General features: G+C 54.3%; 26 protein-coding genes across 26 annotated transcripts; 9 read left to right on the top strand and 17 right to left on the bottom strand.

Moving 5' to 3' along the window:
- Positions 1 to 4,893: 4,893 nt before the first annotated feature.
- TRIREDRAFT_76872 (uncharacterized protein) lies at positions 4,894 to 6,497 on the top strand (the record flags this gene model as incomplete). Its single annotated transcript, XM_006964122.1, has 2 exons — positions 4,894 to 5,505; positions 5,613 to 6,497. The coding sequence occupies 2 exons, from the start codon at positions 4,894 to 4,896 to the stop codon at positions 6,495 to 6,497; spliced, it is 1,497 nt and encodes a 498-aa protein (XP_006964184.1).
- Positions 6,498 to 17,106: 10,609 nt separating this feature from the next.
- On the bottom strand, positions 17,107 to 18,091 carry TRIREDRAFT_59244 (uncharacterized protein; the record flags this gene model as incomplete). The annotated part of the gene is made up of 3 exons (XM_006964273.1): positions 17,107 to 17,179; positions 17,265 to 17,782; positions 17,861 to 18,091. 3 exons carry the CDS (start codon positions 18,089 to 18,091, stop codon positions 17,107 to 17,109), a joined length of 822 nt encoding a protein of 273 aa, XP_006964335.1.
- Positions 18,092 to 19,837: 1,746 nt separating this feature from the next.
- Positions 19,838 to 21,338, bottom strand: TRIREDRAFT_59434 (uncharacterized protein; the record flags this gene model as incomplete). Its single annotated transcript, XM_006964274.1, has 3 exons — positions 19,838 to 20,773; positions 20,846 to 21,220; positions 21,306 to 21,338. Coding segments are annotated over 3 exons (1,344 nt in total), but the record flags the coding sequence as incomplete, so codon positions are not given.
- Positions 21,339 to 24,074: 2,736 nt separating this feature from the next.
- On the bottom strand, positions 24,075 to 25,724 carry TRIREDRAFT_59705 (uncharacterized protein; the record flags this gene model as incomplete). Its single annotated transcript, XM_006964275.1, has 2 exons — positions 24,075 to 25,484; positions 25,590 to 25,724. 2 exons carry the CDS (start codon positions 25,722 to 25,724, stop codon positions 24,075 to 24,077), a joined length of 1,545 nt encoding a protein of 514 aa, XP_006964337.1.
- A 1,793-nt stretch (positions 25,725 to 27,517) lies between these two features.
- Positions 27,518 to 29,862, top strand: TRIREDRAFT_76875 (uncharacterized protein; the record flags this gene model as incomplete). Its single annotated transcript, XM_006964123.1, has 5 exons — positions 27,518 to 27,587; positions 27,657 to 27,777; positions 27,991 to 28,127; positions 28,192 to 28,289; positions 28,342 to 29,862. 5 exons carry the CDS (start codon positions 27,518 to 27,520, stop codon positions 29,860 to 29,862), a joined length of 1,947 nt encoding a protein of 648 aa, XP_006964185.1.
- A 1,220-nt stretch (positions 29,863 to 31,082) lies between these two features.
- TRIREDRAFT_34149 (uncharacterized protein) lies at positions 31,083 to 31,568 on the bottom strand (the record flags this gene model as incomplete). Its single annotated transcript, XM_006963980.1, has 3 exons — positions 31,083 to 31,204; positions 31,285 to 31,356; positions 31,463 to 31,568. Coding segments are annotated over 3 exons (300 nt in total), but the record flags the coding sequence as incomplete, so codon positions are not given.
- Positions 31,569 to 40,758: 9,190 nt separating this feature from the next.
- Positions 40,759 to 42,098, top strand: TRIREDRAFT_59740 (uncharacterized protein; the record flags this gene model as incomplete). Its single annotated transcript, XM_006964124.1, has 3 exons — positions 40,759 to 40,858; positions 40,975 to 41,793; positions 41,899 to 42,098. Coding segments are annotated over 3 exons (1,119 nt in total), but the record flags the coding sequence as incomplete, so codon positions are not given.
- Positions 42,099 to 43,557: 1,459 nt separating this feature from the next.
- On the top strand, positions 43,558 to 45,057 carry TRIREDRAFT_59472 (uncharacterized protein; the record flags this gene model as incomplete). The annotated part of the gene is made up of 3 exons (XM_006964125.1): positions 43,558 to 43,763; positions 43,953 to 44,703; positions 44,845 to 45,057. The coding sequence occupies 3 exons, from the start codon at positions 43,558 to 43,560 to the stop codon at positions 45,055 to 45,057; spliced, it is 1,170 nt and encodes a 389-aa protein (XP_006964187.1).
- A 1,411-nt stretch (positions 45,058 to 46,468) lies between these two features.
- TRIREDRAFT_106107 (uncharacterized protein) lies at positions 46,469 to 48,741 on the top strand (the record flags this gene model as incomplete). The annotated part of the gene is made up of 4 exons (XM_006964126.1): positions 46,469 to 46,553; positions 46,796 to 47,583; positions 47,665 to 47,985; positions 48,091 to 48,741. The coding sequence occupies 4 exons, from the start codon at positions 46,469 to 46,471 to the stop codon at positions 48,739 to 48,741; spliced, it is 1,845 nt and encodes a 614-aa protein (XP_006964188.1).
- A 1,902-nt stretch (positions 48,742 to 50,643) lies between these two features.
- Positions 50,644 to 52,626, bottom strand: TRIREDRAFT_106108 (uncharacterized protein; the record flags this gene model as incomplete). The annotated part of the gene is made up of 1 exon (XM_006964276.1): positions 50,644 to 52,626. The coding sequence occupies one exon, from the start codon at positions 52,624 to 52,626 to the stop codon at positions 50,644 to 50,646; it is 1,983 nt and encodes a 660-aa protein (XP_006964338.1).
- Positions 52,627 to 61,888: 9,262 nt separating this feature from the next.
- Positions 61,889 to 63,633, bottom strand: rsr1 (RAS-GTPase RSR1, rap subfamily; the record flags this gene model as incomplete). The annotated part of the gene is made up of 8 exons (XM_006964277.1): positions 63,105 to 63,633; positions 62,932 to 62,966; positions 62,820 to 62,846; positions 62,663 to 62,742; positions 62,538 to 62,560; positions 62,438 to 62,466; positions 62,123 to 62,380; positions 61,889 to 62,061 (listed from the first exon to the last, which is right to left on the bottom strand). Exons 1-8 carry the CDS (start codon positions 63,131 to 63,133, stop codon positions 61,889 to 61,891), a joined length of 654 nt encoding a protein of 217 aa, XP_006964339.1. The 5' UTR covers positions 63,134 to 63,633.
- Positions 63,634 to 71,154: 7,521 nt separating this feature from the next.
- TRIREDRAFT_106111 (uncharacterized protein) lies at positions 71,155 to 71,859 on the bottom strand (the record flags this gene model as incomplete). Its single annotated transcript, XM_006964278.1, has 1 exon — positions 71,155 to 71,859. One exon carries the CDS (start codon positions 71,857 to 71,859, stop codon positions 71,155 to 71,157), a length of 705 nt encoding a protein of 234 aa, XP_006964340.1.
- A 3,205-nt stretch (positions 71,860 to 75,064) lies between these two features.
- On the bottom strand, positions 75,065 to 78,910 carry TRIREDRAFT_121247 (uncharacterized protein; the record flags this gene model as incomplete). The annotated part of the gene is made up of 2 exons (XM_006964279.1): positions 78,519 to 78,910; positions 75,065 to 78,356 (listed from the first exon to the last, which is right to left on the bottom strand). Exons 1-2 carry the CDS (start codon positions 78,731 to 78,733, stop codon positions 75,065 to 75,067), a joined length of 3,507 nt encoding a protein of 1,168 aa, XP_006964341.1. The 5' UTR covers positions 78,734 to 78,910.
- Positions 78,911 to 81,040: 2,130 nt separating this feature from the next.
- Positions 81,041 to 84,224, bottom strand: TRIREDRAFT_106113 (coatamer complex, gamma subunit; the record flags this gene model as incomplete). Its single annotated transcript, XM_006964280.1, has 5 exons — positions 81,041 to 81,273; positions 81,371 to 82,189; positions 82,262 to 83,579; positions 83,664 to 83,974; positions 84,149 to 84,224. The coding sequence occupies 5 exons, from the start codon at positions 84,222 to 84,224 to the stop codon at positions 81,041 to 81,043; spliced, it is 2,757 nt and encodes a 918-aa protein (XP_006964342.1).
- Positions 84,225 to 85,194: 970 nt separating this feature from the next.
- On the top strand, positions 85,195 to 86,394 carry TRIREDRAFT_121248 (uncharacterized protein; the record flags this gene model as incomplete). The annotated part of the gene is made up of 2 exons (XM_006964127.1): positions 85,195 to 85,489; positions 85,592 to 86,394. 2 exons carry the CDS (start codon positions 85,198 to 85,200, stop codon positions 86,392 to 86,394), a joined length of 1,095 nt encoding a protein of 364 aa, XP_006964189.1.
- Positions 86,395 to 87,569: 1,175 nt separating this feature from the next.
- TRIREDRAFT_106116 (uncharacterized protein) lies at positions 87,570 to 89,771 on the bottom strand (the record flags this gene model as incomplete). The annotated part of the gene is made up of 5 exons (XM_006964281.1): positions 87,570 to 87,673; positions 87,736 to 88,155; positions 88,238 to 88,467; positions 88,540 to 88,899; positions 89,047 to 89,771. 5 exons carry the CDS (start codon positions 89,769 to 89,771, stop codon positions 87,570 to 87,572), a joined length of 1,839 nt encoding a protein of 612 aa, XP_006964343.1.
- Positions 89,772 to 94,034: 4,263 nt separating this feature from the next.
- Positions 94,035 to 95,671, bottom strand: TRIREDRAFT_59396 (uncharacterized protein; the record flags this gene model as incomplete). The annotated part of the gene is made up of 3 exons (XM_006964282.1): positions 94,035 to 94,360; positions 94,417 to 95,439; positions 95,506 to 95,671. The coding sequence occupies 3 exons, from the start codon at positions 95,669 to 95,671 to the stop codon at positions 94,035 to 94,037; spliced, it is 1,515 nt and encodes a 504-aa protein (XP_006964344.1).
- Positions 95,672 to 97,976: 2,305 nt separating this feature from the next.
- On the bottom strand, positions 97,977 to 99,710 carry TRIREDRAFT_106118 (uncharacterized protein; the record flags this gene model as incomplete). Its single annotated transcript, XM_006964283.1, has 3 exons — positions 97,977 to 99,025; positions 99,126 to 99,474; positions 99,576 to 99,710. The coding sequence occupies 3 exons, from the start codon at positions 99,708 to 99,710 to the stop codon at positions 97,977 to 97,979; spliced, it is 1,533 nt and encodes a 510-aa protein (XP_006964345.1).
- A 1,379-nt stretch (positions 99,711 to 101,089) lies between these two features.
- On the bottom strand, positions 101,090 to 102,398 carry TRIREDRAFT_59196 (uncharacterized protein; the record flags this gene model as incomplete). The annotated part of the gene is made up of 3 exons (XM_006964284.1): positions 101,090 to 101,206; positions 101,301 to 101,531; positions 101,664 to 102,398. 3 exons carry the CDS (start codon positions 102,396 to 102,398, stop codon positions 101,090 to 101,092), a joined length of 1,083 nt encoding a protein of 360 aa, XP_006964346.1.
- A 1,180-nt stretch (positions 102,399 to 103,578) lies between these two features.
- TRIREDRAFT_106120 (uncharacterized protein) lies at positions 103,579 to 104,792 on the top strand (the record flags this gene model as incomplete). The annotated part of the gene is made up of 2 exons (XM_006964128.1): positions 103,579 to 103,639; positions 103,729 to 104,792. The coding sequence occupies 2 exons, from the start codon at positions 103,579 to 103,581 to the stop codon at positions 104,790 to 104,792; spliced, it is 1,125 nt and encodes a 374-aa protein (XP_006964190.1).
- A 1,820-nt stretch (positions 104,793 to 106,612) lies between these two features.
- On the top strand, positions 106,613 to 108,390 carry TRIREDRAFT_76887 (uncharacterized protein; the record flags this gene model as incomplete). Its single annotated transcript, XM_006964129.1, has 2 exons — positions 106,613 to 107,125; positions 107,249 to 108,390. The coding sequence occupies exons 1-2, from the start codon at positions 106,912 to 106,914 to the stop codon at positions 108,388 to 108,390; spliced, it is 1,356 nt and encodes a 451-aa protein (XP_006964191.1). The 5' UTR covers positions 106,613 to 106,911.
- A 1,502-nt stretch (positions 108,391 to 109,892) lies between these two features.
- Positions 109,893 to 112,151, top strand: TRIREDRAFT_22030 (uncharacterized protein; the record flags this gene model as incomplete). Its single annotated transcript, XM_006963972.1, has 5 exons — positions 109,893 to 109,932; positions 110,000 to 110,235; positions 110,362 to 110,727; positions 110,875 to 111,630; positions 111,819 to 112,151. 5 exons carry the CDS (start codon positions 109,893 to 109,895, stop codon positions 112,149 to 112,151), a joined length of 1,731 nt encoding a protein of 576 aa, XP_006964034.1.
- Positions 112,152 to 112,885: 734 nt separating this feature from the next.
- On the bottom strand, positions 112,886 to 115,651 carry TRIREDRAFT_121251 (cell wall protein). Its single transcript, XM_006964285.1, has 2 exons — positions 115,412 to 115,651; positions 112,886 to 115,306 (listed from the first exon to the last, which is right to left on the bottom strand). The coding sequence occupies exons 1-2, from the start codon at positions 115,469 to 115,471 to the stop codon at positions 112,916 to 112,918; spliced, it is 2,451 nt and encodes an 816-aa protein (XP_006964347.1). The 5' UTR covers positions 115,472 to 115,651; the 3' UTR covers positions 112,886 to 112,915.
- A 6,126-nt stretch (positions 115,652 to 121,777) lies between these two features.
- On the bottom strand, positions 121,778 to 124,660 carry TRIREDRAFT_121252 (uncharacterized protein; the record flags this gene model as incomplete). The annotated part of the gene is made up of 4 exons (XM_006964286.1): positions 124,119 to 124,660; positions 123,329 to 124,036; positions 122,440 to 123,212; positions 121,778 to 122,333 (listed from the first exon to the last, which is right to left on the bottom strand). The coding sequence occupies exons 1-4, from the start codon at positions 124,404 to 124,406 to the stop codon at positions 121,778 to 121,780; spliced, it is 2,325 nt and encodes a 774-aa protein (XP_006964348.1). The 5' UTR covers positions 124,407 to 124,660.
- A 724-nt stretch (positions 124,661 to 125,384) lies between these two features.
- Positions 125,385 to 126,990, bottom strand: TRIREDRAFT_73179 (glycoside hydrolase family 95; the record flags this gene model as incomplete). Its single annotated transcript, XM_006964287.1, has 5 exons — positions 125,385 to 125,859; positions 125,974 to 125,998; positions 126,078 to 126,209; positions 126,281 to 126,830; positions 126,883 to 126,990. 5 exons carry the CDS (start codon positions 126,988 to 126,990, stop codon positions 125,385 to 125,387), a joined length of 1,290 nt encoding a protein of 429 aa, XP_006964349.1.
- A 3,843-nt stretch (positions 126,991 to 130,833) lies between these two features.
- Positions 130,834 to 132,951, bottom strand: TRIREDRAFT_59270 (uncharacterized protein; the record flags this gene model as incomplete). Its single annotated transcript, XM_006964288.1, has 2 exons — positions 130,834 to 132,737; positions 132,906 to 132,951. The coding sequence occupies 2 exons, from the start codon at positions 132,949 to 132,951 to the stop codon at positions 130,834 to 130,836; spliced, it is 1,950 nt and encodes a 649-aa protein (XP_006964350.1).
- Between the last annotated feature and the right edge of the window lie 3,216 nt (positions 132,952 to 136,167).

Consider the following 136,167-nt stretch of genomic DNA (forward strand, 5'->3'; position numbering starts at 1 on the left):
GCTACCGCCGTGTACCTGCTAAGGCAGGGGAAGCAAGAGATGACAGAGAACAAACACACCTGGCAAATCCCTGATGCCTGCTCGGGCGGGTGTCTATACTAGTAGTAGTACTAGTACTGTACTTGTATGTCTACATGCACGGTGGCCGCAGGGAGCTACCTGGCTTCCGCAGCGCAGACGCAGGCCTCGGGAGGTACCCGTCGAGTCGATCCGGACACGCCTCCACGGTCTCGCTGGGCACACGCCACTGGCCGCTCCCGCACTGTGTTGGCTGGAACCTAAAGGGAAGTCTACCAAATACGTCGATAATACACCAGACGATGGACGTTTGATTCGGTCTTCGGGCCTCTCTGGTATTGTGAGTAGTAGTAGTACCGCACAGCAACGGGTTGCGAATATATCTTGTGAAGAGGGAGAGAGAAAGAGCTGCTTTTGCCAGCCTGCTGATAGGTCGGACACATCTGCACCTTGGCCTATCTGTTTGCCTTCATCCATTGCGTAATTGATTGTTTTCAGCCATGTCATCTCGGCTGTTGTCAGGTATTTGACTGCGCAGGAATATACACACAGTTGTGCGTCGTTTGAGAGGCAAGGCAAGGTGAGGTACCTATCCAGGTAGGTGAGGAATCCCTAAGGTAGGTAGGTATCATGAGTAAGACGAGGTAGGTACCTCCCATGGTAGGTAGGCAGGTAGGATGGTAGCAGGCAGGTACCAAGAAAGACGAGACCTGAGCGTACCTACCTATGCTGTTCGCCCCTGCCTGGATATAAAGTAAGGTATGTTCCTTCCTTCATCAGCACCATCACCGGACTGCCAAAACCTGCCATTCGTCTCAGAGTCCCCCCTCTCTTCGAATTCCTCTCCCTTTTCGCCCTTTTCTCCTCCGTCCCCTTGAACTGCATCTCCCTTTCTCTTCCTTGTCAGCCTACCTATCCCTTTGGCAGCATTCTTCTATTACCTTACCTGACTCACCTTTGTAGGGACCAGGTCGCCAAAAGGCACGAAGTGCTCCGTACCCAAGCGGTAGCATACCTATCCGATACAAGGTCCGATACAAGGTAGACGTGCCTCGAGTGCCTCGCCCTGCCATCCCTGAGAAAGGGTGCAAACCCGACGAACAGCTCTGCAGAGGCAAAGGAGAGCGACACCCTACGGCCAAGAGAGAGCTGATGAGAAGCAGCCGAGCTGTCTGAACCGCGTCTCTCCTCTTTTGTCTGCAGCCGACATCTGACGTACCAGCTTGCGTCTACCGCAAGCCTGCGCATTGCTGTCGAATCTCCAGTACCGGTGCCTCCTGACGGGCAGCTTGTCCGCATCGTGCCCTACCTACCTACTCATTCGACGTGGTGAGGCGTTCTCCAAAGTCATCTTTCATTTGCGAACAAGACGTCTTCCACCTACGCCCTCTTGTTCCCTGCTCCAGTCGCTATCCCTTGGCCCTCAGCGGGTAATTTGTCAACCAAGGCTCCAGACCTTTCCTTGCTCTTTGGCGTGTAAGGTATGTATGTACCAATCTCACCCTTACCTTGCCTCCCTACCTACCTTTCCGACTATTGCATATTCCTGTTTGTGCGCGCGGGAAAAATCACAGTGTACCCATACATCAGGTAGGATCGTGGGCACCGAGGCCATCTGCACATGCAAATGCACCTCTCTGCGAATTGGAAGAGTGGATGGATGAAGGGATGGAGTATGCGAGCCTGCAGACATGCAATGCTGCGTCCGTATGCGCGCATACGAAGACGCATGCCTCTGTGCTGCCTTTGCTCGCCCCCGTGCCCGTGCCTGCACTTGACTGGTGCGGCAGCTTGTTTGAGGAGGGATGCTGCATGAAACGATGCGAAGCCATGCAGCAATCACTGCTTGCTTACGGGGCTGCACTTGGTACGTGGCCGCAGACTGGGCCCATGCAGCAGCAGGCAACGGCAGCAGAGAAGAGGGCGAGACAGGTGCTGCGACGGGACGGCAACGCTGACGCTTTTTATGGCGGCTGTTGGTCGCGGTGCCAACAACAGCTTTCCAGCGTGCAGCAGCCCGCCACCACCATCTTGCTGGGCATTTGATGCTATCCACGGCTCCTCCGAGCAGGCAGCTGGGGGCTTCTTCCTGTCTTGTCCATCCCTCTGCCTGTCGGCCCTCGATGTGCTGCTGCCAATTGTCCACAACGCACATTTCTTGCCCTCGTGTGTTCCTTTTGTGTCTTGTTCAGCTTGCTCCTCTGCCTGGCCCATCTTGACCCTCTTTTCCCGCGAGCGTGTGTAGGAAAAATAATACATGGAGCATCCCATCTTTCCCACCTGGATGACGCAACATCGTGGCAGACGGAGCGCTCTTGTCTTTGCAAGGGAGAACAGACGCTGTCCCGCTTTTGCAGACACGGACCGACACGTTCCACTTGACAAGCACGCTTTGCAGAAACAGAGAATGAAGAAAAGTCTAACACACACATTGCCCCAGGTCTCAGTTCCGGCATCCACAGCCAAGCAAGGCGGAACAAACCTTGATACGACGCGACGGCGAGACGACGAGACCATTGTGCCTGCTGCAAGGCTAGGTTCAAGCGAGCACTTCCGAGAGTCGTGGCATTTGAATCCCGGGTTCTCATCACACACACACACACACACACTCTCTCTCTCTCTCTTCTCTTCTCTTCTCTTCCCTTCCCGTCTTGTCTTGTCTGGGCAGCAGTGACCTTATAGCGTGATACATCTCCTCGCGAACATTCGACTCGTAGAGCACGCGGCTGACGTGCTGCCAGACTACATTCGCGAAGCCCTCGAGACCCTGTTTTGGTGGCATCAACTGTCTGCCTTAATCTAGGGCGAGCGACATTTGCTGCGTGGGAAGTATCTGCAGCAGAAAGTAGACTGGCTTTGGAAGGCCAGAAGGCGACGACGACAACAACAACGATAACGACGACAACGACGACGACGACGGCATCAGCAGCAGCAGCAGCAGCAGCAGCAGCAGCAGCAGCAGCAGCAGCAGCAGCAGCAGCAGCAGCAGCATCGACACAATAAACTTCCACCCGCACGCACACGTCCGCACCCAGAGCACCCACCTGCGGCTCGCATACTTTCAAGAGACGCATACCTACCTACCTACCTACTGTACCTACCCACTACCAGGTAGTGCGTTGCTTGGACCATAACACACCCAACCGCGCCAGGCCTGGGGCACTTGTCACGCACCGGGTGGTGTGCGGGCAGCTGAGTTTGCGCACAGGGTACAAGAACGGCACGGAACGGCGACGCCAGCCCAAGCCTGACAAGAGAAGAAACGCCCCCCTACCGCCACTGTGCCTTGGGATACCTGCGGCTGCACTCTGCACACCGGGGGCATCCAGGTACTCCGTTTCGGGGGTGCGGCAGCCACAGACGGCGACCACGGCCACGGCCTCTGCCTCTCCCATCTGCTCTGTTCCTTCTCCAGAGGCACTTCTTAGCGCACAACCTACAAGTTCACCACCCAGCACCGGGCGCCTCTTAGGCTCGACTGCCTGCCTGACTGGACATTACCTACCTTAGGTACTTACCTACCTAGTAGGTACTGGGCATCTCGGGCATCTGCTAGACCCAAGGCAATACCTACTAACCTACCAACCTTAGCATCGGCGGGGACTTGAGGCGACTCGTACAGGTACGTCACCAGAAGTAAAAGGTGACGGGAGGTACCCAAGGTAGGTACATAAGGTATCGGGGTTGACCTCTCAAGCTACGACCGACCGACCCAAGGTACAGGCGGCTCCAGCACCTCGCCCTGGAGGCACTCCCCTAATCCCCCCGTCGTCGCGCTACGCACCAGCGCTAGAGGGCACCCACTAGCCCCCTAGCTCTAGCGTCTTGCCCTGCCTTAGCTGGGCCACAGCGCTGGGAACGGCACGACACCGGCCCATCCGCCCGCCTTTACATTCCCGCTCGCCGCCGTCTCGTCTTTTTTCCTGCGTCCTCATTTATCTCGTCCCCCCCTCCTTCACCTCTGCACCCCACCAAAAACCCTTCCTCTCCAACTCGACTCGAGTCTGCTGCACGCAAGAGAGCCATCTTTGGGGCCGGCCCAGCACGCGAGTCCCTTTTTGAACTCTTCTTTCCCCTTCCACGTCTTCCCATACCGTCCGTTTCCGATCTCTCTTGTCTCTTTCTTCTCTCCCTCAACTCTCACACACAAATACTCACTCTCTGTCGTCAATCTCCTGCTCGCCCTTTCGTCTGTACGATACGGTGTCCATCCCTCGTCCACGGCCACCGCAGCTGCTGGGTACGGCGAGACCATCAAGCAGGCCCTGTCCCCTTGCCGGCTTAGGCCCATTGCCGTGTGTCTCGTCCTCGGGTTCTCTTGTCCGTCTCTTCGCTTCTAGCGTGGCGTTTCTCCGGGGGGGGTTCGCCTGCATCTTTGCACACATAGCCGCTGCAGCCACCTTGAGCCGCTGCCACCACATCTTGCGTCCGAGACCAAGCCGAAGGCGCCTCGCCCTCTGCAGCACCAAAGGTACACTGGTCGAATTGCGAGTATCTTTTTCCTCTTTTCGAATTGGGCTCTACTTTTCATTCCCTCCTCATCTTTTTCTTCTTCTCTCTTCCCCACGACTGTAGGGAAGCGGCCTGTTTCTTTGTTGCAGCTCATCCCTCTCTACTCAAACTCTCCGCATACGACAAACGCTTCTCTCCCTTCGCCGGAGCCTCGACGTCGCTGCGGTGTCCGAAGCCCAAACATCCTCGTTTCTCGGCGCCTTGTGTCGATAATTCGGGCCCGCCAGATGCTCTTTCGTTTCCTCGCCAGCAATTGGGAATTGGTCGGAGGTTTTGGGATCGTTCGACTCATCTGCTAAACGGCGCGGCACACTTCTTTCTGTCCCGCCACCTCTCACGCCTCTTTCTTCTTTCTCGCAGAGCATGGCAGAGGATCGACATCGCCAGGAGTATCCTCAGCAACAACGGCCCGAGGATATCAAGCAGCACCAACCTCTGCCCCCGTACTACCACCACGTCCCTCCTCGGGACGCACCCCCTGCGGATACCGAAAGCAGTGCCCATTCTCGAAGCACCATGGCAACCTCAGTCACATTGCCGTCCATCCACGACTCCCGGCCCAGCGGCTACGGGCCTCCTCTTCCAGCTGGCCGAGGCTACGTGAGCGACCCGCGATATGCGTCTCCGAATGCCGTCAATGGCTATCCACCACCCGGAAGCCAGCAGCAGCCGGCCGCATACCTCCCTCCTCTGCAGCCTCAGTCAGACCCTCGGCCTGCATACCCTCCACCCGAGCCGCGAGGTGCATATTACGACGACCGCCGTCCTCCTCCGCATCCGGCCTATCATGACCAGTACTCCGCAGACTATTACTACCGTGGACTCCCACAAGCCCACCACAACGGCTATGCTCACGATTACGCGCGCCCTCCTCCCGGCTACGCACAAGACTATGGTCAGCCGGGTATGGACCGCCCTCGAGAAGCTCCTAGGCAGCGGACCTCCATTGCCTGCAGGTATTGCAGAAAACGAAAGGTTTGTCACGCAGTGTGCATTAATCAGCCCTTGTGTGTGTCTGTGGTTGTCACCCCGCCTGTTGAAATCCATCAGTAGCTAACCCGTGCTCCCTTGGCGCTCTCCAGATTCGCTGCAGCGGCCACCAGAATGCCCCTGGCGGCAAGTGTCAGAACTGCGCCCGTATGAACCAGGAATGCATCTTCCAGCCCGTGAGCTCGTCAAGCTCCACGGCCTTTATCCCTGTCTCGGCCGTCCCCGGAGGCGTGCCGCCCGGGACGCAGTTATTCGGAGCCTACGGCCAGCCTCTCGCCCCGAGCACCGTGCCTCACCCTCATCCTCACCCTCACCCTCACCCGCATCACCCGCAACACCACCCGCAACATCCGTCTCACGCCTATCCTCCGCCGGCAGGTCCGCCCCACCACCCGCCCGGGCCTTATTACCACCCGCCGGCCCAGTCACCCACCGATTCATATTCCTCTTACGGGGACCTGAGGGGAGACCCGAGAGGAGATATGAGGGGGGACCTGCGGGGGGAACCCAGAGGGGAGCTCAGGGCAGATGACCAGAAGGTAGGGCGCAGACGTCGCAGGTCGTCGCAAGATCTGGATGACGCATATAGGCTGCCTCCTCCTCGAGCTGGCGGGATGGACGACGATCACCGGCGAAGATCGCCCGCCGAGCTTTCCAACAATAGCAGCCCCAGCAGCTTAAGCTACTCGCGTTACTCGGGAGCTGCCAGACACAGCCCCCGAAACCCAGCTCTACCGCACCCCTCCAGTGTCGGCACTGCTGATGGGCGCTCCCCCATCACGCAGCAAAATGGATCAAGCGGATCATCGACTCCGGCGCGATCGGGCCCTCAGACCAGCCAGTCGCAGCAGTCAAGCTCCATCATGAGTCTCAGCAACCTCGTGGACAAGAACGACATCGACAAGACGATGATTGAGCGCCTCAACCGACCTCGAGACACTAATTCTGGCCAGAGCCAGAGAGAGGCCTCTCGCTAAAGACATGTGCTTTGGCACCCTACTTGATGCGCCTGGAAGTTGCGGTCGTCGGGAGATGGATGATGCCAATCAAGCAGCGAAGGAGGGGATATAGAAGGGAGAACACAAAAATCGAGTCCATGGAGGGTCAAGTTGAACCACGATTGGCGGAATTCTGCGTCTCGATACGACTCGTCTCGTTATCCTTCTTTTTCCGATATCTTCCTGATGTTCGACGTCTTCGCTCTGCGCGGTAATTGCTATCTGTGCGACCTCTTCCTTCTCCATGAAAAGAAAACCAAACCTACCACCAAGGAATATAATTACGAACCAAAAAGAAGAAAAAAAATGGGAAAATGGAGGAAAAGGGTTAAAAAAAAAGAAGAGAGAGAGAGAAAACAAAAACAACGGGGGGTTTGATGGGAGCTGAGCTCCTGTCTTTGCGCTGCGCGTCATACATTACTATGCTTCTCCGTGGATAGAAGAGGAAAGTGGGAGACACTGGGGCTATCTCAAGTTCGACGTCTTTACATTCTTCTTGTCTAGCATCGTCTCTGATTTCTACTATTTTTCCTGGCTCCTTCTTCTGTTCTCAGAACGACATACTGGCCAAGGATTTCCTGTTTTCATTTTTTCTTTTCCAGATAAGACGGATTGGCCTCACGGCACCACCATGTTCGAAACGATTGGGGACTGAATTACGCGATGATACGATGGTTTCTTGTTTTCCTCCTCTTGTCTTGTCCGGTCTGTTTGTTCGCTGTCTCCTCTCTTCTTTTTCCATCTAATGTTTTTCCCCCTCTTTTAAAGCGCCCTGTTTGTGGCTTTTTGTTTTTGTTTTTCTTCACCATTGTCCATTTGCATTCTGTCCATTTGCATTCCAAGGACGTGATAATCAAACACTCCATTTTTACATGTCGGCTGGCATCAAGATTCGGGGGGGTCGAGCGGGACGGGTACGAGGACGACGGCAGCATGGTAAAGTGTGGCTCACTGGGATGGAGGCTGGCAAAATTCCTTTGTTGGGTCAACGGTAAAAGGAGCCTCGGACTTGGCTGACGGGTTGGTGGATATACGGTTCGGAACAGGCTTGGGTGAAGCTATATCGGGCGGCAGGGGGGCTTGCCAAAGGGAAGGTACTCTTGTTTTTTTTTTGGAGGTTTGAACTTCTGTCCTATAGTGCGTGATAAACAAGATGTCAGTTGATTTTGGCTACCAAGGCAGTTTCCACGAACAGAGTGCCAAGTGTGCTGTGGGTGACGATCACCGTGAGCCTCGTCGAGAGCGTACCACGGCACGTGTGGGATGCGATAGGATACTGGTATCTGGTCAGCTGTTGGATGCTTGGACGAGGAGAATGCAGCTGGCCCATCACGCATTGTTTGTCCCGGTCGCGTCCATCCATGTTGGCCATGCTCCCCTAGCAGAAGCAGGTTTGTCCTGATGCGGCGTCGCCTCGCCGCTCTTGGTAAGGGACGAATCGTGTCCGCTTACTGGTAGTAGCTGCGCGCCGCCCCTTGGACTGCGGACATGCTTCGTTGCGACACGCCCCCATGCCAAGGTCAGAGGCACTAACAGGCAGAAATTGGAGACTAGACGGAAAGGAAGCCCCGCCCTGTCTTCTCTCTCCAGCTTGTGGGATTGTACACTGTACTTTGTATGGATTTGTACGAAAGGGGCCCCTCCCGCCCACTCTCTCTCTCTCTCTCTCTCTCTGTTTGTGTTGTGTTGTGGCGCCTCCCCCCTGAAAAACGCCAGGACAGGGCGACAACGCACTACCCAGGCCGCAGCAACTTCTCGTCACCATCCACGTTATCATCACGTGGAGGGCATGGCCCGACTGCGACTCTCTCTCTCTCTCTCTCTCTCTCTGTGCTGTCCCTCTTCTTGCTTTGGCCCATGGAGTTTGCCCCCCTGATAGGAGTCGTTGAAGGAGCAGGAGAGTACAAAGGGAAGAAGAGCAGCGAGAGGGGAGAAGAGGAGTCCGTGAAGGTGTGAATAGGGACATGAGAGAGAGAGAGAGAGTGTGTGTGTGTGCATCTGTGCGAGAGTGTGAGAGAGGAGAGACTGACTCCGAGGTGGCAGGTGATCCTCTGGCATAACCCATTCGCACGCGGTGGCTGGGGCAAACACAGAATGTCGGTCTGCAACCATCTGCAAGTACATACTCCGCACTTACTTCATGGGCAAAAGAACACCTGTAGGCTGAGTGCGGATGCATACAACTCGTCCGAACTTACGGGGCTCCTCGAGAGACGTTGAATGGGAGATATGACAGTATGCAGCAGACGGCTGGACTCAAGGAGGGGGCTCTGGGGCTCTTCTCAACTAGTCCTCGTCCTTCTGCAGACATGGTGATCGAATCAAACGAGGTATAGGGGGTTCTCGGGTTTCTCAATGCGTGTAGAAAGAAGGCTGGTCCCTGTCTGGTCTTACTAGCAAAGACAGGGAGGGAGGGGTTTGTCAGGATTTTTTTTTTCGTTCCCTTCTCCTCCTTTGACGCCAAAGAGACCTGCTGAGATTGGCAACGGTGGAATGGACGCTGCCTCATACAAGCGCCTTCCAGTCGTGTTTCGGGCTGCCAGCCTTCATGGCATTGAGTACATCGCCCTCGGGGTGCAACGGCTGGGAGAGATAACGGCTCAACATGTCCGTCTCGACCAGAGAGCTCAGGAAGGCGTACGGCGGCTCTAGCTAGACGTGCTAAGCTGTAGTGGGCGGCCCATTGCAGCAGGCCTTGACGGCTCTGGAGCTAGAGACTTTGATCCCGCGGCACCAGTCGGATCGCCTCGCCGTTTTCTGCTCCAACGGGTGCTAAACGGTCATGTAAAGGCTAGAGGAGCCGTTGGATATATGCTGTGTAATGCTTGGACGAGGTGTCTGATACCTGGAGTTGAATTTGATCCTCGATTTGCGAGGGCGGAAGGACTTGCAAATCGAGGGCGGAAGGACTTGTAGACAATAAGCCCAGCCGATCAGATCCAGGCCATGACTCTCTTGACAGTGTGCCAAAGGACGAGTGTGAGAGCGTGGCAGCAAAGCTGAGTCCAGTATGGATCCAGAAACTGACTGCCTGTCCAAAGTGGCTTCACAGTACAGGTATGTGAAAAGAGGACAGTATGCGAGAAGAGAACATGGGGGGCTGATGCTGATGCTGGAGTCAAGGACTTGAGTTTGATTTTCCACAACCTTCCGAGAAGGCACTCCTTGGTACTGTGATGAAGTCAAAGGTGCCAGGGCCAGAGAGACTTGTACTCAATCAGCCACCCAGCCAGTGAGTGCAATGGAACGATGGAGTCGAAGGGTGGGAGACCAGCCAAGGGCAGCAGGGACAACCTGGAATCGAAGAAGCCGCTCACGAACTAGTAACAGCGCCGGTGGCGGCGACGAAGGCCAAGAGCACAATCAGACATCATGCCTGGAGCGGATGCGGACCTCCGGAGGGGTGAACGAAAGTAACAGTACCCAGTACAGCTGCCAGTACTGCGACTTAACTCTTCTTGACGAACAGCTTGGTTGGAGCCTTGGTTCACGTGTTGGACCCCCCCTTTTCGGAGCAAACACTTTGACAAACACAGCAGTCCTCTCTTCAAAAGGCTCTTTGGGTTGTGGCAACATTACGAACTCTGACCATGGCGCTGCGAGAAAGTGAGACTCATCAAGATGGTCAGACGAGCAAAAGGGGGCGAGTGACGCTGCGCCAGCCATCTTGACGCCAGTATGCATTTCGCCTCTTAGGCTGCGAAGAGGACGTCCTCGTTGGATCTAGTAGGCTTCAATAGAGACAATAGGGGGGTGGACGACTGACGCGCACAGCTCTCTCTTCTCTTGAGGCGAGTCAGCACGACGACGGCCCAGGCTTCGGTCAAGAGCAAGGAGGGTCCTGGTACGACGTTAGGGCCTCGCCGCCTCACCCAGGCGGACCGACGCTTGACAGGCAGCGCGCGAGACGGGTGGAACTTGCTGAGGCAATAGAGTTCGTCGCTGGCGGCAGCGGAACGGGTTCTCGTGGCCGCGAGCCTCAAGCGCGCCATCAATCGCATGCTGGCGCCTTTGATTTGCTGGCCAAATTCACCCGGGGCATCGTCCGGACGAGTCTGGGAGGGCAGACGAGAGACCACCTTTTGGGGAGTGAAAGCAGTGGCTGGCGGCTGACGGACGGGCGTGTCTGCTTTGTGACTTTTCCCCCATCCTCTTGAATCGAGTTAGTGCTCCAGCAAATTCTTGTGGCCGGCCTTGAGGGAGAGAGAGAGAGAGAGAGCACGTACTGCTTGTTACCCCGTTCCACTAGCCCACCTGCTAGGCCAAGTTCTCGTCCGGACTTGGGTGGGCTGAGTGGACTGGGTGGTGACGTTTCTTTCCGCCGTTCTCGGAAGATGCCATGGCGAACACTCGGGACAAGGCGGCAAACAGTTCGAGGTGGTCTAGCAACAATGGCCGTCTGACGATAGCTGTATCTGTGCGAGTGAACCTGGTCTCATGTCTCGCGGACACTTTGAGGACACTCGGCCCGCGGACAAAGGGCGAAACGGGAACCAAGTGGCGGCTTGGGAGGCTGAATATCCGCATTTGGGTCGACGAAAAAGAAAGGCATGACGGGTACCTTGCAGTACTTGTTGATACTCGGACATCTGGCTATGAAAGAATAAGTATCCTGCAAGCGCTTAGAAGCCGGTGAGTTGAGGTAGGTATCTACCTACTATAGGGACTCAGAGAGGAAGAGCGTAACGGCACAGCACGCGAGTCTCGGGGGAACTTGTGGCTTGATGGCGTGTGGTGGTGGCAGTCGGGTAGGGAGTAGGTACCGAGACATGGTAGCTGGCACTCGAGCTCAGGGCACTGTGCGAAGCAATTTGACGGGGAAACGTAGAGAAAGGAAAAGAAAGAGGGTTGTGTTTCTCTTTTCCTGCGGTCATTTGTGATGTGAAGGAAGACAAAAGGTCTTCGTAGGTATGCGAGAGGGGAAATGGCATGGCATGAAGAGGCACACCTGACCGAAGCAGAAAAGCAAGTGATTACTACCTTGGTGGAAAAGAGCCGAAACAGAAGAGGAAACTGCAGAGTAGGTGCAGAATGGCGCCCACGGCAGTTGTTGCCTTTGCCCTCTCAGTGTTGGGCATCTACCTACATACCTTCCTACCTAGAACCGGAGTTGTGATTCAGGAATCAAGTATCTCATTATGCGATCGCGCCTGCTTTGTGCAGAGATTGCCCGCAGTACCAAACACGGCAGTGACGATTGCGTGAGGCTTGCCCCTTTGGCGGTGCCTTACCAGACGTCTGCCCGCTGAATATTGGTCGTACTCTGCCTTCAGGGGCCTTTTGATTCTACGGCTGTGTTTCTTCGAATTTCCACCAAGAGCACTTTGCATCCTCAATATTCCTACAGTACTACTAGGTAGGCAATGTTGATGAGCTGGTCAATCAAGCCAGCCTCTGCGGTAAATGCCTCCCTTTGTCTTGCTTTCCACTTGTCTTGGATATGTGGCATCAGATGCCACAAGCTCGCCATCAATCGCCAACGTTCCCCCATCAAAGATACGAGTCGTATACAAAAGGGATACACTGGCTCAAATCATTAATTCATCTGCTGGAACATGGAAAGGCTACAATAAAGAGCTGGAAAAACATCTTCTCCGTGATACCACTGCTGATGTGTATCCTACCGGATTCAGTGCCTGGTATGGGCCAGATCATCAAGAGGGGGCTGCGACTGGAATGCAAACGACGCTTTTGGCTTTAGAACCACGAAGCACACAACTTTACGGGGTACTTCTTGCAAGAATGCTCAACTGGCTGCCGATTCTCTATCCTCGGGCTCCCTCATCTGCTTGCCTTGACTTGGCTTGCTTTCCACTTCCGGCGTTCCACCTACAAAGTGTGGCTGGCAAAGCATGAGCTAACAGCACCTGCGATGTATAGTTCGATACAAGGAGGCGCCCGTCATGCTTTCGCCACGTAGAGGTTTGAACCCTATCCGACCTTTTCCCTCCAACTAAGCAACCTGACGCCCCGAAGACTGACCTGTTCAAGCACGGCGCCGCCCGAAATGGCCCGACACCCGAGAGTAAGGAGGTCCCAAGGACCAGTGGGCGCCTCCTTCGACCGCCTCCTTCGACCGAGCACGAACTACGGGGAGAACCTGAAGCAAGATGGAGTCAGGAGGAGGGGAGTCAGAGGGGGGGAGGAGGGCAACTAAGGAGGTTCGACGCCGGCGTGCCCGAGCGTGGGGACGTCTCCGTGTCCAGCCGCTTGAAGAGGGACTTCCGCTGTTGTCGAGAAGCACTGTATCCCTCCTGACCTGCAAAAACACAAGGAGAGGATACTCCTCCATCAGTCTCATCGGCAGTGTCAGATGTGGTGTCAACGGGCTGAGGTGAGGTGAGCACGGGATGCTTCATCCATCATGTCACGAGAGTGGTGTTGCAGCAGTCAACGGAGTTGTGTCACATCTCCTAGATACATCCCCAAACTTGGGTAGCTGGAAAAGAGTTTTCTTCCGTCCATCCATTCATCGAGACACCCCAAGCCATCCATCCGCCCACTTCGACGCCATGTCCACCGATCCAGTGCCACGCACGCCTCTCCGTGGGAGGCGAGCTGTGCAACTCAATCAAGTTAGAGCCGGGTGTTCTACTCTCTGGCAAGCCCTCTGTACAAGTAACCCTCCATACGCAATGTAGAAGTGGCTTCTGGCTTCAGGGGGACAGCCTAGGATATCTAGCAACGCATGTGGCAGCATTTACCGAAGAGTGTCTGGTGCCCTTTTGCTTGGCCAAGTCGCACAAAAGTGATAGCAGTAATCTCTGGTTTAGGGGGCGCTGCCTCGAGGTGGCGGCTGGTGAGGGTAGAGGTAGAGACATCTGCCTGTGGCGCGGGCTCTGTGATCTTGCGGGAAGCCCCAAGCATCAGCGCCGTCCCTCAGATGGTGGTTGGTTGCCTCGTCTGGATCCTCATCTTCCCAGAATATTTCTTCGTCAGGCGGCTGGGCCAAGGCTATGAGGATCAAGTCTTCGACGTCCTCGATCATGATGATCACCAGTCTCTGAACATCGTCGGGGAACTGTCGAAGCTGCAAGAGAAAGCCGCGGAGGTCAAGGTCCGGCTCATCCATCACTGGAATCTGCCGCAGGAACACTACAGAGTGGACGTTGGCCAGAGGTCAGGGCGAAGTCCTCGGAGAAAAAGAGAGGCCATCACAGTGTCTTACCTGAGAACCAGTACAAGGAAAATCAACTCCCTTCTGTTGTGACGTTCTTCTAGGAAAACCGGATATCTGCATGGAAACGTGCAATAGGGTGTTGCTAGGGTTGTTGAGCATGCAGGGCTAACGATGCTGGAAGAGAAAAAGTTGATGCTGAGGTTTGAAATTTCAAAGACAGAGGGAGGATATTTGCCTGTGCTTGACTTTCTCGCTTATTTTTCTGCGTATGTTTTCGCTACGAAGCTGGCAAGGAAGGCGAGAGGCAGCTGAAGGCAGTTGCCAAAGAAACGGGGGCGCGGCTGCCATTGCATTCACTGCAACGCTGACCAAAGTAGCCTCAGCGAGTTCGGTGGAAGCACGTAGAAGTGGTCATACATGTAGGTAAGTAGGTGGGCTTGGAGCTCCCAGCAGTGGGTAGATGGGACAGTGCTGGAGCCCTTTCCCGTGAGGACACACTTGCTCCCTACTGGCTGTCTACGAGACTTGTCATGGTGGTTAATGTCGAAATGTATCTGGAATCAGGTTGATGCGTCTAATGTCCCGCTAACGACGGCTCGTCCCTTTGATGTCGCCAAAGGGGGGTTTTTGGGCGTCATTCGGACCAATGGGCTAACAGGCTGGGCTTCTTAGTGATGACAGGCTAACTGGAACAAGCTGGGCCATCGACTTAGTAGCAGGGATGGAAGATGCTATGCAGAGATCGACGGATTGGGGGATGTCAAGAAGACAGACAAACAGACAGACAGACAGCTTTAGTGCAATAGAGATGTCGAGAAATGCTTTCTGATAACGAGGCTAGAAGCTCTGAAGAGAACATGGGCAACCTAAATTACATGGCCGAGATTGGTATGACAGCGGGTGGTGAACCCTGTCAGCTTGCTGAAATCCCCATCCATATATCCTTGGCCCTCTGCCTGTCTACAGCAGAGTCCGCTGCGTTGTCGAGAATGGTATCATGACCCTCTTCCAGCTGCTCTACTAGCAGTCGCCCGGCCGGTATAATATGCGCAATGGAAAAGCAGAACCAAAAAACAGACATCGAGGCTCAACATCCGTCGCAGCCATCGTGAGGAGCTTCCCGCACTGTCTGGGCATCCAGCACTGACGTTCGTCTCCACCGCGAAGAGTCGAGGACTTAGATGAATGGAAAGGCAGTCAGGAAAGTGAGGAGCTGCTCCACGACCACTCCGGCGATCATGCAAGACGCGTCTGCAGTGCTCCAGGTGACGACATGGCCCTGTAGCCACAAAGCGTCAGTCGGTCGTTTGCAATGCCTCAGAGAGGCCAACAAAGAAGAAGAGTATGGAGGATAATGCAGCTGAATGCTGCCAAAGTATGGGGAGATCTTACAACAAGGCAGGTTCCCGTGTGGAAGGCTGCAACAAGCACGTACACGGCCAGAAACTGGAGCTTGAACACAGCCCAGTTATCATTCTTGTTTCCACATCAGCCATGCATTGCTTTGATTTTCCAGTAGTCATAGTCATCCGACTTACCTCACGCCAGGCTCGCGGGAGCTGGACAAGGAATTCGTTCACAAAGTTGATCAGGGCGTGAAGCATCTTGATCTTGGGAGACGAGGTAATTCGCAAAGTTCGAAGGAATTGACTTGAATACGGAGTAGCTGCAGACGAACGGTGCGTTTGGTAAATCAAAAGTGCGAGTAACGAAACTTTTCTGGATGATTCTGTAAAGGTTGAACAGCGTAGAGGGAACAGCAGGCAGCTGTCGGATGGCAATAACCACAGAGCATCACGTGAGGTGCCAGTTCCAGGGGCTTCGACCGCCTGCAACCATCGGACGAGGAATTATTCCTCGATTATTGTTATGGATGAGAGGACTAGAAGAAAGATCGTCTGAATTAACCAGCACCTGTACTGCCATGAACCATATGTACTTGCTAAGCTGGTTCAAATGTGCGGTTCGAGGATGCTACTTGTCTCCCAAGTTGGTAGCTTTCCCCTCGTTGAACAATCGTGGAAGAAGCTGCTGTTACCAGAGCACCATGTGTGGATGTCTCGAGATGCCGCGTCTCTAGGAGGCTTTACTGGAAGAATAGAATAAGAAAGAAGAAAAAAAAGGAAATCCCCATCATGAAGCGCATCTCTGTGACAAAATGCGTAGTCCTCTATTATCGCCGTATCCCATCCATAACTCCCATCGAAACCACTGCGAGAACTCCATTACAAGAGAAATTCAGACGGGAAACATCAAGCCTTCTTTGCCTTGGTCCATCCATTTCCCCTTCTTCGGGTCCTGCGAGCCTGTGTGGTCTTCTTTTGCACGCCTGGCTGTCCCCGCCGTTTGGCGTCTTCCTTCTTGACAGACTCGATCCGCTTCTCAAGCCCTTCCTTATAAGCAACAACGTCCTGGTAACCCTTGTAGATGTTGGCTCTTCTCTCATCGTAGCCAGCATCCGCTTCTGAGCCATTCGTCTCTGTGTTTTGATGGCCATCTGGCGGCGAGAAGCCCAAGTCTTGCAGCAGCTTCAGCATCTGCTGATGCACCCCATGCACAAGTTCCAACTCTTCTAGCAGCCCCAGCTGTTCGTTTCCCTGCTTCCGCATATTGAATGCTCCGCGTATTATTAGACTTTGTTCTTTGCGAACTTCGGAGGATATCGCATCGATCGACGTAGATGGTAAGGGAGATTATGGTCTTCGTGTGCGAGGCCGACCTATCATCAACCTTAAAAAATGACCACCACAAGGGAACGTACGAGTGGACTTACCGTATTATGAGAATCGAGAAAGACAGGCAAAGAATAAACCAGCTTGGTAAACAGATCTGACAGATGATTTCAAATGATGTTTGCAAGACAAAGGAAACAAGACAGGACTCGCTCGGCCTCGGTAGGGTGCTTTAGGGCATGCTCCCTGAAAGCTCCGGGTGCGTGTCACCGCCTGGCAGATTGTCGAAAGGCAACTCAGCAGGGCCTCCTGAGAACACGAACATGACTGGCAGACTCTATTTTTGCCCTTTGAACGCGACCTTGAAAGAATAACAGTGCTTTTGTTTGTCTGCTCTCAATGTTCAAGCATTGTGTCTCGGGCTTCCGACAAGTTACTGGCTGAAGCTCAGTGGTGTAGGCAGCTGGCACAAAGAGAAAGAAATGCAGCAAATGGACGATCCCAAACAAAGTCGCTCAGGCGCGATTCTTTGATGTTTTCTGTAGTGAACGAGATTCTACTGCCTCCATTCTAGCTGCTGAATACTTCTCTCAAGGCAAAAAGGGACATTCTCAGCTCCCTTTCCAAGTCACCGTTGTGTCAATGCAGGCTAACTACCTCCTCGTAGATTCGACATTCATGGGTGACAATATCAGGGACTTCTCTCGGGCGTTGCAGACGTTGGTCTGCCAAAATTCAAACCCATTCCATGTATATCCATCTACTCCATACTCCTTTGCTCGTCTTCTCGCGTTCCTTACGCTCGATACGCGTACCATACTTTCCTCATCCGAGTCATTTGACCAGGCGTGAACTCTCTGTAGCAGGCACTGTCAGACTCACGTTAGTATGTATGCATAACACCATGACTGGAATCGCCAGTTGCAGTCAGACAAGGCAATGCCCCCGACTCACTCGAAAGAATAATCCATAAAGTTGTGGAAAGCATCCTGGCCAGGCTGGTTAGGACAAGAATCTTGTCCTTCAGGGGGGCACCCGTCTGATGCGGCCGCTTGCGCAGGCGTATCGTCAACAAAGTCGCCGTCGCCATCACAGCCCCCTTCGAAAGTGTGCCATAGCCCAAACCAGTGCCCGACCTCGTGGGTCACTGTCTTGCCCAAGTTATAGTTGACTGCACTGCCGCCTGGGACAGTATCCGAGCGAATGGTGCAGCCGTCTTGCCAGATGCCGTTGACGAGGTCGTCGCCTGTTGCTGGCATCGAGCAGAAGCCATAGTATTGGAGCGTGGGAACGAAGTAGAGGTTGAGGTCTCCATAGTTGCCGCTGCGAAGCTGGTGCCACATGCCGTGGAGATCAGTACCGTTCGCCCATGTGGCGTTGCTGGCTCGATCGATGGTCTTGAGGTCGAAGAATATGCCGGCCGGCGCATAGTCGGCTCTGAGGACTTCAAGTTGCTTGTGAACGATGTCGTCCTGTTCAGTGTCGCTATGTTAGGCCACACTTGCACGAAACTTGGAATAGGGAGAACGGGGAAGAGGAAGACGACGTACGCTGATATCTCCCGCTGTATCATCCTGTGACCGTGTGACGATGTGAATATGCACGTCGACGTTGATCTTTGCGGCGGACCTCTGGCCCAGCATCGAGTCCTCGGCCTCTTCCTCCGCAAGTCGTTTGGACTGCGCCATGAATGCGGCATTGGCTGTAGCGCCGCATCTGAAGTCGCTGGAGTTCCTGGAGTTCGTTGCGCCTCGTGTGATTGCCAAGGTAAAGGTCGGCATCGCCATGGCGGCCACTGCAAAGTGATTCAAGATCAACATGGTGAGCAGTATCCGCACAATTGGCGTGAACTACCAACAGTAAAGGGGGGAGGGGGGGCGATATTGCAGAAGTGAACAACGAGGGCGCTTGGCTACAGCCAAAGCCCTACCCATCATGTACGTGTATGGAGAAGAGGGAGAATCTGGTGGGAGCCATAGATGAAAAATGAAAGGGAAAGAAAGAAGAAAAAAGAGGGCAAGTTGATTCCGGGGGGAGGCTGAAGCAGTTGATTTCCGCAGCTGGTATCCTTCGCTAGCACAAAGTATAACCTGAAAGCCTCAAAGTCCAAATTGAGCACCATACCGTTCTTTACTTGATATAGTGGCAATAAGATACTGACTCGGCACTGTAACTGCCCTGCTTCAGCCTTGGGCAAAAGGCAGCAGTTCGATGTAATCCGTAGGTCGACAATGATTTGTCCGCAGGGCAGGGAGATTCGACGTCTGCCTGATCTCTCAGTCAGAGCCTCTCACCGCCTCGCGATGAAAGCTGCCGACTCGGATATATGTCCTTCGAACAATGGGTTTCTTTGTCAGAATCGACTCTTTAGTCTCGGAAAGCCCTGAAAAGGGAGTTCGGGGCGTCTCCGTCTCGCAATTTCCCTGAGCATGCCATTCGAAACCACGGCAATGATCAAGTGTATGTTTGATGCTGCTAACGAAGAAAAGATGCTGGTGGATGGTGGAGGATGAGTGAATGGAAAGACCAAAGCCGGGACGAGGAACAATGGCAACAACCACGCCTTGCTCACCGCCCGCCAGGAAGTGTCTAATCAAGGACCCAGCCTTGTCTGCATGACCAAAGTTTTGGAAAGGCCTGATCGAGGGATGGATTATACCAAGATGGATACCTCATCAGTCTTCGAAACAGCCATCAGCATCAGGATAGCAAGGCGCCCATGGAGCACCGTCAGATGAGCGGTTCAAGGCTCCTCATCAGTCTCGAAAAAATATCCGCACTAGCTATCAAAGGGACTCAACAACAACAACAACAACAACAACACAACCCAACTGTCTACTACAGAGATGCTCGTCTTTCCTCATCATCCGTGTCCTGCCTCCCAACGCCGACGTCAAGTCGGTCGCCTCCCATCCTACGCCGTACTCGAGTATCAACAGATCGTCCGCCACCTCGCCAAAACAACCTCCATCAACTGGTTATCAGAAGCCCTTGTTCCTATCCGTGGGGAACAGCTGATGGAGCACCGGTCCAGACTCACAAAGGATCCTTTACTGAGCCATGTCACATGCAAAATATGCCACTCCCAAATATGTCGCTCACAGTCACTTTCTAAAAACCCACATAAAGGCCAGTTTCACGCTGCGTTGATTCGGCAGTGAGCCGCGTTTCTGTTACAGATAGACGAGACTAGACGACATGTATTTCTGTCTGAGCCATGAATTGCTCGCATCCTCGCTCAACGTTGAAAGGGTATCCCGTCAAATGAAAAGGGTATTGCAAACGCAATGGGTAGTCTGGGACAAGGCAAGCGCAGATACTGTGGGCGAACAGTGCCCGGAGATAGGTGATACTCTTGAAATCGCGAAATGAAAAGGGGAAAAAGAAAAACATCTTTAGAAGCCATTTACCGTCTGGAGAACCCCCCTTTCTCCTCAACACTACGCTTGGGCAGCACCAATCCCAGGGTGGTGTCCCGATTATCGTGTTTGTCCTCCCGAGCAGTCAAATGTCGAGTGAATAGCCCATCAGTACCGATACATGGGTTCCTTGCTATTCTTTGGAGGAGACGAATAAAGGTCCTCGTCGTCTGAAACTTGGTAGTCGGGCTGCGGGTTGTGTGTCGAGTAATCCTCGGAAGCAACGCCGGACCCAGCAGTGCCGTGTGTGGACGAACCGTCTCGGTGGCTGTTCATCCCAAAGCCTGGGTGGAAGGGCTCGTCTCCGGGAACCGCGAGCTGGCCATTGGGGCTCGGACCAGAGGGTTGCGGATCACGAAATGGATCCTCCTGCAACGGTTCTGGCTCAAGTGGTGGCGCCCTGCCCCGGCCCGGGTCCGACTGCTGGCCAGCGTTCGGTGGAGGATGGAAAGGAGAGCTGTACATGTCCGTGTCCTTGCCCTTTCCATTACCACTCGGGACATGGGAGAAGGGCGCGGGGCTGGAGGTGGACGATGACGGCCCGGCAGCGGGGGCCTGCCATCCCTGAGCGCCATTGGGGCCGCCTGAGCCGTGGGGGGATTGTCGCTCAGGGGCAGGCGACGGGTTCTCGGATCGCTCGTTGAGGCCCAGCTGTTTCCGGGCGCTGAGCACGGCGCGCTGATGCTGGCTGAGCGCAGTCTGCAGCTGCTCGTTGGTGTCGATGAGGCTCTCCATGGTATCGTTGTCCGGCGCGGGATCCGTGGACGACATGTACCCTTGGATGCTCCTGGCGGCACTCAGACAGCGGTTGGCAAACTCCCTGACAAGATCGTTTTCGAGCAGCTCCACGGGCGGCGAGTTCATGACGAGCTGTTCCAGCAGCTTAGCCGAGGACCGCGCTTCCTCCAACCTGCTGGTCAGCTCGACGGGCTCAGGCAGTCGGTGATTGCTATGGTGCCTGGAGAAGTAGTTCTGCGAGTGTCCATTGTAGGACTGGGGCGTTGAGGACTGCGCAGGGCGCTGGGGCAGTGTAGGTGCTCGACCCTATCGCCTGTTGTGTTAGCAAGCCGTGGTTCGTCTCCGCGTTCGGGCTGCCAGCGCTGTGAGGGAACCTACTCCATGCTGCTTGATCGCCTTCTCCTTCTCCTCTTGCCACATGGTAATGATGAGGGTCAGGTTCACATCGTAGAACTTGGAGCGCTCAAAGTCATCGAGCGTGTCCATGAGGATCTGGCGCACGCTGTTGTCCTTTGTGCTCTTGAGCAAGGCCCGAGCCGTATCTACAAACTTGGTGTCGAAGTTTCTGGTGAAGGTCTCGCCCGGGTTGTCGGCCAGTATCCGCATCAGCATAATGGCGTTGTACTGCCATGACGGCCGCGACGAGTAGTCTTTGGCCAGGTATTTACGGATGATGCGCGCGCATTCGGCGGCGGCAGTGGGCGAGGACTCGGCCGCATCGACAATCGGCGGGAGGAAGAGCACTTCCTCGCTCTGCACGAGAAAAGACACAATGCATCTGTTAGTAAAATGTCGCTCGGCGGCTTGCCGCTCCCTTGAGGAGGGGGAGGCCACGTACCTTTGCGGTTCCTCCAGATTCGCAGAATGCTTTCTAAAGAGGCTCAGTTAGCCCAAAGGCGCGCGCCATCACCCGTCGAGGCTGCTGCGCCGTCGACAGGGCAAGGGACAGACAACATACCACGCTGTTGTGAGCTGTCACTTCGGGTGTCTCTCCTGGTGTTGTCGCAGCTGAACGATCGGGGCTGCCTATCGCTGAAGACGCAAGGGAGGAAATTAATCGTTAGCCTTAGGCAGCTCCGGCAGGTCTCTTAGGGTCGAGAGAAAGACGCAGAGGGCAGCGCATCGCCGTCTCGGCGCCCATCGAGTGCTATGCGAGCTTGGGTCGAGGGAAACCAAAGAGAGCACGTAGCACGTACCTGTCCTCTTCCTGATGCTCCCCAGCATTTTGTTCACAGAGAGGCCCTTCATCGACTTCATCTTGAGACGTCTGATTCCTATCTGGTGCCCTGGGTCGAGATCGCGAAGCACAGACAACCGGCCGAGGTCGAAGCGCGTTGGGCGCCTTTTGCGGGGCACGAAGAGGAAGAGAGTAGTAGTAGACGCAGAAGCAGAGGACGAGGGAGCTGATATCACAAGCAGGAGGCTATTTTGCCTGCTTCATTCGAATCAAGGGCTGCAGAGGTGGCCAGCAGATAGTGCCCATATGTGTAAGTCAAGTTGTCGAGGAGACAGGAAACATGCAGACGGAGGCGGGAGATTGGAGGAGTTTGACGATTTCTGGGGGTGTGAGGCGAGGTTTCTCGGTGGTTGCAGTATTGAGCTTGTTTAGGCTGGGGGGGGTTGCATGGAAGTCTGTACATAGTAGTACTACCTTACCTAGGCTGTAACCTGGTAGGCAGTAATAGGCTGCAGCGTGTGACAGGTGAGCTGCTGTGCTGTGTCTCCAGCTCGCACTACCCTCTGAATGGATGGATGTACCACTGGAAGCCCGAGATGACTCGTTCGTTCCTCATGAGGAACGGGAGTGGCTTGAACGCCTCCATGTACAAGTACTGTTGCTTCCCGGCCCAGAGCCTCGGAGATATCATTGATGCATTCATGCAGAGATCTGGACCAATGGGCCGGGGCTCTCGTTTGCTGTTATGTCCGTCTCACCCTGTGTTTGATTTTCGCATCATTGTTTGCTACTGATTTCCCCCACAAGACGCGGTTTCGTTTTAAACCGTCCCGTCTCGAATCCTTCAGGCTGCCTGTTCCTCTGACCTGCCCCCTCCCCCCCTGTAGCTGCCTGGTCCTGTCTCAGAGGGGAGTGGAGGTCCTAGTAGTAGAATTAGTACTTTTCTTCAACAAGCCCAACGATGACTGGAGATGCGGCTTGACGTCGTTTCCGGTGGTTTGCTGAAGAAAAAGAAAAGAAAAAATCGGGGTAGGGCCATTGACGACCCTTGAACTTGGTGGCACCAGCCGCGTAACATCAATGTGAGGCATCCACCAATGGCCGAGCAAGGGTCCAGTAGGTGCTTGGCGCAGCGTCGAACGTATTCCGTGAGCTCCGGCTTGGCCCTGCTGGTTATGCTATAAGAGTTGCTGTCTGCTAGGAGGTAGGTATGAAGTAATATTAGATACTACTACCTGCTATTACCACTACTACCTCTCTACAACCTAACCCCCAGCTGCTGACGGGAGGCTGATCGCCAGCATCACGGCATCCCAGTGTGAGAATCGAATCGATCGACCTGACGACTGGATCTGCGTAATGACTGCGGCGCAGCTGGATTTCCTGGGGCACCCCCATCGATCTAGTCCTTCGATACTTGGCTGCGCTAGGCTAGGAGCGTCATTCCCAGGTACCGGGCCGATGGACAGCTCCTCACGGATTCATTCTTAACCCTCTTCTAGTTGTCAGTCTGAAGTGATGGATTACATGCTTGTCAGTTACCGATAGCGCAAGTGCTTTTCACAGCATGATGGGCAATATAACAATCGTCAAAATCTCATCTGAGTGATGATGTAGGAGATGAAGAAGGGGATGGATGACGATTAATCTTCAATTGAGGTACTACCTACCTATGTGTCGAAACCTCCCCAGTTTAGTGGTGTCTGCTACCTGACTTCATGGCACCCACGAGCTTTGACAGCAGTAAGGTTGCGGAGAGAACGTCTGAGTGGCTTTTAGTCTCACCTCTCCCCAGCACATTGGCAGCGATGTGACCGCTGAAGAGAAGAGACAAGTAGAAGGAAAGCCACCGGCAGCCCGATATGGCTGCTTCCAAGCCATCGCCTTCGTCCGTTCCCTTGGCATTGACCGTGGAGGCCGCCATGTGCCATCTCGAAGCAATCAGGTCTGCACAGCCTCACAGTCTGCGTAATCAAGAACTGCTTGCTCCCCGGTATTGTACGTGTGCACATGTAGATCAAGATGGAAAGAAGCCCGTTCGCCTCGGCCTGTCGCCAGTAGAATGATAACACTAGACAGACTGGGTTGTTGTTTCGTAAGTGATACCTCACGCATGTCATTTCCAGTCCTTCTCTATGTACTGTAGTCATGACAGTCTTTAAGTGGACACCGACAATCGAACACAGACGGGCCCCGTGTGCTGAATAGTTCCTCATGACCCAACTGTCAAGCGGGCTTAGAAACGCTGTTCTTCAAAGCTCTGCTGGCTGAGCACCCTTGTAGATTCATGGACCAGGCAGTCGCAGTGTGTAAAAGTAGGGCAGCCTTTGTTGGCTCCAGGCCACTTCTCCCATGGGGCGAAGCGCAAGCAAGGGAGAGAGTGAGGAGGATATCACTGTCTCGTGAGTGCCATGCTTCCATCATGCTTCTTCATTCGTCATCCTCCTCGTCATCAGAAAGGTCTTCCACAATGAGATTGCCAGACTTGCCAATCGCTTCCAGCAACGTCGCGCTTGTGCTCGGCTCGTACACCACACGCGGAATCGTGGACGCTATCCGGAACTCGTACTTGTGCTCGTAGCCATCTGGCTTTTCCACCTTTTCCTCCTCCAGGGTCTCCCCGCGTAAGATGTCTTGGCACTCCACAAAGGCGTACAGCTCTTCGACGGGGGCGTCTTGCGGGAACCGCCGGACGATTCTCTCTCCCCCGAGATCTTCGGGCATCTTGAGAGCAATCCGCACAACCTTTCTGTCGCTTGCCGGGGGCTCGGGAAGGATCCTGGGAGCCCTCCATGACTTCCACTGGCGGCGTTTCTCAGCCCGCTCAGCAGCTGCTCTGGCCTCCTCCGCAGCGCGCTTCTCCGCCGCCGCCGCGGCTGCAGCAGCCTCCCTCCTCTCTCGCGCGCGCTCCCTGTCGATAGCCAACGATCGTTCATAGGCTGAATCTTGCTGGTCGCGTAGACTGCGAGCCAGCTCCTGCGAAGCCCTTTCGGCTCGTACCCTGTCCAGGTCGGAGCCGTACTTCTCCATGGCTGCTTGCAGTTCCGACAGGTATGTGGAAGCAGGCATGGGGCCCACCAATCGCTTGACAATGCCCATGCGAGTGCTGCCCTCCTTCGGGGTCAGGCACACCAGAGCCGAGAAGGGAAACTTTGTGCAAGCATACTCGACAGATGCTTGGTACGCCTCTGAATCCAGAACATTACCGCCCCAGAGTATGATGTTGTTGGCTGGGTCGTTCAAAAACTCGACAACCTCCGGGGCCAGCAGTGTGTCCCTGATGAATGGGCCGGTATCGTCGTGCTCGGGCGACAAGAGCAGGACAAGGAGAAACTTGAGGTCCTTCTTGGCCAGGTCGTGGGCCTGTGCTATGCCGCCCTCGAAGAATGACAGGCCATTCGCTCCATACTCCTCTTCAAACTCCCGCCGGAACCTGGCTGCCGCATCACGCGGCATCAGCATCCGGCGACCGCTCGGGCTTCGAATTCCCGTAGAGATTCCCGTCGTGACGGTCCGCGGCCGCAAGGAGGCAGGCAAGAACGCCAGGATGTAGCCAATCGTGCGCAGGAGGGTCGAGGCCACACGCCAGCCCCAGCTGAAGGGCGTCAGCAGGAGGCCAAGAACCCATGGCGTCCGGTGAACCACGGGCGGAGCGGGCACGATCCGGGGAGCGACGTCGGTTCGGTTTCGCCGGCTCGCGGCAGTTGGTCGGTCTGGCGCCTCCAGAAAGCTCTCCTGCAGGTTCTCGTGGCGTGCGGTTGAGCGTGGAGCTTCCTGGGCGGCCAATGCCTCGGCTACAGGGTCGGCTGTCTCGCCGTCGAAGAACTTGGTGATGGCGATCTGGAGGTTGCCGCGGGCGGTTAGTGACGTTGATGAGCGATCGAGTTGCTCGAGGTCAAGGAGAAGCATGATTCAATAAGAGACAACTCGCAGCTTCAACCGTACCTGCACGTTCCATTGCGATCGTGTCAGCAGCGGAATGGCATCCTTTGCTTCTTGGTTTGTGAGTTGCATATACTGCTGCAGGGCGTCTTGCTGGCTTGGTGACAGCTGTCCCGTATCGTCTGCCGTGTCGGCCATCGTCGGCAAGTACCTCGGTCGACGGACGGAAACGGGAGGCTAGGGGTAGTTGAAAAACTTTAGAATGCTCATGTATCTTCCATATATTTTTTCGTCTTTTCTTTTTTGCACAGAGCAACACAATGGGCTGGTGATTTTGTGGTGATGGTCAGCGGTTGTTTGTTCGGTAGGTAGGTAGTTGTAAGATGCAACGAGCTTGAGGTGAGGTAATCCGATGTCGATAAGGGACCTCGGTGGTACTAGAGCTCCACGGCCTTCACTGGCAGCAGTACCTTAGGTAGTATTAGCGGGCTTATCAAGCCTGTCAAGCCTGCCAGCCAGTGCCTGCAGGTGCGTCAGGCTGCATTACCTCATCGCCATAGCGGAGCCCAACAACTCGCCATAAGGTACATCTGGTCGTCAGTGAATTTGCATCACAAAGCAAGGTATCTGATGTGTTATGAGGTACCTCCGTAGGTATTGATGAGTTCCACTCATTGATGCATGGAGATGCAGCAAGTCGGCTTCCCGTTTTTGGTGGTGAATTATTGGTGGTGTCTCCTTCCTTTTCCTTCCGGTTCCCATCATGCTTCACCGATCGCTCTGCTCAAGGTACCTTGCTTCTACCTGCAGAGGTCGTGTAGCGCGTTCATTGGTATAGGTATAGGTACCTTTTACCAGGTAGGACCTGCGTTGCAGACGCTGATTACCTAATTGGCCGTCCGCAGCTCCCATGGTATCAGAGATGCATTCGCTGTTTAGGCACTCTTCAAGTCGCCTGAATGGTTCAATGATTGACTGTAACAGTTTGATTCTAATGTCACGCATATGATATACAATTTTCATTGAGACTTATCTAGAAGAAGATATGCCTTCTGCTTGCTCAAACGTCGGCTGCGTTGCACGGCGACCTGCAAGCCTTCAGATCCAACAGGGTAAGGTATAGAGAGATGCAATGTGACCCTCGATAATTTATGCAGACTCTGCCTGTCAAAGGTTTTCCTGATCTCATGACAGGAGAAGGCTGCAAATAAAGGTATCGTGCATTAGAGGGCACTTGCTCAGTAAGATACATACCAAGTAGAGTAGGTTACCTATTCAGACAGACTATACAGGTAAACCTGCGTTTGCCAGCCTTGCCGGACAAGTGCTGGCATGTTCCCTGGGCTCCCTGCTCGGCTCAACTCCGGCTAGCAGCGTCGTCTGACGTCCGCCATAGTCCCAAGATGGCGGCGCTCTCTCCCCACTCGTCCAGAGACACCAACTCGACCCGCGGCGACTGAGGCGCGGCTGTTCGTCACCAACTTCTCGCTTCCAGCCATTTCCTGCCCCAGCCGGGCGTAGAGTTACTTTCACCTCCGTCCATGGGCGCGACGCCGCCCCGATCAATTGAGCCATGGGAGACGATTGTCGCCATCCAGTATGTTGGTAAACAAAAGCACAACCAGCCCAGAGCCGCTCCGATCCTTCCTCGTCCCTACATTACCAAGGTGTTTACCTACCAATCTACGAACTTACCTGCCTGCATAATCCTCTCCGTCTTCGTCTCCCGTCCTTGCTCGTCTTCCTTCGCTATCCCCAGCTTCCGCCTTCTATGTCTCTGTGTCGCTCTGATCTTGCTCTTGCTTCCAACGAATCCTCGCACCTTTGCAAACACTGCGCACTCGCTACCTACCCAGTCACCGACTCGTTCTCGCCGTTTCCTGCGCTCTCTACAAAAGCCGAAATCGCAAGCTGATTCCACCACCAGAAGTCGTAAATCCGGCCCAGGGGACGGCACCGATACTCTCTTCTGGAGACAAAACTGATCACCAATGGCGACATCGCGATACCAGACCGCCGAGATGCGGCGCCAGGTCGGCTCTCCAAGGCCCAAGACGCGAGGTGGGTTCCTCCCGACCGCATCGCAATGCCATCGCCAAACCGGCCCCGACTAACTTGGCATCGCTGCAGACACAAAAGATACACTCTGCCGCAATGTCGTTATATACGGCCATTGCCGCTACCAAGAGCAAGGGTGTGCCTTCTCGCACGACCCCAACAAGGGAAACTCGAATTCGCACCAGCAAGACAGGTAGGTTGTTGATATCCAGTATTCATCAATCGCAGCGCAGGAGAGCAACAGGACGTCCATCACCTTCAGCTCGGCGGAGGAGGCTGTTACACAAACGCACATACCCGGCGCTGTTTCACCGTGCTCAGCGTGGTCGATGCCAATATCCGATACCGCCTGCTTCTGGATTCACATGATATGCCTGAAGCTAACCATATACTTCTGCCGCTACAGCTCGAAGAAGGCTCTCAATGTCGAGTCGCCATCCTTCACACCGTCGACTCTCCAGACAACAAACTCAACCAACAAGAAACCAACCTTCTCCTCGCAAGCTGTTACAGCCCCCTCCTTCACTCCCCGTGGCTTAGGAGGTGAGAAAGACTGGCATACATCCCCATCAAGACTACTCAGTACTAAATCACTCATCACATATAGCTGCCACGCCATCTACCCTGCCTGATTCGGAGGCACAAGTGTTCAATCCCGCCGCTATCCGGGAATTCACACCAGGTTTTGATCTCAGTTCATCCACTGTAGGATTGCTCTCTTGTTGTCACCATGCGACCCCGACTGACATCTTTACAGACTACACCAGCAAACGGCACATCGCAAGATGGAACCGTCGGCTACGATGTGTTCAACATGCCAAGCCAAAACTTGGCTACTACACCGTTCAACCCCTATGCAGAGGATCACAGTGCCATCACCGGCGCGCCATCGACATACTTCCAACCCCAAAACGCCTTTACGGCGCCATTGCAACCTTTGCAGCACCATCTCTACGCCCCGATAGGGCCCTACCGAGAAGACTTGATGCCGTACCATCGTCTCACTCACGACTTTTTTGTGCCAGAAAAGCTGCGAGAGGAGCTGCAGAAGAAGTCGGAAGCGGCCATGCAGGTATTGCCCAATTCCCAACTGCCCCAGCTGGACAGCTACCATTCCCTGGTGCCTCTGGACACGACACACCGCAAGAATGCAAACACCTTTGGGTACCCCAGCTGGGTGTACAAGGCCACATCCTCCAAGAATGGGAACCTTTATTGCCTGCGGAGATTGGAGGGGTTCCGCCTGACAAACGAGCATGCTATTCGATCCGTCAAGGAGTGGAAGCGAGTTGAGAATGCCAACGTTGTCAGGATCCACGATGCCTTCACCACTCGAGCGTTTGGAGACAGCTCCCTCATCTTCGTGCAGGACTACCATCCCCTCTCCAAGACGCTGGCCGAGGTGCATCTCACGCCAAGCGCGGCGCACGCAGGCACCGGCCGTTTCCAGCCCAAGACGCCCATTGCCGAGTCGGTGTTGTGGGGGTACATTACCCAGATTGCCAGCGGCCTCAAGTCGATTCACAGCAACAACCTGGCGGCGCGCTGTCTCGACCCCAGCAAGATTATCCTGACCGACAAGAACCGGATCCGCCTCAGCGCGTGTTCCGTGCTAGACGTAGTCCAATTCGACATCCGACGACCTATCCAAGACCTGCAGCAAGACGACCTGCAGCAGTTTGGCCGCACCATGCTCTGCCTCGCCACCAGCACGCCCCCCCAGCAGCTCACCAACGTGAGCGCGGCCATGGAACAGATGAACAGGACCTATTCTCCGGAAATGAGGGATACCATCACGTGGCTGCTCACGCCGCCCGCTCCTCACAAGTCGATTGATGAGTTCATTCAAGGGATAGCAACCCACATCGTGTCGGCTTTCGACCAGAGCCAGCACAGGGCAGATACACTCAATTCCGAGCTGTTCCGTGAGCTGGAGAACGGGCGGATCGCCAGGCTCCTGATGAAGCTCGGCACCATCAACGAGCGCCAAGAGTTTGAAAACGACAGAGCTTGGTCGGAAAATGGGGAGCGATATATGCTGAAGCTGTTTAGAGATTATGTCTTCCACCAGGTGGACAGCAACGGTAACCCCGTCATCGACGTGGGACACATGCTCCGGTGCCTCAACAAGCTCGACGCTGGCATCGACGAGAGAATATGCTTGACCAGCAGAGACGAGCAGACCAGCTTTGTCGTCAGCTACAAGGAGCTGAAGAAGCAGCTGCTCAGCGCTTTTAACGAATTGATGAAGGCGGCCAAGCCAGGCAGAAGCTTCTAGGGGAGGAGGCCCAGCCACGGCGCAAGAGAGGCGGAAAGAGCGCGGCAGAAGAATAAGAAGAAGAAGAAGAAGAAGAAGAAGAAGAGACGAGGAACAACCCATCAACGGTATCCGGCAAGCCTGATTGTGGTCAAGCAAAGCAAAGAGAGAGAAAGAAACCAGTCGAACGGCCGGAAGAAGAAGAGAAGCAATGGCTTTGTGGGAGACACTGGGCAAGAGAGTTGATGGGCTTGTGCGATACTGACAGACTTGGTCCTGCAGCAATGCAGCCGTCTGCGCCGGTGCCGAAGACTGTTTTTGAAATGTTTTGCTATTTCTGTTTTGTCTGGATTCTGTATGAGTGTGAGAAGGGAACGGGAGGATAGAAGACGGGAATACTAGGTATGAGAGGGAGATGTGAGAGTCTTCTTGAGGGGAGGGGGGAAAGAGGGCAAGTGACTTGGGTCACCCAGGGGGGGAGGTCGAAGAAGCGAAGACAGAAGCCAGCCGCGTATACATAGGTACTCGAGTAACAGCCTACATACTCGAGTAATAGCGCCCCTAAAAAAACCCATATACTTATTCACAATCAACATGCACCTTGATTCGCAAATGTGACCCGGATCACGACTCGATTCGGAGCTAGGAAGCACGTGTTACGATTTGGCGAGAAGATGTATTCTGGTAAGTTGTGGAGAGCTTTTATTTTCTGCAAGTTACCAAATCCCGACGCCCAGCATTACATATAACTCAGAAGCTGTTTTTCGCATCATTGTGGCCAAGATGTGACATCTGATGTGACATCTGATGTGTTCCCCCCAATAGCTACCTCGTACATGTCTCTCTTATCTCCAAAGCGCGCCTCTACCCTGATAATGCCACAAAGCGTTGGCCCCATGCTCACGGGGGATGCCAGCGTCTATCTCAATGCTATTTCCCTCTCCCGCCCGGAAGATGGGAGGCGTCCATGACCGAATCAATAATCACCAACCGTAGATATGCCGTGCCAAATCGACTAGGTTCGATGTGTCCCGGGTTTTCCGCAAAGGAACGGATAGGACCGAGTTGAGGCGCGGCCCGATCCTATCCCTTGTGCCATTGTGAATCGTGTTTTCCCTTCAATTGTCTCATATTCAGACCTTTCCAATGAATATGGTCCAGCTATTGCACGCCAAACGACCCTTTAAGTCTTCTTTCTGGCGTCTTCTCCATTTGTGGGGGGTTTTGCCTCCTTAGTCCTCTTCAGGCTGGGCAAAAGGATTGGCAATCTCTTCGCTGCCGTCGGCGGGGCTGATGAGGACGAGGAGCGTGCCTCGGACGACAACGAGACCAAGGGACCGGGATGACTCGTTGCCTTCGTCGTCTGTTGTGGGTTGCACACGTCATGTTAGAAGAGAACCCGCGATTTACGAAGAGAAGAGGGTGGTAGTTATGGGTGCTGACCTCGGAGTGTCTCCTGGACTTGGTCGAGGACCAGGTTCATGAGGGCGTCGTAGCCTTTCAGAGTGCCGCGGACTGCGCGTCAAGAACGTTGGTCAGCTAGATCTGCCACAAACCACTGCCACTGCGGCCCATGACGTCTCCATCGAACGTCTCCTTGTTGCTAAGGGAAGGGCCCTACCTTCACGGCCGCCGTTGAACTTGACGATGATCTCCTTGTCCATGTACTTGGCCAGGTCCAGGATGTTCTCCTTCTTGGGCCGCTCACCCTGGGCGTTGGACGAGCCTCCGCGACCGCCGGCTGCTGCTCCCCGGCCGCGATGGGCGCCTCGGTCGCCGCCGCCGCGGCCGCCTCTGTGCGAAGGTCTATCGGACATGATGGCCGCTGCGCATTGGCCTGCTGCACTCGTCTGCGGACTCTGTTGGGGGACGGGACTGTGGCCGGATTGGTGGAAGGAGGCTGGTTATTGTCGAGCGGCGTCGTGTGCTCGGGTGGGCATGAATGGAAGCTGGTGGTGTTGCTTTGGGTGAGTGAAGCTGCGTGAGGTCAGGTTAGGTATTATCGGATGCATGACGGGTGGGATTTTGGAGGGAGAGAACAAGTGGGCGGAGGGGTTGAGCCCATTTGGGACTAGGCGCATTTCTGGGTACAGTGATAATACAAGTCCTATGAGCCCGGAAGCAACTGCATCTCTTTTCCCATATTCTTTCTTTCCTCCTCCTCAGCGGAGCAAACCTACTAGTACCTTATGTTGCTGACGATCCAAGTACTAGAGTGCCCCACCGGAAGATGGCCACCACCCTAAGATGGCCACGTTATCGAAAATACAACAACACCAAACCAACTATCTTCTTTCCAACATTGTGCAGCCAATTTTCATCGTATCGTATTAAAAATACCATCATGAGAAGCCCTAAGACTGACAGAGAGTAATTAATTCTAGAGGGACTACACTAAGTCCGCGAGGGAAGCTTAGTCATGAAGGCCAGCTAACTGGTCGGAGTCCCTCAATTAACCTTACAATATCAACTTTATAGGCGTTAACTAATCTAAAAAGCCAAGGCTAATGCCTAAAGGCTATTGCTGCTGCAAGAAGAGATGCTAGTTAACTGGATTCTAGCTGAGGAAGGCGCCGGCCGCCCTCTAATAAAGTCCTAGGTCTAGGCCTTTGCCTAGCTTATTGTCGTTAATAACAGCGATGATAAAGCTATTGGCTGTAACTAGGTAGACTGCTTTATCCAGCGGCATGACAATATTAAGATAAAAGTTAGCCGACCTCTTAAGGCCTCCTGAGTTAAATCTATAATAAAAGAAGCTCTGGAAGTCTTTTATAAACGCCTAGCCTTCTAGATTTAAGATAAACACATCTTTATAACTAGGCTTTTTAACTTTGACGAGACTGGCGTTACTGAAGGCGAGACTGCGTTTAGCAAGGTCCTTGGATTAAGCCTAATGAAGTTAGCGGCTGTTATAAAGAGCGATTCTATAACTTGGTCTATGATTTTAGAGTGTGTAAGCGCGGCAGGATGAAGACTTCTACTGTGTATGGTGTTTTTAGGCAGTAACCTTTAAGGGCAGTGGTTTCCGGATGTTTTCCCTAACTGGGCCTATAACTGCAGCCTATTAGGCTGGGCTAACAGCAAGATAGTCCTTAAATGGTTTAAATATATCTTCCTGCTGCTAATAAAGCCTGATGACGCTAGTCTATGGCGTCTCCTTATCCTGGATAGGGCCTGAACCTATATTATGATTAAATTTATGTACATAGCTTGGCTGAATTGCATATAGCTTCTATACCTTCCTCTGCATATATTGCATGCCATACAGCTGCTGGATATAGGCGTCTTTAGGCTGTTAAAGATGTATTTCTATTAGCAGACCTGGAGCTTTGCATCTTTTAGCATGTTAGCGCTAATATAGAAATAACGCTTCCTCTAGGCATATTAAAAAGCTAGCAAGATGGCTTTTATAATTAATAATATTAAGGCAGGCTTTGCAGCTAGCGGCATCTATCCTGTAAATGTGTTAAAGCCGCTATGTTATGTTATCCAGTTTAATGAGATTGCTGAGACCTCTAAGGGCTCTGACTGACCGGCTATGCCTAAGACTATATAAAAACGCAATGACTATCTATAGTACACTTTAAAGAATAGTTGTAAGATTAATATATAGCTTAGAATGCTATGCTGGAACCTGGATTTAGTTAATTGTAGCTTCTGGACTATAGTTAAGAAGGCTGGTAAGGAAATCAACTGCAAGAATGCGATAATTGCCATGTTGAAGGAAAAGAACGACTATCTTAAGGCTAAGCTAGAGTTAAAGCAGCCTGTCGGCCGCAAGGCTGTTAATTTTGACCTAAATAATACCTTCCTGTCGATTTTAGCTATTGCTAAAGCTAAATTTAAGGCTTAGCAAGCTGCTAATGTGTATGAGGTAAAACACGGCCTGCATCTTGAGGAAGAAGCCCTTGAAATAGCTTAAATGAATTAGCAAGAGATAATGCATGAATGGCAACTTTAGTTTTTTTAATAGACCTATTTTTTATAGAGATATGCTGTGTTAAAGTTTGTAGTTAAAATCGTGATGACGTGGCCATCTTGGGGTGGTGGCCATCTTCCGGTGGGGCACTCTAGGTACCTGTACTCCAATGAGAAGGTCTATGGAAAGCATGCATGCATGTTCAAGGTAGGTACATTCTATGTGCACGACACCAGTCACTTGCAGATGCAGTGAGGAGAAGGGCAATGATGTGCGTGGTTCAAGTGCTCCCTACCTAAGTACCTAGTACTAGTAGTACAGTACAGTACAGCAGTACCCAACGCATTGGAGAGGATCCCGCTCTCGTGCCGTTCATTCTCGGCAGAACAAGGCGGTATGATAGGGACGGTAACAGCAGCATGGACCTGTCCGCTGTTCCTGCAAAGCATCTCCGGCGACAGTCACAGAGGCAAGAAACGCAAAAGCATGGAGCAGCTAAACCCGGTCCTAGGTAGTGAAGGATGTGTGTTACACAACAGAAGGAATGAGAAGAAATGAAGAATAAAATAGGTGGAATGACAAAATACTGCCGCCTACCTATTACCTATCTCTTCGCTCGTAGGTGCATTTGTCGAAGCTCATGCCTTCGGAAAGGGATTCCTATGAGCTTGACCGGTTTCTTCTCCCATCGTCTCCAGTGCTTTGAGACCTAGGTAGTGCAGCCGGTCCAAGAGTCGAGCGTGAGATGACTGCAACACGTAGCATCGGCTCAGGCAGGTATGCTTCAAAGTCCACCGACCGTGGTAGAAGCACGACCAGATGCAGGCGGAAGCAATAGGAAGTTGGTCAATCAATTGTGCATGCAAACGACCTGTCCAGCTGCCTGAATATCCAGCACTCGTTGCATACCTTACCTTACCAGTGTTCAAGAAGCTAAGTATGTAGGTAGGCATCATATCATCAGGCCGCAAGCACTCTGCAAAACCTGATTGACTGATGAAAGTTCCATGTCGACAATGGCTCGGAACCAATGGCAACCATCGAGGCCCTCTGTTTGGGGATCTGAGTGAAAATACGAGGCGGGCTTCTTCCGATGCATACGTAGAGTTGCTGCAGGCAAGCTTCCGGAGGTTTAGGGGCTTTTGATCCAAGGAACAAAGCATGGTAACATTGCAGATATCGGCTATAGGGGGATATGCCTTACTTTACGTGCGAAGATCTGGCCATCGGCTCCTTGGCCCTTGAAGCAGACATGAGAAGCATGGTTCCAACTGTATCTAGAGCCAATGTCATGCAAACTAATACTACATACTTCATGTTCACACGTTGGCTTTCTTCTCATAAAACATTGCTCTCGGAATAGTACATTCCCCCAAGATTCCTAATGCAGTGTGAGTCAAGCATGGGTTTCGTAAACATGTGTAACCATACCAGATGTCCATGCATGATGGAGACGGGATGTGGGAGTCTCGCCAGCACAACACTTGTCGTATGATCTAGAGCCCGAGTTACCAGAGCGAGTGCGGACTACTAGTATCAAGATGGATGGCAGCTGTGTTTCCGACTTCATCAACGTATGCGAGCGCAGTGAGATTTGATGTGATATGCTCAAGGGTGGTGGGCTGCTAACGGCATGTGGTTGCAGTTGTCTGCTGAGGTACGATCAGGCGTGTCGGCGAAGCAAGTTGGAGTTGACGAGACAACGTCACAAAGGATATCCTTCTACTGCTGCTGTAAATTGAGGTACTTGACCGGCAACTAGGTACCTACCTCTGGAGAATTGACGATCGAGGCACTCTATCTGGTGTAGGCAAGATACCTTACCTTTGTTTCATATCAGAGTGCCTATCATTGTAGGTACCTTGGTCAGGTCAATTTCACGCAAAGGTTTGGTTCCAGCGATGTGATCCTGAAATGCCCAAAGATGAGGTATCTTCCTACCTGTAAGGAGGTACGTAGTAACAAATCATGGAGGGCATGTTCTTTCCTTGCATTTGCCCAGGCTCACACATAAGTACCTACCGACGCATTCCTTTGCTAAACTTTGGTCAACATTGGAGCTTCAGCAGCCGCGGCCGCACAACGCTCCTTCCCTGCAAGAACGGAATATCGGACCAAGTTGGTACCTAGGTAGTACGTAAACTGGCAACTTGGAAGTGACGAGGGACATCGACACGTACTTACTACCTGCACCTGCCGGCATGGTAAGATACTGCGTCATGTTTCATTCAGGTTGAAAGACATGCACTCCCGCCTCACCCCATACCTATCTCTAGTACCTGGTACCTTCAGATCTTATACACCTCACCTCACTTGCCCGCAGCCGGGCTGCTGCTTGCATCACCAGCAGTGCTGGCAAGTCTGGAGCAGGTGAGATTGAAGGAAGAGCAGACATCGCCAAGCATCATGCAGCAGAAGGTGCCTCCTATTTGCCGACCGTCGTTCTTCGCTTGCTGCCACACAACCCTCCTGCACAAGCATGGAACTCCGACTCTCCCCCTCTCCCCCTTTATGGCATGGCATGTCCGTCATGCCCTCCCACGTCTCAGGAGTGGTTTCTGGAGTGGTCTCTGTCCTCCACTTTGCAAAGCTATTCCTCCATGTAGCCGACAGCAGCAGCAGCGGCGGGAGCCACAGGACTGGTCCCACGCATCCTGGTCTCCCCATGCTTGGGCACAACAGCCAGAGGCCTCGAAATCTCCTCCTCCTGCGGTTGTGTGGAACCCAACGATCTGCGGAGCTCGGGTGGCGGGACAGATTGGGCGGCGAAGAATCCAACGATACGGCTGCCATCCGAAGCCAGGTAGAGGGCGTGTGCGAGGCGGAGAACTTGGAGGCACTCAAAGAGAAGGACGGAGGGGGAGGGGTGAGAGTACGGCGGAGTCGACACAGCGGGAACATGGCCAGAGAGAGCGCGATTGGGCAATGATAATGGCGGCATATGTCCTGATGGCTGCTGTCCTCTGCCATGCTGCCGCACTGCTATGCTGCCCTGTCCAGCTCTGCCCTACTGGACCCTCCTCGATCCTGCTATGGGGTTGAGTCTGGCGAGGACGCTGAGACCGAGTCGAGATGCATGCCCTTCAAGGGAACCTCCAAGACGCAGATTGGCGGCATTGCAGCGACCGATATGGCGTTCATCCGGGCTGGGCTCTTGAGTCTCGATTTCTGTATTGCTCACACACTCGTCTTGTCAGGCCTTGACATGTGAATTGCCGCATGTGCAATCTCGTCGCCTCTTCTTCTCCATCATGATGCGCGGCGACGCCGTGCGGGCACCAGCGAGCAGATGGGCAGATGGGCAGATATGCAGACAGCACCAGCATTCGATGCCAACAGCAAGGACCCATTTCGCAAGGATAAGCCAACTCATCCATCCATCAATCACTCAGCACGAAAAAGGTGTGTCTGCGAAGCTGCCGCTGCTGCCACACTCCAAGAAGGTCGCCTCCTTACGGACCCATGACATGGATGGATTCTCACACACCGCAGGCGTTTGTTCAAAGGCTTGCTCTCGGCTGCAGGATATTCTGGGGGGGTTGTCGTCCGAGATGCTGCTCCTGCACCCTCTATGTCCAACTGCCTGGCACACCTTTCCTTGCCCTGCTGTTGTCGTCAAAATGCGGGCCCGACCCTGTTTGCTTCTGTCGACCTGAACCTGCATTGCTGCTAACCGATGTGAGGTCGTGCCTTTGCCAGGAAGCTAGTTCTACCATGGTAGTATTCACCTATTATGTGGTGCTGGCATGGCAAGCCGCCTCGAGCACGAATTCGAACAGCCTAGATCATCAAGTTTGTTCAGGTCGTGTTTGCTCTTGGCCCTGAACACCTGGCTATCGTTACAGATTATAGCTATCCGAGGTATGAACAAATACCGGACCTACAAAGCGCTTCGAGGGCCACGCTGACTTGCAGACAGGGAGCTGGATTGCCGTACACGCGCGCCCACTGCGGGAATCGACCGGAGCCCTCAACTGGGGGGCACAACAGGGCCGCCCGGTCCGCTCGACGATCATTCCTCGCCATGCTCTAGCCGGCACTTAACGTTAAGGCTTGGGTTGCATTCCCCGGCGACAAGCACTACATACATACTATGTACTACCAGGAAGACGGCGTTTTGCGGAGTACTAGCCGTTACATACCCCCTTCCTTGTTCCTCGAGAAAGGGCAGACGGATAGTAGAGGTATTGCACTTACATGCATGCGAGTGCACGCTGCGAGCGAGGCCACGCCGGCCGTTGGTTGGTGACAGTTTGCGTTGCAACGGCCCAGCGACGCCCACCGCCTGCACGCCCAGAGTTGCTACCAGGTGGCAGCATGAAACCGGCGAGCAAGAATATGTGACGAGTGCACGCCGTGCTTCCACCCCCTATTATGTCTGCTTTGGCGCGTGCAGCAGAGGTGCTTGCATGTACCTACCTGTGCTGATGCGGAACCGGCAAGGCGCCAATATCACCCAGCGCATGGTCGGGTGCCTTGTCGACTCGGCTGTCGTGGACACGGCAGCATTTGCAGAAGGACGGCTAGTATTCCAAGTCCAGGGCTCAACTCACCGTGTTGCCGTCTCTGGTTCGAATCGCCGACTGGTCTTATAACAAACAACGACGACGACAACAACAACAAGTACTCCTCCTACAACTACTGTTACCACTCCTACCAGCACTCTGAAAGTACAAGAACAAAGTCTTACAGCCACCACTGCGTCTCCGGGCATCAACCCATGTCCGCCTCAACTGCTGATGGCCCGGCTTCAGGTCCAAGGAGTGTCCGAACCAGTCCTGCAGCACGCCTAGTGCGTCTGTCCCGCCATGCTGAACAAAACGGCGAACCGAACCGAGCCTTGATGGACCAACACCAGCTCGCTGCTCGCGCTCAAGTCAGGGTCCCATGCTTCAGCTGCAGCAGGTATGAACCCTCTCCGTGCCCAACCTTCAGTTGTCTGCACGAAGTATTGCAGGGCCAAAATACTACATACATGCGAGCACGAACATCACCACATGCTCCAACTTATCGAAACCCGCTGCTTTTCTATTGACTCGCCAAGCTGGCCTCTCCAATCGAAGCCCATCCCTGTCGAGCAGGCCCCCCCCTGGCCCTTGTCAGGAAGCCCATTGCCAGACCTACCCTGTCAGACCCTACCAATCGTGCTGCAACACTACGCCGGAAACCTGCCACGCCTTGCCTTTGCCATGTCTTGTCCTTTACCTTGTTATGTTCATCGCGATGAGACAGACCAGCTGTCCCCCTATCCCCTCCCTCCCCCTCATCGTCCCCTCCCCTCTGCGTCCGCTGGGGAAGTCTTTCTTCTTCTCCGTCCTCATCCGTCGTTGCCGTGTCTCGGTTGATAAGTCGAGAGAGCCGTGCTCTGTTACAACTACCAAGGACGAGGAGTAAGACGCGATGTTGCTCCACGTCTTTCCTAGAGATCAATGAATGGCAAAAATCAAGACCACTTGGTTCTTTTACGACTCAGAGCGGATTGTTTCGAACCGTTGCCTCTGCCCTTTCTCCTCCTCCTCCTCCTCCTCCCCCCCTTCCCCCTCCCCTCTCTCAAAAGGCAGCAACGCAATGAGTTGTAGATTGATTGCCTCTTGTCGTCTCTTCTTGGCCAGCACTGCAAACCACCTTTCTCCGTACCCCTTGTTCACGATGGCATCCCCGTCGCCTTGTCTAGTTGTACCCCTCCCCCCTCTTGCCCAAGATGCTGTGCCGCTTGGAATATGCACCTGGACCCTTTTGTCGACACTTACATGATGCCTGCTGCACCGCACGCTTCATACTTACGCGCATCTTGCCCAAGGCACAGGCACATACTAGTGAGCCGGCCTGAAGACCGGTCGAGCGGCAGAACGATCTGTGGAGATCACACAGGCTCCTCGAAGAAGACTACGACTTGCAGCAAGGTACTACTATACAAGACCAGCTCGTCCTGGGGACCAGGCTCGGATACTACCTTGCCTGGTGCAAACTGGCCATCGAATCCTTTCGGCTCGAAAGCAGCCAACAAATCCCTGGCTTGTGCACGCTACCGCTACAGCTACCGCTACCTCCCCGTGGCTATCCGGTTTGCGTGATGCGAACAAAGGAGCCTGCTCTTTTGCTATTTTACTTGACGGACGCCCCCTCCCCGGTCGCCGCCCGCCGATAGACCCACTGTCATCTGGCTGAGCGGGCATCCCGTCCGACAAGCTGCTGCCACGCCGCATCTGAATGGCCTCTCTGCCTGTCCAGGGATTTGCGCCCCTTCTTGTACAAAACCAGGACTCATCCGCCCCCCCCCCCCTCTCTCTCTATCATTTCGATTTACTCATTCCATTGTCTTCCAAGACAAGGACAAGAAGGTGCTGCCTCGTTTGACTGATGCTCAATCTTGCCGTTTGATGAACGGGTAGTTTGGACTTGTTACCTTGCCTGAAGTCATTCACAACAGGTGACAGTTGCTGCTCCGGGCCTCTTTGTCTTGAACCTAGTCTTGCCTTCTTTCCTCCATTTGGAGCTTGAAGCCCTGAGACGACACCCTTCCTTTGCTCTCCTTGACTCTCCGCCCTGCGCCTCTTTGCAACGTACTATCAGAGTCCCTGCTTGCCTGATCGATCTCTGCTTCCCCGGGTCTCCGCTCTCTCTCTGCCTCCGCCTTCTGCCAAGTCCCGAAGAAGCCATAACTCACCATGTCACACGCGCCGGGATCCGAGCCCCACAAGCGGAAACGGAGTATTGAGGATGACGGCCGCCAGCTTGCGTATCATCGCCAGGGCCAGCCCTCGTCAGGCCTCTCTTCATGTATGTCTATTCCTCCTCTTGAAGCGATAGCCTCTCACACATTCCTTTTGATTCCTCATGCTCCCTCATGCCCGCCGACCACTGCAAAGCTCGCTCGCCACATCGGCTTGCGTGCCCCCAACCCCCGTCTCCTTTTCACTGTGTCATCTATCGTGCATCGTGCTCCACGCAGAAGAATGAATCAATGTTAATCAAGCCCAGCGGCTCCCGAATCCATCATCAAATTCACGCCAAGAAACAACTCCCAGCTTTTAGCCTTGCTGCCAGGCGATGCAGATACCTTCAGCGACATCGTCTACCTCATTAGTGAATATGAAGGTATGCTTCCATCTGCGCGCCTTGTTCCTTACCCGGTCACGGCATACCCATGCCCATGCCCATGCCCTGAATATGCGTTGTAAAGAATGTGCTGACAGGGTGCACTCTGCGTGCAGGCGTCATGGACCGCAGCGAAAGCCTTGCGGCCAATCTTGGGGCCAAGCTGACAGGTCCCCGATTCCTACGCGGCCTCGAAAGGTTCTTCGAGGGCCCAATCAGCATCAATTCGCCCAATCCAGACGCCCAGCAAGTCACCTGGTTGGACGTGGTCATGTTGGCGAAAGCGAGCCCGGATGCATTTGCTCTCGTCTCCTTGCCCAGCGGTGCACGTTGCTGCCAATTCATTTACCAGGGGTTGCAGGTCGAGATCACCGAGGATGACTGGCGCCTGATCTCTTCCGGAGCACTGGACAGGTTCCCACTGGAGCACACGTTCGAAGAGGACGAGGCGGCCGAGCTGGCGACACTCGAGATTCTCCAACAGCGGGCCTTGCTGCTGCATAGGAGGGCAGACGAAGTTGCGGAGAGGGCTCAGATCCTGCGTCAGAGACTCGAGCTTCGCAGACATGTCATTTCTCGGCGGCAACAACTCCATAATGGCACCTCCAGCTCCAGCTCCAGCTCCGGCTCCAGCTCCAGCTCCGGCTCCAGCTCCAGCTCTAGTCCTAGCTTCCATGCCATCAATCACCTACCGCGTTCCGCCATCAGCTCGCACTTCGACCTCCATGCAGACCTTCTCCAGCAGTTTACCACGGCTGCAATGCAAAACAGCCCACCGTCAGGGGCGCCTCCGGAATACCAACCACGGCCCACGTCGGTGTCTAGCCAGGGTTCGCTGGCACCGCCGAGCTTGGAAGCACCGCCGTATCAGCCGCCCTCGGCCGCGGAACCACCCTTGGCCCCGGCACCAGCCCCCATGTCAACGTCGGCTGCGAGTCCATCATCCACAGCGCCAGCTTTGACGCCGACGTCCAACTCGCGGTCCATTGCGACAATGGCCATACGCCAGGCGGCGCTTCCCGGCGACCCGGCCACGGAAGTATACAGGCCCCTTGTACTGCAGAAGACGGACACGCTCAACAAGGGCGACGTTATATTCCCACCCTGCGACCGATGCCGGCGTCTCCGCCTGCAGTGCATTAAGCATCTGACGGCGTGTCGGGGCTGCACCAAGAAACACGCGAGATGCAACTGGAGGAACATCACTGACGACGAAGCCGCGGCTATAAAGGAGGATCTGGAAAAGATACGCCGCGAGGCACAGAAGGCGGCGGCAGCGGCAGCGGCAGCACGGCAGCAGTCCAATGCCGGCGGCAATCCTCGGCCTTATGAGGCGGGCCCCAGCGCGCCGGCAAGCTACGGCGCAGGAACCATGGGGCCAACGCCGTCACTGCTTGCTCCGCTTGCTTCCCTCGCTCCTCTAGCTCCTCTAGCTCCCCTGGCTCCTTTGACTCCTTTGGCTCCTTTGGCTCCTCTGACTCCTCTGGCTCCTCTGGCTGCTCTGGCGCCGGCCGCTGCTCCCGAGCCGCCTCGAAGACTGCTGCCCACGGCCCGACTCACCGGGATCGAGCCAACGCCCACCACGCCTCGAAGCCCTCCGCGGCGAACGGGGCAGCTCGCCTCCATCTTGTCGCCTCCTGACTATGAGCCGCAGCCGTTTGGGATGTTGCCGGATCTGGCCCCAAGATGAAGCTGGTGGCGATGCATGAAGGCAGCGTGTATACGAGGGAAAATTTGTTATGGTTTTTTGACGATTGGGAATAGTTTGCTACATTCATGAGCTGCTGGGATATGGAGGAAGGGGTCAGGATGGAATTCTGGGATTAGGGTGGGATATCGTACATATGGTGGGATTGGCTGAGCCATTGAGATTCCCAGACTTGGTTGATTCGGAATCTTGTTTCATTGTATTTTATTTGATTTGTTCCCCCAGACTAATCTAGTTGGAAGGCTCCTTTTAAGCATAGAGCATGAAGATTGACACTTCTATAATAATACCGAGCCGCATCAAGCCAAGTCAGAAGGTACAGTAGTAGTGCCAAGAACAGAAATCATGTCAAGTGTGGATAATGACGATTTCGAGGGTGAGTCCGAGTACGTACCGGCTGGGCTTGGCCACTTGGGGTAACTTCGGCAGGTGCTTTTGGCTGCAAGGCGCGCGCCACATCGGCCGAGCTAAAACAAAACAAAAAAAGGTAAAACATGAGAGGATAAAGAAGTGCTCTTCTTTAAGAAAAAAAAAAAAAAAAAAGTTAAGAGGCAATAAACGACATCATTCTTCGACTTGACTCGGAACTCTCCCTCTTTCCTCTCCCAACAAACTGTTCCCTTCTAACCCCCAGACACTGTTGAAGCGCCCTCGATTATGACTTATTCTTACTAGGTAGATCTAGTACAAGGGACAATTATCAACAGCCTCTTCTATCACACGCATTCCTTTGCCCTTTTTTTTTTCTTTTCCTTTTCTTCCACCTCCTCCTTGCCACACCCTCCTACATACTTGTGAAGGCCAACGTACCACCAACGCACTGCGATCTACGATAGCAATCGATTGACACCTATTTGAAAAAAAGGATAAAAAAAAAAGAGAGAAGAGATAATTTACACCTTGGGAAGCAAAGCAGAAACAGAGGGAAACCCGAAACCGAAGGGGGAAAAGTGACAGCAAGAGAGATTTCGAAAGAGAAGAGTCTCGGGCGATGGCGCAGCAGGGGCCTGCGGCGGTGGCTCCGTACCTGGCAGGACGAGATGACGGGCGGCCGTTCCAACATTCTCACGCTTCGGCCGAGCATGCGGCGCTGGTGCAGTCGAGAGAGACGGGCGACGTGCTCCCAGACGACAGTCCGAGGGGGCAGGTGAAGGCTTTGCCGTTTGCGAAGTCGTGGGTGCACTTTATGGCTGGCGGGTAGGTGATTCCTTTTTATTTTCCTGGCGGCGCAGAAGAGGCAGAAGAGGGGAGGCAAGGAGAGGAGAGGAGAATATCAAGGATGGAGAAAAAAGAGAAAGATGCATGAGGGGGTAGAGCGCCGAAAAGCGAGAGAGAGAGAGAGAGAGAGAGAGAGAATCATCTGACCGTGTTCGCTTCTGTTTCTAGAATTGGCGGCATGACCGCTGCGGCAGTCACGGCGCCGCTCGACGTCCTCAAGACGAGGCTGCAGTCCGACTTCTACCAGGCTCAGATCCGCGCATCCAGAGCGGCGCAGGCGCAGGCGCTGCGGAGGCTGAATCCGGTGCGCAGTGCCATGTACCACCTCTCGGAGACGCTGCAGATCCTGGGCTCGGTGTATCGCACGGAGGGGCCGCGCGCCTTGTTCAAGGGCCTGGGACCCAACCTGGTGGGCGTGATCCCCGCCAGGAGCATCAACTTTTACGTGTACGGCAACGGCAAGCGGCTCATGGCCGAGTACTGGAACGGCGGCGAGGAGGCGCCGTGGGTGCATCTCATGGCCGGCGTCACGGCCGGCGTGGCCACGAGCACGGCAACGAATCCCATCTGGATGGTCAAGACGAGGCTGCAGCTGGATAAGAACGTGTCGGAGCGCAGCGGCGGGGCGACGAAGCGGCTGTACCGCAACAGCTGGGACTGCGTCAAGCAGGTCGTGCGGGACGAGGGCGTCAGGGGCCTGTACAAGGGCATGAGCGCGAGCTATCTGGGCGTGGTGGAGTCGACGATGCAGTGGATGCTGTACGAGCAGCTCAAGGCCTACTTGGTCCGCAGAGAGACGGCGATCCAGGCCAGCGGAAGGGCCAAGACGTGGTGGGACAAGGTGGTGGACGTCACGGGCAACGGCGGCGCTGCCGGAGGCGCAAAGCTGGTTGCTGCCGTCATTGCCTATCCTCACGAGGTGAGTTTTGCATGATTGCGACCCGGATTACCTTTGGCCTGTCTTCTGTCTCTTCTTCTGTCTCTTCTTCTGTCTCTTCTTCTTTCTCTTCTCCCGTGTCCAACGAGAGAGCAGCTAACTAAATCCTCGCTTGACAAATAGGTTGCGCGAACTCGTCTACGACAGGCTCCCATGGGAGACGGCAAGCTCAAGTACACCGGCCTGATACAGTGCTTCAAGCTCGTCTGGAAGGAAGAGGGCCTCATGGGCCTCTACGGCGGACTGACGCCTCACCTGATGCGCACTGTCCCAAGCGCGGCAATGATGTTTGCCATGTACGAAGTCATCCTGCGCTTCTTCCACACGCCAGCCTAAAGCTGCAATGGAACAAGCTGCATATCAGGCGGCAACGGCTATCGGAATCCATCGCCAACATCGCCACAACGGTTATTACGGAATCGACTCTCAACCCTGAAAGGATTTTCTTCTCCGCAAGAATAAGGAGAGTGAAGAAGAAGAAAAGGGACAGTTCACTCTTCTTCCCCTACGTAAAGTGGAAGCAGCGGCCAAAAAGTCCCACTCGCACATATACTGTACAATATGCATTTCTTTGCAACCGGGGGACACAGGAGGTGATAGAGGTGGCATAAGCCAGGCACCGGGTAATGGCGTTTTTTTGGAGGGGGGAAATCATTTCCATTTTTTTTCGCTTGACCAAGGCATGCATGAATTGTCCAGCACCGAGGAAGAAGAAGAAGAAGCAGATAGGCATGGATCATCACAAAGCTCCACGAGAGAGTGATGATGAGGGCGTTGGGAAGGGACTCAAGATGGGTCAACTCTACTCTTTGCTTCGTTGTAGCTTATGACGATGGTGCTGTATAGCATCAATAAGATACCATACCTAGGTACTCAGCTGTCTGGGCATACTGAGGCAGTAGGCGACCTAGTAGTTTCACTTGGCAAGGTAGCAGCAACTGGACTCGTCACAACGAGGTTATAATACCACCAGATCAGATATCTAATGTCCCTTTACCGTGCACTTTGTTCTTTGGCTTTCTCGGTAAAATGAGGCTGACTTTGGTGGTCGTTGACGCTTCCCCTCTACACGAAATCAACCAAGTGATGCTCCTGGAGGCTATCTACAATGATCTCCGCAACAGAATATCAGAAAAAGAAAGAAAGAAACCCGGGTAGCCAATAATTCGACGCTGAACCGCGTGAAAAGCCCTTACTTACTACTATGGAACAAACAAGTGTCACCCCGGATGCCTCAACAACTTCCTCCTGCCAGCCGGCAAGTCGAAGTTGGATTTCCATCTTTCAGAAAGCAATTGTTAAAAAAAGGGACGCCGGATCAAGGCAACCTAGGTACTGATTTTGATGGGTGCTAGGCGGGTTCTGGAAGCGAGCAGGATGGTTTGCACTGGTTCAAGCCTTGGCTCCTGTTTGTCCCTGACGAGGCAGGAACGACTTGAAGTTTCCCACCCACGTTTTCGTCAAGCTTAAGTTAAGCGAGCCTTGTCACAGCTTCCTTCCTCAACAGACTTTTTCGGGGCAAAGCAAGATAAAAGGGCAGCTTCTCTCTCTCTCTCTCTTTCTCTCTCTTTCTCTCGTTCTCTCGCTCCTTGTCTCCTCTCCCTTTGACTTTCCATCATCATTGCATTCTCTCCCCTTCACTTACCATCTACCCACAACTCAACTGCCATCCGCAGTTGAATCTACCCTCGTACCGACCTCCTCTTGATAACCATCCAAGTTGTCAAAACATTGTCAAAATTCCACCATGAGCGGCGGTGTACATCTCAAGCTCATGCCTCAGTGCGGCATCTGCGCGGGCAGCTTGCAAGGGGGCGACATGGCCGTGGCTGGTACGTGATTGCATCGAGATCGTCTTTGAGGGACGATAGTAACTGCCCAATGCTTCTTGTCTCTCTCTCTTTCTCTCTCTCTCTTCTCTCTCTCTCTCTCTCTTCTCTCTCTCTCTTTCTCTCTCTCTCTTCTCTCTCTCTCTCTCTCTTCTCTCTCTCTCTCTCTCTCTCTCTTCTCTCTCTCTCTCTCTCTTCTCTCTCTCTCTCTCTCTTCTCTCTCTCTAACTGTCACTGCTGCCCAGTCTATCGGACAACCATCATCACCATCACAACAACAACCACCCTGGCCCTCGACTCCACCAGCATGACCGCCACCACCAGCCATAACGCTGTCTGGGAGTGTTCGCATCCCTTCAAGCTCTCCCATCGAGACCTGACGGCTTCTCTTATCCTCTCCCGCTTCACTCCCGAGACCAACTTCTGCTATGACCATCGGGAGTGCTCTGCCTGCGCCACCTCGTCGGAAGCGGTCACGCTGCACCACGACTGCTACGAGATCCTGACACAAATGTGTCGCTTAAAGGACGACCAGCTCCTCCTTCGGCGGCTCCTGCAAGTGGCCTCGTGGAGGACTCCCTGGAGAGGAGCCCGGCCGCTGCTCCTCCCGACCAATGTCGACAAGCCTCGGCTCAATGCAGTCGCCGGGCATCTCGGCCTGCAGAAGCTGGCTGCGCTGCCCGTCGAGCTAGCCGACATAATTCATCACCATTCGGCGGATTCGTTGCTCTGGCGCGCCATATCAGCGTGGCGGCTGGCCGAGCATCTGGCTGGCATGAGGAACGATGAGAGGCAGTCGCAGGTCATGTGGCTGCGGGAGATGCTCAGCTGGGAGCGAGGCGGCGAGCTCGTCACGGGCCAGCCGCAGGCTCTTCCTCCCATCGTGAGGGTCACGATCGATTCAGACGGCATCGCATGTGTCGAGCGCCTCTCTGGCCAGCCCCCTTACGTGCCAGGAAGTCACAAGCGTCTGGCATACATTGTTGCCTCTGTCGACGACGAAAGCCTTCGCAATGTCCGAGCGGAGCTTGCGGTATGTGAACTTCCTTCTCGAATGCCCTCCCCTCCATTCTCTCATCTTGTCTCATCATCTGATAATTCTCTCCTCTTGTAGCATGGGCAATTACGTCTCCACCTGCCTGCCGATGTGCCTGTTCCCCATATATGGAACACCCCTGCTCCTCCTCTGCTGTCTTCGTGTCGGCTCCACGGCTCTGCCTCCAATAACTGGTCACGACTGTTTGCCGTCGGGCCCGAAAGCATGCGTGGTATAACCTTCTTCTACAGCCGGGGCCGTCTCTGTGACATCCATATCCACTACCCGGAAGGCCCATCTGCCCAGTCCACATATGAGCTGATGTCTCGCGGGCTCCAGCAAGACGTGTCATGGCTTTATCTGCCCATCTCGAAGGGCGACCGCTTGACTGTCCTGGGAGTACGTCCCAGGGACACTCGACCAGCCTGTATCCTGGTGCAATCAGAAAAGGCCGGCGACGTCATCATAGGGCCTCATGGGAGTTACCCTACCCAACATTGCCAGGGCAGCGGTGGCCCCCTCACCTTCATATACGGCGAGCCGAAACGGGGCGGCGCGACGCCGCGAGTCCAGTTGGTTGGCACATACTGCAGAGCCTCGACATCATCCACGGAAGGCTTGCCAGACAACTTCCCCCTGGACAAGTTCGAGCCCAGCCCCGTCTCCGACGGCGCCATCCTTGAAGAAGTGTACTTTTCCTGGGCGCCGTTGGAGGGCGTTGCGTCGACCGTCGTCTTCCGGGACCAGGACACGGGATACTGCAAGGGCATTCTGTTCCGCTACCTGAACGGGGGATCACGGGCCATTGGGGAGTGCCGGCTACAGGTTGACCCGGTAGAGATATTCGACGAGCCCAGCTTGCTGTGCGTCCAGATTAAGGGTCACCGAGCCCGCTGGAACCGTGCCCAGACGCTCTACAACGTCCGGGTTGCCTTCCAGCAGAGTTCGGAGCACGAGCATGAGCACCAACGCAAAGCCCTTGTGCTAAGTGAGGCTAATCATGACGAGGAATGGAAATGCTTTCCTATGAGGGGAGATGCAAAGTTTTGGTTTACCGCCGAATCTTCGTGGCTTAGCGTCGTGACCGAAGAAGAACAAGGAATGGAGGGACTAGAGTACGAAGGCATGATGATGGAGATGGCAGCCCTAATGTAGACTCTGACGGCGCTCATTTGACAATTAAGATACCTCCTATAGTAATGATAATGATAAGAGAATGACCTCCCACGCTAATAGAAGAAGGGAAAATACGACTGATGCACGGAGGACCCATGGTGGCCTCATGGCTATGTCGTAACCCTGCCTGCAGAACACATGTTTTATTACCGTCCAGCACCCCCAAGAGCAGCCAAGAAAGAGCCCGATGACATGGCACAAAAGATGATGTGTTCCAAAATTCCAACAGTTACCCGTATCCTTCACCATCCCCTTGATGGTATTGAATCTTCCTTCATAAGTCGCTCCGCCAAAGGGCAGGAAAACCGAAAGGGGCACAGAGATGGTGGAAAGACGAGGCAGAAAAAAAGAAAGAAAGACAGAGCAGACTGTAGGAACTTTGAGGAACATAGAGGGAATAGAACGACATTGAAAGATGAGTTCAACAGTGTTGCTCCATTCTCCAGCCTTGATACTCCGTTGCCCATGCCAAGTCATCAAAGAGAAGCAGCCATCCCATTCATGCAAACATTAGAAAGAGAGAAGAAGAAAAGCGGGTTAGAAGGGGACAAGAGACATGAGAACCAATTGAAGAAGTTTAAAAAGGGCAAAGAGAAAAACACCGCGCCAGTGAGGCCCAGTCGACCGCCAGACTCCCCATGGCAGCCGTGCAGCTGACTGCCAGCCCAGTCGCCTCTCCATCTGTTGCCACCAATTCACACAAAGCAGCTTCTTCCGCCCTTGCTCCCCCCAGAAATGACCACCACCACAACAGTGTAAGCATGAACTCCGTTTGCCAGGACCGACAAAGAAGAGGGGAAGTTGTGGTATTGGAGCATTTGCATGCTGTGGACGCTTCTATCAAGGAAGATGCGGCTTGGGCTGTAGAACAAAAATAAATAAATAAGAAATGAAGCAAAAAAGCATGACCGTGCATGACCAGTCGTCCGGATAATCCATCTCATAAAGGGGGGGAAAAAAAGGGTTCAAGTGAAGCGAAGTAGTTGACTGCAAGAGTATCCAAGAGAATACCACAGAAAGAGGACCGATATGAGGATACAGTTAAGCCATGCCAAGGGGGAACGATTCCCAGAATTTCAACCAAAAAGCACCGCGCTGATGAAGAATATCAAAGACGCCTCCATCTGTATGTCATTTTTTTTTTTTTCAGGTTCATTTTCGCCTCTCCTTTTCCTGTTCGCTTTTCGCTTTGAGTAAGACATAAAGAGGCAACAATACAAGAGGTATTGATAAACTTTTTTTTTTTTCCTGTTTTCTTTTTTATCATGGTGGGAGTGTTTGGCTTCGTCCATTGTATAGCCAGTCTCCAGAAGCAAGTAATCGCAGCGCGACATGAGTCGAACCATGTAGACTGAACGCACTCCATCAGGGTTTGGGTTTTCTGTTTGTTTTCATCCAGGAGCGTGTCGGGGGGAATCAAGGAGAAATAGATCAAGAAATCAAGAGGTATCATAGATCAAACCATGAAGCCAACGCCGGTGTCCGCCCCTTATCTTGCCCATCTGTCTATGCGAGGAAGATGAGAAAGAAGCCGTCGTTCAGAAGCAGGGGCGAGATGCGACAAACAGAGCCCAATGGTATATGCCGATAGAGGATGGAATCGCGTAAAGAAAAGTACCACTCCGAATGAAAGAGAAACCCGTTGCGCCCTTTTCTGTCCGTAATCCTGATGCTAGGTGAACTTTATCGATGTATTCCCAAAGATGCCCCGAGACCTTGGAAGAAGCGCGAAGAAAATAAATAGATGAAAGCAGGAACAAAGTAGAAATAGCGGTTGAAGAGAAGAGGACGACAACGGAAAGAAGTAGAGAATTGAGAGGGGGCGGGGGCGTAGAGAGCTTCCCTCATTCTAGACAGCAGGCGCGTGAGGAGTTGTCATGCTCATGCAACGCCGTTCATGCCGTTTAGGTTGTTCATGTTGTTTAGGCCATTCATGGTGCTCATATTGTTCATGCCGTTCATGCCGTTCATGCCGGTTCTGTAGTACGGTGCTCTCTGGGCATAGCCAGAGCCAGCGTCAGAGACACCACCACTGACAGTGCCATTCCTCTGGCCATTGACACTGCCATTCCTGTTGCCGTGGGCATTGCCATTCAGAGCAGGTCCCATGGCACTGCTGGCACGGCTGCCGGCGCTAAAGGTGGATTGAGACCGGGAGCTGAGGCCCGGGGGTCGAGGCAGGCCGGGCGGAGGGCCGCTGGCCGCCGCGAAGCCGTTGCCGGTAGGCGTGCGCATGCCGCCGCTGGAGTACAGATTCCCGGGGGCCGGCTGCGAGGAGGCGGAGCGAACACCAAGCGGGTTCTTGGAGAAGCTCAAGCGGATGCCGCCCTTGACGCTGTTGTGCAGCGGGAAGCCATACAGCGTGGTAAGCGCCTTGGTGGCGTGGGCAATGTCTTCATACTCGACGAAGCACATGGGCCCGTTGTGCTTGATCCTAAAGCACATTCTCTTGTAGCCCTTTGTCAAGGAGAAGAGCACCTTGAGTTCATCCTCGCACGCGTCCATGGGCAGGTTGCCGACGTAGAGAGTGTTGCAGGGGGGGTTCTGATCCGCAGGGTTTACTGGGGGGTAATTGGCCCCTCCATAAGGCGTTTGCTGGTGCCTCCCCGAGTGCCTAGAGGATCGCTTGTCCGACTGGTGATGCTGTTGCTGATGGAGCTGGTGGTGCTGTCGCGCAATGTGCTGTTGGAGTCGCAGGTAGATGTTGTTGGCGCCAACGACGGAGGGCAGGCCTGCGTAATACGCCGGCATCGTCGCTGGCCGCAGAGTGATGTTTGGGTCGAGAGACAGACTTGCCATTGCCTGGCTAAGGGAGTCGGGAGGTGTGATGGTAGCGTCTCTCTGCTGCACCGGAGTGCCCCTGTGCCCATAAGCGACGGAGTCCCTGAGAAGCTCTCGGTCGTCTTCGTCGCCGACTTCAGCGTTGATGAGGTGCTTTCCAAGCCGCCCAGGGACCTCGCTTGGAAGATAGTTTCCGGTCAATGACTGACGGTCAAATATTTCCTTGTAGCGGCTGCCGGCCTGAGTGTTGGGAGCGGCGAAGTCCTGGTGGTGAGGAGCAACAGCAGCAGTAGCGGAAGTGGGACCAGGACCAGAAGCAGGGATAGGGGCGGCAGCAGGAAAGAAGCGGCCAGAGTTGGCGGACGGCGACACGATGCCGCTGCTGTGAGGCGGCTGTGGCTCGTGATTCATGCGCAAGAACTCGGCAAAGCCATTGGACGCGCCGTTGGGCGCAGCGGACGACGCACGGGTGGGCGACCCGTAAGCTGGCGACGCGTAGGCTGGAGAGGACACGATGCTGACTATCATGGTACCGCGGCCGCTCGGATTCGGGCGGCCGTTCAACTTGTTGCAGGCCTCGGACGCACCAGCCATGCTTCGGAAGCCCAGCAGGGCTGAGCACTGAGGCTCGGCCTCGGAGTTATCAGGGCCTATGAGGTCCACGCTGAGCAGCTCCTTGGAAAAGACGAGCATGATGCGAATTTCGGCGGCCGTGGTGGTGGGCGAGAGGCGTTGCATCATCACGTGCACAGGCGCCTGCTGGGCGGGCTCTGCTTGCTCCCTGAAGGACAGCATGGGCCCGGCGTGCTGGTGAGAAGGCTGCTGTGGAGGAGGATAGAAACCTCCTTGCGATGGCTGCACCGGGGCGGCTGCGAAGGCGGACTGCGGCTCATCAACAGGAGCAGGAACGTAGTACCTGGCCTGCGAGCTGGCTTCAGCCATGCTGACGGAATGCAGGCCGCCCAAGGGCGCCGCGGCCCAGATGTTGCTGCCAGACGTTCCCCAGGCGGTCGACATGGGCGGCGACGGGAGCATGGATGGCATCCCACGATTCGCGCTCTGATCGCCCATCGTAACGGGCATCCTGTGAGCAGGCGATGCGCGCACGAGGATACCAGAAACAGGCGACGACGCAGCAGTTGTTTGTCGCGAGTCGGATGACCAGAGTGTAGCAGAAAACTACTGGAGCAAAGCGCAATAGTCGTTGGAGATGTCGCAGGCAGATGGCAAGTAGGTGAAGGCGACGGCGGTCGTCGTGGCAATATTTGACGAGCTAGTATGCGATGACGATGGTGACCAACAACGGCGAGAGGGAAAGGAAGCGTGAGAGCACTCTGTGCGCGGCAGCAGACGGGCGTCTTAGATTCGCGCGACGCGCAGGCGGTTGTGCGCTCGGGGTTGGTGAAGGGCCAAACGTTCGCTGTGAGGGGGCGCACGCAAAGTTTCCCGCGATGAGCGATCTGGCGCTTCTTGCACCAAATGCGCCGGCGCGAATATGGGTCGCAGCAACGATAATGGAACGCGGCAGGATAAATGATCAGAGGCGGCGCTACAGTAGGGAGCAGGCCCTTTGAGCAGCTCTATCGGTCGGGGCGGCGCTGCGGCGGGTGGGCGAAAGGTCGAGGCTGAGGTTGAGGTTGGCGCGCGAGGTGATGCGAGGAGGAGGATGATGATGCGTCGAGGCTGGCGGTTTGGTTGGGGGGACGGCCCTGGGAGTACCTGGCAGTTGTTAGTTGACTGCGACCCGACCAGATCAGACCAGGCCAGGCCAGACCAGACGGCCTCAAGACGCACCTCAGGTATCTCTCCTCACTGCTGTGCCGGGGTTTGACTTTTGGGGCCGATAATTTTTTGGGGGGGAGGAGCCCGCAGTTGCAGCCGGCAAAAGGTGGGGAGAGAGAGAGCAGAGGCCTTGAGGGAACAGCGGCGGAGAGAGGGAGCGAGGGGGAGAAAAAAAAGATGCAGAAGTGACACTAGGCTGGGTAACTGGAGGAGGGGGGAAGGAGAATAGCTAAAAGCAAATGGGGGCGCTTTCGGACCTGCTTCCAGGGTTGAAGTAGGTTTGTTCTCATTCGCGCTGGGCGGGCTGCTGCGCTAGTTTTTTTTGGATGGGATGGGATTGGACTGGGAGGGTTGGGAGGGCAGCGAGAAAAAAATAGAGAGAGTGAGTGCGAGATTGTGTGTGTGTGAGAGAGAGAGAGAGAGAGCGCGCAAGCAAGACGTCAAGGCAGAGCGAGTGACGAGGAGAGAGAGAGAGACATGGAGGGGGAAGAGAGACCTGACTGGCTCTGGAGGGAGGAGGCAGAGTCCCAACCTAAGGTTCCCGTCGGCAGTCTCAGGCTCAGCAGCCGTACCTACCTATGGAAGGTTTGGGCGGGTTTTAGCGGGCTCAGGCCGTTGAGAGCGCGCATCTGTCCAGCGGTCCTCCTGCTGGTGCTGGTGCTGGGAGGAGCGCGGCACCAAGGACTGGACTGGACGACCGACCTCAAAGTGCCAGAGTGAGTGAGTGAGTGACTGGCCGGCCGATGGATGGTGCAAGATTCAGCAGTGGGCTGGAGGGGGCCAAATCTGCGCGTCTGTTTGACTGGCCAATCGGGGGAGTCGCGCAGCAGTTCCCGGCGGCCTGGGGGGGTGGTTACCTGCACGTGTGTCGCTGTCGAGTACCGGCCCTGTCCCTTCAGCCATTTTCGTCAGCATGGCTGGTCGCAGCGGTACAGAATCCCGGCCCTGCGTGTACCTTGCAGGCAGTCCCAGCTGCTGGGCGCCACCATCTTCGTGCTAGCGCGACTTCCCTGCTCAGTGGCTTGGCGAAAGTACCTCTCGAGAGGTAATGTCATACCTAAGGTATCGTACAGTACAGCAAGATAGATAGGCGAGGGATGTGCCAGCAGGCAGCGATCGACCAAGGTTTGCAGATGCAGGTTTAACTTGCTCTCGAGTTCTCATCGCCTTCTCTAACTTTCCATGTACCTAACTTTCGATCCTTTCGTGAACAACATGCAAGGGAAATCCCAGAAAGACCAAAAAGCTGACTAAAATCGAAGTCACCTTGAGGCTACCAGACTCCGTTTGGACCGCCGTTTGCATGTAGTAGTAAGAGCGACTCGGAGTTGCCTCGACTCAGCCACTACTACTACCTAGGTACCTACTTGCACCCAAGGTACCCGACCTCAGTACAGCAGACGACACTGAAAGGTACCTCATCTTATGGTTTAGCAGGTGAATGCCTTATTACCTGTTTCTTCAAGCTCTCTCGCCGCAACCAGACGCGCCCAGAAAGCGCACGCCCTCGCCCAGCATCGAAACCCGGGGAATCCTCGTCCGGAAAACATCTAGCCTAGGTAAGCACCTTGCCAGCGTCGTCTGCCCAGCGCTTCAAGTACCACAGTCTCAACCCGTCAGGTACACACAAGGTACCGGCCGCCCAGCCCTTGATCCGGCGACTTCAAGTGGCAGTCCCGCAAAAGATTGAATGTGAGTGTGTGTGTGGGGGGTGTTCTTGATCGATTGCACACGTTGGAAATTGGCCCTTACAGCATGTACCTCATAGGTGTCCGGTACCAGATAGTCCTAGCAGCAGTCTGCGTGCTAGTCCCAAACAAGCAGCATCTTTCTCATCAACTTTCCTCGCCCCATCCATCCAACCAGACCTGTTGAGCGTGGAGTAGCCGCAGCAGAAACGACTCTCAGAGTGCCACGTCTGTCAGATAGAGCCCAGAATGATCCCATCCACTGCGAATCGGCCATCACTGAGGCACCCCGATGCCGACTCGTGTTGGTGCGTCTGGACCTCGAGAAGCGTTGGGTGTCTGAATCATCAAAGTACCCAGAACCTGCGGGTAACGGAGTGCGGAGCACTGGCTGTCACAATCTACCCCTCCAGCTCGTCGACAGGGGTCCGAAAGACACCCGGCGATGGCACGGAGTACGAAGCACAGAGTATTACCTGCCTACCTACCTACTTATTGCCTTGCAGTAATAGGCACTTGCACAACCGCTGAGACGTGGGCGAGTCGCACTGCCAACGATGCCGATGTCTCGCATCTAGATCAAACCCGCTGCCGCTTCTGCACACCAGTTCTTGTCGCACCTGGCACTTCTAGAACGCCGAGCTCACACGCCACGATGCGACGACCCCTTCAGATTGGTTTACCATGTAATACATCCCTTGCCTTGACTGATCAGCTTACTACCTACTAGGTAGGTATAGAGCTATGTGCCCAGAACGCCAACAGCGGCGCAGCGCCATGCCCTTTCATGAAGCGCAGCGTGAGCGGTAACACTCCCATCACCTTGGAACCGTGGGTACCTCTGAGACGGAGTGATCCTCTCATGATTGAGAGCCTGGTCTTAGAAGCGCAGTCCCCTTCGCGGTCCCCTACGCAGTCCCTACGCAAACACGGCATCGTTCATCTTAGAGACCAGAGAATTCACAAAGATTATCCTTCAATTTTGCATTCTCATCCTCTTCTCTTTTGATGCAACTCACAGCATCCATCACGGAGACTTGCCCCTGTCGTTGCCCGCAGTGCAACACACATTCGCGGCAAGCTGGCAATACTAGGTACATAGGAACCTCACTACTAGTATAGCCGTGCCGTAGGTACACCTAACATCCTGGAATCCCTGACAAGTGGAAATGGCTCCTCAACCTGCGTCCTCCGCATGACCCCAGGTTTCACCAAGCACTGTTCCGAGGTAATAGATATCCATGGCAGCATTGTTCCGACGAATGCCAGATAGGTACATGTGGTGAGGAGGCATGGGACGAAGCACAGCAGCTTGGCGGGTCATCGTACGCAGCCCCCCAGCTTGGGAGAAACTCGGATGGCTGCAGTGCCATGTCACATTGCATCGCATCGCATCGCATCGTGCTTTGTTCGTCGAGCCAGTGATTTGGGTGCACTGGCCAGCGATTTTCTGATACTATCATGATGAAGTGTCAAGGGATATCGACTCGAAATCTCATCTCATCTCACATCCTCTCTCTTCAACCCAAGATTCGGCCATTGGCTGGGGTACCTACTGTAATGACCAACGGATTTTAGCGCAGGCAAGCACGTGCAAATGCCCAATTGGTGGGTCCACTATCTGCCATGGGGTCGATGTCGACCCTGGAGTACCGCCCACGGCTCGGAGGCTCCAGACGCGCCAGAGGTACCGCTCCCTGACATAGTACGAAGCTGCCAGTAGTGGCCGGCTCCACAGCAGATTGCAGATTATGGGGCGCCCGCGCCAGCCAACCACATGCCGCGCCGACACACGCTAGCAAGGCAGCTTATGCATGTCAAATTGCTCTCCTCGATGGAGACGATGCCAGACCAGACCGAACCGAATCGATGCCCTTCATTGGATGCGCGCCCCGTCGCGCATTCTACGCTCCTGTGGTCGCCTTGACGCCGTCCGCGAAACGAGGACAAGGAGGGGCGAGGAGAGGAGATCATGCCCTAACAAAAGCAACGAAAGCTCGCCAGTGACCCATGATCACACCACTGGCGAATGGCCCCCCCCCCTGGGTCAAACTGCCTCCCCCTGTTCATCACCAGGAATCGCTTTGATGATGGACTTGTTGATTATCTGTCTATTACCTTGGTCAAAAAAGGCTGCTATATGGGCTGTCATCATGAGCAATAGTCCAGCAATAATTGAGACGTCGTCTCAGCTCGCGTACTTTCGCTCATGTCCCGACTGAAAGTCTTCCGCACACAGATCTATTCCAGACCAAAATCTCCTACAGCGACGACCGAGCCGCCATTGATTGCGACCCTGCTGACTTCCGCCTAGGTCCGTCCCCGGCCTCCAGATACGAAGTACCGCATCGCGCCAGGTACCTGAACCCAGGGGACCACACGGCCGCAGCAGTGGTCCGCTGTCTAGCAACAGACGCGCCCACGGGGACTAGGCTCAGCACAGCATAGCACCATCTCGAGGGGCCAGCCGTTTTGTTCCGCAGCTTGGCGGTAGACTACAGACTACGGAGTACGAGGTACGGAGCGACAGTAATACGGAGTAATCCCTACTAGTAGTTTGCCATGCGAAGCAAACCCAAGATACATACTACTAGTAGACTGTCGACTTCATACGAGCGGAGACTAGATCGAGGCAAGGCAACGATATGGGACTCGGCGGCGGCGGCGATCCACGCGTGTAGAGGCCCCCAGTTGCATTCGTGATCTCGTCTGGAGGCTCGTAGGGCTGGAAAGAATGACAGGTCGTCCCCGTTTCCCCTTCGCAAGGACGTCTACCTTGCGTGGTAGCACGACCCTTGCGCCAAGGCGATGTACATGGCAATTCTACAGGGTAGATGCTCTGAGATGGACATTTGCCGTTCAGATTATCACATTCAGATACTATTGGGTCTCCCACTCGTAGAGGTTTTGCCCCTGAGAATTGCCTAAACCGCCTTGATCCGAGCTCAGATGGATAAAGTGATTGGTACCTACTCACCTACTACGGCGCTACCTACCCTTAGGTAAGGAGAGAGAGCATGAACAATGCATTTGAAGAGATAACTCGCCTCTTCTACATAGGTACCTCAACGGACAGAATGACAAGTGCTCTCAGCAGCAGCTTGTCTACCTTATCATCGACTTTATTAAGCATCAATACGTGACGAGAGTATACAATTCTCTATGACGGCGGAATGAGGCATCGCCTATCGTTCGATATCTGATGGTGCTCCGCATTTTGGCGTCAAGATCCCCAGAAGGCCGCATTGCGGCGCTCCTTCCTCCCGACTCATGGTTTCTGCTACAGCGACGCCTGCCCTCGCCCGTGGCAAGCACAACTCAGGTACCTGACCTGTCTACCTACCTACTTTCTCTTGCCCGTCTCGCCTTTTCTCTCATCACCTCCTAAGGTACCTGATCTGTTACTTGTCTCCTCCACCTTCGCAATTCTTGCATCTGCTCTCCATCTCGCATTCGACAGCCACGTCCACCGATCAAATCGAATCTATCCAAGTGTTTACTGGGCCAGAGTCTGGGAGTGCGGCGAGACTGTATATGTCGTTGGCTCTTGTCATTGTATCCGTCACCACGAGGCTGCCTGTTCTTGGCATTCCGCTAACAATTGCATGGCAGTTCGAGACACGTCGTTCCGACATCCCTCAAGCCTCCGACCACTGCGATCGACCCGCGACGTCGTACTCACTCACTTGTACAGCCAGGCTCGGCATGGCATCCGGCAGGCTGGTCTCCGAAGACCGTCAGTTTCAACCGAGGAGATGACTTCGAAAGTCAACAATGCAGCGTCTCTCTCCAAATACCCAGATTATTGTCGCACCGCCGTCATGGAGAAATCCGGGTTATTGTACATTGTTGTCGGCCCCTTACCAACCACATCAACAGGGAGAGGCCTATATTGGTTTGTAGGTAGTACTTCGTGCGCTCACTGCTTATGCTGCTTTGTGCAAGAGCCCCCAAGCCTCCTCCTCCGCCCTTGGAAGGTGTGGCATCGTGCTACTGGTGGTACTTTGTCACACCCGACATCTCTGCATAGATACCTATGGACAAGCACACTCCTGGGCGTGGACCTCCTCACGGTAATCTTCATTGGCCATCTCCCGAATCAGGCGACGCGCTACTGTGTGTCGGCCCATGCCCATCACAATTCTTCACCTCGCATCCACACACACTTGGAGGCGGGATGCAACCCGTAAGGGTATCGGCTTCTACATGGACGAAGTCCCGCCATGTGATTGGGCTCAGGAGGACGGGATTGGGCTCCTTCGCTCGCTTTCTCTGGGATCGCGGAGCCTGCCACCCCAGCAGCACGTACGGAGCGGATGGAAAGTACCCTTCTCGGCTGTCAAGATTTCTGCTCGCTATCCGTACTCATAGCCCAGCATATGCATACCCTTATACTGACTCTCCTTCGAGGCAACAAGATAAGCTAATGGCCTCTATTCCATACGAACAATGCCAACGACTGACGGTCAAACTCATGGCTGCCCTGCTGGACTGAGTTTCGAGGAAAGAATCCCGGCATTGGGTGAGTTCGAGTGTCAGCTTTCTAGCATGCCACCATGCATCCCGAACTCGAAAGCTCTTCCACCCTCGTCATCTATCAAGCTGGTAGGCATCCGCTAGATCTAGCATGTGCAGAAGCCTACTCATAGTTGGCTCCGGTTCGGCCTATAACCCTACAGACTGCACAACTCCAGAGCATGTGGCCGAAGAGGAGTCGGCACTGAAATCCGATTGAGTCGACGGCTTCCGGATATGATGCCATGTTATCACATGCGCCTTGCACATTTGCAAAGCGTTCCTGAGGATTCCGTTGCCTTTAACCCCGCAACATGCGGCTCTTACAATTCTTTGTTTGCCTTGGAAAGGCACCACCGTTCTACCGCGGTCTTGGCCCTTCAAGCTTGCTTGACGCTTCTTGTTCTCCGTCTCTCTAGCCATGCATTCGTGTTTCCTCCAGATGGTGTGAAACTCGACACTGCCTGGTAGTTCCGCCAAGCGCAAAGAAGCTCCTGCGCTGCACCAATGCACTGCACTCGATCATCGCCGACTGGAAATCTGCGACTTCAGCCCGTCAAGAGCCAGTGTCGCACCCTCTCATATTGAATTCGGTCAAAGTCATGAGCTTTACTGCTAAGACCAGATAACGCTCCTTCGCTAGCCTTGCTTCACCGTCAACACTTTGGGCTCTTCAACGCAGAGTATTGTTTTTTTGATACCTCGTATAAGTATTCAGAGGCGCGTGCTTGGCTCCATTTCTTGTCAATTCCCTAAGCTGGTCGAAGACGGTCCGCTTTCCCAGCCTCGGGGATTAGATACGTGGCAGGCTCAACAAGCAGACATGCCTGCGATGTATGGGCTGTAGCAAATCAGAGATTTTCCTGCGATAACCGTGAATTGCACTACACCTCGCCTAAGAGCCATTCGGCAGCAGGCAGACGCGGAAACAGGAGCCTCCATCATGCGTCTTCTGGCCTGTGGATGCCTACCTACCTAGGTAATTGTTCGAACCCCTCTTGCGATCGTTTACGACATATGGGATCGATGCGCCTTTCTCGGTTGGATGAGCAAGACGAAGAATCCATGCTATTCTTAGTGAGCGAATCCGCTTAGCTCTCGACTGCAATTTGCGTTCACAAACTCACCAAAGCGATGCGGAAAGAACTGCGCCAGCTTGATCGTGTAAGTCAAATTACCCAAGTATGTACGCGCGCTTTCCTTTTGGCAAAAGCGATATAGAAGTCAATAGATGACGCCCTTTCATCAAGAAGAACATCTTCGGTCTGGTGGTCTAGTGGTATGATTCTCGCTTAGGGTAAACCCTACAGCTTGCTTGCGAGAGGTCCCGGGTTCAATCCCCGGCCAGACCCTTCCTTTTTTTTCTCGATTCTAGCACCCTCGGAGATTGAGTGAAACTCCTCCGTCACTCTCGTCGTTTCCTGTCTCTTATTTTTGCTGCCTCCTCATCTCCCCACCAGTCTTCGTCTCTTCTACCGTTGTCGCCTTAAATGTGTAGTTAGGCCCTATTATCGTTACGCTTATCCATATCGTCTCTGTCACTAGGGGCAAAGAAAGGTGCAATGGGAATTTTGGTCCTCTTCTTTTCTCTTGCGTGTATCTCTCGGGCTCGTTCAAGCGCTCAATTTTGGACGGGCATGACATTAAAGAAAACTGCTGCCACCAGTCAATTCAACATCCTCCTCCATACTCCTTTTCTGTTGCCCGTCCTGCGCCAACATAGATATGCATGCCTCTATGATTTCAAGAGCCGTCCCAAGTCTTTTCCGTCCATCTCTATTAAACGCCGTCAATGTCTCGTACCATGTCGCTCCACCCTCGCAGGATTCGTCATCCATTCTGCTGATACTCGGAATGTGAAGAAAGGAAATAAAATAAAGGTAAGCAACCGTCTCGATTCGTTTGGTCCCAAGGGTGAAGAGATTTGGAGGGAGTCAGTCGATGGCTACTGCTGCAATACCGCATAGCAAAGATAGAAAGGATTCGGACTGGCAATCCCTCGAGCTCTCTCGAACCTCCCGTCTGAATTGCTAGAGGCTCTTTGGTCGTGTACGTATGCCTAGCCATGCAACCGCGGTAAGGCCTGAGACAATATCCCGTCTGAGTGCCAAGGGCCTTGTTTCGCCTGAGAAAAGAAAGGGAAGAGGGAGCACAGGAAAGAACAAGAAGATAATGAGCGAATCTCCCGCCGTGCTCAACAGCAAACACAATCAAACATTCGGGTATATAGGTAAGCAGTCCATGTGAAAGGATGGGTTCTTCTCTCCCGTTGCTTTTCTTTGGCAACCTTTTTCAACTTGCTCTCAGTAGCAGTAGCCCCGTGCAAGCACGAACAAACTGTCGGATAGGCCACCACCCGACTACAGTATCACGCATCGTGGGTGGGTGGAGTCACGGAACTTGGAACGCCGTCTGCGCTTGTTGTTGGTGGGCTTGAGCGCGTCTATCCTTGAGGCGTCGTCGGGGTCCGTCGTGTCGTCTTCTTTGCGTAACATTTGGCGGCAAAGGTCAATGAAGACCTCATCAACGTTTGCTTGTCCATGGGTCAGCAAGGGAAGGCCCAGCTCCGGGTTTCGAGAGGGTGAGCAACTCACTCCTGGTTCTGGCACTGGCTTCATAGTATGGAGCTCCCCATTTCTGTGAGATGGCAAAACCCTTGGCGCGAGGAATGGCTCTTGCCTCTTCCAAATCGGCCTTGTTGCCAACAATGACCATGGGGACGTTGTCATCATCCTTGATGCGGAGAATCTCTTCTCGCAGGCCCTCTAGTTCGTTCAGCGACGAGGCCGATGTGATACTGAAAACGAGCAGGAAGCCTTGGCCGGTTTTCATGTACAAGTCTCGCATAGCCACTGCCGGAGCGTCAGCTGCACGTGGTTCAAAAGAAGTAGATATGGTTTCAGCCTTACCGAACTGTTCGGTGCCAGCAGTATCGAGGCTGTCGTCTTTGGTATTAGGAACTGTCCAGCATAGGCTTCAAGGGCTTGGGAGCTTCCCCCTAAAACTCACATCTCCAAAATAACTTGTCGACCCTAGTGACCCAACCGAGAAGCGGTGTTAGAATCGAGACTTGCCAAGAGGAGATAGGCAGTCGGCATGGGCCGATCACTTGGGGGAGGACATTGTAGACTTACATCCACCTGAACTTGAGTGCGGTACGAGTCCTCAATTGTAGGATCATAGCTCTCGATCCATTCATTATGAACAAACTGGGCTGCTCTCGTCGTTAGCCATGGATCAATCCAGACCGGTGGCTGGAATAGCGTAGGGAGGGCAATGGGGACAGCTCACCAGTAAGGCAACTTTTGCCGACGCCACCTAAGTAACAAGCAGCGTTAGCGACGCAATACATGGGGGACACGTTGTGTGTCGGGAGGACTGGAGCTTCTGAGGCGCGACAAACCTGCACCGAGAACGACGACGTGAAGCTCACGGCTGCTGAGAAGTAGCACAAGATGGTTAGTTGGACGGAAGAGCTGCGAGACGGCATCGAAATAAATGACGGGATGGAAGGCGAAGAGACGCAAAAAGACGATGCCGATTGAGCTGCCGTGCAGCTTCGCTTTGTTGGCTTACCTGGATGAATAGGGACTTCGTGGCGCCATGGCTTGTGGTTTGCTCGCTACCCAACGGTAAGGTAAGGTGGTAAGAAGGGGTGGGCAGGTTTGCTGTCCCAGCTGTATATGGCTCAAAGCTGCACTGCAGGTCAGAGGACAATGAAGTCGAACCCTACAGCAACGAGAAGCCGTGTAACAACAGCAAGGTGCGGATTTGACGGAGCACAGGCTGTATAAAGACTCGAGGGGCGATGGGCTGTGTGAAACACGAAGCCGCCACTGAGACAAATTTCGGGACTCTTGTTGGTCTCGCGTAGCCGCAGCCGCTGCAAGTTGGTCCCGGGGTCCTTGGAGCCTATCTTCAAGAGGCTGGAGCCAATGGACGGTCGGAGCGAGGATGAGATCTCGAAGGGTTCGGCGTGAGTGAGTGAGTGAGTGAGTGAGAGTGAGCGAGCGAGCGAGCGAGCACTTTGTGGGCAAGAGCCGCGCCGCTGGAGGAGAAATTGATGAAGAGGGCAAAGGATAGGTAGGATAGGTAGGACAGGACAAGGCAGGACAAGAGACAGAGCGCCAGATTGGACCAGGACCAGGACCAGGACCAGGACCGAAAGCAGAAAAGCAGAAGCAGAAGCAGAGCAGAGCAGAGCGTCGTGTTGCAGCCGATGCGGGTGAGTAATCAATCAGATAATGTCACTCTCGAGACAAGCCGGAAAAATTGAACCGTCGTGGGGGCGGTGAATGGCGGTTATATTGCAAAACGAAACGACGGGGATTGCGAGGATGTCGGCCGTGGACTGATTTGGCTGCTAGTCTGGGAATGTCGAGTTGCAGCACTAAAAACGGCTCAGCAGGGAGGGGGGTCTGGTCTTTTTTTTTTTTTTCTCTTGTTGCCTTTCCTCTCTTGGTACCCTTTGTCCTTGTTTTCTCACTCTTCCTCTTTTGATCCCAGCAAAGATTGGAGGGTCGAGACAATCAGAGGAGTAAAATGTGACAAAGTTGGAGTCGCAAGTTGATGAGCGCGATGTTGTTTTCGTTGCTTTTTTCTTTGCCAATTGCCTCTCGTTTCTCGTATCTCGTATCTCAACACCCAATCTGTCGGCGTGATTCTTTTCTTTTTCTCAGCTTCTGGCTTGCTCCCTTGCCGTCGCCTTTCTTTCTTCTTCCTTTTGGTCCTAGTTGGCCCCCTTGTATCCTTATATGAGACAAGGACGGGGGCGAAAAAAAAAAAAAAAAAGAGAAGAAAAAAGAAAGAAAAAGTGATATAGAAGGCGAGTAATATCAAAGTAAAGGCAGAGAGCTGAGGATACCAAATAAGAGTCTGCTGTCGAGGATATAGTGTTATTGAATGACGGGAGTCTTCTCTTTGCTTTCAGAGCGATTAGCTAGAAGAAGAATAGTGTTGCGACGGGGTGAAGATGCGGTTGGGATCCCCGGAAAGGATGCAGAAGAGCGTCGGTTTGCGGAGGATACCAGTGAGGTAGATACTACCTTAGTGCCTAGGTAGCAACGGTCGATGGCGATGGTTGGTGCCGCTGCGCCAGGAGGACACTGGGTAGTAATAAGGTATGCTCGAATCGAGGTTGAAGAAGAAGCAGCTGATGATAATGATGCTCTCAATCAAAGGTTACAGCAAAGGAGATGGAGGAAGAAATTGCTCATGAGGAGAGGAGAACAGAAGAAGCAGTAGCAGCCAGTTTGACGAAACGGATGCTGGACTAAATTGAGCACGAAGGGAAGGAGCAGGGGGCTTTGGTTCGCATTTGTAGACAGCTGCTGAGATCTCGGCAGGTACCGCCTACAGGAGGTAAGAGACACTACCTAGGTACCTTACCTACTACCTAGGTAGGTACTGCCTTAGGTATTGTAGGTGGGTAGGTATCAAGAAGTACTAAGGTATGATCAGATGGGCTTGAGTACCTATGTAGTACCCAAGTATGGAGTGGGCATGATCCAGTGGGTATATATTAGAGGTAGGTAGGGAGATATGGCAGTGAGCGTGAAGCCACAGTCCAAAAACGAAACAGGCTGGGAGTAGCTATTTATTAGCAGTAGGCGATAGGCAAGTCAAGATGGAGGCATCATCAAAAGCTGGAAGAGCGAGAGATATTGAGGAGGGGCAGCGAAACGATGACGAGATATGGCAAGCGAGTGGCACGCAGGCCTGCAACGAGCCGTCTTACAACAAGAAGAGGACGGGACGTCACCCTAAGGAAAATCGGGATGACACAAGAGAAAAGCACATCCAAGTCATGATCTAATCCGCTGGCAAGCTGAAAGCAGCAGGATGACGCTTAGAGAGACAGAGTTGCAGCAGGGCGAGCCATTCAACAAATCGGAGGGAGGTAAACGAAAAGGATGAGGAAAAGCGCTTACAGGCTGATTTGAAGGGAGAGCTGCGTTACTAGTTGCTTTTTGTGATTCATATATTAGACAGTGCGGGATGCGCAGCTGATGATGTCTTGGGGGCATCAGGTGCCAAATCATCTCTTCTGCGTGTATCGTATCCTACTCTACCGGCTTGGAGTGAGCAGAGCATGATCCGGTTATGGATGCAAAAGTAGATGATTCAACATAATGCCTAGGTAGTATCGAGAGAGTGTGGAGAATAGAGTGCAAGGTGTGGTGCGGCATGCACAGATATCAACAGCATTTACGGACTCCTCCCTACCTTGGAGTGCTTATCGACTTTGAGATGGTGGACGAAGGTGACACCAGCAGTCATGGCCATCATAGCTCTACTTTTGTCATGGCTACGTATGCCGAGAGACGCTGCCAAACTTGTCGATTTACCAGATAACATTGCTGTTTGTATGCGTGAGATGATTGAGTTGAGATGGACAAAAAGCAGGGCAGGGCAAGGCAAGGCAAGGCGAATCGGGCCCTGGCTACGGCTACGAGGCGTGGACGCCGCCATCACTTTTGACTGCGGTAGACGCATTGCTCCTTACTCAGCTGTTCGTCTACCCTGCTCAGCATGCACGGCACCCATCCAAGCCCTTATTGTCGGACCAGCAATTTAGCCTCGAGAGCATACCTAGTCACCACGGCGTCTATGCTGGTCCTCTTGCGCCCCCGTATAGGCAAAATCAGTACCAGCAGTAGCAGCGTAGGATACCTGGCTTGCTGAGGGAGCAGTCGGAGCACTACTAGGTAGTTCTGGGGCATGATGGAGCCCGGTCCTGGGCCTGTCTTAGTACGACCGAGTACCGAGCGGACTGGGCCGGGGTCATACAGCCAATGCAACAGCGCCGCCCCTTGATGACGGAAGAGCTCGGAGAGGGCCTGTTCCTTTGCCAATCCAATGCTAGCAACAAGGGCGGCGCCGCGGCGGCGGCGGCGGCGGACGGGCTGGTTAGCATGGGTCATGCTGTTGGTCGACGGGGGTCAGGCAAGGCAGGGAGGAGGAAGGGGAGAGAATACATGCAGCCAGCCAAGACTGCGAAAACACCTAGGATGACCTCGCGAGGGAGACGTGAAGAGGCGAGACGCGCGAGCAACAATTCACTCAGACGACGCAGTAGAAATTGCGCGGTGGCGGAGGGGGAGGAGAAGAGGGATGCGAGAACGACAAAAAACTAGAAAGGGCCAAATCGCCGGACAGAGTAGGATTGGGCACGAATGCTCTACCGACGCTTCTTCCTTTTTTTTTCCTGTTCCTCCAATGTCGACCTGGTCCTGCTGGACAGCTGCGTTCTCAGACCGGGCAGGGCAGGGTTTGCAAAATGAGGATCCCCCTTTCGAAAAAATTAAGATGTCTCTGTCGGGTCGGCTGTCCAGGGATTTGGAGCGCCCAAAAGGGGGCAGGGGTTCCCAGTAGTACATGGAACTCCAATCCCAGCAAAACCAGCGGGAGAGAGAGAGAGAGAGAGAATGCCTCCTTGATGAGCAAGAGTTCTGGCTCACGATGCGGGCATGAACCAATACGCTCGAAACTGCAAGCAGGTATTGATCATGTCGATACCACCACCATCATGGTATTCCCACCGGTCTTACCGCCCGCCTCAGACAATGACAACTTCATAGAGCACCGCTGCATCAGTCTAAGCGCGACATGAAAACCAAGGCGAAGGCAGATGATGTATCAGGTGCGTACAAAGTTGGGATTGATAACACGCAGGGAGCGAAACATGGCTTGCCTGCTGGAAGATAGACGGTACAAAGAGCCAGATGAACCCGACTTACCCCATGGCGTTGCATAGCTCAGCTTCATGTACAGGGTGTCGACCTACGAGGCCCTTGGTAGTACTGCCTCCACGAGGCAAGGCAGTGCCAGTGATACCAGCTTCAGCTCCATTCTGGGCAAAGAGAGCTCGCGTTGCACCGCATGACTTCAATCTTCTGGAGGAGGGTACTCGCGTAAACTTGTCAATTAGCAGCATTTCTATCACCCGCAGGGGAGGAGAAGAGAAGCAGTGGCGGCAGTCCATGGTGCATGGCTAACATCCCGTGCCACCAGTACAATCAGTATACGACGAATCGATACCAACAATGTACGCACCCGTTAATATCTGCATCCTGTGGGCTGAGAGCAGACAGTTACATGAGCTGCAGACGAGGATCTCTGGCGGCATCGTCTGCTTGTTCGGCTACATGCAGAGTGTAACCGTCGTGTTGAGATATATGATGCTCGAGTGCCCAGATGTCACCACCAGTGTCCAGCTGCGCTGATACAAGTACCGGTGCTTCCTTGTACAATATCTTTCAGCTTCCTCTCCTTTGCGTCTGTGTGTTTTATTAGTGGCTCGGGAAAAAGACCAGACTTGTGCCAGGGCTGATTTAGTCGAAGCAGCCGAGCCGGGGTCCCTCTTGGGTCTCGTAGGGGGTACGGAGCATTGTGATACGGCATCTCGTCCCCTCCCCAGTCCAGTTTCTACCAGGAAGCTGTCACAACGAGGCCGGTCCGTTCCCGTGCCATCGCCTCTTGCGCGTGGCGGCCCAGCTAGTCTGCGATCAGCTTTCTCCAGGGCCCTGTCTGTGCTCGTTTGTACATGTCAGCTCGTTACTCGCAAAGATGGATGTGCCAAGGTAGCGTTACACTACCTTATCTCGTACTACATCGCACCATCAGCACGAGTAAGGCACCTGTCAGCTGGTATCAGTAGTGTCTCTGATATGGCCATTGATATATCATGGATGACGGACTTTTGGATGATACTGGTGCCAGGAGAAGGGAGGAGGGAAGAAGAAGAATAAGATCAACAACAACAAGAAGTGTTGAAGGCATCTGGTCGAGGATGGGCATATTTGCAACGTCAAGAGCACACTAAATTGAACAATGATAAGAGGATATCAATCGTGAACCGTCAAGATCGAGAATAGTCATCATTGTCGTTACTAGGTAGAATGTATCTCTATGGGTATTGTGAGAATTCAACAGGGCAGGAAGCAGGCAATACGGCTCGCCTCGGTTCCTATGACCTCGCTTACCTACTGGCAGCGTTACTTGCACTTGCTTCTTGATCTCGCGTTTCAAGTTCAATTTGGAAAGGCTGGGTAAAACTTGAAATACATGTCATGTTAGCTAGATTCTCGTCCTTGTCGGATTCGATCATACGGAGTGAGACTCTTCACACTATGATCGATCCATTGGGTACTCCATGCCTGACTACCTCGGTAACTCAAAGATCAGTGTTGATGGATCCATCCTGCCTGATCTGAAACCCCAAATTGCCTCTCCTCTTTCTTCCACACGAGTACTAACTCAGCACCCTGGACACTTTCCTCCCGATACACCCTTCTGTGACCAGCTTTCCGTTGCAATATCTCTCGAGCTTCCGCGGGACAAACCTCAGCCGTGGTCAAGCCAAACATCCCCGTCATCACATTGTCACAAACAGAGGTTCATACTGACGCTTCAGGGCATCTTATCCTGTGGATGACGATCCCTAATTGCTTTTATTACGTCCTTTGCCGCCCTGACTTCCCCCCTTACCGTATTCTTCGCACATTGTTGTTAGCTACTTGCATTCTGGATTGCTCAATCCGCCAGAAACCACCGGGGGTTCTGGATTCGGCGCAAGAACAACGCAACTGACTTTCAATCACAGAGAGAAGAGCCTCATGGGACTACGTGCTAGTGATGGTAGCAGCTCATACGCCCTTGTCTTTGTCTCGGAGTGCAACTAGTACCCATGCGAGCCCCCTCGCAGGATACCGAGGTTGAGTCCGGGACATGTTTGGGGGAGCGAATTCCGCAATTTGAGAAACGGTCACGAGTTCAGCCCATCGGCTAGGATACAGGCACAACTCATTGGATGAGAAGTATATCCACACGAGGGAACCCTACCTGGTGACAGGCAGAGGTGGGGAAGAGGGAGAAGCGAGCGGGACAGGACGAGGCCGAAGGGGGGGGTTTTTGGAGATCTCAAGCATGGACAGCATCCCCGAGCTGGACAATCAGCTTTGCTCAGCCCAGGCCCAGATCTTGGGCCCATCGACGGGAGAATCGCCTGTTACGGCATGCTCCGCCCATACTTGACGACTGACGAGGATGGCAGCTGAGGGACGATTTGTATAATCCACTGTCCACTGCTACCGCTCTGCATGTAGGTGCAGTAGCAGTGCTACAACCTGAACCCACCCACCTTCGGGTCCGAAATCCCGGACTTGAGCAAAACCCCTGGACCACTGTTTGGCTTCTCCGTCTGTAAATTCCTCGCCTGATGGAGGGAGGGCTGATGCTCTTACCCAACACTGATCTAATAGCAGGGCAATTCCCTTTGTAACGTCTTCCTCCGAGTTGCAGAAAGCATTCAAGAAGCTCGGTATAGCTCCCTATCCCCCGGCGCCGACAGAATAGCATCACCCTGGGAGCTGAACACAGGCGTCTTTGCATTATCTATGCAGGTGCTTCAACCAGCAGCGTTTGACTGTTGCATCAGATGGTCCTCCATTGAGAAGGGAGCTGTGATCAGCCATGCCTGCGCTCTTACTCATCTCATGAAGCCATCACCGGCTGTTCCTCCGTGCTTCCCAGCAGCATCCCTTGCTGGTTACCGGCAAAGATTGGTCGAATGTTAAAAGTTTGGCTCCTCAAATTCTCGAATTCATTTGCAGTCCGATTTCTTCTTGGCCCTGTCGCTGCCACCGGAACGTTGACAGCGATTCCATCGCTCCACCAGTGCCCCGTTTCCACATGATACTGCACACCTATGTTATCGACAGACACTGCTTCATGATGGCTTTCACTTTGTTCTTGGCCACAGTAGTAGGTTTTCCCTCTCTCTTCCTTCGACTTGCTACGACACACCATGACACACCGTATCAAAGACGTATGCGGGTTTGGCATGTGCACTTATAGGGGGCTGATGTCATTGTGTAGGTATGGTATGACTCTGCCCAAGGGACATGTAGCCCATCAACAGACGATTCACCAGATAGGGAGACGAAGCATTCCTTTTGCATGCCTGTTTCTTTCAACTCATGCTACCTAGGTATGCATAGTGGCAGCCACCATGAGCCGGGCTTCCATGCAATTGCTCTCTAGCATGCGGTGACTGTGAGGCCAAATCTTCAGGCGAGCTAAATCATTCATAATGCCTCGCATGCTATGTCTGTAATGTTCGCTGCCCATTCCCTGTTGCCCAACCACAATGCTGGGGCTGACTCCCATCTGCCCGAAAATATATGTATGCATATCACCAAGAAGAAAACCCTGTAGCAGCTCCCAGCCTGCATCCTTTGTGTAACCCCAACGCCTGACTATCCATGAGAAAAGAAAAGAAATTGAAGAGAAGACAAGAAGAACAAAAGATCTTTGACACTAAACCGAACCAGATAGACGCCAGGACACCTTGTTCGCGCGGGTAGGACGCTTATACACCTCATGCCCATCACTGTCCATTCTAGTTCTTGCACGGAAAAGTTCCACAGCCGGTATTCCAATCGCAGCCTGAATTCGAAGAAAAGAAAAGAATAGAAGAAGAAGAAGAAGAAGGGGGAAAAGAAAAGAAAGAAGGCTTGATCATGGATAGCGTCTCAAGACAAAGAGGACGAAGCCGTTGGGTTTCCAAGAATCACGGCGTGGCTTTGAGTGCGTCGCAATAGCAGGTTGGAATCGCTTTCGGACATCAAATTGGAACATCGTGGTCGTCGGGGTCGTCGGGGTGCTTGATTGACCGTTTGAACACCCCCCAGGCTATTCCCATGATCAACGCACCGCAGAATATAAAAACCACAGTCAAGATGATGATGCAAATCTTGAGGCGCCTCTGCCTGCGCACACGTTCCGTGGATGCCGCGTCAAGCTTATCAGGGTCCTCGGCGATGTTGCTGGCGTGCGTCAATGCGGACGTCGAGACGATCGGTGCTAGGGGTGCCGTTTGTTGAGGAGGCAAGGGCATCAGCTCGATGCCCACCGTCGGGACATGCCCATCGACAGGCGCAGTTGGATATGTAGCTGCGGGAGTGGCGACGGCTGGTGCATGAATGGATGGATATTGGTAGGCGCCTGGGGCCTGGCTCGGGTCATATGGGGGAGGAGGGCTGCTGGGAATGTCGTAGGGCTGCCAGGCTTCCTGATTCTGAGTCTGGTGTTGATGTTGAGGCTGGTATCCGGAAGGGCCTCCCGCGTGCGAAGAAAGAGGCGTCACTGCGGCTGGGGGACGATGCACTGTGTTCGCGCCGAACCCGCCAGTGCTGTAAGGCGCCTGAAAATGATGCTGCTGCTGTTGCTGCTGATGCCGGAATGGTGAGTCGTCTGGGTAGGCAGCATCGGGAATCGAGTGCGAGGGATGGTATTGCTGCCGTTGGATGTCGTCATCGTATGAGTCCATGGCCCGGGCCGAGCCGTGGTAAAAGCGTGGGCCGGTCGAGACAAAAGGGGATTCGATTCAGCCGAGCAACGTGGAAAGGGTCCGAGATGCACGCAGGATGCGAGATAGAAGTGAGCGCAAACGGTTGAGCCTTGGAGGAAGACTCCACCGGTGATGCAGGCCTTTTGTTCAGCGATGGATATTGGCGGCAAGGAAGGGGTCGTGGAGGCGAGAGCGTATAACTCGAGCAATGAAAGGTGATGAAAAGTACCGCAAAGGAGTTGGCGGTACGAGGCAGAGCGCCGGCAATCTCGGTGTAGTGAACAAGTACGGACTTATCAATCGTAAGGAGAGAACGTGTGTGATGGTGTGTGCCGTGCAAAGTTGAGGTAACGAGTGGCTGGCTGATCAGGGGGAAGTCGATAAGCTCGCGACGGCTTCACTATGCCAGCATATGGCAGTAGGCCAGTGACGTAAACGAATGTCGGCGTGTGTCAGGAGATGGAAAGAGGAAACGAATGGAGAACTCGAGTTGCTGCGAGCAATCGTCTTTGGCGGGAAACGAGGGATGGATCCCCTACAGGGCCAGAGCGTGAGAGAACTGTTGGTTTGGGAGATTAGGAAGAGTGGTAGAAGGGAAAAAACGCGCGGACGGCTAGAAGAGCTGTCCTTGCTTGTTCCAGAATGCTCAAGAGCGAGGCTGTGCTCGGGGGGTAGCGGATCGACGCGGCGTGGGTCTAGTGACGCTCATGTGGGTGTCACTCTGGAGCCGTGAAGCAATGCGAGCAATGCCAGCAGTGCAGGAGAATGTGCGTGTGCGAGTAACGAGCCTGTCTGTGCAGTGGTGGACTCCGGTGAAGGAGCACAGTTGCAGTGCCTGGCGATATCTCGAACTGTCAACAATCTATCAACCACATCTCTTCTTCAGCCACTGCTTCACCCACAGGGGCTTTGCACGAATGCTGCTCGCAGCTTACCGTAGTGGGCAACACGGCCGTGCGCCTCCCAGGCGTAAAGACCGAGAAGATCATGACCTTTAAGTCGCCCAGGATGGACGCTGGCCATGAGACTATCTATCTGCTGTCTCCACGTGCCGCGTCGAGCCTTGTTTGATATTCCATTTGTGCCACCACTGAGGGAGACAGTATGGAGTACTGTGTTTGGGTGTTGTTCATCGGCAGACAATCCTCAACAGAGCCGCCTTCCGCTTCGCTCCAGCAGCTGAATCATACCGAGCTGTCATCGTCAGTGCTTGATTCAGGTCCAGGAAAGAAACAGCAAAGCTTGTTTTTCAGCTCGCGCGCCCTTGGCTAGGAAGAGCAGGCTGCAAGAAGAGTCCTCAAACGACAGATCACGGGTGTCGAGAACAGCATCTTTTGATTCGGATCGAGCCAGGGGTCGCGAAACAGGACAGGGGAAACGCCGCCACCTGCTCCAAGGTCCCTGTCGCGGAGATTATTAGCTGGTAGTCTGCGCCCAATGCTGCAGGTGAAACTGCGCCAACATGCCTGTCTTTATACGTGCACCTCTCTTACTTGTACCCTGCTGGACTACGTTTCCCCCAAATAGGCATATTCTGCCACAGGCGAATACTAGCGAGAAGAAGGCGGCTGTGCGAAGAGGCGAGATGAGAACAAGCGGCCAATTTTGCTTTTCGTTGCTTGAGAAGGAAAAGTGGTTGCAAGGTCGAAGATGAGGTGAGGCTGAGTCAAGAAAGACTACAGAGATGCCACGTACCAGTCTATGTGTGGAGGAAGCAAGAACGATTGCAGCGTGACTGCCTTGGGACTTGACTCAAGTATTACCTTAGGTATAGGCAGATACAGGACTCAAGCTGTGTGAGAGGAAAAGACAAAAGACGCCTTACGTGATGAGTAGGTATATGAGATAGTTTGTTCAAGAATTGGCCCGATGACAGCCCAAAGAATGGCATGTTTCCCCTCTGGTGTATTGCTGATACATATTGCTCGTCGTGGACTTGGGGGTTGTGAGCTACCCTGTTCTCACGAATAGCCTCCTGATGAGCTCATTACCTCATATCTTGATGATGTTTCACCTGGCACAGCTCCCAGCATCCAGTATGAAGATACAATTGAAGATACAATGAAGACTGCAGAATAGCTCCATTCAACTATACCTAAGCTTCAATCTGCCCAAATAATGTCACCGCTCTTCGACATCGCGAGCCATCAAGGCCGCTCGTTTTCGTTGCCTACTCTTACAATGCCAAGTCAACCCACCAACTCTCAGCTTCAAGCCCACCAACATGTAGAGCCACTCGCAACAATCAAAACAAGAACAAAAGGGATTAAACAAAGGTACGCAAAGGTATGCAGACATGGCAAGGCTTGACTACATGTACTTTTTCTTTTCTCCAGGCTCAACCCCGTTCATTCTAAATTAAAACACCGGCTAATCCGCCTTTCTAGTAGGTAGGGTACATTGCGATATTAAAGAGAAACGCAAAAGACAAACAGTAAAGAGAAACAGATGAGAGGAACAAAAGGAATATTTTCAAAAACGCAAACCCGCTGCCGATGAGGAGGGGTTCAAAGATGGAAAGAAGATGCCAAAGGAAAGAGAAGTTGATAAAAGAGTGATGGCAAGAGCTGGGACGACGAGGCTCGAAACCGGACGAGGTAGACGGGGGTTCGTGAGCCTCCACCTCTTCGTTCCGGGATGCAGGTTTGCCGCTGTTGGCGGGTGATTCTTCATCCCTCTGCGTGTGTTTTGCTTTTCTAACAAGATGAACGAACGCGAGTCGAAACTTCTCATGCAACACTCCTTTCACGTGCTCTGCATTTAGACTTGTTCTCCCGCCTGACAAGTATCATTATCACCATAAGTGACTGATAAAAGGGGAGAATTTCATGGACTCAGACGATGAGAGGCCGTTTGATCGATGGGGGGTAGATATAGGTATGTATTGTGTGAGTTTGTGAGTTTGTGAGAGAGGGTATAGATCCAAGTATGCGAAGAGAGGGGTGAGATGCATTGTTATTCTTGGATTGATTGGTGTGTATATGTGCGCGCAAAGGTTGCGGTAGGTGATAATGCAACGGAAGTGGAAGCTTGTGAGAGTAAGGTGAAAAGGGGCCTGGCCCGGCTACTCCTTGTTACCAAAGGTCATGGTCATCTCTTCGTCGACGCTCTCGGTGTAGGATATGCATGTGTGATTGAAGGAAGCATCTGAAAGCCCAACAAAATGTCGCGTACTCGTGTCACATCAATAGGGAGGGCGGGTCAGATTGCCCAAGCTACCCTCGTTGGGATGGCTGTCAATGCCTCTGAGGAGCTCTTGAAGGTCCATCGTCCTGCCGCCATCATCATGGCTACCAAAGAGGGACCGGGCAGCGATACTGTCGCCTCCCCGGCTATTAGTATGCCTGGTCGAAGCCTTTGCGCCATAATCCTGAACGGCGATACCTCCTCCTCCTCCTCCATTCAGCGGTCCTCCCTTTTCCGAGAGGACGCTGAGGCTGGGGAGAGGGGGCACGGGAGGGATGCTCATGCCCAGCCCGCCTCCTTCTTCGCGATCGCCATCGAGATGGAGTCTCGGCAAGCTGTCGCGGTTCGAGCCGGAGCTAAGCGGGGCGCCAGAGCTGCCGGACCTCGACCTCCTGCTGAAGCCGTCGGCTGAGGTGGTGGGCCGGTCCGAGTCCGTACCGGTCGGGCTGAAGCTCTTCTCTGACGGGTCTTCCTCGTAGCTCACCATGCTCTCGCCGCTGTCGTCTTCGGAACCAAAGGCGTTGGGGGATACGTTGCCGGAGAGCACACGCTTGAGCTGTTCCACCGAGGGGACGCCGGCCTTGCTCGACGATGATATCGTCTGCGAGATGCCGCTTCGGATGCTGCCCTGCCGGAACCTGGGCGAGGGTCCAAGGGCTCCGAGGTGTAGCTGGTCCGCCATCATGTGCGTCTGAGACGAGCGCGGTCGCAGGTTATGCTGACTGCCGTATGGGGAGTACGGCAGATAGCCGTTGTTGCCATTGACGGCAGTGCCGGTGCCGGTGCCGGTGCCAATGGTCAGGTTCCTGAGGCCGGTAGCCACAGTGCCCGTCCGCGAGCCGTTGATAGACTCCGTCTTGCCCTCGGCGGCCAGGGCGGCGGCCACCTGCTCTCTGGACCACTCCGTCAGCATCTCATCGCGGTAGGCGTCCGGAAGCTCCAGGGCCCTGTCCGGGGCAACCGCCGCGGAGGAGGACCCGGGGCTCATGGGGGTGTTGAGGATGGGGCCGGAGAGCGTCCGGCCCGGCGAGGCAGACGGGCTGTTTGGCGGAAACGAGGTGCTCTCCTCGTAGCCCACGGCGATGCACTGGATCAGAGCGACCCGGTCGTCAAAGGGCAACAGCTCTTCCGTCTCGAGAGCGCTGAGATCCCACGAGGGCGGGGGGGACGCCTGACCCAGCGGCCCGATCTGGTCGAGGGGCAGCGCCGGGACGTGAATGCCCGGCACCCAGAAGCCTTTGCTCTTTCGCCGGGCAACCTCGTTCCCAATCGCCCTGCCTACTGCAGAGCCCTCGAACTCGAACTTGTCGGTCAGGGCCCAGAAGTAGCCGTGGCACAGGGCCGCGATCCGCACCTTGTGGATGGGCTGGTCGAGGGCCAAGATCTCCTCCTGGAGGCGGTAGATCATGGGCACGCCGTAGCGAGCAGCGTTGACGCCGAGCTTGGACACGAGCTTGGCCAGAAGCGTATGCAGCGCGGCAAGGTCGTTTTCGAACTCGACAAAGTGCAGCGCGTTGTCGTAGATGGCCAGGTGAAGCTGCGGCAGGAACTGCGAGCGCCGAGTCCTCGGCTGGCGGTCCTTGTTCGAGGCGCTGGAGACGACGCGCCGGCCATTGGGCAGGTCGCGAGCATTCTTGGCGGCGGCCAGGATGCCGGCCGCAGTCGACTTGTGCGGCTCGAGCGCCTCGTCCCTGGCCAGCAGATCCATGGGCGTCGTCTCCAGGTCCAGCCACGTGAGCAGGGCGTCGATGTAGGCCCTCCGCACCTGGCCCGAGGGATCGCGCAGCAGCCAATGGGTGCCTTCCCAGACCTGCGTCGGCACCCGGTTCCGGCCCAGGTCGGCGTTGGTCTTGACCTTGGCCTTGGGGTTGGCGACGTGGAGGATGATGCTGACGATGCGAAGCGCCGAGATGCGGCCCAGCGTGTAGGAGAAGTAGACGTCGACCATGCCGTTGGTCTGGCCCTCGGCGAGGTCGGCCGTGCCGGTGCCCGAGGGAGGCGAGGGGTTGCTCTGCTCGGTGCCCTCCGTCTTCTCGCCCTGCGGCGTCGACGGGGCGCTCGACGACCGGCCGGGCTTGAGGCGGCCGACAATGGCGGCAATCATGTCCGACACCTGGTCGGCATAGTAGGTGTGGCTGGCGAGGTCTCCGATGCACCGCTCGAGCCGCGCCAGGAGCTCCTTGCGCTGCGGCTGGTGCAGGTTCTGCTCCATGTCGCTGTCCGACGCCACCTTGTCGTTGGGCGTCTCGGCTCGGCTGCCGACGTTTGCGAGGGTAAAGAGCTTCCTGATCTGCTTGATGAGGCCGAGGAGGACGTCCATGACGCTGAGGCCGATGAGGTTGACGTCGGACCTCAGCAGCGACTCGATCATGGCGGTCAGGGCGATGTGCTGGTCCAGGCTGTCGTCCCTCATGAGGGTGTGCGTCAGAGTGTCGAGCGCCATGACCAAGATGACATAGCGGTCCTGCACGGGGGCCCAGCGGGCGACGATGTTGAAGATGCTGATGGCCCAGCCCCGGTCGCTGCCGTTGCCGTTCTCGGCGGCGTCGGCGGCCGTCACCTTTTCTCCCTGCTTGACGCGCTCCAGGATAAACTTGAGCAGGGCTGCCGTCGCCGAGTGGATCTGGGAGCGGGACGGCACGACGAAGATGCTCTTGAGGCACTGCAGGGCCAGGACGCCCGTGTCCTCCTCGGCCATCTTGTCCACGTCCATGGCGGTTCCCGAGATGGCCAGCGGATTCGCATCGCCGCTGCCCTCGCCCGTCTGCACCGTAGCGACGCTCGTCCTTCGCCGCAGGAGCTTCTCCGTGTCCACCTTTTCCTCGGCCTCGACGCGCTCCAGGAGCACGTCCAGCAGCGCCTCGTCGTCCGTCCACAGGTTCTCCAGGATCATGGGCACAATGACGTCGATCTGGCGTCCGCTGACCGAGGACAGGGCATCCGAGGTCGATATGCACCGGATGGCACCCAGCCCGGCATTCCTCCACCGCATCTGGACCGGCCGGCTCGAGGCGGCTGGGTTCGGCGAGTTTCGAGTCGACGCGAGCTGCGCGTAGGACCGGACGACGGACACGTAGTGGCTGAGGTACGCTTGGTCGGCGAAGAGGGAGGAGGCATCGTGATGCTCGCAGAAGGCCTCCCAGGTCGGAAGCGAGGACTCGATCATGGTGATGTCGTTGGAGCGGAGGATGAGCTCGAGGATCTTGAGGATGCACGGCGCGATGAGGACAGCATCCTTGGGCGATTTTTCGACCAGGGCGGCGAGGATGCCGAGCGTCACCTGTACGTTACTGCACGAGAGGCGCGGGCAATGCCGCCGCGGTCAGCACCTTGGAAACACTCTGGACAAGGCTCAACACCATGGCCGGCATCACAGCCTGTCATGGTCGCCACCGAGGGGCTTGTAGGCGGAAGCCCCGGCAAGGCCCGGGCAGAGACGAAGAGGCACGTACCCAATGCGCAATCGCCAGACATCGCTGGCCGTCTTCTTCTCCAGAAAGGCGCCAATCTTCTGGATCTTGGACCGGCGGCTGGTCGCGTAGTAGAGCAGATAGCTCAGCTCGCTGCTGTTGGGCTTGACGTCGACTGCTCCCTTGGTCGTGCGCGGATAGCACTTGAGCACCAGGACCTGATGCTTCGGGCGGCATTTCTGCTGGATGGCGTTCATGGCGCCAGCGAGAGAGCCGTCGCTTTCTTCGGTGTGTGTTTCTTCACTCTGCTCGACGGAAGAGCGAGGCGAGATGAAGGGGAGATTTCAAGAGGGAGCCCCGGGCAAGGTGGCCTTCTTTTTCCTTTCTCCCTCTCTCTCTCTTTTGCTTTGCCTTGTTGGTGGTTGGTTGGCTAAGGTCTAGGTAAGGTAAGGTAAGGTAAGGTCAGGTACTCCGAGAGAGCACTGGTCGAGCGGAAAAGACACGATAGGAGGGAATGCCTGTGCCCAGGGAGATTGCCCGTGGCCTTGGCCGCCTAGCCGCGCTCCGTGCTCGCTGTACCGCTACTCGAGCTCGACGCACAGCTGGGGTCCTGCTTCTCCAGCGCCACGTCGTGCTAACGCTGAGGGGCTCCGTCTGCGCCGGGGGGCTGCTAGCGGAGCGCTGCACTGTACCTGGGTGGCGCGTCGCCACAAGTACTGCGGCGTACGGGGTACGCATGGCCGGATTCAGCCCCGTCCAGCCCGCTGTGCGTGTGCCTGACGCACCCCCCCGGTCTACTATAACTGTCTGGTGCCTTAGGACCTATGGGGTATTATTACGCCTACCAAATCTCGTCAATGTCGCAGCGGGCGCCAGATGCCGCTGGAACTGAATTGATTGCGAAGCTCTGCGTTGGAAGATGCAGGTGCAACATGAATGTACTGTGCAACAGCTCTAGAGGTACCTACCTAGCCCGCTACACCTTACGGAACCTTGGAACCGTTCGTGGAAAGGATTCCATACTACCTACCTAGGTAGGTACTAGGTAACTGGAGGGGCCAGTACATGTAAACTCATGTTGATAGTCTAAAGCGCCAGCACGTGAAAGCCGCAATGCAGACACATTATTACGCGTATGTACTCCGGCTCTGTGCAAGTACCAGGTGGTCCTCATTCATGGCCTTGTGAGGCATTGGCCGTGATTTGCGAGAGATTATGCGCGTCGTTACGAGTATCTGCGCTCTTGTCCCTGCTCCCTTTCTGAGGTATGCTTTCATTCATTGTCTTCTAGAGAGACAGGAGCTTCTTGATTCGAGATTGCAGTGTGTGTCATGCCCGGCTGTTTTCGTCACCCAGCCTCACCCCACCACCACTTGCGATCTGGCACATGTTTTTGGCTGAGACATTGATGGCGGGCTGCGATTTAGCGTCCTGGTGCTCCATGGCATCAATAGCGGTCATCCTTTAGCGGTGTTAGCGGTGCCCCGGGGCCCAGGTTTGTGCTCAGTGCTGCTCCCCGCCGTCTCAGACTTGACAGCACCTGTAGAATTGGAGGCGCTCCAGCTATATGTGCCCTTGGAACCTATCCCTACTACCTCTACATCCACGGTCATCTACTCCGTATCGCTAATCCTCTGACTATAAGCGGTGCCCTCCCGCATCCAACACCTCATCCTCATCCTCATCAAATGGCGCAGAGGCGCTTCGCTGGCTCTCACTTATACACCCCATCCACGATTTCTCGATCCGGGTCATGCGCTGGGCCTCAACTTACCCTACATGGCTCATGTGATTCATCGCCGGCTCTCACAAACAACTACCTATACTACCTACTGAGGCTCAAAGAGAAGCAGCAGAGGACAGAATTGTTGAAAATGCCGTCAGGTGACGTAATCATGCTCCTTTGACCGATCCCAACAAAACGCGATAAAGAGAAGCACCATATCTGTGTCACTCGAGCTCGACGCATTACATAGTATAGCAAAAGCCTTCATCGAGATCGATCATCTTCAATCATCAACCAGCGAGGAAAGGCTCCACAGCACCATCGGCCCAGGATGCCGTGATGAACGCAAAGCTGCGTGTAAGTCCGAGTGAGCTTAGTATTAGCACACATTAGAAGGCTATGTATGTACAGCTGCTCCCGACAGCTTACAGCAGTCAGTCAGCTTCCATGTCACCGTCTTACCCCGGATAGCCCTGGATGAGCAAGACGCACTTGTGAGCTGACCTCGAGGAGGTGCCAAATTCTTGGATGTTGCTCTATTAACCGTGCGAATCTGTTGTCCGAAAAAAAAAAAAAAAAAAAAAGGCTGACAAATAATTGACCACATCAGCGGATAACCGCAGTCATCATCATCATCATCATGTTCATCATCATCACTCCATTTCCCTACAATGTGTTTCAAGATAAACGAGATATTTTTGCTTGCCGTCCGCCACTCGAAGGCTGAGAAGAATAAACGGGAAAAGAACAACGAAAAAAGAATGCGAAAGAAAGAATTGACAGAGACGTTTGTCTAACCACCGATACATTATGACCCTCAACGCCTGCTTCCCTACATTTATGCCACAGATGCAACCACAAGAGCCGCCACGCCTTCCTCCTCGGCCCGGACCGTGATCTTCGTCGTCACGCCGGATTTTGACGAGAATGCCATGCGAATGTTCGCAACCACTCTGCCGCCGTTGACCGTCTTGCCCAACAGCTTGAGCGTGTGCGTGGTCTGGTTGACGGGGACATCTGTCCCTTCGAGGGGTTGCAGGGACAGGATCTTGGCCAGCTGCTCCGTTGCCTCTGTTTGCCTCTTCGATTAGCCAAAGTGAAATGATGCAGAAAGATAAATGTGGTGTCTGCTTAGAGAATGGAAATAAAGGGCTAGGATGGTGCTTACCGGCTATGCTCTTCATGCTGCTCAGCTGCAGCGTCTCCTCCGCCTCCTCCCCTGAGGCGCCAACCTGCTCCCAGAGATGGTTGAAGTTGCTGGCATATGTGGGGATGACGTAGTCGCTGCCGCTGAGGTCAAACTCGGACACCTCATACTCATCGTCGTAGCCCGTCTCCTCGGGTTCGCCCGTTGACGGGTCAATCTCCTTGCTGGTGAACTTGAGCACGTTGGAAAAGGTCGAGACGGGCAATGACGCCTGTCCGTTGACCTTCCTGAATGCCACGTAAACATTGCCCGGCTCGTTGGTGGCCAGCTTCTCGGCCTGGATGATGAACACCTCCTCCAGCTCCTCCTCGTCCGAAGGCGTTGCCACCACTGACACGTTCTCTAGCACTGTGTCGGGGAGGGTGTTCTTCACCTCGTATTGCAGCACAATGTGCTCGTTGAAGATGTGCTTCACCACGCTGACGACGTACTCCGTCTCGGCCTCGGTGAGCTCAACAACAGGCGACGACTTGACAACGCTGCCAAACTCCTTCATCTCGGGAATCTGCATGAGCTCCTGGGCGTACCGCTGAGCCTGGGCGCTGGCACTTGCGGCAGCCTCCGCGCCGCTTGCTGGCGTCTTGGTCGGGCCGGCCTTTGGCGCCTTCAGCGTGGGCGTTGTAGCGGTAAGCTTCTTGGTCCTGTCTTCGGCATCTGCCTGTTCTCGGGTGACCACCGGGATCTTGGAGATGTCGAACGGCTCCTCAAACGTGGACTTGTCGTCCGACGTGACGTACAGCACGAGCTGGTGCTCGAAGAAGGGGAGCGAGAACATGTTGTCTGCGAATGGGCAAATCTGTCAGCAAGGAGCGGGGTGTGTGCATTTAAGAGGTATAGTAAAATTGAACTCACCATTCTTGACAAAGTTACGAGCCAGCTCGTCATCCTCCTCGGCCATCAGCTTGAGGTTCAGGGCAGCTCGATCTCGCACCTCGTCATCGACGTCGTCCAGACAGCGCGTAAGCAGGACCTTGACGCTACTCTTGACGTCTGGATCCTTCTGGCCAACACCAAACTTGGCAAGAGCGGTAACAGCGGCGGCGCGGACAATGGCGTTCTCGAGAACGACGCGGTTGTAGATGTAGCGGATGTACTTGGTGGGCTGGGCCGTCTTGGGACCTTCGAGGCCGATGAGGTGCAAGATGCGGACAGCCAGCTTGGTGAATTCGCAGTCCTCAATGAACTCGCACAGATGCGCGAGAGCGTCCTCCTTGGAGTCGGGGACGAACTTGATGAGGTCGAACATGCTCTCCACAACGGCGCGCTTGAACTCGTAGCCTCCCTCGTCCCGCAGGATGCCGCTGAGGAATGTCAGCATGCCCGCCTGCTTGCTGGGGAACTTGAGGCACAGGGTGCGGATGGCCTCGACGATGGTGATCTTGAACTCGTCGGTGATTTCGGACATGAAGCCCGAGATCTGCTTCATCAGCCTGTCGACGCTGGCCTCGTTGCCCGTCTTGAGCAGGGTCGTGATGGCAAAGGTGGCAATGGACCGGTTGGAGTTTGAGATGAGCAGCTCAATGTCCGTGTTGCAGACGCTGACGGCGGTGGGGTTGAAGGAGGCGAAGCTGTGGAGGATGCGCAGGGCGGCAAACTTGGTGACGGCGCGGGGCGAGGTGAGGAACAGCTGCAGAACGTGGACGGCCTGGTTGACCTCGGCGTCGGTGACGTCGCGCATGTCGCAGATGGCCTTTGCGGCCTCGAAATTGACCATTTCGCTCTTGTGTCGCAGCCAGCCGTCGAGGAGCTGCATCATGGGCCGGCGGAGGGAGGGGTCCTCCTCGGCAAGCTGCGCGGCCAGCCGGACAAGCATCACCGTGGCCGCGGGGCTCTTGACGGCCCCGGCAGCGCCAAACTGCTGCACCATCTTGACCAGCGCCATGCGGTCGTGCGAGCGCATCTGGTAGAGGAGGCCAATGGCATGGTATTGCGCCATTGTCGAGCTGTTCATGGGCAGAGAGCCGCTGGACGTCGAGAAGCCGAGGGAGAAGCCGCCCGACGACTTGGAGGAGGCGGCCGCCTCCTGAGTCTCGCTCTGCCATCGCCTCACAACGTCTCTGGCAATTGGCAGCAGGTGGTATGATGAAACAAGCGCGGCAGAAGAGACGGAAGGGTTCTTGTCCACGATGGCGGTCTTCATGACACGCTCAATGGCCTGGACCGTTGTAGCCTGTGTCGCCTCGAGCGTTAGCAAGTTGGGGCCAAGGCGGGTGGAGGGTGGCGCCATAGCACGTAGCATTCATTGTCCACCTACGTCGATAATACGGCACAGAGCACGGATGGCATTGGGCCTGTAGATTGCGTCGCTGCTGCCGCCGGTGTCCTTCATGACGGTGCTGGTCACCATGATGATGTCCTCGGCCGAGTTGGCCAGCTCCTTGATGATGAGGAGGACCATCTGCCGCAGGCTGGCATCCTTGTTCTGAAACAGCTTCGAGATGCCGAAGAAGAGAGTGGTGGCTTCGTTCTTGGGGAAGGATTCGCCCGTGTAGAGGAGGAGGGCGATCTTGGTCAGGAGAATGCGGCATCGTCGAGGCTGGATCGGAGAGCTGTTGAACAGTCGAGCTGCGCGCCTTTCGATTAGCACTCAAGCGCGGCCACATTGGCTGGCAGACGGTGAGAGGAGGAGCTGAAGGGGGGAAGAGGGACGACTGGGAGCAGAGGAATAAGAGGGCCGAGAGGGACAAGATGTCTGGTGGGAGAGGGAAGACGCAGGCGCATGGGCGGGCGAATTGGTACCTTCTTGGAAGACTTGTGTGCGGTCCACCTTGACCAGGCCCAGGTCGGCATCCTCGTCCTTTTTGCCGTAACTCATATTGGGCGGTTTGGTCGGGAGGGGAGGGGAGGATGGCGGTGATTGGAGTCGGTTGGCGGTTTTGGCTCAGCTCCCAGCAGAACCACCAGGTTAAGGCGATAGGTAGTAGACACGTTAAGGTAAGGTAAGGCTACGCTCAGGGATGGCGGAGACGGTCGTGTAGGGTCACGTGATGGGAGAGCGGCCTGCCGAGGATGGTCCGTCTGGTGCCTCGCAGAAGGAGTTGGGGGGTGTCAGAATGCAAAAGGTTTGTGGCTCTGTTTGAGTTGATATAAATTGGTAGAGATATGTGATAGTCAGAAAGATTGCTCTCGAATGTCTTGCTGTGATGTCAAGGGGATCGGATGGTCGAGGACTGAGCTGTAGAGTGTACAGTACAATGTAAGGTGAGTACTAGGTACTAAGGCACTCGTGGAAGCAGGAACCTGAGGCTTTTGGCCCGCTTGGACCCTTTGGCGCTTGATCAGCAATTGGGAGGTACCTCGCATGCCGCTGCTTCAATTGCCATTCCACTGCTTCATGACTTGCTTGAAGAAATTCTATATATAGAGCAGTATATCATGAGTTTGTAAGTACTTCAACAATCCTTATTTTCTTCATGAAAGATCCCATCAACATGGTGCTGGGTTGCAAAAGAAGCAAGTAAAACGTACCTATGGTAGCGCCATAGAGGTTCCAAGTTCTTATTCAACAATTGCCCCACCAGCCCCTCGGTGAAAGAGGCTCACCGACTGCCTCTTTGCCCAAGTGTACACCAACTAACCCCTAAAAGGGCTGACATCATTCGCTTCTTTTCGCAGCTAAAACTCATTCGAGCCTCCTCCTCCATCTGGAAATTCTCTTCTTTTCCAAGTTAGCCAACCAACCAACCAAACCCCTCACAGCTTTCCCATCTCTTCCCCTCTCGTCCTCTCGTTTCCCAGCTCTTCATTTTTCAAACCATCAATCGACAAAAAACTAGCCAGCCACAGAGATGAAAGTTCCTACGCGAATACCCCTTCAGCTGGCTGTGCCTCGCTTGCAATTTGTCCGACCCTTTCACCAAAGCATCGCCAGAGCCGCCAATGTCGCTCCGATAGTCGGCGCTGGACCGCCTCCCGACCCCCCAACGCCAGCTGCCCGAAATGCCCAGGAGCGTCTGGAGCGGCGAAGGAAACATGCAGAGCTGCTCAAGACGGCCAGGGAGATTCGAAGTGCGCAGGAGGGCAAGTCGGAGACTGTGGCCAGGAGGTTCTGGAAGGAGGTCACCGTACGAGAGGTTGACGGTTAGTACTCATCAGCAACGGCAAGGAACCGTTCTGCTGCAACTCTTTTCCATCTTCTTTCGTTTCAAAAGAATCAGTGTCATAACCGACTTTCTCCGGCAGGCGCATTGCAAGTCCACCTCGACGCTCGACCCCTCAGACACCCCAACACCAAGGCCATTATTCGCCTGCCACTCTCGAAGCCGAACCTCGCCTCGGCCCTGGCTCTCGAGTGGGACATTCTGACGTCTGCTCAGCAGGCCACAAAGCAGCACCTCATCCCTCTCACCAGCCTCGTCTGCCGCGCTCTCGACATTCTCGAAGACGACGCATCCAACAGGCCTGAAGCCGCCAAGATTCGCACAGCCATCACCAACACCGTCCTGCGGTATCTGGACACGGACTCCCTGCTGTGTTGGGCCCCTCCGGCGGGACCCCATGACAGGAGGAACGATGCTGGGGAGAGCCTGAGGGACGTCCAGAAGAAGGCTGCGGAGGAGACGGTCAGCTATCTGACGACCCACGTGTGGCCTGGAATTACCATAGAACCTGTGCTCGATGGCCACTCCATCGTGCCGAGGAAACAGCCCGAGGGCGTCCGGGAGGTCATCCAGGGATGGGTCATGGGCCTCGATGCCTGGGAGATTGCCGGACTGGAGAGAGCGGTGCTTGCTGGCAAGAGCTTCGTCGCCGCCGCGAGGATCGTCGCAGAATGGAGCGAAGGGGCCGTGGGCACTGGCCGAATGCTGCCATTGGGGCGGTTCAGCGTCGAGCAAGCCGCCAAGGCTACGAGCCTGGAGGTGGATTGGCAGGCTGAGCAGTGGGGAGAGGTGGAGGATACCCATGACGTGAACCAGGAAGACGTGAGGCGGCAGCTGGGCAGCGTGGTCCTCCTAGTGTCTGGCACTGGAAAGCAGAGATATTGAGAGAAAAGGCACCGGCTGTGCCAATGAAGGGAAGGCAAATGCATGGCATAGATATGGCACGGGCGCAGCGGGTTAAGGGCATGACGGATGGGTGGAAGATACTAGATCGCACCACACTGGAATTGTACAACAAACGATAGATCGATGACCTTTATATAAACCAGAATATGAACAGAATACATAGAAGCGAACATTTAAGAATGCCAACATACCAAATGTGTATATACGAAAGTGTGTCTAGTATTTCTCCAGCCATGCTTGGTCCTGCATATCTGCTATGGCTCCTCCAATATACCAAGCAACCATGGATGCTTAACCTAACAATCGGAAATGAATAGTTGGGGCTTCTCCTTGTCCTTTCTCTAACCTTGCCTGTCCACACACCAACCAAAGGGCGGCCAATTGCCGTGGGGCATCATTTGTCGAGCTCGAATTGACATCGTCAGCCCTGCCAATTGTCGGTGCCTAAATGATAGTCATGAGGGTTCCACCCCCCTGAATAGTCTCCCATAGAGACATCCTGTTGGTACAAAGTCTGTATGTTCATTGGTGTCGTGTCAAGGTCGATATAATGTCCCAAGCTGACAGGATCGGCCACGTTTGGATCCCAAGGCGGCAGGCCGGGCATCATGCCGGAGGACGAAGGGTCCATGCCGAATGCCTCCTGATTGCCAACAGAGTGGACTGTCCAAAAGGCTCCGCTGGGATCCAAAGATGCCCCGTAGAGGCTTGGATCTGGAGCGAAGGAAGCTATCAAGGGGTCTACAAATGGAATCGTAGGAAACCCGCAATCAGGTGAAGAGGCGGCCATGTTCGGGCTTGAGGCAGCCCCATGGGGGATGATATTCAGCTTTGAAGCAGCTGGATATGGGACGGTACTCGCGTGGTACGCAGCAGAATGGGGAAGCGAAGCGGTACCCGGAGGAGTGTATGGGATCATGTCTGGGCTCGAAGACATGTTAGAAGAAGAACCGCTAACTGGAGTGAATGACGACGGATAGGCGACAGCATGAGAAGGAAACCCCAGAGAATCTGTCAGCGGACCTGTACCGGGGCCGGCGGAAGGGAAAGATGTAGAAGCAGCGGCTGCTGTTGCTGCTGCGGCGACATAGGAAATTGCGCAAGACTGTTGTTGAGACGTTGTCGACCGTTGTTTAGACGTTGTCGACCGTTGTTTAGACGTTGTCGACCGTTGTTGAGACCTTGTCGATTTGGACCTTGAACCGGTGGTCGTCGGATAAACAACTGTAGGAGACGTTGAAGGAGCTGTGACTGGAGCCTTGTTCGGGCTGATAGACTCAGCGTAGCCATCAGTAGAAGGCCCTGCAGACGGCAACGCACCGGAGCCCGAGGAAGCTGAGTATGCAACTCTACTCGGGCCCGGCCTCGACGGCGTGGGGATGACTTTGCCGTCAGAGTTGCCCTGGCGTTGACCCATGCTGTTGCTCAGAAACGGCGAGCAAGGATTCAAAAACTGGTTATAAGGCGTCCGATAAAAACTCCAGCTCACGGGCTGAGGGCCCTTTTCCTTACGCGGCAGGGCATCGTGATTGTTCTCAAGCACGTGGCAGCCCGAGATGCCGCTATTCAGATCCCACAGATACGTGAGGGCATCCCGGTGGAAATAATTGCTCGTGGCGCCGTAGCCGAGCATATCCTGACAAGCTGCCCAAGCCCTCTTGACTTCACCCACCTGGATGCTTGCCCACAGTAACTCCGAGGTTTGAGCCATGACGAGGATGAGCCCTGCAGTGCTCGTATCTGTTGTTGTTCAAAGCAAGTCAGCCAGCTACCCATGCATCATTGCAGGGACATGGATCATCTGGAACAAAGGCCAGCGTACGGTATGGATCCCACCACCATTCTCTGTTGATCTTGACATCGAGCAGGTACTTCTGGTACATGTGAAGGATGAGGTTGACAGCAGTGTTGACACAATTGATGGCACACATGAGGGTCTTTCCCTTGACGCGAGGGTCGATGTTGTCAGCCGAAACATCAGACACGAGGCAGTCGTTCAGGCCTATCTGCATGAGGATCGGACGAAAGAGCATGGCTCGCAAGTGCATGAACCTTTGGATATGTGTTAGTGGCCTGAATGAAATGGTCATCATAATCTTCAATTGCTGGATCTGGACGACTTACCTGGCATTGGAAAAGATCCTTTGCGACTCACGGCCGACGAGGGAAACACGCTCGCTGGGCAGGCCCGAGACGCCCCATCGGAGTGCTTCAGGGAGTGTCGCGGTGAATTGGTCGAGATCACTGCGCAGCTCTGCTACGATGTCGTCGAACCGGTTGTAGCCATCTCTTGCGCCTGTCTTCAAGACGGGCTCGCGCGCTCGACGTATGGCGGCCAGTAACTTCTCCAACTGTTCAGTGTGGGCGACGCAGTCGATGAAGAAGCTGAAGTCGACGCTGCTGGGTGCAGACCCATGTTGGGATAACGGAACCTCGAAGTTGTTGGAGTTCAAGGTCAAGTTGGATCTTTTGGTCTTTGAGAAACTGAAGACGGAATTGTACGTTAGTATTCAAGTTTAGAAGAGGAAAGCATCACAGTGGATGTTGAAATGGAAAGGCAAAACGGGAAGCCAAGAAGACAAGGGGAAAGGAAAGTTGAGGTCTCACAGTGTCATCATCACACATCCATACCAGGCCTGCCTGTGGGTGTCATGAAGTGGGCTGGCTGCGGCGATTGGAATCTGGTCGTGCCCGCTATCAATACCCAAGCTTTGCGCAATGCGGAATGCCAACGCAGCAGGTATCTTGCTCAGGTCTCCTGGGAGGAGGGCGCTGTTGACGGCTATCGCCATGATGAGAAACGTCTGCACGGCTGCCAAGCTGCCCTTGTTGAGGAGCTCTGGCGTCATGAAACGCTTTGCACATTTCCAGAAGACGCGGGAAACAACTGCCTTGTCCTCTTGGTCTAGGTCCAGGAAGGAGACTGCGTGGCAGAGCATCACGAAGAGTGCGCACTGAAAGACGGGCGTTGTGCCATCCGCCTCCTCTGAGCAGCCGAGACCAAAATCCGCAGGGACAACCCCGGGAATTGGGGAAACGGTAAAGAGCCGACGCAAGGCCTCCTCGAATATGGACATGTTGAAGAACGGATACATGAAGTACACTTCATGGCGATACATGGTGAGGAGGTGGAGGGACAGGCTGCGAGGAGGGATCAGGAAGAAAGGGGGAGGGGGAGGGGGAGAGGAGGAGGAAGAGGAGGAGGAAGAGGCAGAGGCAGAGGCAGAGGCAGAGGCAGAGGCAGAGGCAGAGGCAGAGGCAGAGGCAGAGACAGAGGCAGAGACAGAGGCAGAGACAGAGACAGAGACAGAGGCAGAGGAAGTGGAAGAACAAGGATCCGCTGCGAGCTGCTCCATAGTGAGCAATGCTCTTTTGAGCTTCTGATCCAGCCTCTTCGGAGCTCCATTTGGCCTCTTCACGTCAATGAAGCTCTCGCTCTGCATCATGCAAAGATAGTCCCCAACGTTTGCGGGCCGAGGCTTGGCATGTTGGGCGGCAACCCCTAAACGAAGGATTGAGGATATCTTTGCCGCACAAGGGCCCATAGCCGACGGTCCCATGGGCATGGGGAGTGCCGCATGTGGAGGAAAAGTCACAATGGGCGGCGGGTGCAGATACCTGCTATTATAACCACGGGCAGAGTTGGCGCCCACAGATTGCTGTAAACCTGCTCGAAGATTCCCGGGCGGCGGCGATACCAAGATTATCGGGAGCTGCGTTCCCTCCAAGGAGCCCATATAAGCTGGAGGAACATTAACCAACGCACGGCCGCCAGTTGGTGGAGGTTGTCTGTATCTTGAAGGATGCGTCAACGTTGCTGGAGGATTGAGGGCCGGCCGGACGGACGATGATGCCGAGGCCTGGCTTCTCATTCGGGAACCTCCAAGCGATGCCGCCGAGGTTGAATAACTCTTCTTTGGCCGGGGTTTTCCAACTTTGCTCGCCGCAGGGCGCTGGAAGGTAAATGGGATCATGGGCGCCGGATAGCTTGTAGCAGCCGAGGGATTGCCCATTGTCGGCCCCGTGGAGGCATGTGCCGGAGAGCTTGTAAGGGATGTGTGATCTCTAGCCATTGGTGCAATTTCGACTGCAGGAGAAGCTGTAGAAGCTGAGACACTGTTGGAGACCGGTGGCATCATCATCGCTTGTGGGTGAACCACTTCTGATGGAGGAACCACTTCTGATGGAGGAACCACTTCTGATGGAGGAACCACTTCTGATGGAGGAACCACTTCTGATGGAGAAACCATTGATTGTTGATTGGTGACTGCTTGCTGATCAACAAGTGCTGGTCGGCTGACAACTGCTTTGGAGCATACGGGCGGTTGAAGAGCCCTGGGGTTGTTGATCATCATGAGTTCGTGGGGAGATACCGTCTCAGGTATATCCATGGGCATCGCAAAGTACATGGAATCCGAAGAGTATATGGATGCAAAAGAAGGATCCATGGTTGAATGAGAGCTCATGGCTTCAGTGTCCGTGTATGGGCGAGAGAGCCTAGGCTCTGGAGCAGCCTCTGGAAGTTGGGAGGCCATGGATATTTGAGAGGGAACAGGTGTCTGATAATTCGTTCCCCGTTTCGTCCCTGCTGAAAATTCCATGGATGTCAACTCCTTGGGAGCTGTGGAAACCACTGACGACGTAGTCCTCGCAAAAGGCGCCGCAATATTGACATCTGCTGGTATATATGTATTCATTGTTGTCCCTCTCGAAGCATCCACGGCTGTTGGATGGTCCATTTTCACTGTACCGGGCGTGAACCTTTCATGACTTATGACAGTGGGAGGCTTCGTGTTTGTTGTAGAAGCCATCAACGCCTCGGAGTTCATCTGTTCATTAGGGAGCATGAATGGTTGAACGCTGGTAAAAGTCGACGAGTCCATGGGTGTCCAGGGTGTGATTCCACTCAGGAAGCCCGGTGGTGGCGCTCCGGGCCACGGCTGGCCCTGAGAGCCGAATGGCACCATGTTTCCTTGGGCTGATGCTCGGGCGTCTTCCGCATTCTGCGGTTGACCTCCAGTCTCAGGAGCAATCGCGAGTGTAGGCGGTGCATATGGGTTCGACTGAGGGTGAGGCACTTGGTCAATGTCGTTGCTGCCGCTACCGGAGTCGATCTGCATGGGCTCCGATGTCTCTATCTCTGCAGGCACTGAGCTTTCCGAGCTAGATGACAATGTATTAGCACAATGCCTGACCACCATCGTATATGTAGCAGTAGTCTGTCTCTAGATCTGTGCTCCTATCGACTTACTCGGCATTGCTAAAGCCACGGTCAACGTCCATACGTTGGGCCTGAAGCCTGAGCAAAACGTCCCTGCTACAACCAATGCATATTTGTTTGAGGCTGTCGCACATCACTCGGCGCTGGCGACAGTGCAAGCAAGTGGCAATCTTGCTCCTGGTACGGGCCTTAGGGTTGGCCTTGGGCTTCGGTCTGGATGTCTTGCGGGCAGTCTTGGGATTTTGACTGCTACCGACCCCGGGCTTCTTGACATGTGGAACCATGATTGACTTGGTTGCAAATGCCGTTTGCCTTGCGTATGCTGTATGTCTGTGTGCTTGTGCGTGTGTGTCCCTTATGTGTGATTGTGACGCAACAAGTCTGTTGTAGACTTACACGCCAGCGCTGGCATTCATCTGTTAGGTGCTTTGGCAAGGCAGAGAAACCGAATTGACAGTAGCGAAGCAAAAGGAATCAAGATCTAGGTAGTTAGAAGATAGAATCCATGGAGCATCAGAAGCAGTCCAAAAGCCCCCTATTTATGGCAAAAAGACATGGAGGAGAAGATCAGAGACATGTATGGAGTAAGTACGTAGGCATGTGTGAGTAAGTGAGGATCGTAAGTGTGGAGAGAGAGAGAGAAGAGGGGGGGGAAAGAGAGAGAAGAGGGGGGGGAAAGAGAGAGAAAGAGAGATGGGCGGAGGAGAGACACATAGACGCACGCCAGGTAAGGTACCTACCTACCTACAACATGGTGCGTACCTAAGAGGGCGTACTTCCTGCTCGACGCAAGTTTGTCCAAGAGCATCCTCCACTTGCTTGCCCAGCAGCTGTGACCGGTCAAGCCCAACCAAATGTTTGGCACACAGGCAGTGGAGCAGCTCGGAGGACATTCAGCTCTCCGGTGTGCCAGGTCTCAGAAAATCTTCCTCCGCTCAAAGACGACCGGGAGCCCCCCCCCCCTTTCCCTGTCGAGGCCGGCCTGCTATTCGCCGCGAGTGTTACGCAAACAGGAACCAAGCGTCTCCGTGATTGGCCCGGGGCCCCGGCACACGCCGTATCGTGCAGGCCGTCTGATTGGCATCACCATGTTTGTGCGCCGCTTGTGAATAAAGAGGCTGGGAGCTTGGACTGTCGGGGATGGAAGCCATCTTGTGGAAGATGAGTGAAAGATTGCTATGGGAGGTAAGTGCGAGCACATCACGTCGTGAGCTATGAGCTCGTACTGTAGTCTAGGCCGGAGGATAATCTGGGAGATGAGGCTGTGGCGGACGCAAACCAGAATGGCAAACGAATCTCGACTCAATAACTATAAGACATGCATGCGTAGTGTCCGCAGTAAAGGCCAGGAGGGGGGTGGGGAAACTCCGAACTTGCTGTGCTCTCTCGCTCTCTCTCTCTCTTTAGTCCGGTCTCACCTGTGTTGAGGGAGGAGACAAGAAGAAGCAAAGATGGAGAGAGGGAAGAGAAAGGAGAGAAGAGAAGAGAGAGAGAGAGATGATCATTCCAGAAATGATTACCCCCCGGTGCCGCACGTAGCCTGTACGTGATTGAGATCTTGCTCCCACGATCCGATCTCAGGACCTGACAAGGCTTCGGCCGGGAACTTCTCGCCCAACGCTGTGTGATGAGTGTCTCACTGCCTGGATGGGCTTGTACCTAGGTACGATTTGATCTGTGCATTTTTCTACGAAGATACCTCTGGGGACCAGACTTTTCTCTGTGATGTTACGGGTAATGAATCCCAGTCAGCGCGTCCGCCCCCACGAGCACAATTTTATGCACTTGTAATCTTGTTGTATGAGCTTGTGAGCTTGTGGTACTGTATATGAGAGTCCGGTTTGTGTGGGTGGGCATTGACAAGGTAAAACTTGCAAGGACCGATAGCCGCCAGCCTTATGCGAAATGAAGCCCCCTGCAACACACATGGGCCCGTAGTAGATGGGTTGAGCGGCGTATGTGCTTTCTTCCGAGGGGTAACATGCAGGTGGCGTTCATGGCAGTGTCATAGAAGTAATGTTGTATGTAGTAATACTACCTACGGACTAATAGGAAGTGGTGCGTTGGTTCAGCCTGATGATTGTCTGCGACATGTCTTACACCTTGACACGGGCTAGGAGGTCACTTCCGAACCCGCCTACCCGGTCTCTTGCAAAAGGCATCACACGTGTCAAATCCCACTGGTTCTTGGTCCCACCGATCATCAAGCCGAGACTAGATAGTGATGCTGCAGCATAGACGAGGTACTTGACAGCTTTTCTCCAGGTCGCCCTGCGTGGCGGGTTCTTCGCGACCTGCAGTGATGCGTTGGCAAAACAGTCATCACCAGACGACGAGTGTAAGACACACAGGGGGGGGGGGGGGGGGGGGGGCTGTTGTTGATAGGACAGGGGAGAGTTCAGGACCAACTCACATCGTATTCGAAATCGTCGTAAACCGGGAACAGGCACCGATACCAGAAGTAGGCCTGCGAATAAGGATAGACCATGGCGTTGCGCACTGTTCCGTCCTGCGTTCGGTTGTACCAGTTGTTGCACCCGGAAAGCCACACCGTATCCTGGAGAGCTGTCTGGATCTGGCTCGTGTATGACTTCTCCGCGTCGAGCTTGACGTCGACAGCCGTGGCCTTCCCCTGCAGGATGGGCTCAATAAGCCGGAGGGAGTAGTTGACGCCGTTCTCGATGGCCATGACGGTTGACGTGTGGCCCGTCGCTGTGTTGGGGCCTGTCACACGTTAGAACCTCCCGGAGAATGAGTAATGGAGGATGACGATGCCTCACCTAACAAGAGGAAGAAGTTCGGGAAGCCTGAGATGTTGGTCGAGTTGTATGCTCCAGGCCCGCCGAGAGACTTCCAATGCTCCTCTGCCGTCACCCCTCCACGACCAACAATGTCGATGCCTGTGCAGAATGTATTTGTCTCAAAGCCAGTGGCCAGCACAATGACGTCGGCCTCAGTGAAGCCATTTTTTGAGCGAATGCCGTGGGGCGTCACCTCCTGGATGGGATCGTCCCGAAGCGTGACCCTATCGGAGTGCAGGCTCCCCAGATATCCTGGGTCGAAGATGCGCCTCTTGCAGCCGAGTTCAAAGTCGGGAATCAGCATGTCATGGTACTTTTCAGGGGCATTATCCTTGATGAATTGCTCCGCCTCGGCAGTCACTTGACGGCGATAGGCGGCAGAAGCCTTATCCATTCCGAATGCCCTTGCACTATTTTCCATGAACAAGAAAACGGCAAAGCGGCCCAAGGCCATGACTCCTGGAATATGCATAAACAGCCACTGGAACACCTTTGTGTGGGGGACTTTGACATCGGGAACGATCCAGTGTTTGGATCTTGCGAACTGTGTGACGTGCTTCACCTGATCTTTGATGGCCGGGACAATCTGCGAAGCCGAACAACCATTGCCTACGACGACGACATTCTTGTCTGTCAGGTCGACATCGTGGCGCCATTGGGAGGCGTGGAAGACGGGGCCGTTGAAGCTTTCGATGTTTGGTAGATCTGCCTTGCGAGGATAAACCAAGAGGCCAGAGCCAGCGTAGAGAAACTGGCATTCGTGGGTGAAAGTGGTGTTGGAGGCTGTGTCCCGGACAGTGATGCGCCATCGAGCCGTTTGTTCAATCCATTCGCACCTCTCAACGGTGGAGTTGAAGGACATCTTGTCACGAAGACCGTACTGGTCGCAGACTCTGCTGAGATAGTTCCAAAGCTCGTCCTTGGAGGGCAGCACTTTGGACCACTCCGGGTTCGGGGCAAAGGAGAAGCTGTAGAGAAGGCTCGGAACATCGCAAGCACACCCTGGCAAAGCATTAGAGCCAAGGGCAGAGAGAGGGAAGAGAAAGCGGGATTAGAGCTGAGAGGTACCTGGATACTGGTTGACGAACCAGGTGCCGCCTAGATCGCTGTTTTTCTCAAAGAAGCGAATATCGCATATTCCATACCACCTCTTGATGGTGCATCCCAGGGCTATTCCGGAAAAGCCAGTGCCGATGCAGGCAAACTGGCTGTATGTGACTTTGTCGCTCGCCATTTTATCTCATAGATGAGAAAGTACTTAGGTAGGTATGCAATAGATGACTTAGAAGTCTGATGACAATCCAAGAGCCTGCAAGTAGAGACCTGGATGCCGCTGGATTAGGTGAGGTACGTGTATGTAGGCTATCGATGGGAGAGGATGAAGCAATCACCGCCTCTTGCTGAGAGCCAGACTGAACTCCAATGGAGATTCCACATCGTTTAAATATGTAAATTCCATTCTCAATCACACCCGATACGTAAGTAAGGTAGGGATGGACCTCGTACGAATACAGCAAGATAACAGGAGTCACTGCCTTGTGTCTCCATGATGCGCGGCAACAAGACAAAAAAAAAAAAAAAAAAAATCAAGCATTGTTGCATGGTCACCCTTCCCTCCTCGCCCCCATCCCCCTCTTTTCCATGATGCCTCGGCCGTGGATCTAAGCGCCGGCATGGTTGATTATCCCCATCACGTCGACCCTCAATCGATCCCTACTTTCCGCATAGCAAAGGGCAGCAGACACGTCGGGATGAGGCGATATGGCTCGGTACTTCAACGTTGTGGTGATTGCGTTGGCCTCTTGCGAGTCGTGAGGTCTCCGCCCCGAAAGCAACGCAACAGCACTCCCCCATGCCCACTGCAGGTAATCAATCTGCGGAGAATAATAAGAGCTCAGACGTGCCCCAGTCGGCTCAGAGCTGCTTCATGCTCTCCCGGCGGGCCCCTTGCCGCGGTATGTCAGTATTTTTATCGCAGCCCCCAGCTCACCGGTCAGGTCAAAGTCGGAGCCATTGGCTGGAGAGGAAGAGGAGGAAGCAAGTGGCAGCAGCAGCATTGCATTGGCGGCGTCTGTTCCGTCGATTCCGTCGGAACAAATAGAGTGCTTTGATTCGCCATGGAGTTGCATCCACCCGTGGTTGGCCAGGTCACCAAACAAAAGCGGCACGGCCCTTGGCTGCGGAGGCCGATCGATCCATTTTGCGCGCATCATGTCGACACACAGGACAGACTAGTAGAGATTTAAGCTACTGTATGATAATCCTGCCGGCGTCTATTCCTCTGAGACAAAGCATCCTGTACATACTGTCCGAGTAAGCACAGCGAACAAACGAGGATGCTGTCACCGAGTGTAGTACTCTGTGCTACAGGCATGTACGAGAGCGTCATGGACTTTGAGGGTTCTTGGTTATGGCATCAGGGAGGCAAAGCATTCCTTGGCAGCTGCAGCAGACAAAGTGATGGGCACCTACTCATCCATCACACCCAGAGCGGCTGGGGGGAGCACAGAGGGAGGCCGTACGAAAGGCTGCTGCCCCTTTGCCTGCCTGACGCCTTATCTAGGGACGGACGAGTGTCATCATATTCTCATTCACAGCTAGCCGTCCTTGCAGATATTCACGACATGGCACTGCATTTCATAGATAAGTCTTGTGGTCCGCCAGGGTGTTTCTTGTGCACGAACAAGGTCAAAGACGCGGTGGCTTCGATAGGCGTCTGGTAATACATCCTTCCGTGGTCTCCGCATGTGCGTCCAAGGGTTCGAGTGTGAACCGGGAACTCACGATAGGCACAAATATTATACCTCAGGACCTGAATATGTTCACGGTAAAGATATGTCGGTACAAACCGTTCGGACGTAAGGCAGTAGATTCAGATTACCTATCAGGATGCTTCTCAACTGCAGAATAATCCGCAAAAAAACGGGACCATGGGACGATATTGTCTGTGTGAAGCAAACAAACGCCCAGACAAGGGAGGGAAATTGCCGCCCCGGATATCCCTTGGTTTTAGCATGGCGCAGCTGAAGAAGTCTTCTCCCATTTCAGCATCACCTCAGCTCTGTCAGGTATTACTTTGTGCAGACGAGGGCATGGACAGCTGCCTCATCAAGGCCACGGCTGTGCTACGCGCAGTTGGACTCTGCCCCAACTCAGCCAAGGTGATACGGTACAAGATAAGCTCTCTACTAGGATCATAGCAATCTTACTCTCTGAGTAAGTCTATCTGTGCTTCAATGCAGTAGTACTTGTAGTAATAGTATTATGTATTCATGGTCCTCCCTTACAGGTGTATGGTCGAATCCAGAAAGGCAAACCAGCTGTAGGCAATCCTTTCAGATGCAGTACTTGCTGCCCCGGGAGGAGTATAATGCATGTCAAGTCCATGTGACTACTAAGTCTCGTGTTCATACCCTTGTTGATCGGCGACTGGGAAGGCGGCTGCGTTCATCCCCGTCACATGTTTCAAGGGGAAGCAAAGTGAGCGGCCGACGTGAGTCGGATTGCGACTGTATTCGCTCGGTGTTCCCCTTCCGCACTCATACCCGGACACTTTTCTCATCAACAGCCGGCAAGGCCACTTCCTCGTCCTCCTCCACAGTCGGCTCCTTGTCGTCCTTGAGACCCATCTCCCCGCTCCATCCGTGCTCCAGCAAGTAAGCCTTGAACTTGTCGTCTTGCACGGCGAGATCCTCGCCCGTCACATTGGGCACAAAGAAGTATGTCACCAGAACCCCCACAACGCCGCAGATGGCGGCGATGATAAATGTCCACTGCTTGCCCAGGTTGCTTTGTATAGGCGTGAACGCTTGCGTGCCCACGGCAGCTCCCGTCTTGCCCAACGCGGCGCTGAGGCCGTAGAAAGTGCCTCTGACGCTGGTGGCGTAGCTCTCCGAGGACAAAAGGCCCAGCATGTCTCCCGGACCAAAGTTGCCGGAGCTCTGCATCAGGCCATAGAAGATGACGAAGAGGGGCGTGATCTTTGTGATCTTGTCGTAGGCACACCCAATGATGAGGCCAAAGACGAGATACCCGCAGAAGCCAATCATCATGACATTGCGTCTGCCGATCCTGTCGCACAGAAACGCGCCGAGGAAGACGCCAGGGAGGGCAATGGCCCCCAGCAACAGCTGCCACTCCGCAGTGCTGCGAAGCGTGTCGTTGGCATCGACGACGGACGAGAGGATCGTGCCGGAGAAGACGCCGTTGGGGAAGGTGACGAAGTCGTACAGGAACCAGGCACCGCAAGTACCAATCAGGGTCTTCCAGTAGTATCTCAGGGCTAGGCCGTATGGCACATTGTGCCGGATGGCGCTCTTGCGGTACAGCTTGGAGTTGAGCATCTTGAGGCGGAAGTAGAACACCGATAGCGGGAGAAGAATGCCGATGCCAAAGCACACCCTCCACACCGTCGACAGATGCTCCTGGCCAGCGGCAGACAGCACAATGAGGAAGATGGAAACGGCGAGGGGACCACCAAAGGAGAGAGGCAAGTTCGTGACGAGGATGAAGATCGGGCCTCGTCTGTCCAGAGCGTGCTCGTTGGCTGCTTCAGAAGACGATGTGCTTGCAGCCGGATACTCGCCGCCTTTGCGTCGTCAAGAGCTTCCGTTAGTCTGCTATTCTGACGTGACATGCCTATGTATGATGGCATGCCCAGCCCCAACGAGAGAAGAGAAGCTTCTTACCAACACCGAATCCCACAATGCCTCGTGCAATCGTCAGCATCCAAAACATGCCGTCGATTGTGACTCCATGGGCGGCAGTGGCCAGTATGCCGCCAATGACGATGAGGAGCGTCGTGACCACAATAGCCGTCTTGCGTCCCAGATAGTCGCACGTCAAGCCTACCGTGACCTGGCCGAGGATGGCTCCGACCAGGAGAGAATTAGACACTCGAGTGCTGACGGTCGAGGTGTACTGGGCGGGATATTCCTTCTTGAAGAGGACGTTGGACATGGTCATGAGGTTGTTCTGGTAGCCATCCGAGACGAGGGCGGCGCCGGCTGCGATCTGGTTTGAAGCAATGGAGCCGCTCTGTCAGCATTGCACTCTCGTCTCAACGTCTCTAACACGAGTGAAGCCTCTATTGTCTCTTTGTTCAGATTCAGATGCCTGTGGTGACAATCGGGACGTACGATGGTGAAGATGTCCGACAAGGACTGTCGCTTCTTGGCCGAGTCATTCGCAACGACGACAGCACCATTCTCGCCGTCTCCCACAGTCGCCACCTCAACAGGCGACTTTTCCGTCTGGCTGGGCTCGGCAGCCATTCTGCATGTACCGAATTGATGAGGCGTTCCGGGTTAGAGCAGCAGATAGCAAACGTCTTGACGCCGAGTTGATTCGTAGCCCGATAGCAACAGCCGATACGTTGGGCCTTGTCAAATATTCAGCAAGTCGACCATTAGCTCCAAAGCAGGCGCCGGGATGATTCCAGAGAATATATACACGACAACCTACCGTGCCCTCGGGCTGATTGCCTTCCATTTTGGTCACCATCGAAGGAGACTTGGGAGTCCAGATACAGCATATTTTGCCTCCCTTGGCATGTCTCTCCCATCTTAGATCGGGACCAACGTGAACTTTTGTCTCTTCCAGAGATGTTCGAGAGAAAAGGCAAGCCGTCGACAGCCAATACAAAGAGGGTGTTGGCACATGTGATGCTTTTTGGTGGAGAGAATCCGGCGAATTATTGCCGAAGCGATGCCAAGGGGATGTGTGAAGAAACCAACCAGACACTGTACAATCACTGCGCAAAGCTCAACGTCTGCACGGTGTCAACAAGAAGATAAGCACATGCTCAAAGCAGATCGACCGAAAGTAGCAGCAGGATCTTATGCAAAGAGCTTGTCACCTTCTGAAATCGACAATCATACTAATTCCCGGACAGTATTAGACACGTGCTCCTATTCAGCCTTTTCTCTGATCTTTTGTGATATCGAGGAGCTATCTTTTGTTGACGGGTTGAACCCAGCATAAAAAAGCTGGAAGCAGTACTGTACGGAGAAGAGGAGCGTTCTCGGGCTTCATCACCCTCACAGGGCAGGGAAGCACCCAGAACCCCACTCAAGGGCTGATATTCTGCTGCGTAAAGATATCTGATGGTAGCGTTGCGTTAGGACACGGCGTCTCTCACGACAAGCTTCTCAGCAGCAGCAAGCCGCCCGTTGAACAAACTGACACTGGATTTGAGAGACATCATAGACTCCAATACTCCCGTCCCACGTGGCTGGCCCATGGTAGCAGTCTTACCCGTCTGAGGGCAATGCTCCTGTTTATAACCCCATGGCATACACAGATTCGTCATTGCTCATGTTCATATCACATACTACCTACTAGGTATGATCCTTGTTCATTACATGTCTGCCCATCATACCTGACCACACCTTGACTCACCGAATGCTACACCACATGTACCAACTTGATCCTTCTGGGCCCGACATTGATATTGAACGGAGACAAGGATCGGTATTTGCAGGTACGGAATGTCCGCATGAACTAGGTACCTCCTAAGATACATGTACCTATGTAGTAACAGCCGCTCCACACCAACTCAGGGCATCTCCCACCCTTCTCGCCACGTGGGCATCCCGCTCTTTGTCTATTTCGGATCGATATGCCGAAGCAGATGTTGGCGTTATGTATCCACCTACGCCTTTTGCAGTTTGCCCGTTTCCTTGTCGACTTCTTGGCGGCCGTGGAAGTTGATTCGGAAGTTGACCGTGCTCTCTCGTATGATTCGGAAGAACCATTCGGGTCCTCCTTTCTACAAAGCACGAAAAAGAAAACAGAATCACGATGTCAGCTTTAACTGCTCTCCGACAACGACAACAACGGGTGAAGAAGGGAAGGAAGCTCACCAATGTTGCTGCTACCCTGTTGAGGCCAGGCAGATAAATGGTTGACCCATAGCCGCTATACACCGCATCTACCATGGCCTCGCCTACAGTGTCGACGTGTAGGAACGGCAAAAGGAAGTTGGGCACATTTGTATGGCCGCTGACGAGGGGTGTACGGATGAAGCAGAAGATGCCCAGGGACAGACGCACACGCGGTGCCTTGTGGATGTGCTTGAGCTCGAGTTGAAGGCCCTACAATTTGTATCAACGTCAGTCGAACAATTTCCAGACTCTTCCTCCAACATGACATGCACAGGGCTGTATACTGGTGTATGCTCATGCTCAAATCTCGTCACATCTCAAGGGATCTCAAGTTTGACTCACTTCGTGCAATGCCAGCAATCCCGCCTTTGTCGCCGCATAATCCGTAATCAGGGCTGGCGGCGTCAGGTAGCTCAAGCTGCCCGTGTGAAGGATATGGCCGTGGTCCCTCTTGACCATCTCTGGGAGGAACTCCTTGATAATCAGCATCGGGGCAATGAGGTTGGTCCTCACCGTCGCCTCGACGTCGCCATACGACCCTTCCATGATGGTGGCACCGCGAACCAAGCCTGCATTGTTGAAGACCACCGTCGGATGCCCAACCTCGGCCTTGATGCGCTCACACGTCGACCGCAAGGCGTCTGCCTTACTCAAATCGCATTGGTAGTACGACAGACGGACACCTTCTTGCTCGGGCTTCCAGCTCAGGGGCGCATAGTCGACGACTATAATTCGGGTGCGCGGGTTCCGCGCCAACAGCTGCTTGCAGATGCTGGCACCGATGCCGGTGCTTCCTCCTGTGACCAGGACAATCTCCTCGTTCCAGTTCCAGGTCTTATCCGTCACCCAGTTGTTTGCGAATTGCCTGTCCAGGTACTCGTTGAGAGACAGAAGAACGCCGGCCAAGGTGGCGAGATAGACGGGAGCCAGCGCCTTGACGGTGTTTGGGTTGGGATTGGTCCATCCCAAGCCTGACAAGACGAGAGCTGCCGGTACTGAGATCACGGGATTGAGGAGCCAACGCCGCAGAGGAGCAGCTACAGAGTCGAGGGTTACCCCCTCTCGTGAGCTGAACATGATGCTCAACTGAATGGATGTGACTGACGATGTAGTTGGATGCGGCCCAGCTTGATGCAGTTGATACACTCTGGCTTCTTGGATGTTTTCGTTGGCGTTGTTATTCCTGATAAAAATCAGGGGCTACAAACTGTTGCTCCTTTATATACCTTATATACATATGCTGGGGCTCAGTGGATTTGATATCGCCCAAAAAGCCCACATCATGCCGCTTTTTAAGGCCACATACCCATGCAACCATGGTGATACCACGAATCGCTGGTTGCATGAGTCGGTGTACGTGTCTGGCGGCCCTTTGGCAAACATAGGGGCCATTCCACAACAGTCTTGGAGTTGTTAAGCGAGACGTACTCAGCAATACACACCAAACTGTATTGTCGACTGCTCTCCGCAGCATGCTGATTTACCTACTTTTCAAGTATTACAGTACAGAGTGATTACCCCCTGTTGCCTAGATGCTACTCTACTTTATGTATGATCTTCGCATCCACTTCGGCCGTGTGATATAGCCGAGCCTGATGCATAATCCCCACTCGCCACCAGATCATGCATGGCAAGCTCAGTCAGTATTGCTTCAATTGCCTCCAGCAGACTTGGAGTGTCACATTCATCGTCGCAAAGTACATACTCGAGATGCGTGTGGTTGCGCTCATTTAATGTGCGGAATTATCGAAGAGCCTGGGGGCGGGGGCGGCGGCAACAGCCGTCCATGCGAGGTAACCCTACATGCCTAGGGAAGAAGAAAAAAAAGCCTGTTGGATGCAGGATGATGAAAACAGGCAGCTGAATGTGAAGAAACTGAGACAGAAGAGTCCAGATCAGATCCCTTGCAGGAGATTCGGTGTAACGACAGACGCAAACTGCATCATTGGAAAACAAGCAAAAGAGAGGGCAAGGCGATGGTTATAAATAGATGGCCCGACTCACCACTGCTCGGCCCTGCCTGAGCCTTGTTCGCGTGACACGGTTCATGAATTTGGTGAAGTAGTACTACCTTTGAACAGTCTCCTGGTGGTGTAGGTTGAGCACAAATCGACACAAATCGACCGCCGCCTTCATTTCCGATGGTGAGAAAGAACAGCCCCATCCTTTGCTTTCCAATCGCATAGCAAGGTATGTCTTTGGCACATAGGTAGCTGACAGGTAGACGGATTCTGCCAACACACCACAGGCCAACTCTATGAAGCCTCGCCTATCCTTTTGCGAGAAAATCAGGTTGATTTGCGTTTTGCTGTTTGTGGGTAAGTTCATGTGGGCAGTCTGGCGATTCGAAGAATGAATGATGCGGGTTGTTGATGGAGTTTCGACTGACAAGAGATGTTGGACATAGCTCCCTGGGTGCTCGCAATCGTCGCTGCACGGTTCCTCCTACACGCCCTCCGAAACAACCTGAACATCCCTATCTATCTACTGAACGCTGGAGTCAGGGTCCTCTTGGGCACTTTTACGGCTCGCGAGATCCAGACCTTGCTTCCACCTACCGAGGAGGTGTACAGAGCATGGATCCGACGAAAGGAGAGCCTTGTCAAGGACCCAAGCCTGAAAGAGCGACTCCGATGTGATATACAACCTCTACCCGAGGTGAACTCGAGTATCCTCTGGCTTGGCAACCGCCACAAAGCCCGAAAGGTAGTGCTCTACTTCCATGGTGGAGGCTATGTCATGCCGGGCCAGCCCGGGCACTTTGAATGTGCGTGGAATGCATTTGTCCTCTCCGGGGTCGAAATGGACACCGAGGTGGCCGTGGCATTTCTGCAGTATTCTCTTGCCCCGGCTGCAAAGGCTCCTGTGCAGCTCCGTCAGGCCGCATTCGCGCTGTCCGAGCTTCTCAAGGCGGGATTCGAGCCCAGGGATATTGCTGTAGGCGGTGACTCTGCTGGTGGCAACGTGGCAATGCAGCTTCTTCACCACATCATCGAGCCTCATCCCGAAGCCAGCCGTATCTCACTGACCGAGCCCCTGTCCGCCGCGTTCCTTGTCTCACCGTGGCTCAGCCGCGAGATCTCCAGTATCTCGTTCCGGAAGCATGATCGAAACGACATGCTCTCTATAGCCATCATGCGATCTTTGGCAGCAGATGCTCGGACTCATAGATATGAGATCGACTCGTATCGAGATGACAGTTGGGCAGAGCCTCTGGAGTGCCTGGGGACTTGGCTCTACGGGCTGAATGGCGCCGTCAAGAGGCTTCACATCGTTGTCGGTGAGAGGGAGGTTCTGGCAGACCAGATCAAGGCTTTGGCAAAGATGCTCGAGGTCCTGAAGACGGAAGTCCAAGTGACGCTGCAAAGCTACCCGAATGCGGGACATGACCTGTTTGTGGCCGAAGGCATACTGGGACAAATTGGGGAAGCAACGATTGGGATGAAGCAGTGGTTCAAGGGCTTGCTATAAGCGGTGGTAAAAGTCGCGTAGAGAGCAAGAATGAATATCCTGCAGTTAGGTACGAGGAGCAGGCCCCCAATGTACATGTCACGCCTCTTGCTCTCAGATTATCACTGGGAGTGAAAGAACCTGAAGGATTATTCGTTATGCTGTCTGGTGGACGCACACGCATCGTTATTTGCTCGACAGTTTGGGATTTTCTATTCATGTATCCCTGGCCAGAACGTGATCATAGCTGAGTCGAATCAAAGACTGAACATTTCAGCATGTTTCATGAAGACGCATGACATTATATCTCCGTGAAAAGATGTGATTATGTCTTTGCTGGCTTCTGCTTCTCAATCGCCAAGGTTAACAATAAATAAACATGCAATGAAGAAACCCCAGCGCTGTTCGTCGACCTTCACTGCACGCCGAAAACAAAAGAGAGTCCTTCAATCTTTCCTTTGCCTGAGACATGCAGCTGATAGGCTTGCTCATGAGGCTCACTTCTCCCGTTGTGTATCACAACCAAGTGATGACCCCTTTCCGATGGTAGTTTCTTGGCTGCCAAGCACGGCTTGCGCGTCCTCGAGAGTCATTTGCCGCCCGAGTGGCATTTGAGACGCCGTGCAACTTGTCTGTGAGGGCCAAGCCACCGCCACTGTGATGACGGAGGTCCAAGCTCGAGGTAGAGTAGACTGATATTGGTTATGTGGTTTTGAAAAACGCAACAAGAGACTTGCAGTTATGAATTTTCAATGATTGAAATGAATTAAGCATGGCCAGGTTGTGGTATGAGTTGAACTGGTGACCGATGCTGGAAGGTTGGCTTCATTCTATGGAGCACGTTGTTCACATCAATAGTACTAAATGCTGTATTCTGCAACTACCTAAATAATGTCCCCTCAGTTTTTCTCTGATCGTTGGGCTATGAATAGTGCTGGGAGCGAATCCATCAGACATCTCACTGGAATGTTTAATACCACCAGACTTGGGATTGCTTTTATGCCCAATATGAAGGCTCAAAACTTCGCAGCTTAAATCTTGTGTCAACAGACCTCATCAAAAGATGCTCCATCAGCCTTTGAAAAGTTGGAGGCGGGAGTCGATCCGCAAGGTTCGATGACGACGGAGGCTGTCGAGGCCTTTTCCCAGCGATCCGAAGACTCCCCACAGACTCCGCATGCTCTGATGCTCAGCTGGCTGCTTGATTGGGCTGACGCTCCATGCTCTCCATAATCTCCATACCAGCAACAAGCTTTTTACGCATATCTTGAAGAATGACAGAATTTTGATACTATAAGCATTCATAAGGTAGTAGAATAGTTCTTCGTGTAGGTAGGTAGCAGTAGGACTAGGCAACTCTACTCTGAAGCAACCTCGTACGTAGTAGTAGTGAGTAGCTTGTCGAGCCTCCTCCAGGCCACCCGCCGCTTGATCCGCCTGAAATAGCGTCGCGTAGCTGATGAACCGAGCGCCACAAAGCGGAAAGACGAGCTTGGCGGCTCGAATCCAGGCGGACCGGAGCAATAAAGTCCAGCACTAGTGGGTGTCCAAGAGGAGCTGCGCCGCGTTGCTCCAGCTTCAGCTCCGGCCAAGCTCCAAGGTTCAAGAAAGTTGTCGGCAAGACGCGACTCGGAAAGGCTGTGGGCGTCTCTCCTCCTATGGAGCAGTGCAGCCACCAGGCCAGAGGGGCTGCTTCACCGATAATGGCTAGGGGAGGAGGCCAGATGAATGGAAGATGAGATCATGAAGGAGGACGAGAAGGCTCTTCTTACAAATACTACTTTTACCCCGGAAACCGGACGAGCTGGCGACGTTTGCTCTCCTTGTCCCGTCACTTTCGACCCTTGTCGCCGTCGTCCCCGCTAGCAGCAAGATCGTGCCGAGATCTTGCTCTGTTGCTTTGGTGGTTTGCCGTGCTCTGTTTTCGTTGTCGTACGAACTCAGCCTACCTACTTATTCTTTCTCTTATCCTAATACTTCATTCTGTATTACTCCCGTTCTCAGTTCTTCATCCCTTTGCTTCCGGTTTTTGATCAGTATACTTTACAGGGAGAGGAGAAGAGAAGAGAAGCGAAGAGGAAGTGACAGGAAGAGAGAGAGAGGGGATAGAAGAAAAGTCGGCAGAGCTCTCAGCGCAACCATGAGGCCGCCAACGTCGTTGTCAGCAGCTCTGACGCTGCTCCTCGCGACGGATTACATTGAAGCCATCGCTACTCCCGTTTTCCCGAGAGCGAAATCTGGGGATGGGTATTTGGCGATTCCCGTGGGAACCATCCCGAGGCCGCGCAAGGTCGGCAAGAGAAGCGCCATCGATGCTACGCTACAGAACATGGACTTTTTCTATGCCATTCAAGGTAATGCATCACCTTTGTTAACACCACCAGAAGCTTCTGTTCAGCTCGTGTCTCTATCGTCCGCTTTCAAGTGCACTACCTAGGGTCTGCAAAGTGTACATGCTAATAAATGGTCGGCAACAGTCGGCATGGGAACGCCTCCCCAGAATGTGACCGTCCTCGTCGACACGGGATCCAGCGAGCTATGGGTCAATCCCGACTGCTCAACCGCACCGTCTCAGCAACAGGCCGACATGTGCGAGAATCTGGGCCAGTACAACCCCAGGAGATCAAGGACACCGCCCGTCGGCCCGTTTGGGCGTGAAGAGATCAACTATGGCGACCCTACGGACCAGTCCACGCAGACGTCGGTCGACATCACCTACTATGCCGACACGCTGAGCTTTGGCAGCATCCAGGTCAAGAACCAGACGTTTGGCGTCGTCACGGCCAGCGACGGCCAGGCGCAGGGCATCATGGGCCTCGCACCCGACGTCCGGGGCGGCTTCCCAGGGGACGAGCCGTACAGCCTGCTGCTCAACACCATGGCCGAGCAGGGCGTCATTGCAAGCCGAGTGTTTGCACTCGATCTCCGGCATTCCGACTCGGAGACAGGCGCCATCATCTACGGCGGCCTCGATCGCAGCAAGTTTGTCGGATCTCTCGAGGCACGTCCGATTGTGCGCGGCATCAAGGGCGAAACTCGGCTGGCCGTCAACCTCACGACGCTGGGCCTTACCCTGGGCCGGTCCCAGAGCTTCCGGCTCTCTGCTGCCGACACCAACGTGATGCTCGACTCCGGCACGACGCTCAGCCGGATGCACGAGGCTGCTGCCATTCCCATCCTCGAGGCCCTGGGCGCGCAAGACGCCGGCGAGGGCTACTTCTACGTGCCGTGCTCGACCCGGAACGCTGGCGGCAGTGTAGATTTCGGCTTCGGCAACAAGGTTGTCCGCGTCCCCTTTTCCGACTTTATACTGACGGGCGAAGATTCGAGCGACTCAGACTATTGCTTCGTTGGCATCGTCATCACCACCGACCAGCAGATTCTGGGCGACACGGTGCTGCGGGCCGGATACTTTGTCTTTGACTGGGACAACCGGGAGGTTCACATTGCCCAGGCCGCGGATTGCGGCAGCAGTGACATTGTTGTTGTTGGCAGGGGGTCCGATGCCGTTCCCAGCGTGCAGGGGAACTGCAATGAGAACGAAGCGTTTCCCACCGGCTCAGGAAGCCCAACGGTAAGCATCTCTTTTGTCCAAACTGCATTCACGGCCAACGACTAATCACATGTCTCGCTGCAGATTACTGCATCCAACTCCGGAGCCACCAACTTGATCCCGACCTCTGCCTTCACGACGACGTTCACGGTGACCTCCTGCCCGGTCTTCGACATCAACTGCCGCACCGGCGTCGTCACGACGCGGACGGTTCGGCCAGCCGAAGCCACCGCCGAACCTACAAGCACCAGCTCTCCCAGCGGCTCCGGCAGCGGCGACGGGGATGGCGGAGGTGATGAAGACGCTGGTGTGCGGCTTGTCCCTTTTACCTGGGTGCTCGTGGCGCTGGGCACCCTGGCAATGTTTGTCAACATTGTATAAATTGTCCAGGAGGTCATTTCTCTTGGAGAGGTACTCAGAGCTTGTTTACACGTTTCGAAGCTTTTGTATATACGGGTGAGCTGGATCGGCCGACAGTTATGGACATTCGCGATTGGGTAGAGGATTTATCCTAGGATCTTGTATATGAGGCAGGAGATTTGAATAGACGGACGATGCATTGTCTTTGGTTTTCTGCAAAAGACACCAGCCTGTTCAACGCGTAATCCCTATGTGACATTGATTATTGTAGGTAGTATGTCATGTAGAAACGGGTCTTTGTGAGATGAAGTATCAGTAAGCCGTATAGTTGGCCTTTTCTGTCTCACAGGGTGACTGCATGCACTTTGTCTTATCGAGGCAATGTTGTCCTCCTGCAGCTCTCACAACAAGCCCACGGCGCTCGGAGTTGAGCCAACGGAGTAATCTGGGGAAGAATCTGGGCCGGAGAATACTACTACTAGTAGCGGTCTGGTTACTGGTCCCGGCCAGCAAAAGGAATGGAGTTGGAGAACATTGGAGCCCTCTGTTGCTGTCTACCTAGGTAGTTTCCATCAACCATGTGGAGACCTGGGAATCGCGTCATTCAACTGCTTGTCTCTCTCTGGAAGAAACAGACAGCTGGTTCCGATCTCGCAATGTCTGCGTTCGTGCAAAGGCTTGAGGGACAGCTTGAGTATATACCTATTCTTTTGAATACCGCCCGTACTAGAGTATAGGAGGTACCGAGGTGAAAGCGTTGCGGGGAAGGACACACTTATCCCCTTTGACTCTACTATCTTTGTCTTGAGACGCGATAATCCGGGGTCGTGATCCGTCGTGGGGGGGCAGACAAGGGCCGCCAACTCCTGCTTCTTCTAGGCTGCTAGCACCTCAAACTGGTAGATCGTGGCTCTCCCCCATTAGCCGATACCGTCTCCCGAGGTTACTCTCAATCTGCATCTCCACTCGCAACTCCTCAATCCTATGCGTCTGGTAGGCGATCAGCCATTGCTAAAGAGTTAGGTTGGTTGGGGTACATGAACAATGCAGCTACTACATATACCTACTATCTCCTACCGTAACCCGCGCCGATGCGTCTCCTCGGCTCCTGCTCCGCATTCCTCTTCTTGGCCTTGTCCTAGCCCATTGCTCGTCTTTTCTGCTCCTTGTCTTGTCCTGCTCTGAGAGGTCTGGTAGGCCGGTTCGCCATGGTCTTCACGCCGCCCTCATATCTTCCCCCGCTGCCAGGTCTGTGCACCAGCTGCCCTGCGAGGACGCGCACACACGAAACTGACGAGCAGCCTTGGCGCGACAGAACTGCCGGATTCCATCACCATCGAAGAGTTCATTCGGAATGAGCAGTATGGCCGCTATCCGCTGGCCAAGGCCAGGAACCCCTACACGTGCGGTATCACGGGCACGACATACACTGCCGCACAGGTAGCTGAGCGGACCGACTACATGGCTCGCGCGATTAGCAAGCGGCTAGGATTCAACCCTCAAGAGGAGTCGGAGTGGGAGAGAGTGGTCGCGATATACTCGGTCAACACGGTACGAAACCCAGAGCCAGCCAAGAATAGCCAACCCCCCCTCCAACGCGGCCTGTCCGACACGCGCTTCGATTCTGCTACCATGGCAACAATCTAACGAGGCTCTGGCTCCTCTCTTGTGCCGCAGATTGACTATCTTCCCTTTACGCACGCCATCCACCGCCTCTCCGGCATCGTTACGCCCGCGAGCGCCGCATATTCGATACCGGAACTTGAGCATCAGCTCCGCACGTCAGGATCAAAGGCCGTCTTCACATGCGCTCCCCTCCTCGACAACGCCCTCAAGGCGGCTGCCGCTGTGGGCATCCCCAAGGACCGCATCTTTATACTGCGGACCGCGGGCTTCGACAACCCCCCTTCTTATGTGACGATTGACGACTTGGTGGCCGAGGGCAAGGAGCTGCCGCCGCTGAGGCCCTTGAAATGGGTCAAGGGACAGGGAGCCAGGCAGACGGCCTATCTGTGCTATTCTAGCGGCACCTCTGGCCTGCCGGTAAGTGAAGAGCGGCATTTGAATTGAAACGCCAGGACCTTGCCGAGCATGATGTGCAAAGGAATTTTTCCAGGTCATCTATGACCCAGGTACCTTGGGCTTGGACGGTGTTTGTTGACTGTGTCGATGGCTAACAAGCTTTCCCAGAAAGCCGTCATGGTCTCCCATCGCAATGTCATTGCCAACGTCATGCAGGTCTCCGTGTTCGACAGCGTCCCCCGAAAGGCGCTCGGCATCGAGACTCAGGTCGCTCTGGGCGTGCTCCCTTATTCACACATATATGCGCTTGTCCTGGTTACCACCCTCGGCCAGTACCGCGGCGATGAGGTCATTGTGCTGCCGAGATACAACTTCCACGAGCTCCTTGACGCCGTCCAGCGCTTCAAGATTGAGCAGCTCTTCGTCGTCCCGCCCATGCTGATTCAAATCATTGGCAACCGCGACAAGGCTGCCAAGTACAACCTCGACAGCGTGCGCTACGTCTACAGCGGAGCGGCTCCGCTGGGCTCCGAGGTTGTCGAGGAGCTGACCGGCATGTATCCCAAGTGGCGCATCGGGCAGGGCTACGGCATGACGGAATGCTCGCCCACCGTTTCTTCGACCAACGAGCTGGACGTGCTCTTTGGCTCTTCCGGGTCTCTGCTGCCGGGCAAGAAGGCTAAAGTCATTGATCTGGAGGGCAAGGAGGTGACCGAGTACGACACTCCGGGCGAGCTGCTGATCCAGTCTCCGTCCGTAGTGCTGGGCTATCTCAACAACGAAAAGGCCAATGCGGACACGTTTGTCCACGACGACGACGGCCGGTGGCTACGGACGGGTGACGAGGTTGTCATTCGAAAGTCGGCACAGGGCCACGAGCATCTCATTGTGGTGGACCGCATCAAGGAGCTGATTAAGACTAAGGTAAGCCTGCTGAGATGGGATGGCAGGAGATGAGATGACAATGTGAAGCAAAGCATTGCTTGTACAACACCACCATGCCCCCATGATGATCTCCCCAATTCACGCCTTCTCTTCCACCGCACACGTTCTTTGGGAGGGAATTTCATACTACCTAGGAGAAGAAGTGGCTTACCAGACGTGTATCACAGGGTCACCAAGTCGCTCCCGCCGAACTCGAGGCCCATCTGCTAAGCCATCCATACGTCTCCGACTGCGCCGTCATCCCCGTCTTCGACTCCTACGCCGGCGAAGTGCCCAAGGCCTTCGTCACCAAGTCTGCAGACTGCGCCGGCAAGGCGGACAGCGATGTCGAGGCTGCCATCCACAAGCACGTGCAAGACCACAAGGCCAAGCACAAGTGGCTGGCCGGCGGCATTGAATTTACCGACGCCATCCCTAAGAGCCCTAGCGGTAAGATTCTGAGGCGCCTCTTGAGAGACAGGGAGAAGAAGGCCAGAGAGGCCAAGAGAGCGAAACTTTAAGAGATGAAGTACCTGAATAGGTAGGCAAATGAGTGTAATACGACGAGCTTCCACCTATGTCTTGTTTCGTCCCTTGTTGGAATAAGGATTTTTTTTTCCTACTTCGTCTTTGTTCCTGCTGTGCTTGTCCTACACCACGAACGTGTATTATGCGGCGATTGCATAGATGCTACAGAGTACAACGATAGACAGACAATCAGACGGAATAAGTGACAATGATGATTCTATTTTCCACACCAGATGCAAACAGCACTAGTACGTCTACATATGAACAAAAGCCTCTCACTCGCTTAAAGACATGATCCCAATAGAACAAACAAGGAACAGAATAAATGAAAAGAATCAACCTTTTTATTTTTTTGTCTTGTCCAAAACGTCCATAGCCTTGGCAGCAGCCAAACGGCAGATGAATCTCATATCGATATTAAGATTAAGTTGGGCACATTGGCCAGTCCAGCGGGTGATGAGAGGGCAACCCCCTCCCCCTAGCTGTCCTGCCATGTGCTCGTAAGGATCGTAAGAATGATATTTGCCCTACTGTATGAGGGCTATGTTTTCCGCTAATCAGGTGGTCTTGTCCGTATACACATACATGCCTCCTTCCTCCCACTTTCCATGCAATCAAAGAATCCTGCGCACGTTACCACAGGCACGTAGCGCAAGCAATAACCTCCCATAGAATGAATCAACAAAAAGGGAACGGGTAACTGCGCAGATAGCACATGCGTGCGGCCCCAAAGGGCATCGCTTGCTCGGAGGCTGCTTTACAGGGCAAAGACAGCGCCGATGATGGCGAGACCAAGGCTCATGCCAGCGCCAACGCGGCCAGCAGCACCAATGACGGGGATGCCAGTGCCGCCGGGAAGGACACCAGTGCCGGTGGCGGTGCCAATGGGGCCGGCAGGAGGAGGAACAGCCACGGTCGGGGCGGGAGCAGGAGCCTCGGCAGGGGCAGTCGGGGCAGCACCAGTGGGCGCGGGGGGAGCGGGCGCAGCAGTGATGGAGACCTGGGGGATGGTGACGGCCGTCGAGACCCAGTAGGTGGTGCTGCTGCCGGGGATGGTGGTGCCCTCGGAGACGACGGGCTGGGTGACCGAGGTGGCCACGACGATGGTGGTGTAGTCAGTCGGGGCGACAACGGGCGTGCTGGTGACGGTGATGATGGAGGTGATGGTCTCGGCACCGGTGACAATGGCAGGGTTGGAGCCGGCATCGCCAGCGCAGATGCCCTGGAAGAAGGTGATGGCGGCCGCAACGTCATCGTCGTTGTCTCCGTTGGAGTAGACGCACTCGAAGACCTTCTCGACGAGGTCCTTGCTGGGGCAGTAGCAGGAAGCATCGGCGTTGCCATCGCAGTGGGGAACCAGCGTCAGCCAGGTGTTGAGACATCTGGGCAGGACCTCGGGGCAGGGAAGAGGCGCATCGGAGTCGGAGCCGGGGGCAGAAGAGCCGGGCTGAGATCCGGGGCCCGAGGGGGTGGAACCGGTGGCAGTGGGAGCCGGGGGAGCCGGGGTGATGGTGGCAGTGACGGGGCAGACGGTGGTGCTGACGGCAACGGTCACGGTGGTCAGGACGGGCTGGTCAGGCCTGGCCGGGCAGTTGGTCACCTCGGGAGCGCAGCTGGTGATGGTGTGGACCGTGGTGGTGAAGACGGTGGAGGTGGTCTGGTAGGTGGTGGTGATGACCGAGTCGGGGCCGGTGGTGGCAGCATCAGAGCCGCCGGTGGTGGAGGGAGCAGCAGTGGTCTCGGCGGCAGGAGGGACGGTGGTCTCGCCAGCAGCGGGAGCAGTGGTCGTCTCGCCAGCGGGAGGAACGGTAGTCTCACCGGCAGCGGGGGCAGTGGTGGTCTCACCGGCAGCAGGGGCAGTGGTGGTCTCGCCTCCAGGGATGATGGAGGTGCTCACGACAACGTCAGTGGTCGTCTCGCCCGCAGCCGGAGCAGTGGTGGTGGCAGCAACCGCGGGTCCAGTGGTAGTCTCAGCGCTGTCAGCGGGGACGGTTGAGGTCTCGCCAGCAGGGACAGTGGCAGTGGTCTCGCCAGCAGGGGCAGTGACAGTCTCAGCAGGAGCAGTGTAGGTCGTGGCGCCGGCGGGGATAGTGTAGGTCGTGGCCTCACCAGGAACAGTGTAGGTGGTGCCGGGGACAGTGTAGGTCGTCTCGCCAGCAGGAACAGTGTAGGTGGTGGTGTCGACGGTGTAGGTAGTCTCTCCAGCAGGGACGGTGTAGGTGGCAGGAGGAGCAGTAAAGGTCGTCTCAACGGCGGGAACAGTGTAGGTGGTCTCGCCAGCGGGGACCGTGAAGGTCGAGCCGGGAACAGTGTAGGTGGTCTCGCCAGCAGGGATGGAGTAGGTGGTAGCGCCAACCGTGTAAGTGGTCTCGCCCGCGGGAACAGTCAAGGTCTCAGCAGGGGCAGTGTAGGTGTTGGAAGGCACAGAGCCGCCGGGCTGGGTGGTCTCCGGGGGAGTGTAAGGAGGCCGGGTGTTGCCAGGCTTGCCGGGCTTACCAGGCTTACCGGGCTTGCCAGGGTTGCCGCCGGAGGGGGGAGAGTTGTTGTCGCAGTTCCAGCCGATGTGGTGAACCTTGGCACCGCAAGTGGACTTGCTGGGCTTGCTGGGCTTGTTGGGCTTGCTGGGAGTGCTGGGCTTGTTGGGCTTGCTGGGAGTGCTGGGCTTGTTGCCGCCGCCAGGGTAGACGACGCAGACCGACTTGGCACCACCGCACTGGTTGTTCTTCACCGTCGTTCCGTGGGACGAGCAGTCGGCAGAGTGCTTGCAGGTTGAGCCGTCGGGCATGTCGTAGTGGAACTCGAGGCGAGTGTCAAACTCGGTGGTGACGGAGAAGGTGTCGATGGAGAAGTGCTCCTTGTCGCCGCTGGCGTAGATGCAAGGAGTGGTGGTCTTGTCACCCGTGCACTGGCCAGAGATGGAGCGGCCGGTAGAGCCAAAGGTACGAGCGCTCAGGAGGCTATCACGCTTGCCGAAGTCGTTCTCGCAGCTCCAGCCCTTGAATTCGCAGCCGCTGTAGTGGCCGATAGGACCAGTGGGGACGTCACTCCAGTCCCAGCCATGGTGCTGCTGCTCGGTACAGTGGTTGTTGTTGGTGTTGCTGGGGCAGCTGAAGGGTTTGGCACCGGTCCACGAGTTGCCAAGGTTATACTGGAGCGACGGGGTTAGCCAGCCGAGCGTTGTAGAGGGCAGATGGGCGTTTATATCATGGAAGGTGTTGGGGGTTTAAGGACGGAGAGAGGGACTAGGCCTTACGGTGGCAGTAACCCGCTCCACGCCGGCCGCAGCCAGGAGAGCAAAGGTGACGGACTTCATGTTGAAGCAAAGTTCAAAACGGTAGTGAGCGTGTGGCTTTCAAAAGATAGGACTCAAGAAATATTTAATATCGATATGGAAGACTTTAGGCTTGTAGGTTTTGTCGTTGTTGTGAGGGATGCAAAGAAAACGAATGACTTTGATCCAGAAATGAGAGACTGGTGCTGATTAGGAATAGAGAACAAGGAGAAAAAGAGAAAGAAGAAAAGAAAACAAACAAAGGTTGGTTGATGCTCCGGAATCAAGAGAGGGAAGGGAAACGGAGGAGAGAGGCAAATCTATATACCCAAGGCCAGCACGAGGTTCCCGGCCGGAGATGGGGCTTGCAGCATTGCCTGACTCCGTCTCCCAACCAAGCAAGGTACCTTAGGTACCTCAATGCCTTGAGGTGAGGTAGGTAGGTAGGTAGAGGTACTTTACCTACATTCAGGTTGCTGGCACTCACGCTCCTCTTCCTCTCGCACTAGGTACTGTATGACTCCACGTTTGTCTTGCTCAGGCGCTTGAGCAGGCGCAAAGACTAAACCCCTGTTGCCTCGCAGCGACTCCCCACGGCCTGTGGAATAGACCGAATCGAGACGAGACCCATGGTTGAAGCGCCGGAGACAGGGTTGAGACACTATCGAGCCATAGTAAGGTACCGGTACGCGGCTGGCGAGCTTGGGGAATCCCCATGTACCAGAGCATAGGTAGCGGTTGCTGGGAGCAGACCGCAGCAGACGATAACAGACGGGACCCTGAAGCTGCCCGAGACGAAGTCCCTGAAGCGGCTGGCTTGGTACAGTACCTTACTGGCGATGAGTACCTACTTGGACGTCTGGCGAGAGGAACGTCGAGCGTGGATGCTGGCAGCCGCAAAAGGGTCCTGGAGGTCCGGACACGAGCCCGGCGAGGCGGGACTTGGGCCGCAGGTAGACGAGCCGTCACTCTCGCCAGCAGCAGCAGCCGCAGTTCCATCTGGAGAGGGCATCCCAGGTACCACTTGGCTACGTCCCGTCCTTGTCGCCCTGCCTGCGATGCCAAGAGCCCCCAGGGGCGCCTGGATGGCTTGCTGCCGAAACGGCTCCATGATCCAGGGGTCGCGCTACGGCGTTCTTGGCAGGCACACGACGCTATTGACTGGTCGAGGAGGCAAGTTCACGGACTGGTGCCCCCTAAAATAGCTGGACGAGACGCAGAGAGAGGCAAGCATAAGGTAGGTAGGTGTAGTGTCTGGTGGCCAGACGCTTCAGGTCGAGGGCGTTACAGGTGGCTGTCTGGTCGAATCAGAGCATGCGCCGGTGTGCCGTCTGGGAGAGGTTTTCGGCGCCGCTATGCACGTTTGAGAGGTGTTTAGTTTTAGTTTTTGGTGTTTTGACCACTCTGATTGCTGGTCATCTTGCATTTGACTTAGAGTACCTATTGGATAGTAACCATTTGCTACCTTACCTTACCTTACCTTACCTTAACACTAACCTTACCTTTTGCCATGCCATGCAGCAATGCAATAGGTCAGTCAATGTTGAATATTGCCTCTCTACCTTGGCTTTACTCTCTCACCAATACCCAGAACAAGCCCAATCAAAAGAGTCGCAGGCATCCAATCTCGTCGAAATGGCCAATATTCATGCGCGCACGCTTTCCCCCCCAAGCCTCACCTGCAGCTCGCCAACCGCCTTTGATTGGCCTCTTAGCGCCTAAGCTTGCAGACAAGTTTAACCCGCGAGCCTAATGCCAAACAAGGCTAAACCTCCTGCCGCTGCACTGCACCTTCCGAGGCTCGTAGCTTCCAAATCTGGGAGATGCTTGCGGGTGTCTCCTGCTTCAGGTTCGCCGGCGCCTTCCTTCCCACTTGATCCTCGATCGATATCACGTTACCGCCTGATGCCCCTGTTTGTTTCCACTTGCTTTGCTTCTTTGCTTTTTTTCCTTCCCTGTCCTCCCTTTGTCTTTTTTCACGCCTTGTCACATCCTTGCCATGATGATGACCCTTGTCTCTCTCTCTCACGTCTCTGCTCTTCCCATAGACGAATCAAACTGTTCTCTGTTCCCTCTCAGCTCACCGGCCGTCCGTCTGTGACTGCCATCCCGCGCCTTGACCCTGGACACCCTCGACACAGACCAATCTGCACCAGCCGACATCCGCCGCACAGACGCCGACAGACCATCTCCAGCTGAGATCATACACCAACCGTCTCTGCTTTGTCATACGACCTGCTTTGGTTTGCATCCAATATTCGGCGGCGCCTCGTTGCAGCAACCCGCAAGCTAATGCGGTACTAGCTCAGGTACGGCTTCTCGACATGGAGCCTCTCGCTTTGACCCCTTGACTCCTTGACTCCTCCTCGGCCCATGACTGGCTGATGCGAGTGTGCTACTTGTAGATGGACAAGCTGCACGTCGACGCTACCCTTATTATCCGCCGACCGCTATTCCGAACCCAGACACAGTTCCTTGTCCTCGTCTAAGTCGCCTCGTATGGCGCTCGCCTCGCTCTCCTCGCCTCGTCCCCATTTCGACCAGAAGCCGGTCGCCTATCACCCCATGCCAGCTAACCCATGCCTCGCCATGCCTCGCCCATGTCTCTCAACCCACGCCTTGTCAGTGCCAACCGCGTCCGGCAACGTCTTTTCTTTCTGCCTTGGCCTCTGTTTATTGGTTAGTTGATGGCAGGTTTCCAGGTTCTTCTCCCCGTCAACACTGCCTCCGCCACCGATCCCGGCCGCCGGCTCAATCAGACCAGAGAAGCGAAGCAATCCCTGTTCGCCCCTTGGCGGACGAACATCTCTAAGCGACGCAGAAGCGACCTTTCACAGCCCCATTTCCCACGCTGGACGCATCTTGTCTGCGAACAATTTGCGGCACCCAGCACGCTGGTAGTTACACCCATGCTCAACACCTCGGATACTCGCCGCGCCTAGGAGCTTCGTGCCAGCCCATACAGCAGTACACCACCAGCACCAATAATGACGGCGAATCCAGCTTCGTATGGCGACATTCTCCTCGCCAATCCAGAGATACTCGAATTCACAACACGGGGGGCTTCGGCACCAAACACGTACAGCCTCTCTCAATCATCTGCTTGTAAGTGTCACCACTCCACGGGCAATACTCTTCCCATTGCATCAAATCCCAGCTCCCATTTGCTCCAAGGGCCTGCTTGACTAGAGAGCTTGCTGTATCCGTACGTACAATTTCCGCGCTCCCTACTAACACGAGTTGACAGATGAGAGCACATCATGCGTGGCCCGACATGTCTACACCACCATACTGATCAATCACTAAACCCCTCCGAAAGAGGAAATGGAGAAGGAGTAGTGGCCTAGCCATCCCACCAACCAGCCCCTCCTGTCGCCGGGCTAGAGGGACGATTTCCTCTTCCCCGTTCGAGTATCCTGCCGAGTTGCAGCCGATGTGAAGATATGTTTCCATACCCACAGCCTACGAGTATTCAGCTCATCCAACGAAGATGGCTGCTTGGCCATGTTCGGAGTTGCTCGAGTCAGCCATGGCGTTCGGACGATATTTCGTCGATCTAATCAGGCCCGGATATTTGGTCGCGATGCCCCTGTCGTTCCTAGTGCTACGGACTACGGACTACGGATTTACAGGGACTTGGCGCTTGGCCACTGTCCTCCAGAGCAGTAGGACAGCATGCAGAGCATTCGTTTGTCCAACATCATGTCATGGTTCCATAATCTCCGTCCGCTCGGCATCGGCAATGCCAAGCATGTGTCCGTCGGATGGCGCTCTCAGCCTGTTTCTCGCTCAACGACGTCGCTGTGAAATTGCTTCTCGCGGTACACGTGCCTTTATCAAAGGGGTTTTTGATGAACACGGCATACATTCCCACCACGGGGTACGGAGTTGATCATACCAACACCGCCGAGGTGGCTCTCAAATCGTCCGCCCTCTTCTCAGGAGACACAATGAGGATAACAGCCCTCTCCCAGGGCTTTTAACTTTTACCAGATGTGTCTTGAGAACTCTACTACACCCCGTTGTTTGCAAAAGCCCTTTCTAGAATAGGGCCGTCAGCTCTTCTTGCCTTTGGCAACGCTATGGAATCATGGCCCGGATCGACATATTGCACGCGCTGTCGGCTGTCTCCGAGATCGTCGCTTGTGAATCCACCACAGAGGCCCGCCCATGGCGGAAGCGAGTGCAAAGTGTCGTCTGGACGGCCTGCGAGGACAAGCTGCCATCAGCTTGTCATGAAGAATACTTGTACTCTGTATCTTCACGGCCCTTGAACCTCGGAGTGTTGGCTGCCATCACGCGTGGGAAGCCACCCGTCTCTTTCAGCTGCATTGTACTTGTACGAGTACTTTCTCCCTACCGGCTAACTCGCCATCACCTGGCTATCGACGGCGGGAGAGTGGGGTTTTGGGGAATAGGTGCACCGCACCGTACGCTACGCTCTAAGCGCCCAGTCAACTCTCCCTACCTTACTACTACCGGCTTCATTGTGCTGCAGGTACGAACCAATCTGCACCAGGATGCCATGTCGAGGTTGTTCCAAGAGCCTTTCGAGCTTCTCCCCTGCGCACAAGCCGTTCGCCTAGGACTACATCTGCCCTCACCGGTCGGTTCTTTGCACGAGATACCTAGTTGGGAATGCCGTCAGGAGTCTCTACTGTTTGGTGCATGCCAGCAAAACAGGGCAACGGCAGAATTCGGCACGTTTAAAGAAGTTCGGCCAAGGCTCATCTCATTACTTCGGATTCTCCCACCTATCCTGATGAGGAGGGCAACGCCCATTGCCGGCCCATGCTCGTCCACCATGTTCAGGTCTAATGACGCTTGGCTGTAAGTACATACAGTCATTCTTATGCATAGGGGCCTGCAGGCAGAGCTGGCAAAGCCATACGCTCAGGTCATCCCCGAATCAAACGGTGTGATTTACCGCTCCGCCGTATAATACGAGGACGAATGTGCTTCCACTGCTGGACGCCACACGGGCGGTCGGTATCGGCTAAACGTGCACCAAGATTGCCGCCCACCAGGCAGGCTGATCCCGCAGACGACCCCGTGTTGTTTCACCACGAGGATGACCTGAAGCGGCCACCCGATCCAACGGGGGTGGCGAAGCTCGACATCCATCATGCGCTGCTACGCTGGCTTGGCTGGTCCCCCACCGGCCTGCTTGCCTTGCATTCTTGTTAAGTCCGAATGTATTACTGTACCACCTTACTTGTCTGCTCAGGTACAGAAGTGCCTCAATTGTCCGACAGAGACGTCTTTCGTCTAGCGCTTCGAGTGATACTCCGTTCCCCCTGAGGTGCTTCGACTTTGTACAATTCTTGATGTCCTCCTGCAGCATACAGGGCACACGCAGGGTTTCATGGAGCTCAGCTTTACTTGTGTCCTTGCTCGCGTGCGGCCGGCATCCCTCATATCGCCTCGAAACATTGCTTTGCCGGCAGAGCCAGTCCAGGGTCCGATCCGAACAATTGTCAGGGTCTAATGAAACCTACATACAAGCATTCAATTCATGGATACTGTTGCTACGTGTACCGTCTGTTACAGAAATCCCATGGCAACTACCTAGCTACTAGGTATGGACTGAACTCCCAACCAGCTCACACAGAGTACCTATGTACGCATAGCGGCGGCCAGCCGGGCCCTGTGACAATGTGGTGCACTCTGCGTATACATGCTCCATGTCTGAGCGCCATTGTACTGTAGGAAAAAGAATTGCCGTTGTTCCCCATGCGCCTTGACGCCAAATGACGAGAGAGGATGAGAACTGGAGAGGGAATACAAAAGGCTGGGCAAGACGAGCTTGAGAAGAAGGAAAAGCCTCAGAGATCGGAGAGAGAGAGGGGGTGAGGCAGAGGGAGAGAATCGAAAGTCGCAGATCAAGGCTCAGGGTGAAGCTGTCGGTGATGATGCACACCACATACGCTGGGATTTGCAGAGCTACCCTGAAAACCGAGCTCTACCACCAGGATCCTGACCACTCTGAGAAGGCATTTCCGGGGCCTGTCTTTAACAAGAGTACGAGCCTTCGAGCTTTGGCCCCTCCGTTCAGGAACAGGTCCGCATCGCATCGTAGGTCGACTGATACTGATAGCACCATCACCAAACGCTCTAGGTGGTTCATGTCCGTCCACCTGAGTGCCTGAAGCGACAACGAATGGATCTCCCGCGTACCCTGACCCCCAATGTTCCGCTCGGTTGCACAAGTTCATAGCAGTCGCTCGAAAATGTGACCACCTCGTCATTCACGCGCAGGTGAGGGGGGAGGCGTTGTCAACTTTTGATGATGCGTCTGCCATACCGAGCCGAAATTCTCGAGGTTCTATGCAATGATATCGGTGGAGATCATTGACTGTCGTCGGTCGATAGCTGCCCATATTGTTTGACAAGGTTCTCAAGCCGCGTGGAAGTCGGGTCTTGATGCTTGCTCCCCATAGTCAGGGGATAATGGGACTGGGCATACTGCACCAAGAGCGGCTCTTCGGGGGCGAGGGGATCCCAGACCACGTAGTTCTGGAGGAGGGCTAGATCTTCTGGACTGAGCCGATCCCGCAGCAGCCGATAGATGACCGAGGTCAGATGAATGTGCTGGCCTTGATCGTATAGCCCCTTGAGGCTGAGGATGATTGTGGACTTTAGGGATTTGATTGTCTCCACGTCGTGAGCCGGAGTCAGTTTGAGGCTGTCCATGGCCCCGCCCGCTACGAAGGAGAGATGAATCGTCAAGAAGGGGTCGCAGTACTCGAAGCTGTGCCGGATATAGTACAGGCGCGCAACAGTCTCGAGGCGAGCAGCTGCATGGGCAGCCGTTTTTTGGGCCGTTTCTTTCATGAGCGTCGAAGCCTCTGAAACATCCGCCTGTTTTGTAGAAAACAGAATGGTGGCAAGGTAAAGCTCCATGCTGAAACAAAAACGGTCTCGTCAGCGTTCGTTCACACAAGGGCACGGCAAGACAGGACGTTGAAGGGTACATCATCGCGGATTGTCGGGCAGCAGGGGAAACGTACTGCACCTTGAGCTGCCATGGGAAGACGATGTTTCGGGGGGAGAGAACTGCGGGCAGCCCCAGATACCATTTCTCCAACCTCGAAAATATAGACCATATTTGCCGGGGCGATACTGTGCGCTCCTCTTTCTGACTGTAGCTGATGGCAGCCATGTCGTGGATTATCGAACGCAGACCGGAAACGGCCTTGAAGTAATGCCCATAATGTGCCGGCACCAACGTCGGATTCAGCGGGTATCGAAGCTTGAAGTCCCCATACCAAAACGGATGCTCATCTGGGTCGGGCAGCGGCGTGGCCGGCGGATCAGGGATCAGAGGAGCCCGATAGTAATAGTACGATTGTATGCTGCCAAGGAGCGCGGTCGACATGTCAGCGGACGGGGAGACGAGACGAGACGATATGCGCAGAGTGCATGCTTGTACAGTGACTGGACGAGAGAAAGGCACGGGGGATACACACCATTGCCAGTTGAAGAGAGCCCAAGCGGTGAAGACGCGAGCGTGTATCATCCTCTGGTTCTTTACGTGGGCATGGTCTCCAAAGAGCTCCAGCTGTTGGGCAAGTCGAAGCCCATGCATCAGATACGGTTGGCCAACCTTGTCCATGCCGTTGTGGCTATAGATGAGGTTCAGGAGCGTGGCGGCCTGCACGGTAACCAAGTCTACCCTGTCGCTCTCAAGCTCCCACAGGCGCTTTGCCTCGGCTAAGAAGCGGTATCTGAGGCTCTGGGGGACCCAGAACTGGTGCCGATTGGGTATGCCAATGAAGGAGTGCTGGTAGGAAACTCGGTCAGCTCATCTGTCCATTCATGACATGTCCGATCTGACCTGAAATCGGGCAATCAGAGGCGGGCGTGGCCAGATTCGTTGTGAAGAACGCGGCAACTTACGCATGCTTCCGCCAACAAGGCATTGACGAGCATTGGCGTGCAATATTGCGTGTCCTCGTCAATCATGGCCTGGAGGAAGATGTCCTTGTGAAAGATGGGAAAGGTTGGGTATTCGTGGAGAATGTAAGCTCGCAAGAGCGTCCGCATCAAGTGGTCGTCAGTGCTGACCATGGTCCATTTGGACGGCTTGACGTGGTCAATTAAAGGATCCAGAAGCTCGGCTGCGTGATACGGCTGAAGGTAGATGTTCTGATATCGGCTGGCCAATGCACTTTGAGGCAACGCGGACCCATGGCCGCCCTGCTGGCCAACTCCGTGGAATGCCGTCTCATACAAAACCGAGTTGAGGTACGGGTTGTCCGGAGTCTGGAGATGGAGAGGCATGGCGGCCAGATAGGGGAACTGATAGCGCCTCCGAGTTTCAGGGACGACGGACAGCTGTAGCAACAGGTCGCCTTCCTTCATCTGCCTCAGAAGAGCCCCGGGGTCGACGCCTTGACGCACCAAGCTGAACATGGTCATCGCATCATCCTCCGAGCAGTTCTGTAGAGCGGTAAAGAACTCCTCATAGGAACTCGATTTCTTGTTCTCCTCCTGGTACTTGCGCTTGAGCGCGGCCGAGATTGTCTCCTCACGATAGGCCGACGCATATTCGCACTCGACCAGGCGAGCTTCGCATGCTGAGCATTTCGGCCGGTTCCCATTGCACTTTGTTTCTCGACCAGTTTGGCGCGTATGAGCTTAGACTCCGAGCAGACTTCGCTAGGGGTGGGGTTCGAGCCGGCCATACCTTTATTTTGCGCTTCCGGCAAGACTCGCAGGCAACATTGACAGCCTTCCTGACAGGCCGTCTTCTTGCGGGCTGCTTTGCAGTCTCTGGATTGGGCGCGGTAGACTCCGACGACGATTCGGTCGATTCAGACGATGAAGAGGCGGGGGGCGGTGTACGCGCGGATGTCTGCGTCTGCGCTGGCGTGATGCTGTCCTCGGCCAAAGATGGCTCCTGGTCGGCGGAATCTGCACGTTCTGAAGCCAGGCGACGGTGCTTCTTGCTCGGAGGCGAGAGCCTATCTTGCATCGTCACGGACAGGAACGGGCGAGCGCAGGAATGGTGTTAAAATCGCGGGACAAAAGAGTCCATCGTATCAAAGGGCATGTTGGTGGAAGGAAGAAAGTGGAGGGGGGATCGACTTCTGCTTCATATGGAGCGCCGGAGACGGGAGGAAAGGGACAGGGCGGAAGCAAAAAGAAAGGAGAGGAAAAACACAGGCACAACAACAGCAACCAGAACAACACCACATTGCGTCTCAGCTGCCCCAGGACAGGCAAGCGAGAGAAATCTGGCGTCCGATCCCTCTGTCCTTTTGCCTCTCTGCCCTCTCTGCTGCCTTTTACCCTGACGGCGACCAAGAACATAGAGAGAGGCTAACGGGCCAAGACGGAGCCACCTCCGCTCGAGACCCTCCCAGATGATGGCCTTATTGGCTCCCCTGCAAGGGACCTCTTAAGTGTCCCAGAGCTATCTCACAGTTGGAATTGGTGAGATGTGACATGTATCAGCCGCAGCACCATGCAGACAGAATACGGGTGACAAAGAAGAGGGCTAAAACGAGACGACGATTGCCTTGTTGGACGGTAAACAGCAGCCACATATTCTGTAGGAGACCAAACGACGGTCTTTTTCATCAGAAGTCACTTCCGCCCCCGTCTGAGGAGGCTAGACGCCCAACAGCCAGCCACTCAAGCCATAACAAGAGACAGATGTGTTGGCCTCTGCTCCTCACGACAACGAGATCTCTTATTCCTTGGTTCAGCTGCGGCCTGGCTTGACTAGCACACGCCGCCCGCCCTTTTCGAGGAATCATGTATATCCGCGGGCAAGCAAGGGCGCTTTTTCTTGTCACACTAGTTGATGGCCACCAAGCATGGCTTGACCTCGGCGTTGGGGGGGGTTAAAGACGTGTTAATGATTCAATAGAGCGGATGAAGGCAAAATTCATGAGCGCTGTCTGTTGCTGTTGGACGCCATCTCTCCCAGCACACGCGTCCGCTTGGTCTAGAACTTGCCCACGTATGCGTTGAAGTTATAGGTCTGGCACGAGTTGCTGATGTCCTTTGCGCTCTGGCCACCCAGGATTTGCCTGCCGCCACGGGAGAGCGAGAAGGACTGCTTGCCAACGCCCATTGTGAAGTTGAAGACATGGATGCCGGCATCAGCATTGATAGTGACAGGTGCCACGTTTCCACTGGTCACGGTCAGTTGCGCAGGCTGCGTGAGCAACGTGCTGACAAAGACCAAGTCGTCCATCAGCTCAGCTCCTCGAGGAACACCCAACGGATCGCTGCTGCATTGGGCACCATGTGGAGTCGGGCGGTACCAGTAGACGAGTTCATCTGCCTGGACGGTAGGGGACGATGCGCCGGCCTTGTAGGCAGCGATATATGGCTTGTAAATGTCTCGCCAGCCGTCGTGGGGGAAGCCATTGGCCCATTGGGAGGACCCGTCGTCGCTGTGGTTGGGCTCTGGGCCACTATGCAGACGTGAAACACATTAACAACGCTGTTGTCATTTCGCCAGCTGGACTCAGGAGGGTGGCGAAGAGAGGAGAGGCAAGGGGGAGGGAGGGGGGGACTGGTTCGCTTACGAGATATAGTGACTTTCACCAAAATCTGTGAGTATCAAGTATTCGTTGGTCAGCCTCCTTGTTTGCGATACGGGAACTGGGGCTGAAAGGCCGAGTACACTCACCGTTCCAGGTAATGATCTCAACCAGGGCGGGCTTCATGTCGAGTATCTGCTGCCACCGACGGACTGGCTGCTCTTCACATATGAAGACCCAGTTCTTGGTATTGAAATGGGTCGAGAACCATGGAGAAACAGCTATCTCGGTAAATATCACAGCTCCAGCTCAGGCTCAACGCAGCACCAAATCATCGCTCGGAAAGACTTACGTGCCATGTAGGGTCGACCGCCGAGGCCCTGGATGTATCTCAAATCCCACACGGTTGTCATGGGCCCTTTGATGACGCTGTTGCCGCCGTCTGTAGGCCAAGCATACCAAGAGAAAGCCCCGTCGATGCCAAGCTGGTTGCTGACGCTTCCGAGTGAGGCAGGATCCTGCATATTCGGGATCACCGTCAGTTTCTGGCTGCCCAGGGCGCTTTTCACGGCGTTCCAGTTGAAGGAATCGCCAACAAAGGTGCTAACGAGAGCGCCTCCGTTGAACATGGCCTGGGCCGGGTGGGCAGCGTATTTGCCCACAAGGCTTGTGATGTTGCCCGTGTCGCCGTTGGACCAGTAAGCGAAGTCGAAAGAAATGAACATCTTGAAGTTGAGCTGCTGAGCGGCTGTATACGCATTGTCGAGCTGCTTCGGCGTGTAGCTATCGACCCAAGGGGGAGCGCAGTTCAGAGCAAAGCCATCAATGCCAATGGCTTGTGCCTGTTGGATCTCGTTGATCCAATCCTGAACAGTAAACTTTTCAACGATGCCTACCTGAATGGTTTTATGTCAGCTAGGTTCTTTAGGCTATCACCATGATGATATACCATACCATGAAATGGGCAAACACCGGCCTGGAGCCTTGTGCAACGACGAAGCCCACAGCATCGGAGAAAACCACCAAAAGGGCGGCCAACAGACTAGCTAGCCTTGCCGCCATTGTTGCTCGAGGTCTCACTTCTCTGTCAGAAGGGCCGGACCAGCGTCAAGATTCTACGTGCTCCGCTGTTGTTTTCCTCTTGTCGTGCTTTGTTGAACTGAATATCAAGTCTCTCATTTTTTGAAACCATAAGAACTGTCGCTGCTACTTATAGTTTCAGTCAGTCGTCTTGTAATCCTAAGCAACACCATTCCCCCCGCCGATCTTGACCACAGATATTGTGGCGACGGATATATGTTCAATGCCGCTACCAGTGGAAAATACCACATACCTTTATGGGAAAGAACTCGAAATGAAAACCTGCTCTAATCCTGCGGGGTGATATTCAAACCGGTCCGGTTGGTCTCATGATGATGCAAAGCACACGGCCATTTCTCGGATGGGGGATCAGTTGCGGCATGAGTAGTGTTTATGCGTCGCCCTGGGGTTGTATCGGTATTGAGATCGAATAAGCTTGATGAGACTATGAGGGTTGGAGGGCTTGAGTCCTAGCTCAATATGTACCCTTGTCGATCCGGTTGGACTTTGCTGAATTGTCATCGTCATCCAGCTGCATGGCTAGTCAGTCTCTCAAGCAAAGCCAGCACCCATTGATTTGCTGCCAAGGTGATATCGCTCCTCGCCCATCGGCCCGACGGCGTAAGTGAGCGAGCAAGTGCCAGATGATCAGATTCATCAAGAATAGCACAACAACTCAAGTTGGCTGCCTTGCGAAGCATTCGAGGTTGGCCTGCCGTCGTGGGGTTGGAGATGAAGGATGATGCGAGTGAAACTTTCGCGCGGACGTTCCACAAACTCGATGGTTTGGGACCAGCCAGAGGAACACCACCACCTAACGCATTGGCGGGGTCACGACCAATGAATGAGTCGTGCCGGCCAGGCAAGACAGTTGTTTGCTCTGCTGTTGTCAGGTCGATAAAGATGCGCTCACTGTCGATTGAGTGACCGAAAGATGTTGAGCTCGGAGCCTGCTAGCCCGTAGTCGAGGATCGGAGGAAGTCGTCTTGTACAGCAGGGCAGCATCGACTCTCCTCAAAGCAAGACGCGACGCTTACTCAATGGTCGTCACAATGGATTGCTACTCCAAAGCTGGGCAGGCTTGATGCAGCGAGTAGCCTCTAACGTCCAAGGCGGATGTCGGCTTCTACGCGCAGACAGTTTGGAGAGAACAGTATGATAGTTCTCAGATGGCATTTAGTATCGGAGCTCGAGAGATCCGTTCAGTCGCGAGCAGAAGCTGTGTAATGTGACGAGACGTGTTGTGCGTTGCTTAGTCGAGAAAACAAGCACACTTGGAATTGATCTCTAGTGACTATCAGCCGATGCTCGCGTGAATGTGACTTTGAGCACAAATTTTTTTGGGAATTTGGCATACCAGCAGCTTTGGTGATGTTGACTCGATAAAGAAGAAAGACTTCATTTGATGCGACCTGTCGTAATCGTTGATTGCAAAGTGGTCGCTCAGAAGGTTTTCCCCTTCTCTGTCGTATACCGTGATGCCTGCGCTCCTTTGATTAGGGGGATTTTCAAGTCGTAGATCGATGCTTGAGTGCCATTCTTCGTGCCTGCTTTGTACGATTGCATCAAACGTCCAAAGTCTCTCGATTGACAGTGGGCAGTCGTTATATTCCGCCGCTCGACTCTGTGTCTGCTTGTTTGAATCGATCGATCGACCCACTCCTGTGATATCGATGCCTTGCAATTGCTCGGCGGGTTTCAGTCAGGAAGCAGGGGTGTTCGTAATTCATGCCCCCTCCTATGCCCCATAAACCCCACGCAACCCATCAACCCATGTATATGCGTGCGTCTTTGTTTCGACGTTGTATCAATCTTTCTTATACACTCGGCCGTTCGATCGATCGTTCTGCTCGCTCGCTCGCTCGTTCGTTCGTTCGCCGGACTTAGCCTCGCTGGGACTTGACTGCTCGTAGAAATTGGGATCGTCTCGGACTACTTGTCGGAGAAGCAGTGTTGTCGCTGACGGTTCACCTCACATCGAGGCGCCATATCGTCCAACCAACCCCTCAAGCCACCCATCACTCAACATGTATATATATATGTATTGTATTATGTCTTGAAGACTCGGCCGTGTGCGTATCGATCGTTGAACCGTGGTTCAGTCGTGGTTCGCTCGTGGTTCAGTCGTGGTTCAGTCGTGGTTCGCTCGTGGTTCAGTCGTGGTTCAGTCGTGGTTCGCTCATGGTCCACTCGTGGTTCGTCCGACGTAACGAAGGATGAAGAAGTGCGGCGTGTTGTGACCCAATTCGAACCTCTCTTCATGAGCCCCATTCCCAACCAGTCCAAAAGCACCCCATTATATATATGTTATAGATATTTCTGTGTATACACTCGGCCGGCCGCTCGATCGGTTCGTTCGGTTCGCCTCGGTTCGTCACACTTCTTCTGTGTCGTGAGAACTAGAGCAAGGTATTGTGTTAGCGTTTGCTCAACTGACAAGGAGTAGGCGTCGGGCTAGAAGGTCAACAGCAATGGGGTCCATGATGATGAGGATGAGGAGGGTGATGATGACAAGGGGACAGAGAGGTGAGACACAGGCATTCTCAGTGCATCAGGACGATGATAGTGATTGCTCCCAGCTAAAGAACAAGGAGCGCGCAGCTCGCTCAGGAGTAACCTTCGTCTCTTGCCGGCAAGCATGGAGATAAGGCGCGTTGGGTATTGGAGTGTCATGTGAGACAACCTTCAGACTCTTGTGACGCGTAATGAAATGGAAAGACGAATATAGAAGCATGATGGAATGACGAGTGCATTGAGAAAGAGGGATGATGGTGAAATTAGATCGCTTAGTGATGAAAGAAGCGTCATTTCATCAATAAAAACACAGCCGTCTTCAAGGGACGAGGTTGAGTGCGATCATTCAGGAGAGGAGTTGGTGCAGCGAAAAGCGAAGAGGTGCATGTTCAGGTAGGGAAGGGAAGAAGAGAGGGGATGTGGAAACCGGGAACCGATGGGAAGTGAACAACGTGGAGTGAAAGGGAATAATGGGACAAAATAATGAAAGAGGTCTTGAGGGTTGTGATGCTGATGGGGACCGACGCCAGAGCATTGATGATGGACAAAGGATCGCCCATCTCTCGACACTTGTCGAGGGCAACGGGTGGCTCGAAGTGTAGGCTGGAATGAGAGAAATGTTGGGTATCGTGAAGGAAGAAATGTTTGTGGGAGAACATGTCGTTTCCAGGAGAGCAATTTGTGGGAGTGTGGGAGTGTGGGAGTGGAAACCCTCGGCAGTGGTTCAGGCGCTCTTGCAGCTGCCACTCTTCGGCATCGGACCACTTGCCCGTCGTGATTGCCACACGTACATGGGAGCGTCTTAAGCGAAGATGCTTGGTGCATTCGCGTGCTGGATGAGACTTCCGTGTTCTCGTGAAGAACTTTCGCATTCAAGAAGAAGAAAGAGCACTTGGGCATATTCCCCCCCTTTTATGCCCTACCAGGGCGTTGTGCATGATGGCGATGCTGTTGGTGTTCATCCAAAAGATGCACGAAGGCCTGTATGGCATATGTTTGATTTCAACTCGGGCTAGACGTGGACTATGTACGCATATCTTGGGAGTGCCTCCTCTGTTGTAGGCCAGTCGAGGACACGCGCTGAGCATTTCACGTGTGGTGCTACGGCAAGAAAGGTTCTGAATAGATACAACTGCTGTGTTGTTCAGTTGCTTGATGGGTATTTCGTCCTAGGAATCATAAGTGAACGGCTGGCAACCTAGCCAAAGGTGATTTCAAGGTCAGATAGATTGATATTGATGCCAGCATGAGCTACCTACCTACCTACCTACGTCTACTACGTGGCTTAGCTGTCTCACAGGAAGCATATATTCAACTACCACCCTGTAGCCTCTTGATTCTCTCTTCTGCCGCTCGCGCTCGTCTTTCTCGTTCCAGTTTCAACTTCATCTCGGGCGTCAGCCCCCTGGCTTCCTCCTCCCTGCGCTCTTGTGGCGTCTTGGCGATTATGGACGCTATGCTGTTTCCCTTCTTCGTCTTCTGCTCAGGGAGCCTTGGCCCTTCAGTACGGAGCCTCTCTTCTTCCGCTTTTCTCCTGTCGGACTCCTTCTTATCTGCTTCTTGCTTTTCCCGCTCGTCACGGCGATCTGCCTCGTCCTTGGTCATGGCGGGAGGAACCTTGGCCGCATCCCAGTCCCATTTCCCCTCTCCTACTTCAGAGCGGGCTACTCTAAAGGCATCCCGCGTAGAGCGATCTCCAGCGAGCTCGAAGGGCGTCTTTCCCTCCGCGTTCTTGAGCAACGGGTTCGCCCCGGCTCGTGTAAGGATCCCCAGCACCAAAGGAGCAGAGTTCTGAGCAGCTGCGTAGTGTAAAAGGCGTGGTGTATGGTAGTTTTGTTCCGGAGGATAGAACTCAAAGTCCGGATCCAGGTTATTTTTTGTGAGGTACGATAAAAGTGCAGGTAGCTTGGACCGCCGTACAAAGGCTTGTAGCTGAGACGTATGAAGCAGCGCCGTTTCCTCCTCTTCTGACAACGTCGGCTTTGCCGGCTTGGATGGTGTCGCAGGTTTGCTTGGTGCCCCGTTCGCCTTGTCTAGTCCTGCCTTGCTTGGAGCAATCTCCCTGACTTTGAGTCGAGTTAGCTCGATGAAGGACCGCATCAGCTCGTTCTGAGTAGCTCTCCTGGTACTAAATGGAAACCCTCGGATACGAGCGTCGTTGGCTTGAAGAACTTGTCCTTCATAGGGGCCAAACAGGGTTCTCCTATTTGTCGTTCCTGTTGCCCTGATGAAAAGCAGTTCGGAAGAGTCCAAGAGCCCCTTCCAGTCCTGGAGAAGAGCGCGCACATCCTCGACCAGGGCGGTTTCGTTGTACCGACGCAGAGACGAGCCGACAGAGTGCGCTTTGCCTTTGGCGTTGTCGTTTGCCGACTGAGAACCACCCTGTTTTCGACGCGTCGTGTATCTGTGAAAGGTCTTGTGGGCGAGGACCGTGGCCTCTCGGTTCATGGTTGTGCTGCCCGATTTGGCGGCTCTCGGCGCGAGGGAGACGACCATGGCGGCAAAATGGCCGCCTCCGATCATGCAGAGGAAGAAGTGCGGCCCCTTGTACGCGATCGGCGGCAGCGTCCCGTCCTTTGCAGGCTTAGGCATGGCTATGGGCTCGAGCTGCTTCTTCCGGATGACCTCGACCAAGTCGGGCTGGCGTTGCTCTTCATCTGTAAATATCGCTCGGTAGATGCCGAAATACGTGTTTTCTGGAAGCAACGGCGAGCTGAACCATATCAGCGCCGGCTTCCCCTTGCCCGGCCTCCCTGAGAGTTCATCGTCGTCATTATCGCCTTGTTTGTTATTCTCTCTGGTGGCGTTTCGTCTCTCCGTCAGCTTTGCTTGCTTCTTAAGCAGCGCCGTAAGCGTAGAATCCTGACGCCCTTCGTCCTCGTCGTCTTCCGAATCTTCCGAGTCGGAGCCCGAGAGCGATTCGTCCAGAGTCTCAATCAGCTTTTCAAACTCGGCCTCTGAGACCGGGCCCTGACCCCGCAGCTTCTGCTTGAGATTGTAATTGTGAAAATCGGACTTGATGTGACTTCGCTGGTCTAATACGGTGGTGAAGGAAAGCTTGCAGAGAGAGCATGCTTGGGAACCGACAAAGCTGTCGGAGGACGAGTCCGAAGCCTGGCTGGGAATCGTTGACGTCTCGGGTTCCTCGACGGCGATTGCGTCCGCGTCCGGTTTCAGCGTCAAGCCTGCGAGGCTTTCTGGCGGAAGATCGTAGACTAAGACCGCGTTGGCGCAAGTTGTCAGCACTTGTTCAGAGATCGTAGAATCAAATCGAGACTCGGGCAAGAAACAGCGCGTGTCCTATAAGCTGTATGTCTCGTGTCCCGTGTCTCGGCCGGTATTGGTAGGCCTTGCCAGTGGCGCGACAAAGTGCTTTTACTTACCATATAACGGACGCCGAAGGAGCTCGTCTGCCGGGTTCTGAGCCATTGTGTCAAGTCCCGGGGAGGCTGCGGGTATGGAGTATCGTTGAATCCTACAGCAAGCAAAGCGGCTTCTGTATCCAAACTGTCGAAGCAAAAGAAAGACGCGTGAACAGCAAAGAGCTGTGCAACCAAGGTATTTGTCGCGAGCAAGAGGGGAGTTGCGGTGGTAGAAAAGGCTGAAGAGTTGCCCCTCTATGACGAGGCTGGAATGATGTTGAGTCAACCGGCGACCACCCCACTAAGATAAGGTGCTGAACAGAGTCATAACCCGGCTTTACGAGGCTTGATCTCCATACCTAGTAGTAAGTATTCCCTGTTGGGTCCGAGCCTTGAACAGCCTCGAGGCTTGTTCACAACGTGAACTCTCGTCAGGTTGTCATTCTACTCATTGCTTTTCTCTAATCTGACGTTTAGCATATTATTGTTTATGCTGATGTTTCCTCATATGATTGCGTAGAGCCCATTCGATTGCAGCTGATCCACAACACCAGGATGATAATCCGCCTTCATGTATCAGCCGAGGACCAGTAGCGGTAACCCAACGAAAAGGCAGAATAATTGTACCTGGGGAATATATCAAAGGTGAGTAGATAGCGGAAGTTGGCATATTGTGGTTTGGTACTCGCACATGCCGACGTATTTTACCCTTGTAGACTTGTAAGATGTAAGGTATTGTAGGGTAGCGGTTCAGGGTGTAAATCTGCGGAATCTCATCGCGAAGCACACGGGCACTTCCCGATACCCCCTACAAATACATCTGCATCACATGTCCAATGCTACGTCTTAGGCAGCTGGGTACAGAATGTGGCACAAAGGCAACAAGACTTGGGTACGGGCGCTGGAGCTGCGGGTTGGGGCATATCTTCCGACTCGTGCCTTGTGCCTGACGAGGGCTGCACTGATCTGTCTAATCCGCTCGAACAAGCAATTATGCTGAGTCGCTGGCCTCTGTAGAACAAGATCAACCTGGCGTCTAGAGTCGAGACAAGCTGTTGTTCGAAGGAGGAGAGGCATTGCTCTCTCTCCTCCTCGACTGCCAGCTCAGACTGACCCAACCGTACCTTGGTTGGGGCTGGCTTCTGTACGACGGGGAACATTCGCTGGTGCAGCAAGAGACGGGCCGCCGATGGTCAAGCTTCTGTAGAAATCAAGAAGTACGAAGTCTACCAATGCTACTCTTCATCAATGCTACTCTTCATCCAAACATTCATCGGGGCCAACGTCCGCGGCTGACTGCATGAGGGCTGGCTGTATTGTGCAAAGCAAGCAAAGCAACCCAAACTCATCTAGGCTCCAATATTTGGGGTCTACGGAGACTTGCAGGCATGAAGCTTTCAACTTGAGAGTTGCATTGGCAGACTCGTTTGAGAGGTTTCGAGGCGATGTGAACGAAGCTTAGCTGTAGACTGTTGATCCTCTATGACAACCTACGACTGGAGATGTAGACCAGGGTGCAAAGCAAAGTAGGAGACATATCAGCCATCACCTGATATGATGCGACGCCTGTTGACATCATCACTCATCACCTTCCTAGAGGTTAACTTGTGTCTGCAACGGTTTCCCCATGCCCGGCCAACGAGGGTTCTGTGACCGACCATCTGGCTCATGTTCCCTTAATGTTCACTGCTCCAGCGCTGCGAGACACCAACAAACCCTTGTCCCGGCCTTTATGCCAGGGCTTGATTCGGAGTTTGCTCCAAGTTGATGGTGGAAAATGTGTTTCTCAGGAGGCCATGCAGATTCCCCTTTTGAGTAGGCAATTGCATTTGACTTGGTCCGACATCGATATCACATTGATGCTGTTCCATACGCAACTCCTGCTTGTATCAAGGAATGGTTTGCACATTCGGCACATGCAAGCAGGTAACAAATGTCGACACGGCAAACCTCGAGTTTGTGCTGGGGGCTCAGTTGGTCAGCAGGGCGTTCGACATTGCTCCACCTCAACCTTCGATTTGAGCCCTGGCTTCTTTGACCCATCTGAAAAGCTCCACAGCCAGCTGCATCGAAGCACGTCGGCGTTGCCTGGTAGAGCTTAGATCTGGGTTGCGGGGACGACTCCCCCTGTCCTGTACCGTTGCATTGCGGCTGATCGGTGGAAGACTCTGCCAAAGAAGAGACAAGGGGCAACGAACGGCCTCTCTATGAGTACGAACTGTACTTTGCACTCACATGGAGTAGCGAGTATTGTATGGAGATGCTGAATGCCTGGGAGATTCATGTGACGGCCGATGCAACCCACCATTGATATCTGAGCGTCGTATTGCCAGGACAAGTCTCAACACAAATCGGAGCCCAGACTTGGAAAGCAGTGCCGCAGCAGGGCCACTCCATACTCGGCAGGGGGGGTTAGAAAATGGGGGAAAACAAGGAGACTGACAAGGTGAAGAAGAGCAAGGCCGCTTCCTGCTCCGTCGCCGTTGTTTGCTTGATCCACTTTCAGCCGCAAACTGGATTGCTGGTCTTTTCGGCCCTTCACTGTTGAAGCGAGTCGACTGCGTCTGGCAAAGGGAGGGAAGGAGATGAACAAGAAGAAGAGAGGAAGTAGGGTTATAGAAGGGGACTCAAGGTGTGGACATGAAAACAGTTGTCCGGTGACCCCCTGTATCTTCGTAATATGCCAAATTTGACCTTTGTCCTCGCCAAGCTGAGGAACTAGACTACATACCTACTACTGCCAACAGGCGTCTTCAAGTCGCCTACTAGTAAATGCAAGCCACAAGCTGGTGCGGTGCGATCCAACCCTGGACATCATCATCATTCTTGCAACTTGTCAAATGTGAGCGCCGATTTGCGCACGGACTGTTACAAGATCTCCATTCATTCCCGACATGTCAATAGAATAAAGTATTCTCAGTACAATTGCGAGTGACGCGACTGCTATATGCAATGGTCAAGTGGTGTCGACGTCAAAGGCTCCCCTACATGATACCTACCTAGGTAAGGTAGTATGAAGTACCGAAGTGCTACGGACTGGGAGTCAGGTCTTCAAGATAAGCCAAAGAGACCGAGCTAGGTCAAGGAGAAATGCAGGACTTGGAGTCGGATGAAATGAATTTGCCGGGGCCTTGGGGGACTCTGTATCACAACTTCAATCGACACTGTGGGAATCTAGCTGGAGTATAGGTATCTTTTGTCGGCCCTGATTAGGTAGGCTTCGCCTCTACAAGTCAAGCGCCGTCTGGGGTTCTGCCATCTGTCACCATTGTGTTGGAAGCCG

This window comes from Trichoderma reesei (assembly GCF_000167675.1).
Source record: "Trichoderma reesei QM6a unplaced genomic scaffold TRIREscaffold_6, whole genome shotgun sequence".
Lineage (NCBI taxonomy): Eukaryota > Fungi > Ascomycota > Sordariomycetes > Hypocreales > Hypocreaceae > Trichoderma > Trichoderma reesei.

Bases quoted from the DNA above. Each gene is read 5' to 3' on its own strand.
- TRIREDRAFT_121251 (XM_006964285.1), bottom strand. From the start codon at position 115,471: ATGAAGTCCGTCACCTTTGCTCTCCTGGCTGCGGCCGGCGTGGAGCGG. The intron at 115,307-115,411 runs GTAAGGCCTAGT...CCGTCGCTCCAG, and splicing joins TGGAGCGGGTTACTGCCACC to TATAACCTTGGCAACTCGTG.